This window comes from Capricornis sumatraensis, chromosome 13, assembly GCF_032405125.1.
Source record: "Capricornis sumatraensis isolate serow.1 chromosome 13, serow.2, whole genome shotgun sequence".
NCBI lineage: Eukaryota > Metazoa > Chordata > Mammalia > Artiodactyla > Bovidae > Capricornis > Capricornis sumatraensis.
This window is the reverse complement of record NC_091081.1, coordinates 79,074,630-79,218,808: the sequence shown is the minus strand read 5'-3', so window position 1 is coordinate 79,218,808 and position 144,179 is coordinate 79,074,630. Positions and strand designations below refer to the sequence as shown.

At 39.7% G+C, this 144,179-nt stretch overlaps 1 protein-coding gene and 1 non-coding gene across 2 annotated transcripts; one reads left to right on the top strand and one right to left on the bottom strand.

The window, feature by feature from the left end:
* Positions 1-65,951: 65,951 nt before the first annotated feature.
* On the bottom strand, positions 65,952-66,024 carry TRNAE-UUC (transfer RNA glutamic acid (anticodon UUC)). Its single transcript has one exon. It is a non-coding gene; the product is annotated as a tRNA-Glu (tRNA).
* A 10,272-nt stretch (positions 66,025-76,296) lies between these two features.
* Positions 76,297-142,171, top strand: NOX3 (NADPH oxidase 3). Its single transcript, XM_068985307.1, has 13 exons — positions 76,297-76,344; positions 76,972-77,067; positions 77,184-77,294; positions 78,307-78,391; positions 87,346-87,491; positions 89,971-90,152; positions 95,475-95,598; positions 101,037-101,129; positions 103,463-103,716; positions 110,300-110,462; positions 125,155-125,301; positions 130,359-130,483; positions 142,045-142,171. Exons 1-13 carry the CDS (start codon positions 76,297-76,299, stop codon positions 142,169-142,171), a joined length of 1,701 nt encoding a protein of 566 aa, XP_068841408.1.
* The last annotated feature ends 2,008 nt before the right edge of the window (positions 142,172-144,179 follow it).

Here is a 144,179-nt window from a genome sequence, read left to right as displayed (position 1 = left end):
TAAGTACCTAATTTCTTTTTATTCTGCAAATTAAGATGCCATCAATTCCACAAGAAAATCATGTTACAATAAAAAGAGTAAGTTCAGATATATCCTTAAATATCAGTCTTTTAAACCAGAGACCATACAATCGATGTTTTGTATCTGTGAAAAGAAACAACCAGCAAACGTTATTTATCCAAGAGTCATGGTAAACTGAGATAGGAAAACATTGTTAGTGCTTGTCTTAGATTTTCAAACTGTACTGTTGATTAAATACTTTGGTAGATGAGTTTTTCCTTGATACTTTACATTGTGGTTAAAAAAACACACATACATAACAGTAAATTTACCTCCTTAACCATTTAAGGGTACAGTTTAGTGGTATTAAATGATTCACACTTTCGTGAAACAGAACTCTAGAATTTTTTAAATTTTCAAAACTGAAACTCTCTACGGATTGAATACTAATCCCCCCTCCTTCCTGCCCCTGATCTTTGGTAACCACCTTTCAACTTTCTGTTTCTATGATTTTGACTAGTTTAGATTCTTCAGAAGAGTGGAATCACATAGCATTTTTCCTTTTGTGACTGGCTTGTTTCATTTAGCATAAATCCTCAAGATTCATTTATGTTGCAGAGAATGACAGGATTTTCTTCTTTTTTAAGACTGAATAATATTCCATTGTATGTATATGCTTCAGTTCAGTTCAGTCACTCCGTCGTGTCCAACTCTTTGTGACCCTATGGACTGCAGCATGCCAGGCCTCTCTGTCTATCACAGTTCCTGGGGCTTGCTCAAACTTATGTCCATCGAATTGGTGATGCCATCCAACTATTCATCCTCTGTCATCCCCTTCTCCTCCTGCCTTCAGTCTTGCCCAGCAACAGGGTCTTTTTCAATGAGTCAGTTCTTTACATCAGGTAGCCAAAGTATTGGAGCTTCAGCTTCAGCATCAGTTCTTCCAATGACTATTCAGGACTGATTTCCTTTAGGATGGACTGGTTGGATCTCCATGCAGTCCAAGGGACTCTCAAGAGTCTTCTCCAACACCACAGTTCAAAAGTATCAGTTCTTCAGTGCTCAGCTTTCTTTATAGTCCAACTCTCACATCCATACATGGCTACTGGAAAAAACCATAGCTTTGACTAGATGGACTTTTGTAGGCAAAGAAATGTCTCTGCTTTTTAATATACTGTCTAGGGTGGTCATAGCTCTTCTGCCAAGAAGCAAGCATCTTTTAATTTCCTGGCTGCAGTCACCATCTGCAGTGATTTTGGAGCCCAAGAAAGTAAAGTCAAGTCTGTCACTGTTTCCATTGTTTCCTCATCTATTTGCCATGAAGTGATGGGACTGGATGCCATGATCTTAGTTATTTGAATGTTGAGTTTTAAGCCAGCTTTTTCACTCTCCTCTTTCATTTTAAGTATATGTGTATACTATATTTCCTTAACCCATTTATCTATTAATGGACATTTGAGTTGCTTTTACCTCTTGGCTGTTGTGAATAATACCCCCAATGGACTTGAGAATGCAAATATCTCCCTAAAATCTTGCTTTGAATTGTTTTGAATATATACCCAGAAGTGGGATTGCTGGGTCATTTGGTATTTCTATTTTTAATTTTTCTGAGGAGCCTCCATACTATTTTCCGTAATGGATGCAACATTTACATTCCCACAAATGGTGCTCAAGGGTTTCAATATTCCTGTAGCCTTGTCAGTCCTAAAGGAAATCAGTCCTGAATATTCATTGGAAGAACTGATGCTGAAGCTGAAGCTCCAATCCTTTGGCCACCTGATGCAAATAGCCAACTCATTAGAAAAGACCCTGATGCTGGGAAAGATTGAAGGCAGGAGGAGAAGGGGACGACAGAGGATGAGGTGGTTGGATGGCATCACCAACTCAATGGACATGAGTTTGAGCAAGCTCCGAAAGATGGTGATGGACAGGGAAGCCTGGTGTGCTACAGTCCATGGGGTCACAAAGAGGCAGATACAACTGAGCAGCTGAACAACAACAATAGCTTTGTCAACACCTGGCCTTTTCTTTTGTTACTGGCCATCCGAATGGCCAACTGCTATGTTGCCCTATCAAATATTAACTGTGCCAGCCAGTCTCTTGATGGGAATATGGGATAGCAAGCAATTCAAGATGGAGGCTGTTTAGATGCCCTGAATCACAGAATTTTAAAGATTCCAACAGTCCTAAATCTATACACTTAATTAGTTTGAAATGATTTAATGATGGTGAGTAATCAAATAGCAGTATTCCCACTATACAGTAGTTGTCTTTGTTGACGTGGTAACCTTCAATGATGTAGTATAATTTGATCAGAAGACAGCTCGGGCGTCCCAATCCTGCTCCTGCCACTATCAAGGTGTGGGTAGTGGGAAAATTCTTAACCACTGTGAGCTCATTCGGAGAAGGCGATGGCACCCCACTCCAGTACTCTTGCCTAGAAAATCCCATTGACGGAGGAGCCTGGTAGGCTGCAGTCCATGGGGTCTCTAAGAGTCGGGCATGGCTGAGCGACTTCACTTTCACTTTTCACTTTCATGTATTGGAGAAGGAAATGGCAACCCACTCCAGTGTTCTTGTCTAGAGAATCCCAGGGACGGCAGAGACTGGTGAGCTGCCATCTATGGGGCTGCACACAGTCGGACATGACTGAAGTGACTTAGCAGCAGCAGCAGTGAGCTCATTGCCCACATTCTTGAATTGGGAATAATAATATCTACTGCACTGTACATTGTTGACATGAGGATTGAATGAAAGGATGTACGTAAAGTGTCTGGCACATAATATGCTATCAATAAATGCTAGCTTCTTTTTCTTTAATCCCCAAATCCATTTCTTATGCAAGTTAATGTATGAAGAGATCAAAACCAAAATTTTTAATAAAAGCCTGATAGCGTCAGGAGATCTTCAATAGTCACTATAATTGTAAGTTTTTATAGTATTGTATAGTAGTGTATCGCAGATATTCAACCTGAAGCTACCCTGCATGAAGAGGAGTTTTCCACCCAAAATAAGATTTAAATAATGTTTTCTGGAGAAGAATTTCCTTGTCTTTTATCTTTAACATATGTATTAAATCAAAAAGGTTTTCATGAGTAAGTTGTCCTAGTATCTTAAGCAAATAGGATCTGAGAATCTATATTCATAGACTTGATGTTCATGGAGAAAGTCTCACACTGCTGTCTGTGGTAGTTTATCAGTCCATTCTATTCAATAAACACATTATAAATCTATTTTCAACAGATCAGCCAGAGGGATGTTCTTAAGCTATAAGCTAAATCCTCACACCTCCAATGACTTCCTACTGGAAAGTTATTACACCATAGATGGCAGGTATCTTTGTTTTGATCACTGCTATAAACTTAGTATGTAGAATAATGCCAAAAAGATAAGAGGCCCTTAATAATTACTCATTGAATAAATACATAATGAGCAAAGGAATAAATGAAATAGTCATATTGAAAGAATTTCCATACAGTATCCCCAGGTTCTGATTAAATGTCCTGATTATTTTTTAGAAACCTTCCATGACTTCCAACCAAGGTCTTGAAGTGCAGTCAGGAAACCAGTCAATCCCTGTTGATGGAAGGGTTACTTCCTCTGTGATGTTTGAATCTGCAGTCAGTACAGATGTCTCTCCCTAAAGACTGCTGGGCCTGAACACAGTGAATTATTTTTAACTCATCCCCTGGAGGAGAAACCTTACTTCAGTTCAGCCTCCAGCTCAAGGTACAAGCTCAGGGCCTTAGGATGTGGACAGGAGCAAGGCTTGAGCACAGTTAGTGCTTCAAATTTCACCTAAGATGTTCTTCTCACAGATGTAGACAAAAAAGGATATGCTTAATAGTCAATTATCAATGACATTTTGCTCCTTCTATATAAACAACCTTGTTTTATTATTGTTGTTTATTCACTAAGTCATATCCAAGTCTTTTGAGATCCCATGGACTGTAGCCCACCATGCTTCTCTGTCCACGGGATTCTCCAGGCAAGAAGATTGGAGTGGGTAGTCCTTTCCTCCACCAGGAGATCTTCCTGACCCAGGGATCAAACCTGCCTCTCCTGCCTTGGCAAATAGATTCTTTACCACTGAGCCACTGAGGAAGGTGGAAACAAGGTTATCTCAAGACTTATCTTTGAGTTTCACTTCAGTAAGTTGAGTTGTAGTTGTGTATTTGATCAAACATATCTCTTGCTGGATAAGATATCACTGCAAGAACAATGGTGTATGGAGAAACAATTTTCCTAAACCAGGTAATCTAGAAATAGAATTTTATTAGAACCATTTCTAGTCTTGACATTCAGGCCCCTAAAATTACTGTGTCAAATAAGAGTGTCTCAGACATGTAATGTCTAACTAGCTCCCTACTTGGGACCAGAAAACTGGACTTCCATGTGACCATTGGAGGTATGTGTGTGTGTGTGATAGAGAGAGAGAAAATCAGAGAAAAAGAAAACATACTCAGAGCTGGCTTACCAAATTAGTCGATCAGGAATTAGAAACAGTTTCTCACTGGTTTGCATTCAGATCATTTAAACATGACCTGACTGTTATTAACTCTACTCAGTGTGACCAAGAAGTCCTGAACTCAACTAAACATATGTGATTGAGTAAGGTTCTCTTAAAAACACAGAAAGAAAGAAAAAAAGAAAATGCAAGTAAGGAAGGAAGGTTACTAGATTGAAGTATCAATAAGTGAAATTTAGAAAAAATGGACATAAGGCCTGAGAATGTTTTCAAAATTGAAAGTGCCCACATATCACTGGAAGGTTTTTTTAAAATGCAAGTTTTTTGTTCAGTGGACCAGGATTGGGACAAATTCTGCATTTTTAACAAGTCCCAGGTGGTGCTGATGCTGCAGGCCCACAGATTACACTTCAAGTAACAATGTTTTCAAACACGCTGACAAAAGGCCTATTTCCCCCAAATGGGAAAGAAGCCATCCACACAAATTAGGTCAAGGCAAAAAGTGACTTTAGTAGGCCCTTGAATCACTGTTCACTCATTGAAACACCATGATTGTTTTATGGAAAGAAATCATTATTTTCTTAGTGTATTATAGTTCAAGCTCCCTTTCTGCTGCAAGCATGAATCACTGATGCTTAGTCTGGGGTTGTTACTGTGAATCTTAAAGTATCACAGTAACAACCCCAGACTAAGCTATAAATATATATATATGATCAAATATATATACATATAGACATATATATACATAATCATGTATATATATACATAATTTTATTTATATTTGGCTATGCTGAATCTTTGTTGCTTTGCACAGGCTTTTCTCTACTTGAGGCAAGCTGGGGCTACTCTCTAGCTGTGATGCACACACTTCTAATTACAGTGGCTTCTTTTGTTGTGGAACCCGGGCTCTAGTACACATGGAATTTCAGTAGCTACAGCATGCAGGCTCGGTAGTTGTGGCACATGGGCTTATTTGCTCCACAGCATGTGGAATCTTTCTGGACCAGGGATCAAACCTATGTCTCCTGCATTGGCAGGCAGATTCTTAACCACTCGACCACAAGGAAAATCCTAATCCTTTGGTTTTATGGCATTCTCATGATAAATAATGCTATTGAGCATCTTGTCATGTGCTTCTGGGCCCTTTGAATTTTCTCTAATATGAGGGGCTTCCTGAAGTCATTGACTGAGTCAGGCAGGGTTCCAGAAGGAAGCAAAGTCAAAGAGTTATTTTCCTAATCAACTGATCAGAAATATAAGTTGGAGTAGATTTGAGTGTATCAGAAAACAGCAAATTCATCCATCTACAGTACAAAGAAGACTCATAGACCTTTGAATTTGGCACTTTCAAGGTCTGACTTCCTTGTTCAAATAACAAAGCATAATTTATGGGCCTTATATCATCATAGCTCTAGACAAAATGATTTTGGCTATGACACTTCAAATTGAATACTGAGGAGAAAAAAAATGACTTATTCTTTAAGAGATGTTAAGGTCAATGTGACTTGCCCGAATATTGAAGCACATGCTCTGTGGGTGAGTAGGACATTGTAATAGGTTGAACTCTATGTGTATTGGAGTGAAATAGGTGGGGCACATTGAGGGCCTAAGGAATGTGTTATGGAAGAAAGTATAAAGAAAGAAAGAGCTAAGGACTTAACTTCAGGAAAATTGTATACTTAGGAATGGGAAGAAAAAAGAGCCGTGAAAGGCTAATAAGAGGAGTGGTCACAGTCAAATGCATTAGTACAGAAGCCAAAGACACGAGAATGACTAGGGAAAGGGGTAGAGGTCCAAACGGCATTAAATAGTCAAGAATACACAAAAGTATGAGCACGGGCAAGAGGTCACTGGATTTCACAAGTGGTTGGTCATTATTTTATTTTGAGTATATAGCAAAAATCCATGGACGGAGGAGCCTGGTAGGCTGCAGTCCATGGGGTCGCTAAGAGTCGGACACAACTGAGTGACTTCACTTTCACTTTTCACTTTCCTGCATTGGAGAAGGAAATGGCAACCCGCTCCAGTGTTCTTGCCTGGAGAATCCCAGGGACGGGGAAGCCTGGTGGGCTGCCATCTATGGGGTCGCACAGAGTCGGACACGACTGAAGCGACTTAGCAGCAGCAGCTTAATCAGAGTTAATATAAATGACATTAGTTGGTGTTGTTTAGTCTCTAAGTCATGTCCAACTCTTTGTGATCCTATGGAACATAGCCTGCCAAGCTCCTCTGTCCTTGGGATTTCCCAGGCAATAATGCTGGAGTAGAGTGGCATTTCCTTCTCCAAGGGTTCTTCCCCATCCAGGGATCAAACCTGCGGCTGCTGCATTAACAGGCAAATTCTTTACCACTGAAAGGAGTAAGTGGAATGGGGCTATAGGAATATAATGAGCTTTCCTCTGAAATAATTGGGAAATTAATATGAGAAAGACACAAAGACTACTGAGCAAAAGCATAAATACATTTAAAGTTAGTATAGTTCAGCACTAAAATGACCTTAAAATTCACTTTATGAAAAACACTGCCCATTTCCTTGATTTCTTATTAGTTTTATCCCTTACTAATAATAATATCCTTTGATAATAATTTTATAGAAAAATCTTTCTAAACAAATTTATTATATCATTTTTTTGTGTGCATATCTCTGCTCAGCCAGTTAGCATAGTAAACATGGAAATAAACATGGCAGAAGGGTTTCCCAGGTGGCCCTAGTGGTAAAGAACTTACCTGCCAATGCAGGAGATGCAAGAGATGTGGTTCCATCCCTGGGTCAGAAGATCCCCTGGAGGACGAAAATGGCAACCCACTCCAGTATTCTTGCCTGGAGAATCCCATGGACCGAGGAGCCTGGTGGGCTGTGGTCCATGAGGTCACAAAGAATGGGACACGACTGAAGAGACTTAGCATAGCACAGCACACACAGCACAAACAGGGCAGAAAAGGCCTCGAGAATTCTGGTTCAGCCATGAGCCCATTTTTGGCCTCACTGAATATGCAGTACTGTAATTATCACTCACAGCTGTTACCTGCTAGGGTTTCAGAACGCAGCTGGGGAGACTTAGGCTAGATGGAAAGAAAATCTGGCTGACAATGAGAGTTATTAAACACTGCAAGGATTACGAGAGGAAACTATAGTTGTCTTTTCTTTTAAAGTACTTAAAATCAGGCTGGCTACCTAGTTATCTGATACGTGCTCTTGGGCAGAAGCAGAAAGATGGACTAATTGACCTTTCAGAGTCCCTCCAGACCTTTTATCATCATGCTGAACCTATTCGCACCATGGAAGAAAGACTCTAAGAGCCTGCCTTTTCTTCCTACACTTAACACACATTTATTACAGACCCTCTCTGTGCTCAGCACTCTGCTTGGTGCTAGAGACATAATTTCAGGCTTTAAGGAGATCACAAGCTTTGGTCAAAAGGTGAAGCAAAAATGTTCCATCTACATAAGTGTTAACCACATGGGGTGATTGGAGATGCTATTTAAAACAGTGAGTGACTTCAAAGGACAAAGCCTACTGTGATGGGGTCTATCCCTTGCCCTGAGTCTCTGCTCAAAAGAGTAGAAGGCTCGTTTGTTCAACTGAGCCCATTGATGGGTGTGAGATAGACAAAAGGACTTAAAGCAGAGGTACAGGAGAGAGTAGAGTTCTCTGCATAATTGGAAATCTGTAATTCACTGGAAAACCTGGATGAGAATGGAAGCAAGATAGGGATGGAGTAGGGAAATCAAGAGTCCAGGGCTATCTGGGGCAACCATGGCCAGTGAGAAAAGCCCTTGGTCTGTGGTGGCTTAAACATATCTATGAACCTGCCAATCCTACCTTTAAAAAGCTAACAAGAAGGACTTCTGTCCAAACAAGTTAACTGGTATATACTCATCTCTGACTTCTCCCTCTGGAGGATTACAATAAACACTGGAAATAGTGCGGGAGAAAATCAAGAACTCTCAAAGGAGGAAGTAGGAAGGTAAACTGATTTAAGGAGTCCACAACCAAAGAGAAAGGGGGTAACAGAGGATGAAATGTTTGGATGGCATCATTGACTCAGTGGACATGAGTTTGAGCAAACTCCAGGAGATGGTGAAGGACAGGGAAGCCTGGCGTGCTACAGTCCGTGGGGCTGCAAATAGTCAGACAGGACTGAGCATCCGAACAAGGACGGAAGAAACAGCACTATGTCTGGGCATCCTACAATCTCTCGCCCAACAGAAGGCCATCTGGTTGGCACTTCCAAACCGCCAAAACTAACAACAGAAGGTGTCCAGGTAATCCTCAAGTGATGGATCAAAGCCCCATTGAAAATAGGTTACCTGGGGAAACATTCTCCTTCCTTGATAGTCCTGGGACTCCCCTCTTCCACTCAGAGACACCGCTTGTGGGATGCTGGACACCCACAAAGTGGATTCCACCACAAGCACTTGCCCCCAGGCAGCCTTCGCTGTCTCCTTAAGCCAGAGACTTCACTGTCTCACCCAGAGACTCAAGACAGGTGACATGCCATGTGACATTCCTTCCACACCTTCAAGACCTGTTAGAGGCCCATGGCTGACCTTAAAGAATAGCAAAAGGAAGTTCTTAGAACAGAAATGAAGTGAAAAGGAAAGCTTTCATGCCATGAAGAGGGAAGGAAAATACAGAGAGAAAAAGCAATACAACACAGCTTATTGTAAGTGCCTTCTCCACATGAGTTTTCCAAAATATGTGCTGTGACTAAAATTAAATTATAACACCATCTAGTACTTAAGACGGTATTTAAAGTGGAGAAGATAAAGGGTTAATGGAAATAAAGTTTCCACACTTAGCTGGAAGCAGCAAAATGCTGATACAGTAGTCAGTGATAAAGTATGTATATTGTCATACCCAGAGCAGCCAAGAAAACTATGCAAAGCGAATTACTCAAAAATGCTAAAACTACATCAAGGTGGAATCTTTAAAACACTTTCAAGTAACCAACAGGAAGTCAAGAGGGAGGGGAAAAAAAAAAAAGAAGAATGAGAAACTGGAAATAAACAGAAAACAAATAATTGTTAGAGTTAAGGTTAACATATTGTAAACGGTTCAAATATGCCAACTGGAAAGCAGAAATTGGCAAACTGAATTGCTTTAAACGATTTAACTACATGCTGCTCACAGGAAATTTACTTCAAATTCAATGGCATAGGTAGGTTGAAAGAAAAAAGATGAAAAAAGAAGACATACTATTTTATTTATAAAAATGAATTGAGATACATACATAAGCTTGTATAGGTATAAAAAATGTCACAGAAGACTACACAAATCATTAACAGTGTTTCTGATGAGGGTAATTGGGGATCTGGTATGAGAATCTATTTCACTGTCTACCCTTCCATGTGCTTAAAAAAAATTAACACATGCACTAGTTAGTTATTTTTAAGTTTATGTAAAAATAAGCTGAAGAAAATAACTCCGGTTAATAAAAATGTTATGTTATTTATTATAGTAGTGAAATGACTGATTCCACCAAGGCAAACCAAAAACCACTAGTAAAAGTCCTAAATTATGTGCTTAATCTGTATTAACATTGCTCTAGAATTGATAGAGAATCATGGGAAAGAAGGCATGTTCCCTCTTTGCGTCAACAGCAGGACAGAGATGTGGGAATAGCCGTGAGCTAATGAGTGAATAATAGCTCAGCCAAGGCAAAAGAGAGTCAAACTTGCCCATAAAAATTTAAGTCCCCCTGCCCTCCCACCCTCACCCACTTTTACAGGCATGTGTGGCTGTTCAAGTTTATTTCATTTTCATCTCAAAGAAGGGAGATTTTATCTGATCATTAGGTGACAGAAGCATGACTCATACCTTGGTCTAGGACACTTGTGTCCACTTGTAGAAAGACAGTTAAAAGGCTGGACCAAAAATGATGGATCTAGGGTTCTGGAGTTCAGTGGTAATCCTCATTTATTATTTTAATTACTTAAGTATTACTTAAGTATTATTTCTAAACTATAACAAACAAATTATGTTCCTTAGATGCAAGCTATTTAATGTATGTATACCATGTTTGCAGTACACATACAACCATTTTCAAATTCAGGAAGAAAATGCCCCACAAGCTGAACCCTGATGACAAATTCTTTTCCCTCTCTTGTGACAGAGGTGGTGGGTGAGATAGATGACTCAGAGCTTTCATACGTTAAGATTTTCCCCATTAGCTATTTATAGGTAAATCTTTTAAAAATGTACATGCTTAAAAGTTTAAAGTGTGCTACTCAGTACGTTACATTGACAAATAGACATGCTGTAGGTTCTTTCACTCCAGACTTAATTTTATTGCCAAAGGAAACAGAATGTGTAGAATAGCTCATGTTCCTGATCAAAATTCTTAAACAAAAAGAATTTTTTCTAGATAAAATATAATAGTATCCAAATTCTTAAATTAAATTTAAATTCTTAAAATAAAAAAATACCTACAAGAAAATACTCTTGTCAAGCATTATTCAGACCTAGGAAAGAAATAGTATTTGAGGGTCCAGGAAGAATGTTTAGATTAAAAGGAAGAAATGACAAGAAAAACTTCCAAAGAGGAGTCAGCGGTGTGGACCCCATTGGCTATCCTTGTCACCTGTCTCTTCTGGCTGGTGGCCTTAGAAGTGGCACATTTCTATGTGAATAAATGAAGAAATTAATGTAACAGTCATCATATTAGAATTGTAAGTACCTTACCATTAAGTGAAGTTCATTTGATTCCTGTGGATAACTGAGGTGCATTATTCAGCACATTGAGATGAAAAGGGTATTTTTTAAAATAATCAAACGACCTATTTAGTTGAAAAATCATTATTTAATTGAAAACTCATGATATAATTGAAAAATCATCATTATTATCTTGGACAAACTACTTTTGGCCAATGCATACCTAACAGAAAAATAAGACCAGATCCTGCACTACCATTTACTAGTCAGTTTAAGCTTCTTGGGATCCACTCAGTTTCCTTGAAGGCAAGAAAGCAATCTTGTATTCAGCTCCCAATGAGGGACACCAAACCTCCTTGCCTACTGCTGCAATTTATTTTCAGTGACAGTACTCGTCTTATGCCATATTTAAATTTGAGCACCAAAACAGAGGAGGCTCTTGAGATTTCAACTCTTATGGATCAGATTGTTTAAACCTAGAAGAACAAAATGCCTTAAACTAGTGGATGCAAAGCATATATAAGTATTTTGAAGACCCAAATTTCTGTAAGTCAGTGTATTATTCCCTTTCTGCCAGTACTAGGTGGCATATGTGAAGGACATAGGCAAACCTGGGGAACCCAAGTCTGGAAAATTTGGGAAGAGCAGTGCATAATAAAATCACTTCTAATTCAACAGGGTTATTATGAAAATCTAAAGTTCTGTACCAACTTTTGAAAAAATACCTACAAAGCTTAATTCAGCTGACTCCTGAAATACTTTCCTTGTTTTAAGGAAACTGAACAGTGCAACCAGCATAACAAATTGCTCAGCGATGCAAAAGATTATAGAGAGAAGAAGAGAGAAATAGAAGAGAAGGAAAACAAGAGTCACCATTGGAGAAAGGAAGTCATGATTTACATGGAATATTTAGCATAGCATCTTTTACCTCTTAAGACTTGCTGTGCACTATAAAATCCTGTTTAGAAACTATGGCACTATTTAAGGAGATTTACTGTTTTGAAAACAAATAGGAGACTAAGAGTAATAAAATGAGGTTTCTGATGTCAGCTGAAACTAAATGTGTGACCTTGAGCAAGTCACTTAACTTTGTTAAGTCTTAATTTACTCATGCAAACAATAAAGGCCTTGTGTGTGGGTGTTAGTCACTCACTCCTGTCCAACTCTTTTGCAACCCCATGAATTGTAGCCTCCAGATTCCTCTGTCCATGGAATTCTCCCAGGAAGAATACTGGAGTGGGTTGCCATTTCCTTCTCCAAATAAAGGCCTTAAACTAGAATTGTTTCTAAACTCTACACAATAGGAAATATGCTTTTTAAGTGCTAGGAGTCAAAATCTTAAAACATCTATTTTGGAAGAAGTTTTGACTAAATACGGTTTCTTTTGGCAAAAAAAAAATATTTCTGTTAAAAAAAGACATCTATGATGTTTTTCTAAAGAATTTTGCATTATTAAAAATTGGAAAGGCAGGTGGGACTCAAAGTGTTTCTAAATAATAGCTGTCTGTTTCTAAAAATTTTTAAGTTACCCAGTCTACAAACAAGTTGATAATAGTTAATTTTTTAAATATCTTGAGATATGATATCAGAAGACATGATACCTGTGAAAATCTTTTATCAACTAAAAGGCAATACAAAATATACATATCATGGTTATTATTATCATTGGTGCTAGAAAATTCTACATGTGCTGCTGAGTTCTTAGATTTATGGCTTATTTCTTTTACACTTAAATCTAGATGTTAAATTCCAAGCAAATTTCTAAAACGAACAGTTCATATAAATACTTTCTTTTTAGCTTTTAGAATATTTGGTAAATTCAGATCCTAACTGTGATTCTTCAACAATTTTATTCAAATACAGTACTAGTACTTATTTTAACTTAAGAAGCTATCTATTGTCACTCATGTAGCTCTGGATGAATGAGCTTTAATTTGACCCTCAAGAGTCAGTCTAGCCAAATAATAACAATGAAAATGCATGAGAACAGCAATTTCAACCTGGCTATTTCACAGACAAGCTTATTTTATGCATCAATAGCAAATAAATCAAGAAATTGGATGGACTTGCTGAATGTCTTTCACTGCTCTAAGTAAATCCATCTAGCTAGCGTAACAAGCAGTTCTGAAGATTGGAATGTAAGCAGAGAAGAAATATTGATTGATTGCTTTATTTAGAGTAGAACTGTAACACCACCTATGCAAGGCATTTAGCATATCAAGCTAGGCAGTACCATCTTGTTGCTATAAACTTAACTGCAAGATAGATTAGACACTGGTTTGTGGAGTCTGGTCCCATCTCTAACAGCAAAGCAGCTCCTACTAAAGGCATTAACTTTGGGAAGATGCAAGTGACTGCTAGCTGGCACATTTGATTTCCATAATGCAACACTCCAGGTTAGCAGAGCATCTGTGGGAATGTCAAAATTCACATGTAGGGTGAATTGTTTCCAATCAACCTTGTAGGCACTTGAAAGAGGAGGAACGCCAAAATCATGCACCATTTTCGATGTTTGGACATTGTTACAGACGCGTATTGGGTCTTCCCTGGTGGCTCAGAAGGAGGAGAGTCTGCCTGCCAATGGGTCAGGAAGATGGACAGAGGAGCCTGGTGGGCTACAGTTCATGTGGTCGCAAAGAGTTGGACATGGCTGAATGACTAACACTTTCATTTCACTTTCACTTCAACATACCTTATAAAGTTTTCTATAGAATAGAGTTATATCTGAAAATCAAACATAAATGATATCTTCAATTGCTCCAAAGAATCACCTTGAATATTAAAACAGGCAGAGAAAAACAAAGCAATATTCAGATTTAGGAAAGTCATCTAGACTCACTTCCTAGCTAGAGCACCAACCATGCAGAGGTAAGAAGGCATGGAACCCCAGTGCATGGGATTCCAAGCGCTTTCTCAGAAAAATGAAAAATAGCTATAGGTCTCAAGCCTTGAGGGGGGGTCACTTATAAATGTGACTGCTCAAACTTAATTTATTACTGGGTAAAACCTTATAGACACTTTTATCAGAAGAAAAATGTTTGTTCTCACAAAAAATCTTGATATAATCAGTTGCAATGAAATTCAGAAATGAAATGATTGGTACGAATGTCAAGAAAAAGTATTTAAATATAAGTGTAGTACAATCAAATGAACAGTAGGAGTTTGTTAACTTTAAAAGAATATGATTATAATTCTTTTCAAAGTCTTGGTTTACAAAGATCTGGTCCAGTAGCCTTCAGAGACATTCCAGTGAAACTGATGTTGTCTAAAACCTTTTACTCTACTTACAGTTACAGTGGTAGCCTAGGTGACTCAGCGGTAAAGAATCTGCCTGCCAACACAGGAGATGCAGGTTCAATCCCTGGGCTGGGAAAAATCCCCCAGAGTAGGAAAGGCAACCCACTCCAGTGTTCTTGCCTGGGAAAACCCACGGACAGAGGAACCTGGCAGGCTACCGTATGTTAGGGTCACGAAAGAGTTGGACCTGACTTAGCAACTAACCAACCGTCTATGCAGTCGCACGGAGTCGGACACGACTGAAGCGATTTAGCAGCAGCAGCAGCAACAGTTACAGTACTACTCCAGCAAATCCATGACTGCAAGCCTTCTCTGAACATCCCACTTCCTGTGCTGGAGAATTGCAAAGAGAGATGATTCATTCTACTGAATTTTAGACCTTTACCTCCATTGTAGTTATGTCACACAATGTAAGCATTACTTGTGTGAAGATTCTGGAGTGACTTGAGCTGGGTGTCTCCTTGCTCCATGAGACCACGCCTCTCCTTGTTGCTCCTGCAGTTCCCTTGGCCTTGATCTTGGCACATAACCCACTGTACTGATATTAATCTGAATATCATGTGAATGGGCGCATAAGAATAGGACTTTTATATTATTCATCTTTGTGTCCCCAGCCTCAAGCAATAACAGCATGTCACCTAGAAGATCACATAGCTTGTGTTGACTGGCTAAACTGAAGTGACCAGGCATTTGACTATGTCAGTTTTCTGTGTCTAATGACTGACATTTTCATCTGAGGTCCCATGAGGTGTAACCAACCAACCCCTTGGCGGCAGTTCATAGGACCTTTGGGTCCTCCAGTGACAGATGAGAAAGCCAAAACAGAAGGTTTTAGCAAGGAAGCTGTGTAGCTGCTCTACACAATGCCAAAGGGCAGTCTAAGCACAACTCTATGAGATGCAAAAATATGGATAGTTTATCCCTTGTGGCTCAGCCAGTAAAGAATCCGCCTGCAATGCAGGAGACCTGGGTTCAATCCCTGGGTTGGGAAAATCCCCTGGAGAAGGGAAAGGCTACCCACTCCAGTATTCTGGCCTGGAGAATTCCATAGAGTGAAAAGTCCATGGGGTCGCAGAGTCGGACACGACTGGGTGCCTTTCACTTTTACAGAAAAATTAGCATATTTACTCTTTTTTCTTGAAGTATAATATGAAAATAATTGAATATCCTTGATGCCAAAATCATTAGGCTTCATTCTTGAAATGACTGTGAAAAGGGAGAGTTTCAAAAGAGCTTTTCCAGTGAGCCTGTTTTAATAGCTTTTTCCTCAAGCCAAACTACACATGTTGATTTACAAAGTGCAAGCAGTGTGGAAGCCCCTTTGAAAAGCCTGCTTGCACTCTTCTAGGCAGGACTCTGATGGTGCTGGTTGGTTATTTTTTCTGGAAAAAAATGCTGTCTTCCAACAGGTTGGGTTGCATTGTCACTGACAAAATCCACAATTCTCCCATCAGTGAGATCTCCTCTCTGAAAAGAAAAGAGAATTCAATTCTGAGCCTTCTGTCTGCCATACCTGAGAAGAAGCACCTAGAAGTTTGCACAAAGGACTGAGACGCAGCAGCATAAGATGACTGGAAACTCCCCACCCCTCCCTACAGGCCCGATGACGTCAACTTCCGACTCCTGCGGAGGATGACAAACGCTGTATCACAGAAGATACAGATCCTCTCTGTCCTAGATTTCTCCAGCTGTGATCTTCCTGTTGCTGTTCCTATTTGGATTGTTCCTTCTTTTTCTTCACAAAATGTGTCCCAGGTTCATTTTCAAGGCCAAGGAAGAGAGTGAGTTGTTTTTATCCATGGGTGATTTTGATAATTAGTCAATTTATCCCTTTTCATGTTTCCAATTTATTCCATGTATTCTCCAGCCCCAATAAAGGACCATGTGAGCATTTTTTAAAATTTGTAACCATACTTTGTGAATGCAGGAAAAAAAAGTTTTAAAGTCTCCTTCAAAATTGGTAAGAACATAGCATTGAAATTCCTTGAAGATACCAAAATCAACCTAGTGAAGAACAGATTAATAACATTTCAGGAAACTTTTTTCTATTTCCTAAACAACTCCAGCTAAAAAATGCAAATTTAACTCAATAGAAAATTCTTTCATGAGAAAGGATTATGGTTTGGAGAATGAAGTTTAGGAAGAGAAGATGGAAGTCATTCTTCCACGGTGGGGACTATTTCTAAGGTCAACTTCATTCACTCACATACAAAATAGCTGTGAAATTTTACGTAAACAACTTCTATATCTACTGAGTAAGGAAAGCAGGATGAAGATTTCACTCACGAAGGATTAACTGCTATGAAAATTGCTGCCTGTTATCCACAACTATCCACAACCAGAAAACCAGACAATGTATATGAAATGAATGTTTCCAAAGAGAGGACAACTGACATTATAGGTCAGTGGTTCCTAAGAGAAGGAGAAAATGAAGTAAATCTTAAAATTGTCTTTGTTTACTGCCTGGGGACAGATTCCAGGACCAAAAACAGCGAGGAAGAAAACAAAACGAGGCCGAAGTTCTCACTGAATTGAAGAGATCAGGTTTGGAGTTTGATTGTCTAAGCCAGATTGTCTAAAATCTACAGGACAGAGTATTGGAGAAGATGGAGCTACACAGAAACAATATTATGTTTCCAAAACAAGACAAAAAGCATTACAAGAAAAAGAAAACTACAGTTGAAGATCTTTCACAAACATAGATATAAAAATTTTTAACAAAATATTAGCAAAACAAAGCCAGCCATATATAAAAAGACAACATACTATGACCAAGTGGGATTTGTTTCAGGAATGCAACATTCAAAAGTCAATGTAAAAAACTAGGAATAAAACCACCATATGACCCAGCAATCCCACGCCTAGGCATATACCCTCAGGAAACCAAAGCTGAAAAAGGCACATGTATCTCATTGTTCACTGCAGCACTATTTACAATAGCTAGAACATGGAAGCAACTTAGATGTCTATAGACAGATGAGTGGATAAAATAGTTGTGGTACATATATACAATGGAATATTACTAAGCCATAAAAAGGAATGATTTGAGTCAGTTCTAATGAGGTGGATGAACCTAGAACCTATTATACAGAGTGAAGTAAGTCAGAAAGAGAAAGATAAATATCGTATTCTAACACATATATATGTAATCTTGAAAACGGGTACCGAAGAGTTTATTTCCAGGGCAGCAATGGAGAAACAGACATAGAGAATAGACTTATGGACATGGGGAGAGGGGAGAAGAGGGTGAGATGTATGGAGAGAGAAACATGGAAACTTACATTATGATATGTAAAATATATAGCCAACGGGAATTTGCATATAGCTCAGGAAATTGAAACAGGGGCTCTGTATCAACCTAGAGGGGTGGGATGGGAAGGGAGATGGGAGGGAAGTTCAAAAGGGAGGGGATGTATGTATACCCATGGCTGATTCATGTTGAGGTTTGACAGAAAACAACGAAAGTCTGTAAAGCAATTATCCTTCCATAAAAAAATAAATAAATTTAAATAAAAGTAGTCAGTGTAATGCACACACTACTGTATTTAAAGTAAATGAACAAGGACCTACTGTATAGCACAGGGAATCCTCCTCAATACTCTGTAATGACCTGTGTGGAGAAAGAATTTGAAAAAGAATACATTCATGTGTATGGATAACTGAATCACTCTGCTGTACACCTGAAACTAACACTACATTGTTAATCAACTATACTCCAGTATAAGATAAAAACTGAAAAAAATCAGTGTAATTTATCATATTAAGACATTAAAAAAGAAAAACTATCTGGTTATCTCAATAGACATGGAAAGAGAACTCATAACAAAAACAGTCAATGAACTATGAAAAGAAAAAAAGTTGCTCAATGTGATAAAAAAAAAAATCTACAAAAAATACTACAAAATACACTGTAAAGAAGGTAAACCACACTTGAAGGAAATATTTTCAAATCGTATATCTGGTAAAGGACTTGTACCCAGAATATCAAAATGACTCCTAATTTGAAAAGAAGATAGTCCATTAAAGACTGGGCAGAACACGTTCTGAAAGAAAATATACAAATGGCAAATAAGCACAGAAATAGATAATCAACCTCATCAGTCACTAAAGAAGAACAAATGCTACTAATGCCCATTATCTTGGCTAATACTAAAGTCTGACCCAACCAAATGTTGTAGAGGCTGTGAATTAACTGAACTTTCATACATTGCTTCAGTGTATGAATAAAATGATATAGCCTCTATGCAAAACAGCTTGGCAGCTTCTTACAAATGCTAAAAGTTCTTTTACCAAACTATCCAGAAATCCCACTCCTACATATTCATTTAAGATAAATGAAAATACATATCATGCAAAACTGTATCTGAAGGTTCATAGCAGTTTTATTTATAAGAGCTCCAAACTGTAAGCAAACCAAATGAGCCGCAAGTAAAGAATGAATGAACCAGTGGTATAACTGTACAGGGCACTATTAACTTAAGTTCAGTCACTCAGTCGTGTCCGACTCTTTGCGACCCCATGGACTGCAGCACACCAGGCCTCCCTGTCCATCACCAACTCCTGGAGTTTACTCAAACTCATGTCCATCGAGTCAGTGATGTCATCCAACCATCTCATCCTCTGTCATCCCCTTCTCCTCCTGCCTTCAATCTTTCCCGGCATCAGGGTCTTTTCAAATGAGTCAGTTCTTCACATCAGGTGGCCAAAGTATTGGAGTGTCAGCCTCAGTATCAGTCCTTTCAATGAATATTCAGGACTGATCTCCTTTAGGATGGACTGGTTGGATCTCCCTGCAGTCCAAGGGACTCTCACGAGTCTTCTCCAACTCCACAGTTCAAAAGCATCAATTCTTCAATACTCAGCTTTCTTTATAGTCAAACTCTCACATCCATACATGACTACTGGAAAAACCAAAGCTTTGACTAGACAGACCTTTGCTGGTAAAATAATGTCTCTGCAGGGCACTATTACTCAGTCATAAAAAGAAATACTGCTAGAATTGAATGATGATTCTTAAATGAATAATGCAACCGAAAGAAGTCAGACATAGAGAACTAAATGCTGTATGACAAAGACAAACATAATGTTACTGAAAAATCAGAAGTTTCCAGAATCTAGAGCCAAGGAGAGACAGAATGCAAAGGTCACAGGAGGACTTTAGGGATGATACAAATGCTTTATATTTTGATTGTGGTGATATTTACATAGCAGTAAACATTCATCAAAATTATACATCAAAATTGATTAAATTTACTGCTTAATTATTCATCAATAAAGCTTATTCTTTAAAAATGCAGAAGGAAATATAATAAAAAGAAGGCATCCTTATTCTATATGAAATGATATTGCTGTCTTTTTCCTATTATTGTATGTCCTGGTGTGTATTTTATCTTGTATTGAAAAGGGGAAAAACAAAGCTATTTAAAACTGAGATTAACTATGTCAAAAGAGTTTCAAGCGGTACAAATATATTTATATTAAAATTAGAGGACTTTATAATAACTAACTAATGGTTTTTAAGATATATTTTAGAAGTGCAAAGAACAAACATGAGTGCTTATCTCTTTTATAATTAATTTCTATCAGAATATAGTTGATTTATAATACTATGCTAGTTTTTGCTGCACAGCAAAGGGGATTAGCCATAATAGACATATTGGATATTTACCTTCATTGTGATTTATTAAGTGGTTTGATGGATCTACTTAAATCCCAATATTTACTACCTTTAGTACTTCATTTGAATTCACTTCATTTAGAGCGTTCTAATTTTTAAAATCAGTAAGTTTTACTTTTCACATATAATTATGATGAAAATAGCATTGGGATACCCTCATGTTTACCCTTTTGCAGTTTCACTCCTAGACTATTTTGTAAAAATTTGAAAAACAAATTCATTGATGGGAATAGCTTTCCTCTACTTGGCTTTCAAATTCATTGTAATCAATCCTGTAGCATTAAGCACTTTTCCTCATCAATATGAAAATTAGACTTCAGGGACTGACCTTATAAATAGATCAGAGAAAGCAGAAGGACACTGAAAATAAGTTAATGACATTTCCAGATAATCAAGCTCAATAAAAATATAGTGTTTGAATGTGCAATGTGCAGAATAAATCAAATTCAAAGGTATGCTTCCAGATTTTAAATAACCTATGCTGAATGAGAAAAGAGAACCTGGTAAATCTTAATCACTTTAAATTGGCAACACCTTGAGCATGCTCTGCAGAAGGTTTGTCTTGGACAAACACATACATACACACACACACACACCATGAGTTCATTATCAAACCAAGCTCAATAATATTGAATTAAGCAAAATAAAACAAATACTTTCTCATATCAAGGTATCTGAGAACCTTTAATATGCTAATCTGCATGGGGATTCTTACTGGAGAAAGTTACACGTATCTGACCATGAAATCTTTTATCCAGGATCAGCTTCTGGAGTTCATATCTGAAAAACAAACTTTGGGAATGATGACCTAAATGGTACTTACTTTCCCAGAGAAACTCTTACACATGTGAGAGCACAGTTCTCTAAGCTGCATCTCACTTAGTCTTTTAATAGGTATGTTGTCTTATTAGTTCTTCTTCATAACAGAAATAAATAATTACTTGTTTCTTGTTTTTTAACAGTCTCTTGGAAAGTATTTATTTGTACACATGTATATATTCATGCGATTTTCAATAAGTAAATAATTTATAAAATGTATGTATCAGTTCAGTTTAGTCGCTCAGTCATGTCTGACTCTTTGCAACCCCACGGAAAGAAGCATGCCAGTCTTCCCTGTCCATCACCGACTCTCAGAGTTTACTCACACTCATGTCCATCGAGTCGGTGATGTCATCCAACCATCTCATCTTCTGTCATCCCCTTCTCCTCTTGCCCTCAATCTTTCCCAGCATCAGGGTCTTTTCAAATGAGTCAGTTCTTCACATCAGGTGGCCAAAGTATTGGAGTTTTAGTCCTTTCAATGAGTATTCAGGACTCTTCCTTTAGGATGGACTGGTTGGATCGCCTTGCAGTCCAAGGGACTCTCCGAAGTCTTCTCCAACACCACAGTTCAAAAGCATCAATTCTTCAGTGCTCAGCTTTCTTTATAGTTCAACTCTCACATCCATACATGACTACTGGAAAAACCATAGCCTTGACTAGACGGATCTTTGTTGGCAAAGTAATGTCTCTGCTTTATAATATGCTGTCTAGGTTGGTCATAACTTTTCTTCCAAGGAGCTAGCATCTTTTAATTTCATGGCTGCAGTCACCATCTGCAGTGATTTTGGAGCCCAAAAAAATAAAGTCTTTCACTGTTTCCCCATCTATTTGCCATGAAGTGATGGGACTGGATGCCATGATCTTCATTTTCAGAATGTTGAGTTTTAAGCCAACTTTTTCACTCTCATCTTTCACTTTTATCAAGAGGCTCTTTAATTCTTCACTTTCTGCCATAAGGGTGATGTCATTACATATCTTAGGTTATTGATATTTCTCCCAGCAACTCCAGCTTGTGCTTCATCCAGCCCACCCAACATTTCATATGATGTACTCTGCATATGAGTTAAATAAGCAGGGTGATAATATGCAGCCTTGATGTACTCCTTTTCCAATTTGGAACCAGTCTATTGTTCCACATCTGGTTCTAACTATTGGTTCTTAATCTTCATACAGATTTCTCAGGAGGCAGGTCAGGTGGTCTGGTATTCCCATATCTTGAAGAATTTTCAACAGTTTGTTGTCATCCACACAGTCAAAGGTTTTGGCATAATCAATAAGGCAGAAGTAGATATTTTTCTGGAACTTTCTCACTTTTTCGATGATCCAGTGGATGTTGGCAATTTGATCTCTGGTTTCTCTGTCTTTTCTAAATCCAGCTAGAACATCTGGAGGTTCATGATTCGTGTAGTGTTGAAGCCTGGCTTGGAGAATTTTGAGCATTACTTTGTTAGCATGTGAGATGAGTGCAATTGTGCGGTAGTTTGAACATTCCTTGGCATTGCCTTTCTTAGGGATTGGAATGAAAACTACCCGTATCCAGTCCTGTGGCCACTGCTGAGTTTTCCAGATTTGCTGGGATATTGAGCACAGCACTTTCACAGCATCATCTTTTAGGATTTGAAATAGCTCAACTGGAATTCCATCACCTATACTAGCTTAGTTTGTTGTGGTGCTCCCTAAGGCCCACTTGACTTCACATTCTAGGATGTCTGTTTTTAGGTGAGTGATCACACCATCATGGTTATATGGGTCATAAAGATCTTTTTTGTATGGTTCTTCTGTGTATTCTTGCCCTCTTCTTAATACCTTCTGCTTCTGTTAGGCCCATACCATTTATTTCCTTTATTATGCCCATCTTTGCATGAAATGTTCCCTTGGATCTCCAATTTTCTTGAAGAGATCTCTAGTCTTACCATTCTGTTGTTTTCCTCTATTTCTTTGCATTGATCACTGAGGAACAGTTTCTTATCTCTGCTTGCTATTCTCTGGAACTCTGCATTCAGATGGCTATATCTTTCCTTTTCTCCTTTGCCTTTTAGCTTCTCTTCTTTTCTCAGCTATTTGTATGTATATGAAGTGAAGAAGTGAAGTCGCTCAGTTGTGTCCAACTCTTTGCGACCCCATGGACATTAGCCAACCAAGCTCCTCCGTCCATGGGATTTTTCCAGGCAAGAATACTGGAGTGGGTTGCCATTTCCTTCTCCAGGGGATCTTCCCGACCCAAGGATCAAACCCAGGTCTCCCACATTATAGGCAGACGCTTTACTGTCTGAGCCACCTTATTATGAATGGCTCTAACATTTTCTAAACTTTGGCAAAGCCAGTCTGCTTTATATTAGATAGGCACAGCCACTTATCTGCAAAGGGCCAGTTTTTAAACACGAATCAGTTGTTAGAAGACAATTCTCCATGGGTCTTTCCCATTTCTGCTGTCTTATGACCAGAGGCACTGACAGTTTTTTCAGAACTATCTTTTGAAGGACAACCATCTAGCAAACAGTCTTGGAAGATACAGGGTCTCCCTCTGGGGTACAGGACTCTGGACAAGTGTTGGGCAGGTTTATTAGCAGTTCCCCTCAAAAGAGTGATTCCTTTAAAAGTTTTGTCCCTGAGCTTCATTTAAACACTCCAAGCTTCTCAGCCATGAGATGAGCCCACTGCACTGGATTGTCCACCTGGGCTATTCCACATCATGAATGGGCTTCCTGGTGCAAAAAAAAAACTGTGAACATGAAGCTCATGCTTCCTGCGGTGCCATGAGTAATAATATCCTTTGCCTCTGACCCAGGTGTCTCGTACCTTCAGTAAGCATCCATGAAACTCTGACAGTAACTTATTAGCTTGCAAATAGGATAAAGGCTCAGACTTTTCATAGTTCTTGCAGCTTTAACATTTACACTGAGGTAACACTCTTAGGTGAATATCTTTCCATATAACAGCAATAAAAGTTTAAAGATGTCAGTGGAAGATTGAAGAACACAAGACGGAGTAGTAAGAAGGCTTATCAAGAACCAAATATATAGCATTGGTTCCCAGAGACGGTCAATGTAAGACACAATGACAGAGTCAGAATGAACATGATAGAGGCAGAATTTCAGGCCATAGTGATTTTGTTTTCATGGTCCAGCTGTACTTCTACACAGTTTATGGTTTACAAACAGAAAAGGAAGATAGGAAGCTAGAATCTAGAAGAATCAAGACAAGTTTATTTTATAGGTCTGAAAAAAAAAAAGCTAAAAAGCTAAAATAGTTCCATGTGTAAATTCTAGTACATCTTATTTTGGTTGCCCTGTCATGATCAGAATACATACTTCATGCTTGCAATTCTAGAATGAAAGAAAGGATTTGAAGGGTAGGTGCCTTGGGATAAGGACAAGCTTCAAAGCAGAACATTACAGGAAAATAGATGCTCTAGAATGAGAGAAATAAGACCCTCCTGTCTACATTCATGGTTAGCATCTAACAAGTTGTTCCTGTATCATTTTGTCCATTTTATTCTTTTAGAACCAAAACCTCCAAGGTTTTGGATGACGAAATTCTGGGTCTTATTATCCAATACTGTGATAGGCAGAATAATAATCCCATAAATATCTATGCCTTAATCCTCCAAACCTTTAAAAATAAGTTGCAATACCTGGCAAAAGAAACCTTTCAGATACAGTCAAGGTTACAAACTTGAAAAATGGGGAGATTATTCTGGATTGTTTGGGTGAACCAGTCCAATCACTAAAATCCCTGAAAGTGGACAGATTATTTTTCTAGCTAGAGACAGGAAAGATACAATAGTAGAAAAGTCAGGGAGGTTTGAAGCATGAGAGGGACTCGACTATTTGTTGTTGGAGGGGCATAACAGCAGGAATGTGGGCAGCCTCTAGGAGAAAAGACCAGCTGGGGGCAAAGACCTTTGCTGACCGTCAGCAAGAGAATGGAGACCTCAGTCCTGTAACCACATGGAACTGAATTCAGCCAACGACTGGCATGAGCTTAGAAGTGGATTCACCCCCAGAACCTTCAGAAAGGAGTATGACTTTGCCATCATGTTGATCTCTGCCTTAAGATCCTTTAAGCAGAAGATTCAGCTCAGCTAATCTATATTGAGAAATTTTGATCTCTAGAACTGTGTGATAATAAGTGGGTATTATTTTTAAGTGCTCAATTTGTGGTAATTTGTTATGACAGAAATAGAAAGTGATGTAACACTAAACTCCCTCTAAAACTCCGATGGACAATTTGAAGCTTTTATATTTGAGGATTCAAGCAGCGATGATCCGATAAGCAAACCTATGGAGATGTTGCCAGTTTTTAATTCCAGTGTCATTTATTTGCCTACGGACATTTATCTAGTAAATGAAATAACTCGATGAATAATTGAAACTTTGCTATTTGATACCTTTTCAATTATTCAGTAACAAAAGAGAATAACAATATCATTCTCAGAGAGTTTAAATAAATATTTCTCTCCTGGATTTGTTTAACTCTTACACTGTGACCACAGTGACAGTGAAGATTGGAAAGCTCCCTTTGAGTTACTCTTTTAGGCATCTGCACATGAGGTCGCTGTAGGTTAGTGAAGTACATAGGTAAGTATTTGCATCTTGCCCAGTAAATGACCTAATCCTTCTAAAACTGTCTTTGAACTAGGGAAGCTAGCTTTTCTCTGAGAATAAAATACTTTAACAATCTAAACAGTAGAATTGGAGTGTTGTAGCCTGTGCTTTGGGGAGATCGTAATATAACTGACCATTAGTTAACTCACAGAGAGTTATCTTTATTAACAACACAAGATTAGTACTAAAGAACTGAAAAGAGAGGTGGGATCTCTCTGGGATACAGTCAGTGGTTTGCAAAGATCACAATTATTTATTTGGTAACTCTGTGTCAGTGCTCCTGGGGAGGGAATGCTTTTTAGGATCATTAACAAGGTCTTAACACTTCACACGGCTTCTCTCTAACCTTTCATTTAATATTAAGGTACATTGGCTAATAATAACAATTTACCAGTTACCTCTTTTCAAAAAAAAACCTCAGAAACAGAAGAGTCTATTTTCTGTCTTCTGATATCAACAACAAAACTATAATAGAAAAGATGCTGGTACCGCTGTAGAAAATGTCCTGCACAGCAGAATGTGGTAGGAAGCACTGAACTCTTACCAGGAGAAATTTCATTCTGATAATAAGAATACATGGTATCTCACTTTACAGTGTATGGTCCCCGATAAAGAAGTATCAGAAATATTGAGGGGAAATATTTATTAACGAGTCAACATTTATTTTTAAATTTTACCCAGACATCTGTAAAACTCAAAGCAGAGCTTAAGGACTAAATATCATGTAATATATCCTCTTTTTTAAGAAGGACAATATCATCTCAAGTGGATTAAAACTTCCCTGATTTGAAAAAGTCTCCCAACAAGGGGAATTTCCCATGGTCCTATGACAACTCATTGACATAGCATTTTTTGGAACATTTATTATCACACATAACCCAGCTGTTGAAGTCTGCTTCTTCTTGAAAAATCTTTCAATCAATATTTATTAAATACCTACCACTGTCTGATTCTTCCTTTCTCATATTTTAACAAAATTATCAAGTTATAATTCAGATACTCCAAAGCACCCATTTAAAGAGTTTTTTAAATGGTTTTTTTGTATTCAGGGTTGTACAACTATCATTCATAATTTGCTTAGAACATTTCTATCAGTCCAGAAAGAAACCCATTAAAAGTCTTTTCAGCATTCTTCCTTTCCCCAGCCACTGGCAACCATTGATCTGCTTTCTGTATCAATAGATTTGCTTATCCGGGAGAGTTGTTGGGCCCTCCAGGTGGCTCAGCAATAAAGATCCCGCCTGCAGTGTAGGAGCCACAGGAGACATGGGTTTGATCCCTGGGTCAGTAAGATCCCCCTGGAGAAGGAAATGGCAACCCACTCCAGCATCCTCGCTTGTATAATCCCATGGACAGAGGAACTTGGTGAGCTACAGTCTATGAGTCACAAAGAGTCAAACCCAACTGAAGCAACTGAGTATACATCTTGGATATTTGATAAATATATGGAATCATATCTTTTATGATTTTTTTCACTTAGCATAATGTTTCAAGTTCATACATACTGAAGTATGTATCAATTTACCATTCCTTTTTATGGCTGAATAATATTCCACTCTATGAATATATCACATGTTATTTATCCATTTATCAGTTGATGGACATTTGGGTTATTTCCACTCTTTGGTCATTATGAATAATGCCTGTATAATCATTCATCTCACAAGTTTTTGTGTGGATGTATATTTTCATTTCTCTTAGATCAGTTCATTTCAGTCGCTCAGTCGTGTCTGACTCTTTGCAACCCCATGAATCACAGCACGCCAGGCCTCCATGTCCATCACCATCTCCTGGAGTTCACTCAGATTCACATCCATCGAGTCTGTGATGCCATCCAGCCATCTCATCCTCGGTCGTCCCCTTCTCCTCCTGCCCCCAATCCCTCCCAGCATCAGAGTCTTTTCCAATGAGTCAACTCTTTGCATGAGGTGGCCTAAGTACTGGAGTTTCAGCTTTAGCATCATTCCTTCCAAAGAAATCCCAGGGTTGATCCCCTTCAGAATGGACTGGTTGGATCTCCTTGCAGTCCAAGGGACTTTCAAGAGTCTTCTCCAACACCACAGTTCAAAAGCATTAATTCTTCAGCACTCAGCCTTCTTCACAGTCCAACTCTCACATCCATACATGACCACTGGAAAAACCATAGCCTTGACTAGACGGACCTTAGTCGGCAAAGTAATGTCTCTGCTTTTGAATATGCTATCTAGGTTGGTCATAACTTTTCTTCCAAGGAGTAAGCGTCTTTTAATTTCATGGCTGCAGTCAACATCTGCAGTGATTTTGGAGCCCCCCAAAATAAAGTCTGACACTGTTTCCACTGTTTCCCCATCTATTTCCCATGAAGTGATGGGACCGGATGCCATGATCTTCGTTTTCTGAATGTTGAGCTTAAAGCCAACTTTTTCACTCTCCTCTTTCACTTTCATCAAGAGGCTTTTTAGCTCCTCTTCACTTTCTGCCATAAGGGTGGTGTCATCTGCATATCTGAGGTTATTGATATTTCTCCCGGCAATGTTGATTCAGCTTGTGTTTCTTCCAGTCCAGCGTTTCTCATGATGTACTCTGCATAGAAGTTAAATAAGCAGGGTGACAATATACAGCCTTGACGTACTCCATTTCCTATTTGGAACCAGTCTGTTGTTCCATGTCCAGTTCTAACTGATGCTTCCTGACCTGCATAGATTTCTCAAGAGGCAGGCTAGGTGGCCTGGTATTCCCATCTCTTTCAGAATTTTCCACAGTTTATTGTGATCTCTTAGATATATACTGGGAATAATGGATCATATGGTATGATTAACATTTCAGGGCTCACCAAACTGTTTCCCAAAGTAACTGAAGAGTGTCACATTCCCACCAGCAATATCCTACACATCCTCCCATACTTGTGATTATCTTCTTTCTTATAGCCATACTAGTTGATACTTAATAATATTTCATTGTGATTTTAATTTGTATATTCACAATTAACTATTATGTTGATCCTCATTTCCTGTGATAATTAGCCATTTATTGTATCTTATTTTTTAACTGTCTATTCTAATACTGTATCCATATATCAATTGGGCTATCTTTTCTATTATTGAGTTGTAACCGTTCTTAATATATTCTAGATGCAAATATTTTATAAGATATGTGATTTTGAAATATTTTCTCCCATTCTGTGGGTTGTCTTTTCATTTTTTTGATGATATTGTTTGTTGAAAATACTATTTCTTTCCCTGTTGAATTGTCTTGAAGTTTGTCAAAAATCAATTCACCATACATGTATTGGTTTATTTCTTAACCCTGAATTAAATTTTATTGATCTATATGTTTATTTTTATTTCCAAGTGCCACAGTGCTGTGATTACTGTAGCTCTGTAGTAAGATTCAAAATTGGGAAATGTGAGCCCTATTACTTTTTCTTTTTCAAGATATATTTTGTTCTTCTGGCCCCTTTGAGATCCCATAGATTTTAGAATCACCTTATCAGTTTCTACAAACACACAAAAAAGCAGCTAGAATTTTGATAGAAATTGTGTTCAATCAGTAAATCCACTGGGGAAGTATTGCCATTTTAACAATGTTAAGCCTTCTGTTGTGCGGTTTGCAGTCACATGTTTTGCGTTCTTTTCTTTAATTTGTTTTTACAATCAGTCCCATAAGTTAACTATCACTGTGCCTACTGACCAAGCAGTTTGAATCATGTACAAAAGTTCTTCAAAGCTGTGAATTCTGTTTTCTATTGACTCTGAATCTCCCACAGTACCTGGTTAAAGTATAAGATACTCTCTAGGAAGTTAATTTGTAAGTGTTGAATCAATAACTTTTACTGAAAATTAATTTATTGCATATTGTTTGAGCTGAATGAGCAAATGATCATGAACATGGAAATGAAGAGAACATGTCAAAAGTTACTGGAGAAAGTCACCCAAGGAGTGGTTGCTAGAGGCAAAATATGCAGTGCCTGACTTACAAATGATCTTTGGCTGTTTAGCAAATTTGGTGGCTTATACACATTTTTCCTACCTCCAGAAACCCAGACATCCATAATGGCCCGGGACTTAGGCACAAGAAGCCTCTTCAGTCAACAGCAGTGGTCAACATTTTTTTTTTTCCTAAAAGATCAAGTATCAAATATGTCAGACTTTGCAGGCTATCTGTCCTCTGTTACAACTACTCCATCCCACGATTGTAGCAAAAGCAGTCACAGACAATACATAAACAAATTAGTGTGCCTGTGTTCCAACAAAACTTTGTTTATAAAAACAGGCAGCGGACCAGACTGGGGCAGAAAGCTGTACATAGTCAACTCCTGGTCTATCATGATGTACCTAGAGCACAGTGCTGTCCTTATAGACTTGTAGGACTAAACAACATGGGCAGAGGGTGCTAGTTCAAAGAGAAATCTTTTCCATTATTACAGCCTAAAGTACGAGAAGCACACTTCCTTCAGGCATTCAGCTGACCAAGAAGAAGACAGACTGCTGATTCCATACCTTCAGTGATGACTGACTCCTGAGAGTGGAACGGGGTTCGTGCAGCCAGGGAATGGGGAGCTACAACGTTCCAAGACTTCTGGATTACTTTGCTAGGGCTGTTGCCGCAGACTGGGAGACTTAAACAATAAAAATTTATTTTCTCACAACGCAGGAGATTAGACGTCCCACACCAAATGCGTCAACAGAGTTGATTTCTTCCAAGATCTCTCTCCTTGACTTGTAGATAACTGTCTTCTCCCCATGTCTTTACATGATTTTCTCTATGAGTCTGTCTCCAAGTTCCCTCTTATAAAAATACCAGTCATGTTAGACTGTGCTCAGTCCTTCAGCCACGTCTGACTCTGTGACCCCATGGACTATAGCCTGCCAGGCTCCTCTGTCCATGGAATTTTCCAGGGAGGAATACTGGAGTGGGTTGACATTTCCCTCTCCTGGGGATCTTCCTGACACAGAGAGTGAATCCACATCTCAGACATTGACAGGTGGATTCTTTACCACTGAGCCATATTAGGTTAGAGCCTACACTCATGACCTCAGTTCAATTTAAACATTTAAAGACTCTGTCTCCAAATTGTCACAGTCTGAGGTGCTAGGGGTTAAGGTGTCAACATATGAATTTGAATACAATTAACCCATGATAACTTCTCTCAGAGAAAACCCAGAGATGCTTACATGTAAAACTAGCCCCTATATTTTTCCTCTTCTTCTTGTTCACCTGTCTATGGACCTGTACTGTCCATTTCCCTTTCTGTGGCCAGCTATGTAGAATCTGGATTTCTTCTTCTAGTTTACTAAAGAACAAAACAAATCTCCCAGCTTCTTTCTTATTTCTCTAGCCATAAAGCATGTTCTTAGCCATCTGAAGACTTTTATAGGTTTAAAGCGTGTGTAATTAATATTCTTTCCCTCTTTCAGAACTTAAATCTTGTTAGAACACATAGCTATACTAGAAGAGGTCTTTGTATACCCAATGGATGGAAGAAAGATTTTTCTATTTTACTGTTTCTTTTTTTTTTTTAGTTGCTCAGTTGTGTCTTTGTGACTCCATGGTCTGTCCATGGAATTTTCCAGGCAAGAATAATGGAGTGGGTTGTCATTCCCTTTTCCAGGGGATCTTACTGACCCAGGGATCAAACCCAGGTCTCCTGCACTGCAGTCAGATTCTTTACCATTTTAGCTACTAGGGAAGCCCATTTTACTGTTAGTTAACAGGAACATTAACATAGAACATTGTCACCAAGATATACATATACATATCTTATCACTTTTGATCCCCATAGTAGTCTCTGAGGAAAATAGATCATCCTCAGTGTGCAAATGAAGAAACTGAGATTTAAAGTGTTTCAGTGATTTTGTTAAATATTTTACTACTAGGTTATATAGCCAGAAAAACCCTACAGCTCTAACAAAGACTTGGGGTTATTTGTTCCTGATATTACTCAGATATTCCAAGTTAGTACCTAGTTATTTTATTTATTTATTTATTCTTAGGAATTTAAAATATTTTAATAGATCTATAAGAATTACTTATATCTAGAGTATAGCTTGTTATGGGTTCCTCTTCTTCTGTTGCTCAGTCTTGTCATATCCGATTCTTTGCAACCCTGTGGATTGCAACCCACCAGGCTCCTCTGTCCATGAGATTCTCCAGGCAAGAATACTGGAGGGGGTTGCCATTTTCTTCTCCAGCGGATCTTCCCGACTTAGGGATTGAGCCTGCATCTCCTGTGTCTCCTGCATTGCAGGCGGATTCATTACCCACTGAACCACCAGGGAAACCCTAAGATTTCCCTATCATCCCTGACATAAGTGAAAATACTCTTCTCTACTGTTTAAACATCTTAAGGATATTCATCCTTATTATTATTATTTTAAATTTTTAATTGGAGAATAATTGCTTTACAATATTCTGGGTTTCTGCTATACAACATCAGTTTCAACCATATATATATATATATATATCCCCTCCCTCTTGAACTTCCCTTCCAGCACCCCCCACACACACACACACCCCATCCCAACCCTCTAGATTGTCACAGAGCACCAGGCTGAGCTCCCTGTGTTATACATCAAATTTGCACTAGCTATCTGTTTTACACATAGTACTGACCATTCAGGTATGACCTAAATCAAATCCTTTACGACTATACAGTGGAAGTGACAATAGATTCAAGGGATTAGATCTGATAGACAGAGTGCCTGAAGAACTATAGGCGGAGGTTCAGGGCATTGCACAGGAGGCAAGACCATCCTCAAGAAAAAGAAATGCAAAAAGTCAAAATGGCTGTCTGAGGAGGCCTTACAAATAGCTGAGAAAAGAAGAGAAATGAAAGGCAAAGGAGAAAAGGAAAGAAATATCCATTTGAATGCAGAGTTCCAAAGAATAGCAAGAAGAGATAAGAAAGCCTTCCTCAGTGATCAATGCAAAGAAATAGAGGAAAACAATAGAATGGGAAAGACTAGAGATCTCTTCAAGAAAATTAGAGATACCAAGGGAACATTTCATGCAAAGATGGGCTCAATAAAGGACAGAAATGGTATGGACCTAACAGAAGCAGAAGATATTAAGAAGAGGTGGCAAGAATACACAGAAGAACTGTACAAAAAAGATCTTTATGACCCAGAAAACCATGATGGTGTGATCACTCACCTAAAAACAGACATTCTGGAATGCAAAGTCAAGTGGGCCTTAGGGAGCATCACTATGAACATAGCTAGCATTAGTGATGGAATTCCAGTTGAGCTATTTCAAATCCTAAAAGATGATGCTGTAAGAGTGCTGCACTCAATATGCCAGCAAATTTGGATAATTCAGCAGTGGCCACAGGACTGGAAAAGAGCAGTTTTTGTTCCAATCCCAAAGAAAGGCAATGTCAGAGAATGCTCAGACTACCACACAATTGCACTCATCTCACATGCTAACAAAGTAATGCCCAAAATTCTCCAAGCCAGGCTTCAACAGTACATGAACTGTGAACTTCCAGATGTTCAAGCTGGTTTTAGAAAAGGCAAAGGAATCAGAGATCAAATTGTCAACATCCGTCGGATCATTGAAAAAGCAGGAGAGTTCCAGAAAAACATCTACTTCTGCTTTATTGACTATCCCAAAACCTTTGATTACAACAAACTGTGGAAAATTCTTAAAGAGATGGTAATACCAGACCACCTGACTGCCTTCTGAGAAATCTGTATGCAGGTCAAGAAGCAACAGTTAGAACTGGACGTGGAATAACAGACTGGTCCCAAATTGGGAAAGGAGCACACCAAAGCTATATACTGTCACACTGCTTATTTAACTTGTATGCGGAATATATCATGAGAAATGCTGGGCTGGATGACGCACAAGCTGGAATCAAAATTGCCGGGAGAAATATCAATCACCTCAGATATGCAGATGACACCACCCTTATTGCAAAAAGTGAAGAGGAACTAAGAAGCCTCTTGATGAAAGTGAAAGAGGAGAGTGAAAAAGTTGGCTTAAAGCTCAACATTCAGAAAACGAAGATCATGGCATCCGGTCCCATTACTTCATGGCAAATAGATGGGAAAACAGTGAAAACAGTGAGAGACTTTATTTTGGGGATCCAAAATCACTGCAGATGGTGACTGCAGCCATGAAATTAAAAGACGCTTACTCCTTGGAAGAAAAGTTGTGACCAACCTAGACAGCATATTAAAAAACAGAGACATTACTTTGCCGACTAAGGTACGTCTAGTCAAGGCTGTGGTTTTTCCTGTGGTCATGTATGGATGTGAGAGTTGGACTGTGAAGAAGGCTGAGCACCGAAGAATTGATGCTTTTGAACTGTGGTGTTGAAGAAGACTCTTGAGAGTCCCTTGGACAGCAAGAAGATCCAATCAGTCCATCCAAAGGGAAATCAGTCCTGAATATTCATTGGAAGGACTGATCCTGAAGCTGAAGATGTGAAGAACGGACTCATTTGAAAAGACCCTGATACTGGGAAAGATTGAAGGTGGGAGGAGAAGGGGACAACAGAGGATGAGATGGTTGAATGGCATCACCGACTCAATGGCCATGAGTTTGAGCAAGCTCCGGGAGTTGGTGATGGACAGAGAAGCCTGGCATGCTGCAGTCCATGGGGTCGCAAAGAGTCACACGTGACTGATTGACTGAACTGAACTGAACTGGCTTATTTCAATGAAAAGAAAGTGTGGCATTTCCGATTGAGAAAACAAAGGTAAGGATGGAGGGTAGATTTGCCCAAGGACTTACAAGAAAATTCAATCCTAGGAGAGAGGGAAGAAAATCAGCAAGGTAAATAGACTACAATATTCAGGAATGTTTAGGCAGTACAAACCCCAACCAGGATGGGAAATGGTGTGTTTCCCATCCCCCCACCTCTGCTAGGCTGATGGTCCCCAGGCAAAATGTCTGAACTGCTAGCTCAGGAGAAAGGTGAGGGACTTTAGTTAGACAGAGCCGCCTGGGCTTCCCAAACCATTTCCCAAAAGGATGGATGGCAGAAAGCTATCCCAAGAGGTAGCTGCTCCCATGACCACAGGCGAGCAGGTTTGCAGACCGTCTCAGGTGTTCCGTACCACTGTTCCTTAATATGCAGCCCACATATGTCAGACACAAGGAAACCTGGGTCTGCCTGCAGCCTGTTGACAGAAGAAATGGTCTGTGGGGGATAAACCTAAGGAGAAATCATCACATCACAGAATACTTTGTGTTGAAAAGAAATTGTACAGTCCTTCCCCCTCCCTGTCCTCCAGAAAAGGCTTTTTATTTTCTAAAGGGCATGATGCTTAAATCGTTCCAACCAGGGCTGTGCACAGCTCTTCAAAGGGGCTTCTGTGGCTGCCCTTGGGAGATGGTGCCAAAACACATTAGATTTTGAAGCTCTAATTTGAAAAAATGTTTCTAATTCAGATCCTCCAGTTTCCTTTAGTAAATTTCACAGTATTATTTCTTGTTACACTTCCTCTTGGCACTATATATAATCCTACCCTTCTTCTTACCCTTCAGATGGCAGTCAAGAGTTATTGCATCTCTCCAATTTATCACTTAGCTAAGACATATAAAGCATAGTGAGTTATTTTAGCCACCTTTTTCAGGATTAAATGCTTAATATGATCTCTTTATCGTCCCCAGCACTTTTCTGGCAGAAGATTGCAAAGTTGGAACGAATTTTAAAGATCATCCTTAGTCTGGCCACCTAATTAATATCTAAATCCCATTCTCCCAGAAGACCAATAAGAATACCCCCCATGGCTACTCAGCCCTCATGTAATTTAGTACCTTGTGAAGTAACTTTTTCTTTGCCCAGAGGAGATGTATTTTTTGTTCTTTGGTTGTTATTGTTCTGGTGGGGAGAAAAAAAATTATAGCTTCCAACTATTGTCTATGCTCTTGGCAATAAACAGAAATCTACTCTTCACGCACACATGCAGACAGTCGAGTACTGAAAACAAATTTCAAGCTCATTGAATATCCCTAAGTCTCTAGCTAAGGTCAGGTAAGAGGACATACATTAAATTTAACTATGAAGTAAGGGTGAAGGAACATCACTCAGTCGTGTCCAACTCTTTGCAACCCTGTGGACTATAGCCCACCAGGCTCCTCTGTCCATGGGATTTTCCAGGCAATAGTGCTGGAGTGGATTGCCATTTCCTTCTCCAGCGGATCTTCCAGACCCAGGGATCAAACCCAGGTCTCCCGCATTGTAGACAGACGCTTTACCCTCTGAGCCATCAGGGAAGTCCTAACTATGAAGTAAGCAACTCGCTTATCTATTTACTTATCACGGGGAAAAAAACACAAAGAAAGCATCCAAGTGCCTCTTCCTGAATTTCCATCTTCCCTGTGCCTTGCTTTGGTCCGTGTGTCCTGCATGTTCTCCCTGGAGAGCCCTTTCTTTACATTTTCCCCATCATTTACCTATATTCTCCTCAAGTCTTTACTAGATGGTTAAAAATCTAACATGTGAATATGAACTAACAAGTCAATACGACAGAATGAATTAGCCTCTTCTGATAACATCATTTTATAAGAGACCACCAAGTCAGGCATCCTCAGTCATTCAGTAGTGTCCAATTCTTAGAGACCCCGTGGACTATAGCCCACCAGGTTCCTCTGTCCATGGGATTTCCTAGGCAAGAATACTGAAGTGAGTTGCCACGTCCTTCTCCAGGGAGATTTGATCTTCCTGAACCAGGGACTGAACCCATGTCTCCTGTGTCTCTTGCATTGGCAGGCAGATTCTTTACCTCCTGAGCCACCTGGAGGCCTGAGAACACCAATATTTATGACAAACAAGTACAGGATGTTGGAAATATCAGATGACCTGGTAGTTTGAAAGGGGTGAGATCCTGAGCTTTGGGAAGGAATTTTGATCCTTTTAGATGTAAACCATTTGTCTAGCCTAGGGCTCAGTGCTGGAGAGTAATAGTAATGTGCTTCAGATTCTGGAATAAACCTCCATTTCAACTTTGAAAGAATTGCTTGTTATTTGTTTGGGGAGATGACTCAACACTTCTGGCATAAGCTGTAAATCAGCTCAGCTGAATTGCATTTACATCTGGAGAGTAAGAAGCTTACCATAAGCATTCTCCTCTGATTACTCATATATTCAAGGGAAGAAAGTCTTGACTGTATCTCTACCCTCATTCCTAGAAATCCCTTCATCCTGTGGACCTAGATACCCATTAGTTCAGCAGGACTGTGACTGATGAAAAGTTAAAGGTCTCCCAGGAAGGAAGCATCCTGCGGTTACCTTTGCCAGCATGGCACTTAAATACACCAGTACGTCTCCCTGTCCTTCCCAATCCAAAACCCTCTCCTCACCGTTTTTTGTGCCTCCCATGAAGGCATTTGCATTCTCCTGACCCTTCTATATTAATCTTCGCCAGGTCAGCTCTCACCTCAAAGAAACCCAGAGGTTCCATTTGCTTCCAGAATAAAAGTCAAACTCTAACCAGGTCTTATGGATTCTTCATGAGTCAGGCTTCTCCTGCTTTTCTGGGCTGATGTCCCACATTCCGTTCACAAATCCTCTGACTTAGGCAGAATTCATCATTGGACCTACCTTTCATGGTGGCTCAGGAGGTAAAGAATATGCCTACAATGCAGGAGACATGGGTTCAATCCCTGGGTTGGGAAGATTCCCCTGGAGAAGGGAATAGCAACCCATTCCAGTAATCTTGCCTGGAGAATTCCATGGACAGAGGAGGCTGATGGGCTACAAACTCCATGGGATCACAAAGAGTCAGAGATGACTGAGTGACTAACATTTTAACTTTCAGATACACAGACACTTTCACACCAGCCCTTGATGTCCTTTCTGCCTGAAATGCCCTTTGCTACTGTGGCTCAGAGGTTAAAGCATCTGCCTGGAATGCTGGAGACCCGGGTTCGATCCCTGGGTCGGGAAGATCCTCTGGAGAAGGAAATGGCAACCCACTCCAGTACTCTTGCCTGGAGAATCCCATGGAAGGAGGAGCCTGGTGGGCTACAGTCCATGGGGTCGCAAAGAGTCTGACACGACTGAGCGACTTCACACACTTGTTTCCAAAGGAATATATTCTCCTGCCCTTCAGAGTCAAACACTAATGCTTCTGTCAAGGGTTCTTTTATACTGCTCCTAACACTTCCTTCTAAATTCTCAGGGAATTGGCTTTATTACTTTTTTGTAATAAAAACCCAACTTGCATGATTTTATCATCTTCCTACCTGCTTATAATAACGTCTTACACCAGCACCTAGTTCTGTGTTTGAGTCCAGTGGCATTTGGCGCTTATTAGATGGCATCAAGCTTAAGCTAGTAACTCAAGCTTATTCGTAAACTCAGATACCAATGAAAAAGAAATACAAAATAGACATACAAATGGTACATACACGTGTTCATTTTTAGAGGATTTATGACCAGCAGGATTTTATGACTGATTTAAGACCAGTGTTTTAGAATCTTGACCTCAGGCGCTAGATCCAAGGCATTTTTGGGGGTTGACTCACTAAATCCCCTGTTATACATATATATATAACTATTAGAAGAAAATGAACAAGCTCATCACTTGCTCACATAGTTTTAGTACTGTTAAACCATCCTGTAAACTCTTTTACGTTTCATTCTTTGCTTGGCTCTGTCTCAACATTGTATTCCATCAATGCCCTTCATTCCCTTTAACACTTCTGTGCTCTAGTCTTAAAGTTCTTAGAGTCGCTGAAGAATACCACGGTTTCTTGTAATCAGTGAGAAAAATGGAATAGCTCAATTTCCCACCAACATAACTCTAGGTAATCTTCCTTTGCTGCTAATTCTGGAAAGGACAGGAAAAACACAAAGAAAACATCGAAGGGCTATTTCCTGAAATAATTCCATTCTCCCAGATCCCTTCGCAAAAGCGACAGCAGAAACAGAAGAGACAAGATATAGCTTCCAAAAGCTAATGACGGTGCCGCCATCCAGGGCTGCAATAATTGAGTTTTAATGTCCTGAGCTGTTGCTGGTCATAAATCCTCTATATGCAAAACGCCAGCCCCTGCTAGGCAAGATGAATGGTTAGCAGTGTATATAATATTTATTAAACCCCCTTTTATGTTGCTTGGCAATCTGTGCTACCATCAAACAAGTTGAAATAATTGACATTTAACACATCAACCTGCTTTTGACTGGGAAGCATGACATTCATGCAGATAGTAAACATTTGGCAATTGCTGTAAATGTCTCCAAATTTAACGTCATGACCTTTTCTCAGGTAAATGTTTTTGGATAAAATGTAAATAATGATTCACTGTATGTCAAATACCACAGTATGTCAAATACCGTGCAATGTCAAGTTTACTGTCTTGTTACCCTCCAGAGGTTCATAGATTGGTTGACCTGTTGCATCTTTCCGTGAGTTTTATATTAAAACTCACCATTATTTATTATAATTTATTGGCTTTCCAAACTTTGCCCCCCACAATATTTCTGATTAAGAAGTATGGTTTAGTTCCATTGTTTAATTAAATGAAACTTGGCATTTTAAAAATCCATACCACAGTATGAAAAAATTAATTCTATTTCTGAGACTTCTAAGTACAAAGAAGCACACATGCCTCAGAATCTTTGGAAGGAGTGACTGCAAATCATCAAAGAAAGTAAGGCTCATGGTTTCAAGGGGCCCATTTCTTACCCTCCAACATCTTTGGGCTCTTCTCCAATCAATGACAAATCCTAATGTTATGAAAGTATAACACAACTGCACCCAATCGTGTGGCTTTATAAAAACTCATCCTCATTCATCACGTGAAAAGGATCACTCTGATTAACAGTCTGTGGGTCCTTTGTTACTACATTTAAATCTCTTTCCTAAGAGGAGTCCTGGTTTTCAGATGCGCTCTCTGTACACCCTAAGTACGCATGGCATTTTTTTCATGAGATGTTCCATTCCTTTAGTTTAACAAAGTATTCTAGACAGAGCATTTCACAACTGTCAGTGGTTCACTTAGGCTATTTTAATGTGGTAATAGAAACAGATATGCATTGATGTGCCAAGAATAAAATGAAATAGATTTAATTTTTTTTCTGCTGTTGAAAGATAAGATAGGCATTTCAGTCAAATTTCTAGAGAGACTCCTACAGAGGAACTCGGATAATCAGTTAAAAAAAATAAGTAGGTATGAATTCTTTTTTAAAATTGAAGTGTAGTTGATTTATAATGTTTCAGATGTGCAGCAAAGTGATCCCGTTGTCATATGCAGTGAGCACTGCTTGCTCAGTCTCTCCAGTCATGTCTGACTCTGAGACCTGCGCACTGGAGTCTGCCAGGCACCTCGTCCTTGCAATTCTCCAAGCAAGAATACTGGAGTGGGCTGCCATGCCTGCCTCCAGGGGACTCAACCCGACCCAGGGGTCAAACCCTCATCTCTCATGTCTCCTGCATTGGCAGGCAGATTCTTTACCACCAACACCACCTGAGAAGTTCCCCAAAAAAAATTTTTAAGAAAGAAGAAATGGATATGAAGACTCATTTTGTATCTGATATTCATTTTGCATTTTGGTTATCCTTTATTAAACAGTTTTTTCAACAGAATTTTTTGAACATCTACTCTGAGCAAAGTTCGAAGTATTGTGACTTTCACTCTGGATAAAGCACTGAGCTACCTTCCTTCAGAGCTTACAGTCTGGGGAAAACTTTACGCTTCTCTTTGTTTCCATGACACCAAGTCACAGTTAAAGCTGTTGAAACCTTGGAGATCACTTCTTCCAACACCTTCATTTTCTCCGTGAAGAACTTCAATCCCAAGATTTCTCTCTGACTTGTCCAAAGTCGCACACTTGCAGCAGCAGATTGAAATGAGAATCAAGGTCTCCTGCCTCCTAGGGGACTTGTAATCCTCCCATTGTCCACTTAATTCATCTCTTAGTCCATTTAAAATTAACTTTGAAATGGAACCTCATAGAAAAGTTTGGGAAAAGTTATCTGATACTTACACAATTGCCATTATGGGAAAACACAACAAACTCTCTTTAGACATTTAAATATGTCTTAAGAATACTGTCAGATTGTGGTTAAAAATAATAGTGATGATAATATTAAACTCCTTTATCATGCCTCTTAGCTTCCAGATATACTTCTAAGGCTTTTATGCATATTAACACATTTAATCCTCACAACATTGTAGGGCAGGTGCTATTTACTCTCACTTTACCGATTATAAAAAAGAAGTTGAGGCACAAAGAAGTAAAGAAACTAGCACTTAAAATGTGCCTCAGGTTAATGAGTCAGAGCAACCATCAAAAAGAATAAACTGACAATGTGTATTGATACTGTATGACTTCCACAGTATATTGTTAGGTGAAAGATACCTATTCAAGTGTATGCATAAGTTTATATACATATGTACTTATCTGTGTGTGTGGTTCTATTGTTTGTTTTTTAATCACCAAGGAATGTGGTCAAAAATATACTTTCCATACTACTTAGTCATTAAAAAGAAATGAAATAATGCCATGAATGAAGAATGAAATGCAATTAAATGCATTTAAATGCAATTAAAAGAGAATGACATGGCAGCAATATGGATGAACCTAGACATTATGATACTAAGTCAAGATGATGGTTTTTCCAGTGGTCATGTATGGATGTGAGAGTTGGACTGTGAAGAAAGCTGAGTGCCAAAGAATTGATGCTTTTGAACTGTGGTGTTGGAGAAGACTCTCGAGAGTCCCTTGGACTGCCAGGAGATCCAACCAGTCCATTCTGAAGGAGATCAGCCCTGGGTGTTCTTTGGAAGGAATGATGCTAAAGCTGAAACTCCAGTACTTTGGCCACCTCCTGTGAAGAGTTGACTCATTGGGAAAGACTCTGATGCTGGGAGGGACTGGGAGAAGGAGGAATAGGGGATGACAGAGGATGAGATGGCTGGATGGCATCACCGACTCAATGGACGTAAGTTTGAGTGAACTCCAGGAGTTGGTGATGGACATGGAGGCCTGGCGTGCTGCGATTCATGGGGTCGCAAAGAGTCGGACACGACTGAGTGACTGAACTGAACTGAACTGAACTGAAGTAAATCAGAAAGAGAAAGACAAATACCATATGATATCACTTATACGTGGAATCTAAATTACAACACAAATGAACTAACCAGAAAGAACCTCACAGACACAGAGAACAGACTTGTGGTTGCTGGGTAGAGGGAGATAATTTGGGAGTCTGGGATTCACAGATACTAACTATTATATATAGGATGAAGAAACGACAAGATCCTACTGTGTAGCACAGGGAGCTAGATCCAATATCCTGTGATAAACCAGAATAGAAAAAATATGAGAAAGAATGCGGATATACATATATATATTAATGTAGCTGAATTACTTTGCTGTACAACAAAAATTAATAAAAACATTGCAGTTCAACTATACTTCAATAAAATAAATTAAAAATAAAATATATAGATACTTTCCAGTGTCCTAAGTCTAAATTAGAATTTCTCTGGATGGGGTCTGCACCCATGGATTCATAAATAGATGCTTCATCTGCATACTCTTGGTTAAGATTGCCTACCCTAGTGCAACCAAACTCAGCAGGGAAACCATATTCTAATTAGCTGATTAGAATATGTTACCCTAAGTTATGAAATCCAATAACCTTAAAATTCTCCAGACTTATTTACATGTATATAAATATATCCTACATCATGTACAAGGAAAAAACACATGACCAGGAGCAAGAGTTTTCAGCCCATTGCTAACACTGGGCATCCATGAAGTCACTCCTGTCACCAATATACCAGAAAAGCAGGGTTCAGAATTTTAATTGTCAATCTCCGATTTAGACCATTGAACTGCAATGTGCTTTAAGGTTAAACTAAATTTTAAATTCAGTTCACTTGAAGGAGTTCATTGGTGACCTTTGAGAAATCAATTGTGTAGTATCCCAGGCAAAAAGATGATCTAACTTCCCTATAAGTTGATGACCTTAAATGACGTGTGCCATCTCTACCAAATATATTGGGAGAGCATTTGCTTGGTTCAAGTTCAATGACAGCCTCTTAAGTCCTGATGGGGAACTCTTTGAGTCTCCACCGAAAGAGGGATGAATACTGAGAGTCAGCTCTGAGTCTGGTTCTCCAGAGAAACACAGCAATTTTTATGAACACAATTTTGGCCTCACTCACTCATTGTTTTGATGACTTAAATAGAAATTCAATTCACTATTTGATTAAAATCTTTATTTTGAAAGGAATACAACTTCTCTTTGGGGAAAAAAAATGGTGAAAATGGTTTTCTCTAGACAAACTTGAGAGGTCGTCATGGAGACAGTCTTCAGAATGTAGACACAGACAACGGAGGCTGTCACCATGAACTGTCCCAATGATTGAATGAATTCACCTCCCACAAGCGGCCATGGCTTTCTGTCTGTCAGGGGCCCAGGATCTCTGAACATCCAGATTCAAGAGTTCCCTTCCTATGGCTGAAATTTGTTTCTATTAAACTTCATATTGAGGCCAGTGGACCTCCCTACATAACTGTACAAGCTATTGCTAAGAGATTCCCTCTCTAGAGACCCCTGACTGGAGAGATCCAAGCCATCCTAGTCCCACGGAAACACAAACCAGGCCACAAACCACATTAGCTGAAATAGTGGTCCTCCCTTGAAATAACTCCGTGATTGGCTGCAGCCTAATTTAAGTGGCATTTATTAGTGTAATAAATCCACTAATGAGATAAGCAACTGAGAGCAACATTTAGACAAAGTAAGAGGACCCTTGTTTTGTGAGATCAGTAGAAGCTTAAAAGAAAACTGAGAACTGGTCCAGAAGATAAGGACAGAAGTGTTAAGACAGCTCGCATTTCATCTGTTTTCAAGGAGAGCTTGTCAGCTCCCCTCTGACTCTCAGTAAACAGCTGCTCAAGTCCCAACTCTTATCTGCCCAGCCAGCAGAGTTAAACACTGCTTCTCAGGACAGCCTTGTATAAATAAGTAATGGACAATATATTGCCGGCTTCTACCACCTAATAACATTATGTATTTTTTATGTATTCTTGGGATTCATAAGTGGGAGGTATATCCATTGAGATGGATAATGGCTGTGCTCTTTAGTTTATGCACTTAGCCTTCTTATTGAGAACTGCATTAATCTTGTGTTTTATAATGGTGAATGCCAGAGAGGTGTCTCCCTCTTTGACAAGAAAAAAAATCCTGTTTTGACGTCTAGTGTACTTGCTACTTCAGTTTGTCCCCTGCTTAGACATTTTTTATTAGTATAATTGTTTTTAGAAGCACACAGCAAAAGCTAGAATCTAAGGAGATCAAATTCCTATGGAGTAGATTTATGATCCAATATGAAAAATTATTGTACTTTGAGATGTCATCCCCAAAGTCAAGAAGGATTTGATGTCAGAATGTTTTTAGATTATTTCCTGGAGAAGATCTAATACAAGTGCCTGGAGATGCTAGGGCTCCAACAAATGGAGTTAAATTTCAAATTAATCTGCATTGATATCAAGGAGTATTAGGTGATTCAACCATCATTAGTTTCAAATTATTATATAGATTATGTAGCTATTTTGTCCTAAATATAAACGCAATGGCAAAACACAGAACTGTTATTTAATTGTTTTAAGTAGGCTCTAATTTTGACTATTTCTGGTATGAAGGATTTTCTTAACTCCCCTGAAATAAGTAATGCTGCGAATGTGTGGACAAAAACCAGTTAGTGCAAACATACCATTACACCACCGTAGAAAAGAAAACTTCCACAAATATGGGCTTTCTGCAACTGCAAATCTACCTGGGTTTTCTAACACATTTCTTAGTTCACAAGACATCAGAGACTAAAGGAACCATGAAAGATAAACTAGTCTAGCACTCTTCTTTTATACTGGACATAGCTGAGTGGGTAAGTGGATTATCAGAAAGCTGTTTGAAGGAAGAGACTACATAAAGATGCAGAACTGTCTTCTACAACAATATCCTTTCCACCAGACCATCTCATGTCTACATGATCACAGAAAATCAAAGCTGTTGTGTGTGTATGAAATTACTTGCCATCCCTTGAGACATTTTTATAAAACTAATCAGAGCTTTCACCTCTATACGATCAAATTACTCTATCAGACAAATAAATTTTCATTTTAAACTTAAGGATGTGGTTAAGACTACCAGAATGAGCATCAAGAGGTCAAATCTAATCATTGTATTTATATCACTGTTAAAGATTATAATGTTGAACTGTTAGTGGAAATGTAAACTGGTGCATCACTATGAAAAATAGAATGGAGATTCCTCCAAAAACTGAAAATAGAACTACCATGTGGTCCAACAATTCAACTTCTGGGTATTTATCGAAAGGAAAAAAGATCATTGTCTCAAAGAGGTATCTGCACTTCCATGTTAATTGCAACCTAATTTATAATAGCCAAGACATGGAAACAACCTCAGTGTCCTCTGACAGATAAATGGACAAAGAGAATGTCGTATGTATACGTATATATTCAGCCATAAAAAGAAAACTCTGCCATTTGTGACAGCATGAGGAGTGGCTCTTGAAACATTATGCTGTACGAAATAGGTCAGGCAGACAAAGACAAATCCTTGCATAATCTCACTTACATGTGGAACCTTACAAAAATTGAATTCCTAGACACAGAGAACAGATTAGAGACTGCCAGAGGAAGGGTCAGGATTGGGCAAAATGGGTGAAGGTGGTCAAAGGTACAAACTCCCAGCTATATGACGTCCTGAGGGTGCCGGGTACAGCATGGTGATGATAGCTACCAATATTGCATTGTATATTTGAAACTTGCTAAGGGAGTGAGTCCGGAAAGTTCTTATCGTGAGAAAAAAATTCTAACTCTTGTCTGATTATGAATGTTTACTAAAATTATTGTGGAAAACATTCCACAATAAATACATACAATAAACCATTAGGTTGTATACCTAAAACTAATCTAATGTTATGTATCAGTTATATCTCAGTTTTTAAAATTAAAATATATGTATATTTAAAATAAATTGAGCACCTATCATGTGCCAGGCCCTTGTAAAGGGCCACTTTTTTCCCCCCATTTAATTTTCAGCACAAAGCTACAAGGTGGATAGTATTTATTATTCCAGTATGCAGCTGAAGAAAGAGAAGGTCAAAGAGAACTTGATCAAGATCATATTGCTGGGGAATCCAGGGAGTTTGAGCAAGAGCCCCCTGTTATCCTTGCTTGGCACTGCAATAAACACTTCTCTGTTCAAATATATATTTACATATATATATTTTTTTTTTTTTTAATCTTATTGCTATCCAAAGATAGGTCAAGGTTCAGATCCTGGCAATCTTGTTCCAGAGCCTTTGCACAGAAGGAGTCCAAGGGAAACTCATTAAGAACCTGATTTGGGCAAGATTTAGGACCAGTCTATCTTCACAAGAGAAACAACTTCACAAGATTTTAAAGCTCTTCTTCCATTAGACTCATCACTTGCTCTCAATTTCTTATGCAAATGAATTTAGAAATATATAAATGCCAACTCACAGCAGAAATGCAAACCTGATAAATCTGTAATGAGTGCAACTCTTATTAATAGCCTATGGTTCCAATGAGAAATCTTCTTGTGATTTACTACAGAGGCATAATTATTTTATTTCCCATAAATGGCTACTGTAGTGATACCAAGTTTGTAGCTTGTCACATGGATGACAACACAAGACATATGTAGCTGTTCATTTGTAACAAGTCAGATACATTGTGAGTATTCCCCAGCAATAACATTATGAAACATATTTATGAATTTATGGGGACATTTGCTTAATGTCACAAATTAAAATATCAAATACGAAGTAAATACGGTAGACCATGAACTGTAACATACAAACAAAATGTTATACATTTTGTCACTTTTGTCTTGCTACCCCTATATTTATCCATTTGTGCTACGCTTTAAGTTAATGTCGGAGTGACTAATGTCACCACCCACAGTCACCCCTCTTGTGAAGAGAACTATTTATATCAATGCAGTTATGAAGTAAAGAATGACATCTGGAAATACTTTGGAGTCCTACCTATGAAACATTGGTATTAAAAACCAAAGGATGGCTTAATTAACTGATGGCACTATTTTACATCAAAAATCTAAAATACTGGTAATGAGGTGATTCATGTGACGACAGTAAACTTTCACCTTTGTTATTTATTGAAAGCTCACTCGATTCTACGGACTTTTGTGGACATGTGTTTCAAGTAATTGTGTCCTACGAATCAATGAAATCAAATACATAATATCCGAAAAGATGCTCTAGCCTAATTTTGCACTCTATCTTCTAGACCGAGGGTCACAATGAGGTGTTTTCACATTCACGTAATATGCTCAGTTGTGTCTTGGATACATCTAAGACGACAGAAAATGGTGTAATGAACCTTAAGTTTGCGACCCTCAGGCTTGCCGCATAACCCTGTTTTCTTCTTATTGGTCTGCACTGTCTATTTACTGTCAATTTCCCCCTCTGCCTAATTATAAGCTCCTTGAGATGATAACTGAGTCTTCTTCCTCTCTGAATCTTCATATTCCTCTTTGGATTTTCAGTGCTGGCACATACCTTGAAAACAGTAGGCATGTGATATCCATTTGAGGAATGAAGAAAGGAAGAAGAGAGGGAGAGAGGGAAAGAGTTATGGAAGGGAGGGAGAGCAGGAGGGAGGGAAGAAAGAAGGAAGGGAGAGAGGAGACAGGAGTGGATTCTGCTGTATCCTCTTCATAAACTAACAGGCTCCACCCTTGTAGTCCCAGCAATGATACATATATGAAGAAAATGTGAATTTCTCGATGAAGATATTCACACAGATACAAGTGATACCAAGAAAAGACATCAGCATAATGTTCTGCTACTATGAAACTTAGGGAAAATTCCTCTGGTTACAGTGTGTGTGGATTTCTATTTAATTAAGATCATACTATTCATTGTTTTTGAATAGTAATTTTAAAATACTCAAATAGTGTTTATTAAGTATTTAGTATGGTCTGATATTATGGTAAACACTGAAAGAAAAGCAAAAGAAGTTGTGCAATCATACATTCATTCAGCATTTGTTGAGTATTTAGTAATTTGCCAGATGTGTTGAACACTTTCCTGCCCTTGAGATAATTACATTGTTCCTGGGAAGCCAGAGCATGCAAGTGTAAAACAGAACACTGGGAGAACATAGAGATAAATATAAGCATTTAATGATAAAGGCAATATTAGCCAGTATTTATTAAGTGCTTACTATGTGTTGGTCAAGGGGCCAAGAACTATACATGCATTACTTTATTTAATGTTCACTGTAATTTATACACACACAGTACTTTATATTCATGCCATTGAAATACTCGTTTTATAGCTAAGAAAGCTCAGCCCAAAACAATTAAATAATTTGCCAAAGTCATCAGCAGTTAATTTGAATCAATGGTCTTTCTCACTCCTAAATTCATACACTTAAACATTTGGTTCTACCACCCATGATCACTGCCTAAATTTTTGGAGGCAGGTAATATACTCTAAAGCTGAGCGCCGAATAATTAATGCTTTTGAACTGTGGTGTTGGAGAAAACTCTCGAGAGTCCCTTAGACTGCAAGGAGATTCAACCAGTCCGTTCTAAAGGAGATCAGTCCTGGGTGTTCTTTGGAAGGAATGATGCTAAAGCTGAAACTCCAGTACTTTGGCCACCTCATGCGAAGAGTTGACTCATTGGAAAAGACTCTGATGCTGGGAGGGATTCGGGGAAGGAGGAAAAGGGGACAACAGAGGATGAGATGGCTGGATGGCATCACAGATTCGATGGACGTGAGTCTAAGTGAACTCCGGCAGTTGGTGATGGACAGGGAGCCCTGGCGTGCTGCGATTCATGGGGTCGCAAAGAGTCGGACACAACTGAGTGACTGAACTGAACTGAATATACTCTAAGGAATAGAGATTTTGTTTGGGCTAAAATTAATTTTTAAGTGACATGGAAGAGGCAAAACTTGAGATACCAATCTTGAAGTGCAGGCATGATATTTATTACTTGAATAAATAGAGGAAAGAATTGATCACATCAAAGTGAAAGCAGGGGATAGTAAATCCAAAAATGTCAAATGCAAATTTATATGAAATGATGAGATCTGTGTAGGAGCAGATAATTTAATGGGATGGAAGCTTTGGGTCCATCAGTCTACCGAGACCAATGGATATGCTCAAGATGGCAACATAGAGATGAACAACCATCCTCCTCTCCCATATCAGCCCTTATTTAATGGCACCAGATTCTGTTCCCATTTGAATATGTGTTCTCCCTTTCACTTCCATCTCCAAAAGCTTAGTTCCCAGCTATGCAATATTTTTCTTGGATTCATGCTCCAATGTAACTTACTTAATGCTGCCATGCAAAGTATTAAATCCCTCTCTAATCCCCAGTTTTCCTATTAGAGAAGTAAACGGGACAATAAAACCTGTTTCAAGGCTAGTATACGCATCAAATAAGATAATACATGTAAAGTATATAGCTCAGCACTGTTTACCTGGCAACTGTATCAACTCAATGAATATCAGTTTTGCCATCATCTTATCTCATCTTTTTTATGATCTGTCTCCTCTGTTTTCCACCTCTTGAAATATGGCTAGAGTGAATCTTTCCCCAAAAAACCATATATCATCATTTCAGTTTGCTGCTTTAAAAATTTCCAGTGATTTCTCATTGCATCCAGGATGAAATCCCAATCACTTAGTCTGGTATTAACCTTATAGGCCATTCATTGGTAGATTAATTCAATTTTAAAAATAAGTAAGTCCATCCTATGTGCTAGGAACTATTCTTCACATGTCACAAAAACAACAAACTTGGTAATTCAACATCTCGAGCTCAGAACAAAGTTCTGGATCAGAAATGGGTTGGAGTTCATCACCATTATGGTGAAACCATGGGCATGGTTGAGATTGCTGATGAAGAACATGAAGCTTGAGGAGGGAAAAGGAGTCAAGAATAAAACCTTTGGGATTCTCAGCACCTGGTATTGATAGGGACAGACAAAGGAAGGAGAGTCCATGAAGGAAATTAGAAATACAAATCAGGAGAAATTGAATGGGAACAGACAAGACTGATATTAAAGACAAGGAGGAAGACACAAGGAAGGAAGAAGTTGTCAACCACATAAGTAAGCAGACCCTGCAAGGAGAAAGCCAACAGTAATGTGTGCCCTGGCGAGGGTGGAAACCTAACCACAGCAGCTACAAAAGAAAATGGCAAGTGAGAAAATGGAAGCAGGGTCATGGGCTATATTTCTAGGTGCTTCTTGGTAAAAATGAAAGCGATAAATCCCTCTATTCCCTCTCCTGCATCTCCACTCAGCCAGAAGTTGAATTTTCTTTTCAGAAAGACTTCATTGGTCAGTGGCTTTCAACCCTGGCTCCTATTTAGAATCACTTCAGGAGAATTTAAGAAAAAATGACACCCAGGCCAAGCGCCAAAATTCTTATCCAAAGGATTTTGAAATAGATATGACACTGATATTGTTTTAAAGCTTCAAAAGTGATTCAAATTTGCAGCCAGGTTTAAGTGGGCAACAAGCAAAAAACCAGTTACAAGCCACCTGGCTATCTCATGAAAGACGTGGGCAGAAAATCCTGTTACATGGCAGGGACTTTGAGTAACACTAACTATTATGTTTTATGCATTTACACTGTACCATGCCCAGGAATTGACATATACTATCTTAATGTATCATTGGAATCACCTTATGAGTGTGATGATCATCCCATTGTGTGGGTGTGGAAACTGAGGCTCAGGAAGGTTGGAATTTTAGCCAATGTTAGCCAGCTGGTGAGAGCAGAGCCAGGCTTCACAGGAACTCAGCCTGTTGAATCCAGTACCCTGTATGCCTAACCTGCTCAACCAAGTAACCAAGTGAAGTCGCTCAGTCGTGTCCGACTCTTTGCGACCCCATGGACTGTAGCCTGCCAGGCTTCTCTGTCCATGGGATTTTCCAGGCAAGGATACTGGAGTGGGTTGCCATTTCCTTCTCCAGGGGATCTTCTCAACCTAGGGATTGAACCTGGGTCTCCCACATTGCAGGCAGACGCTTTACCCTCTGAGCCACCCGGGAAGTCTGCACAAAAGCACTGTGGCTGACATCACAGAATAATCAAATAATTCATTTCTGTAACTATATAGACAAAAGCTAAAAACCAGAAGTGAAAACTTAAGACTAACAACACTAACTCTACTGAGGGTTCTACTAGAATATTCAGGAATACCATATTGTCAGTTTCCAAAATTATCCCTCCATCATTTACTTGGCTAACTCTATACTGCTGAAATTTAATTAACAGGTCCAACACAATCCAGATAAACCACTAGACAGATAATTAATTTTGCTTAAACTAAACCTGAACCTGAATGGCACTTCTATTCTACCTTCCTAAGTGACCCAAAACTGAATGGATGCAATGACATAAACCTAAATAATGATTTAGTAGAGCAATTACCAAAAGTTTAAAATTTTCTCCTAAATGATCTGCATGATAGAGAGTCCTAAATTTGCACATAAGTGAAAGTTTGTAAATTATTCAAGAGAGGTGAGCAGAAGAGTATCAACAGCCACCTTAAACTGTAACTTACTGTAATTGTAACTAATATTCATGTCATGGCACACACACACAAATCACACCTGTCCTCAAAATGTAGACATAAATATGTTAGCACGTGTGTTCATGCGTGCAGTACTCACATGTTCCCCAACATGGAACTGCTTGAGTCAACCCCAGCATCTACAATTGTGCGAACAGCCACAGCATTTTAGGGACTGAGTAAACAACGGATACTTTTTTAATTTGTAAGTGACAGGATGAAGAATATTGTGGATTTTCCCCACCAGACTGTAACAATATTAGGTAAATCAAATTTTGCACCTCATTTATTTAACAATGTCGTTTTTCAGTTGCTATCAGGTTTTTTAGTCTCTCAGAACACTAGGCTGCACAAATTTCCCAGCACTTATTTTCACAAAGAAAAAAAAATGTTAGCTCTTGAACACTTAATTATAATTGGCTATGCTTCTTTTCTTTTATTAAGTGATAATTTATGAAAGACTACTTCAAGATCGTCTAAAACACTGCCTTTGGAAAGGCTGAAGCAAGGGAATATGTAATTGCTGTGTAATGTAATCAGAATATGTAATTAACATATAATCATAAAAGAAGAAGATAGTCTCATACCATCCATGCCCCAAAGTCAACAACAAGACTGTATTAAAAAGGTTGTTTATGCTTATAAAAATATTTTTAATGAAGATAACATTTTTAATAAAATATTTGCTCAATCATTTTTTTTAAATTTCAGCCAGAAAATTTGACCTAGAACTTAGTACTGGAAGGATACAGCCTCTGGTTTTCAAACTGATTCACAGCCCCCTTCATATTCTCCAGATCCCATGAACTCCCAGTCACTCACCATCCCAAAGCCTTCTTCAGTCCCATCCTCTTCCATTCACCTCATAAATTTCTTCTTTCTCCTGAGTCTTCATTTGTTATTGAGGGCCATCCTTCAAAACCAAGCTTTGTTATTTTAAATATCTGGTCCATTTTTTTTCCTAGTCAAGGATCCATAAAAACATATAGAAATGCAATCACAGAAAATCATTGAGGATGGGGAGGTCACAAAATTTTGTACCCCAAATCAATGACAAAACACAGGGCAAGAGATGAATTTGATTAAGAATCATAAAGATAATACCCAGAATTATAATGGGAAACATAGTTCAGAATTAAATGCCTTTTATATGTTCTCTTGGAGGAGGAATTGGCAACCCACTCCAGTGTTCTTGCCTGGAGAATCCTGTCAACAGAGGAGCCTGGTGGGCTGCTGTCCATAGGGTCGCATAGAGTCAGACACGACTGAAGCGTCTTAGCATGCATGGATGCATTGGAGAAGGAAACAGAAAACCCACTCCAGTATTCTTGCCTGGAGAATCCCCGGGACAGAGGAGCCTGGTGGGCTGCCATCTATGGGGTCGCACAGAGTCGGACACGACTGAAGCGACTTAGCAGCAGCAGCATACATTCTCCTAGTTGTAGACATGAGATAGTTTATATTTTAATCCTTTAAAAAAAAAAAGTTGCAACAAACTTCTTGTACATATATTCTCAGATACGTGTCTGAGAGTTTCTTTAAGGCAGGTACCTAGCAGAGTTGCTAGGTATAGTGTAAACAGACTCTAGATGACCACGTACTACTCAATGGCTTTCCAGGGTGGTTTTCACAATTATCAGTTTGGAGGAGTTCCTTTTCCTTAATGCCAACTCAATAGACTCTGGCATTTTAATTTTTGCCAATCAAATGAGCCAGCAAGGGTACTTTGTTTCTTCAGTTTGTATTTCTCCAATTATTAATAAAGCTAGATTTCCTTTTATTGGTGTTTTAACCAATTTAATTTCCTCTTCTCATAGCTGTCCAATTTCATGTGTTTAGTTTTCTAGAGAGTTTTCTGTCTCTTTCTTATGGATTTCTAGAATTTCCTATCTTCTTTATATTACAGATATTAATTATATATCATTAAAGAAAGTGAAGTTGCTCAGTCATGTCCAACTCTTTGAGACCCCATGGACTGTAACCTACAGGTTCACCTGTCCATGGGATTTTCTAGGCAAGAGTACTGGAGTGGGTTGCCATTTCCTTCTCCAGGGTACCTTCCCAACTCAGGGATTGAACCCGGGTCTCCTGCATTGCAGGCAGACGCTTTACAATCTGAGCCACCAGGGAAGCCACTATTATATATAATACATATATTCAGTTCAGTTCAGTTCAAATCAGTCACTCAATTGTGTCCAACTCTGTGACCTCATGAATCACAGCATGCCAGGCCTCCATGTCCATTACCATCTCCTGGAGTTCACTCAAACTCACATCCATTGAGTCGGTGATGCCATCCAGCCATCTCATCCTGTCGTCCCCTTTTCCTCCTGCCCCCAATCCCTCCCAGCATCAGAGTCTTTTACAATGAGACAACTCTTTGCATGAGGTGGCCAAAGTACTGGAGTTTCAGCTTTAGCATCATTCCTTCTAAAGAACACCCAGGGCTGATCTCCTTTAGAACGGACTAGTTGGATCTCCTTGCAGTCCAAGGGACTCGCAAGAGTCTTCTCCAACACCACAGTTCAAAAGCATCAATTCTTCAGTGCTCAGCTTTCTTCACAGTCCAACTCTCGCATTCATACATGACCACTGGAAAAACCATAGCCTTGACTAGACGGACCTTTTTTTGGCAAGGTAATGTCTCTGCTTTTCAATATGCTATCTAGGTTGGTCATAACTTTTCTTCCAAGAAGTAAGCGTCTTTTAATTTCATGGCTGCAGTCAACATCTGCAGTGATTTTGGGGCCCCAAAATATAAAGTCTGACACTGTTTCCACTGTTTCCCCATCTATTTCCCATGAAGTGATGGGACCAGACGCCATGATCTTAGTTTTCTGAATGTTGAGCTTTAAGCCAACTTTTTCACTCTCCTCTTTCACTTTCATCAAGAGGCTTTTTAGTTCCTCTTCACTTTCTGCCATAAGGGTGGTATCACCTGTATATCTGAGGTTATTGGTATTTCTCCCAGCAATCTTGATTCAGCTTGTGTTTCTTCCAGTCCAGCATTTCTCATGATGTACTCTGCATAGAAGTTAAATAAGCAGGGTGACAATACACAGCCTTGACGTACTCCTTTTCCTATTTGGAACCAGTCTGTTGTTCCATGTCCAGTTCTAACTGTTGCTTCCTGACCACTAGCATATAAGTTTCTCAAGAGGCAGGTCAGGTGGTCTGGTATTCCCATCTCTAGAAGAATTTTCCACAGTTTGTTGTGACCCACACAGTCAAAGGTTTTGGCATAGTCAAGAAAGCAGAAATAGATGTTTTTCTGGAACTCTTTGCTTTTTCCACCATCCAGCGGATGTTGGCAATTTGATCTCTGGTTCCTCTGCCTTTTCTAAAACCAGCTTGAACATCTGGGACTTCACGGTTCACACATTGCTGAAGCCTGGCTTGGAGAATTTTGAGCATTACTTTACTAGCATGTGAGATGAGTGCAACTGCGCGGTAGTTTGAGCATTCTTTGGCATTGCCTTTCTTTGGGATTGGAATGAAAACTGACCTTTTCCAGTCCTGTGGCCACTGCTGAGTTTTCCAAATTTGCTGGCATATTGAGTGCAGCACTTTCACAGCATCATCTTTCAGGGTTTGAAATAGCTCAACTGGAATTCCATCACCTCCACTAGCTTTGTTCATAGCGATGCTTTCTAAGGCCCACTTGACTTCACATTCCAGGATGTCTGGCTCTAGATGAGTGATCACACCATCCTGATTATCTTGGTCATGAAGATCTTTTTTGTACAATTCTCCTGTGTATTCTTGCCACCTCTTCTTAATATCTTCTGCTTCTGTTAGGTCCATACCATTTCTGTCCTTTATCAAGCCCATCTTTGCATGAAATGTTCCCTTGGTATGTTTAATTTTCTTGAAGAGCTCTCTAGTCTTTCCCATTCTGTTGTTTTCCTCTATTTCTTTGCATTGATCACTGAGGAAGGTTGTCTTATATCTCTTCTTGCTATTCTTTGGAACTCTGCATTCAGATGCTTTTATCTTTCCTTTTCTCCTTTGCTTTTCGCTTCTCTTCTTTTCAAAGCTGTTTGTAAGGCTTCCTCAGACAGCCATTTTGCTTTTTTGCATTTCTTTTCCATGGGGATGGTCTTGATCCCTGTCTCCTGTACAATGTCGCAAACCTCATTCTGTAGTTCATCAGGCACTCTATCCGATCTAGTCCCTTAAATCTATTTCTCACTTCCACTGTAAAATCATAAGGGATTTGATTTAGGTCATACCTGAATGGTCTAGTGGTTTTCCCTACTTTCTTCAATTTAAGTCTGAATTTGGCAATAAGGAGCTCATGATCTTAGCCACAGTCAGCTCCTGGTCTTGTTTTTGATGACTGTACAGAGTTTCTCCATCTTTGGCTGCAAAGAATATAATCAATCTGATTTCGGTGTTGACCGTCTGGTGATGTCCACATGTAGAGTCTTCTCTTGTGTTGTTGGGAGAGGGTGTTTGCTATGACCAGTGTGTCACAGCAAAATTCTACTAGCCTTTGCCCTGCTTCATTCCGTATTCTAAGGCCAAATTTGCCCGTTACTCCGGGTGTTTCTTGACTTCCTACTTTTGCATTCCAGTCCCCTATAATGAAAAGGACATCTTTTTTGGGTGTTAGTTCTACAAAGTCTTGGAGGTCTTCATAGAACCATTCAACTTCAGCTTCTTCAGCATTACTGGTTGGGGCATAGGCTTGGATTACTGTGATATTGAATGGTTTGCCTTGGAAACGAACAGAGATCATTCTGTCATTTTTAGATTGCATCCAAGTACTGCATTTCAGACCCTTTTGTTGACCGTGATGGCTACTCCATTTCTTCTAAGGGATTCCTACCCACAGTAGTAGATATAATATATATTATATATCATTAATATATGATGTATAATGATAAATATAAACAATAAAATAATATATATAATATATCATTAATATATGTTAATTTTTTCAGTTTTCACATACCTTTAACTACAGGTTTGTGTTTATTACTGCATAAATTAGAGCTTTAATTGTGATGTGGCCAAATGTATAAATCTCCTTGGTTAAGACATCCTTTTTTTTATTCTCAGTTGATAAAACTACCACCTGTATTTTCTTCTAATAGTTTCACATTTTTGGTTTTCACTTTTAGGCATTTAATCCATGCAGAATTCATTTGCATGTAATATGGTGAGAAAGGGAGTCTATTTTTTCCATACTGAGAGCCATTTATCGCCTTATCACATATTAACAGTCTATTTTCTGCCCACTGAGTTGTAATATCACCTTTCACATAAGTTCCCACATAAGACAAATCTGCCACTCGACTTTATATTCTGTACTATTCAGCAATTTTTTTCTTATTCAAAAAGCATATCATTTTATATTGCTTTATATTGCACCATATTTTAACTTAAGCTTTATATTATCTTGGTACCTTATAGAATAGTTATCTTTTCTTTGTTTGTGCCTATTACCATTGTTTAATTTTGTTTTTAGAATTATCTTAGATAGTTTTTGAATTCCATGGACTCTATAGTTGCAAAGAATCAGACACGACTGAGTGACTTTCACTTCACTTCACTTAGTTTTCAATTTTTTTTTTTCTTCCATTTTAATCTTTGAATCTTCTTCACAAACTCTACAAACTTAGTGATGGGATTTTAATTCTAACTGCACTGAAGTTCAAATTTTATTTGGTAGGGAAATGGTATCTTCATTATTGTGAGTCTTCTCATTCATGAAAATGATATATTTATTACTGTAATCCTATTTCAATGTTCTGCAACAGAGTAAAATTTCTCCATAACAGTCTAACATATCTTTTGCTAAATTTGTTCCTGGCTACCTCACAAATTTTATTGCCACTGTGAATAGGATTTTAAAATCGATTATATTTTAGAAATAGAAAATCTATGAATTCTCTGTGTTAATTTTTATATAGTAACGTTCCTAAAATCTTTTAGTATTAATAGCTATAATATTCTGTCAGCTGGTTCTCTTGGATCACACATGTAGATCATCATCAGCAGCCTGCCTTCTTCTTTACAATTCTGTAAATTGCAGTTTATTTCTTTATTACCTTTTTAAATAAGAATTTGTTTATCTATTTATTTATTATTATTATTATTTTGGTTGGCAGTGCTGAATGGCATGTTCCCTGACCAGATATCAAACCCATGCCCCTGCTGTGGAAGCCTGGAGTTTTAACCACTGGACCTCCAGGGATGTCCCTATTTCTCTTATTATCTTGTTGGTTAGTTCCATGAGAACAAGGTTGGATGACTATAATGACCATCCTTGTTTTATAAAGCACATTAATGAAAATTCTTTTAAGTTATGTAAGTGTGAGGATCATTATAACTTTTTCTTAGATGCCCTCCTTTAGCTTAAGAACTCTATTTCATGTTTGTAGCTTAATAAGAGCTTTCATCATAAAGGAATATTGACTTTTATAGAATAATTTTTCTCTAATCATTGAACAGTTATATTGGCTTTAATCTGAATTTATTAATACAGTGAATAATATTTAGAGATGTCTAATCTTTTTTAAAACAATTCTTGAATTCCTTAAATAAACCATAGTTGGTCCTAACAATTTTTTCTATAACCCATATTGTCAATTTTCTAATATTTTACTTAGTATGTTTATATCATTTCAAAGCAAGATTGAGTTGATTTTGTTGTTTGATTATCAAGATTATACTAGCATAAAATTGCTTCTATAAAAGAGAGAGCATCTGTAAAGTCTCCATAACACTTTCTTCTAAAACTTCTCAGGCATTTGTCTTATCACTGCCCTGGGAAAGGATAGGGTAGGATTTTGACTTTTAATCCATTTCTTTAATAATTATTTTTCTACTCAGTCTTCTGTCTCTCCTTGAGTACATTGCACCAATGTATATTTTTCTTGAAAGTCATATGTTTATCTATTTTAGTCAGTCATACTATTCTGTGATACTTTAAATTTTAGTTATTCATACTATTCCTGTTTCTTTTTTTAAACTGATGTTGGGTTCACTGCTTCAGTTTTATCTTTATTATGTTGTTTTACTTACCTTATCTTTTATTAATTCATGCAATTATTTACTATTTTAAGTACTCTCCTATATACCCACTGTTTCCTGAAAATTGGTAGTTAGACCTAGAAATCTGATCATATTCATTACTTTGTTTGGCAAAAATACTTCATAATGTTATATACCATGAAGAGATTCATAATGCCTGGTTGAATTTCTTTTTTTGATGTTACCAGTTAGTGATAAAAATTGCCTGTGCTATGTGTTAAGTCATTGCAGTTTTGTCCAACTCTTTGTGACACTCTAGCCCACTAGGCTCCTCTGTCCATGGAATTCTCCAGGCAGGGATGCTGGAGTGGGTTGCTATATCCTTCTCCAGGGGATCTTCCTGAACCCGTGTCTGTTATGTCTCCTGCATTTGCAGGCGGGTCTTTACCACTAGTACCACCTGGGAAGTCCTAAAATTGCCTAAATTCACTCAAGTTGAATTTTGAAATGACTGTTTTAATATTATTATTCCTTTTGTATTCATAAGCTTGAAACCAATCCTCCTAGAGAGAGAAATTTTCTTCATCAATTATTTGGTTACCCCAGGTACAGTTCAAACAGAAAGGATAAGAATGTAAAAATATTTGACTTTTTTCTTTTATTTAAGAGTTTTCAAATGAGTTGGTGCCCCAACCGCTTCAAAAGATGACAAAGGAAGTGCTTCCTTTTAATACCTTCACGAACTCACGCATTTAGATACATTTGATATGCTCTGTCTTTCTTGGTCTTCAAAGGGTCCCATCTCTGACCTGTGGGAACTTTCTCAGTTCGGCTTTTAAGTCACTTTGACATGTAACTTAGAGTCTTTGATAATTCCCTTGATTTCAGGTATGACAAGGTAGTCCAGGCTCTTATAAACTTCCTGTTCCAGAACTTAAGTACTTATCCATGGATTTGTGGCTTCTTTGTTTGGTGAATTGTATTTAGAAACCACAACCTGAACCAAGAGATGTTCATTGCCCATTGCTATTTAGACCCTTCCCACCCTCACAACTGTTTTTGTTTTTTGGTGTGTGTGTGTTCTTGTTTTTTTTACTAGCGTAGTGAAGAACTGACTCATTGGAAAAGATACTGATGCTGGGAAAGACTGAGAGCAAGAGAACGGGGAAGCAGAGGATGAGATGGTTGGGTGGCATCACTGACTCAATGGACCTGAGTTTGAGCAAATTCTAGGAGACAGTGAAGGACAGAAAAGCCTGGTGTGCTGCAGCTCATGGGGTCCCAAAGAGTTGGACATGACTTGGTGACTGGAAAAGAAGTAGATAAATCTATCAAGACTTTATACCGAACTTTATATATTTGAACTATTTCTAGTTTAAATCCATAATTATAGAGTTTCTACTTGGCCTCATTGAGCTCATATCTGTATCATTTTTTCCCACATTGAAATCCTTGGTCCTCAATGACTCAAGTATAAATATTCACTTTCTTTATCCTTCAATGGACACAACAGTCTTGCAGTAATATTACCACTAAAAGTATATTTTAGTTCTTTTAGTCTTTACAGATAATACCTCAGATGTAGTTCAACTACTTTTAAAAATAAGCTGGAATAATTTCTCTTTATGTAGCTATTGCTCCTTTATTCCTAATAATTGAGATGGTAACTATCTAATTTAATGTCTATGGATTTTCTTCCTTTGTACAAAACCTTGACTGTATGAGAAATTTCCCTATGAAAGGTTATCTCTCAGTCTTAAGGGAAACCCAAAATTTAAGTTCTACTTTCCATGGAACATTTTTTAGTGTCTCTGCCAAGATCCTAAAAGTGTCACTGTTTATGAACCGTTTTTACATTAATTCGTGGCTCCATGTTTTATTGCCTTTCAGCACAAATTCAGGGTTCCACTCTCAAGGCAATTGTTTCCTCCCACAGTAAGGTATGAATTGGTCTTCCAGGATTACAAGCAAAGATCTTTCAGTTCTTATTGACAGAATAGTGATGTCACAGCTTCTTCCTTCGGGAAGGGAGCTTGGATCATCTCTTGGGTGTGCGTGGAGCATCTTTCCTGACCTGTAGGTCCTGAGGTGAGTTTCCATACTGGAACCTGTGTCCCACCCATACTTCTTTGCTTACTGTGCCACTTCATTTTGCTACCTGAAGTTTTCTATTTTTATCGTAAATTTCTTTGTTAATATTTAGTAGTAGTTTTGGTGACAATTTCTGTGCATTATAAGCAGTCCTGGAGTTCTCTGCATCTGTGGATGCCACAGCCTTAATCAGAAGTCCCAGAAATTAAACTTGTACAGATACATTCACACAGTCCAGAAAATCCAGGTCAAATCTGGAAGCTTTCTTCATCCAGATATTTTGATATTTATAAACAACTGAATAATTGAATTTTTCACCTGGTTGGTTAAGTTCATGTAGGTACACATCCATTTTAATTTGTGGTACTCATTTTAAATGGTTTTTAACCTTTTAATCTATGCTCTGCAATAGTTTGACCTTGATTCACCTTGAGTGACTCAGTGGGGATGCATCTCTCTGAGTGTTCAAGATCATGTAATTTAACTCATGCACTGATGTACTACAGCCTAATAAATCCTATAGATTTGAAAGCTTTCTCTTTGGGTGTACACCCAGCACTGTTTAGGGACACTATATTTTCTAGTTCATCATTTACTCAATTGTTCTGAAGGAGAATTCATTTGCATTTAAGTCATTAGCTTCCTCAAAATCAGCCCCCATCTCTTCTTAAAAGTTTAATTTTTCAAAAGAGAAAGAATCACATGTTTTTAGCACTTTCTTTTCCTATGACTTAAACATATCTTAACATGATTTTTAAAAGATATTTTAAAATTAAATTTATCCCTTGACAATTTGATTTGTAGGCTAAGGAGAGCAAAGTTTTACAAATGGAATACTTTTAAATAAATCATAATTAATTAACTATGCAAATATATCAAATAAATGTGGATACACAGTTAGATGACTAATTACCATTCAGAAAGGTTAGAAATTGTAATCCTATTTTTTTAGCTTGGTTAATATAATATTATAATTGGGGTTGCTTTGATCATGGAGAATGTCAGAGACAATAATTTTTCAAGCTTGGCTGATTTTGAAATCATATGGTTATGAGTATTAGCAGCTTAATATAAAATGTGGTGCTGTCCACAAAGTTAAAAGAAAATTATTTTTGTCATAATAAGCTATATTAATTTAATTAGTTGTGTATGCAGTTATATTTTTCATTTGAGAATGAAAGCAGAATGGTTGTCGATAGATCTATTTCTTAAAAAAGAGAAAAAAGAGTTCTTTGATATTTTAACTCTATAGGAAAACATTTTTGTCTCCTTGGGTTTTACTATTTCATACATCCTAGTTATTTTAAGTGCCAGCTGATTCCTGGATCATTCAGTAAGCGTTCATAGGGCCCCAGTGGTGCATTTAGACTGCCAATCCTTGAGTTAACTGAATGTAGGCTCTCCTGCTGCTGGTGCTGCTGCTAAGTTGTTCCAGTGGTCCAACTCTGTGTGACCCCATAGACAGCAGCCCACCAGGCTCCCCCGTCCCTGGGATTCTCCAGGCAAGGATACTGGAGTGGGTTGCCATTTCCTTCTCCAATGCGTGAAAGTGAAGTCGGTCAGTTGTGTCCAACTCCTAGCGACCCCATGGACTGCAGCCTACCAGGCTCCTCCATCCATGGAATTTTCCAGGCAAGAGTCCTGGAGTGGGGTGCCATTGCCTTTTCTGGTAGCCTCTCCTGGCCTACCGCAGTGACCTTCTACTGTACCTTCTGGCTTTGAGGCTCAGTCCCTCTGATCCATCCTCCACTCTGACACCAAGATTGTCTTCTCGTGAAGCAACCTGGGGCCTGCACCCTGAACCCTGCGTTTCCCACTTTTACAGGGCTAATCATCTATTACAGCGACCCTTCTAAACCCAGCATCCATGGGCCATCCCCAGGTAACAGACTCATTTCTTGGGCTCATACTGTGATGTTAGTCTTGGTTTTGTTTTCACTTCAACTTGTTTCCAAATTTTGAAATGAGATTTTAGGTAAAATTCTAGAAGTCTGAGTTTTCTTCAAAACTTGAAGCGATGAGACAGTGTTGGCCCACGTTCCTTCAGGAGCTGAGCAGCGGCTGCTCCTCTCGGATGAGGTTGGTCACAGCAGGCACCCTGGGCCCCCGCTCACCGAGGTTAGCCACCTGGAACCTGAATCTGTGCTCCTTGAATGCAGGCTCAGATCCACATCTATCACTTTTCCCACAAGGCTGTAGTGGATTAAATTGTGTCTCCCCAAAGGACAGGTCCACCAGGAACGTCAGAATGTGACTTCATTTGGAATAAGGGTCTTTGCTGGTATAATAAACGGAAGTATCTGAGATGAGGTTGGGGCTTCCCAGGTGACTCATCAGTAAAGAATCTGCCTGCCTATGCAGGAGAGGTGGGTTCGATCCCTGGGTTGGGAAGATACCCTGGAGGAGGAAACAGCAACCTGCTCCAGTTTTCTTGTCAGGAAAACGCCGTGGACAGAGGAACCTGAGAGCTACAGTACATGCAGTCACAAAAGAGTACACAAGGCTGAGCGACTGAGCATGCACACACATCTGAGATGAGATTATCCTGGATAGGATGGGCCTTTTAAATATGAGGATGGGCTTTCCTCACAGGAGACAGAAAAGGAGGAGACAAAGACACAGAGAGGAGAAGGCCGAGTGAAGGTGGAGGCTGAGGCTGAAATCACGCAGCTCCAAGCTAAGGAGCGAGAAATGTGTCAGCCACCAGCAGCGTAGGACAACTTTTTGTGGTTTAAACTTCCAACTTGTGGTAGTTGGTTACAGCAGGCCCAGGAAATTAGCAAAGCCCCTCTGTGATCTGGGTCTGGCCTAGCTCTCTAGTCTCCACCCCGATACTTGCTTGCTGTTCCCTCACAGCTGTGTGATTTTGTGATTCTGTCTTTGAACTGGCTGCTCCCCTTGCCTAGAAAACTCTTATCTCTCTTTCTTCCTGTTGAATTTCAGTTCACTGTTTAAGGCTCAGGTCAGAAGGTAAAGTGGTTCCTTGGAGAACCACTCCTCCTTAGCTGGGAAAATGAACAGATTGCTGCCCCCTAGTGCCAATATTGATCCTTGATCTACAACTCCTTTTAGCACCAGGCTGGACTTCCCTGGTGGCTCAGAGGGTAAAGCCTCCATCTACAATGCGGAAGACCGGGGTTCGAGCCCTGGGTTGGGAAAATCCCCTGGAGAAGGAAATGGCAATCCACTCCAGTACTATTGCCTAGAAAATCCCATGGACAGAGGAGCCTGGCAGGCTGCAGTCTATGGGGTCGCAAAGAGTCGGACACAACTGAGTGACTTCACTTCACACCTGGCTAAACTATGCCAGGGTAAGAAAGCTTCCATCAGAGGTCTTATTTCAAAGAGGTGAAGGTTTGAGGCATGTGATGGTTAATTTTATGTATCAACTTCACTAAGCTGTGACAAAGCTGGTCAAACTCCAGTCTGCATGGTGCTATGAAGGTATTTTTTAAGATGTACTTAACATTTAAATCACGGAGAAGGCAATGGCAACCCACTCCAGTACTCTTGCCCTGAAGATCCCATGGACGGAGGAGCCTGGTAGGCTGCAGTCCATGGGCTCGCGAAGAGTTGGACACAACTGAGCGACTTCACTTTCCCTTTTCACTTTCACGCCTTGGAGAAGGAAATGGCAACCCACTTCAGTATTCTTGCCTGGAGAATCCCAGGGACGGGGGGCCTAGTGGGCTGCCGTCTATGGGGTCGCACAGAGTCCGACACAACTGAAGCAACTTAGCAGCAGCAGCGACATTTAAATCAGTAGACTTCGAGTAAAGCAGATTACCCTCCACAATGTGGGTGGGCTTCGTCCAATCAGCTGAAAGTATTGAGAGCAAAGGCTGAGGTTTCCCAAAATAGAATAAATTCTCCTCAAGACTGCTGTGTAAAAAATAAGAAACCCTGCCTGGGTGTTCAGTCTGCTCCCCTGACTCCTGACTACAACCCTCTCCTGACTTTTCAGCCTACAGCACAATTGAAAACTTGCCAGCTCCCGTAATTGTGTGAGACAGTTCCTTAAAATAAATAAATAGCTGGTGTGTGTGTGAGTATTCTGTTGGTTCTGTTTCTCTGAAGACTTCTGATTAACACCAGACAGAAAAGAGAAAGAAGAACATTCCAGAAAGCACAAACAAAATCATACAGATATGCTGGTGGAGTCAGGTGTGGCTGGATCATGGGGGTATACTGAAACATGGGAAGAGGCAAAGCTGGAAGGGGAGCTGGGGACCAGCCTCTTAGTGGGGGTCATTTCAGACATATAAGCAGAGTTAGGACTTGTTCTGTCTGCTTTAGAAAAGTAGCTACTTTGGTTGCAGCACTGCGGTGGAAGCAAAATGTTGCAAAAATGCAAGTAAAATATAGTAAAGGCATGTAGTGAGGGACCTGGAATGAAGAGGGGGCAGATTAAGAATCAGAGCCAGAATCAAATGACATGAACTGACAGCTGGTTTGCTGCACTGTAGTTTCTTGAAATCAGCTCACTTATTCCTCTTGGCACCGAGGACCCAGCACTCCTGGGACACAGCACACGGTAACTTATCAAATAAGGGATAAATGAAAGAAGATACAGGAGGAGAATGATGAAATATTTAAAGACAGCCCTGGCGCCTCTACATCACAATATCTATTCTTTTTCCTTTCAGCACCTTTTAAAAGCTCTATTTCTCTACTTCTTGCCCATCCTCAAAAATCTGTATGGTCTAAAAATAATCAGGAACAGTGTGGCTTTAGTTTTACACAAAATACTTCTTACCCCTTGAGCCTACTTCTAATCTCCTCCGTTTTTCCTTCCTCCAGCTTTCCTTTGTACTCTTTGGAGCCTGGAATGTATGAGATGATTGCTGAGTGTGACCAGTGAGGAGATTGAATTTAATGGAGGTAGAATCAAGGTTGGTTGGAAAAACTACTGTGTTAGTAAACTTTAGGGGAAATGGATAGGTGGTCAGGGCCTACCTAAGCAATGTGAAGAGGCAGAAAATTCAGAAGCTGTCAAGCCACCATCGGGTATTTTGCAGTCATCTGACAAAACCTTCTAAACAGTCAGAGTGTAACAAAGCAGTTTTGAGAAAATCCATATTGTACTTTGCACCTTCTCGGTCACCTTGACAACAAATCCTCTATCTTAAGACAATAATATCATACCAAGAAAAGCATTTTCAAATTATGTAAATATTAATTACAGATGAAATATCTATGGCTGAGGTAGCTCCACCTGGGGAAATAGCAGGAAGGTATCTGAAAGTTTGTACTGCTAACATAGGATGGGGTAAGGAGGGAAAATTGGAGTTGGGTTATAAAAAGGATAAAGTACAAAGGAAAGATGGATTTATTCACAACTAGCATCAATCAATCAAATGATGTGCAGTCAGGATACTGTTCTTGCCTGGAGAATCCCAGGGATGGGAGAGCCTGGTGGGCTGCCCTCTAGGAGGTCACACAGAGTTGGACACGACTGAAGTGACTTAGCAGCTGCAGCAGGATACTGGATCCATTGGTCTTACCTCCTGGAAGGGACTTTAAACTGAAAGATGGAATAGTTATAGTAGAGGCTGTAGCCTTGTGGCACCTGCAACTTCAGTTGACAGTGAAATCAGCTGGGATGACTGAGGCCGTGGAGAAAGGAGGAGAGCCAGACATCAAAAGTGGCAAGGGACCCGTATACTGCCTTGCAACATACTCTGAAGGGTTCATTGTTCTTACCGAAGATCCATCTTTCAAAAAGCACTCTGACATGGATTCTGAGCAATTATTTTTATTTGGCCACCCCACACAGCCTGTGGAACCTTAGTTCCCTGACCAGGGATCAAACCTGTGCCCCCTGCAGTGAAAGCACAGAGTCTTAACCACTGGACCATCAGGGAAGTCCCTGAGCAACTACCTTGTTTTTTGTACATGACCAACAGTATTGCTAAAAATATCACAATGGAAAAAGAATTTTTTTTACTTTTAAGTTATCTACAAGTAACAAAGCACTTTAGGATATTGTCCTGTTTGGTTGTACTCTTCCCGGGAAAATTTAGGCTTTAAGTATAAACTCTTAAACTTTGACATGAAATTCACACTCTCTCAAGAGCTATGTTATCAGTGAGGTGGGTCAGAGGAGCACTGGATGACTGACCCCATCCTTCCATGTGTCCAAAACACAGCTTAATGGCTGTGGTTATTCTGAATAATTTTTTTTTTCTTTATTGGTTCAATTAGGCAGACCATTGTAAAATGCATCTAGCTCTGGACACCAATCAGACAGAAGCATCTGTGCACATAGGGGAAGTTTTCATCAGTGGTTTAGGAAATGCATCTGTGCATTTGTCTCCAAGGTAACATAGTCTAACAGGCAGATCACAGGACTGGGGTTGGGCATGTGCAGCTCAGCCATGTTTACCAACTAGGAGATCTTAGGATGTTTTCTGAGTCTCGTTGCCTCCTCCTTTTCCAGAAAGAATGCCTTTACCACCTTCATATGTCTGCAGGATTAAGTATCATAGTGTATGAAATGCCTGGCACCTGGGAAGGTCTCTGGAAATATCCATTCTCGGGGCTTTTGGAGAGTAAATACACCTTCCCTACTAGCACTTCCAGGCTTCCCAGATATCTGGGTTGGGAAGACCCCCTGGAGTGGGAAGTGACACCCCACTCCAATATTACTCCTTGGGAAATCCCTCGGACACGGGAGCCTGGCAGGCCACAGCCCATTGGATCACTGTCCATTGTGCCACAGAGAGCTGGACACAACCGAGCCATTAAGCCGGGGAAGGCGATGGCACCCCACTGCAGTACTCTTGCCTGGAAAATTCCATGGACGGAGGAGCCTGGTGGGCTACCGTCTATGGGGTCGCACAGAGTCGGACACGACTGAAGCGACTTAGCAGCAGCAGCATTAGCATTTCCAGGCTGCATTGTCTAGGATCCAGGCTCTTGCAATGAACTCTGAAGTTTTTTGCTAATTCTTTCACCTTTCTATACTGCAGACTGGAAAGATGCAAAAACCTAAGTGTAATAAGTGATGTAATGGAATAACCAGTGGGCTTGAACACCTGGGCTCTAGTTCTGTTTTTCTACTAACCTGCAATATTACTTTAAATTAGTCGCTTGAGCTCCTTGTTTCTGTTTTCTCCTTCATAAAATGAGAATATTGCTCTATTTGATCCCTATGAGTCCCCTCAGTTCTTGAGTATTAGGATGTTAAGCAATATTTTGAGTACATGAATTTTGGTTGTGAAATATGATAAAATATCTGTATGCACTACAAAATGATCGCCACCACAGTTTAGTTACCTCACAGCTGACTCCCTCCACCCATTAGCTTGCCCCCAACACCCTTCGCCTCTGATAACCACGAATCTGTTCTCTGTATCTGTTTTTGTTTTATTTTGTTTGCTCATTTATTTTTAGATTCCATGTATGAATGAAATCACAGTATTTGTCTCTCTCTGTCTTACTTACTTGACTTAGCCAAATATCTTTAACTTTTATCCATGTTGTCACTAATGTCAGGATTTCATAGTGTATAATTTCCTTACTGTATTGTTGGATCTGATTTGCTAATATTTTGTTGAAGATTTTTGCATGTATATCAAGAAACAGTTCAGTTCAGTCACTCGGTCATGTCCGACTCTTTGCAACTCCATGGACTGCAACACGCCAGGCTTCCCTGTCTGTCACCAACTCTTGAAGCTTGCTCAAACTCATGCCCAACAAGTCAGTGATGCCATCCAACCATCTCATCCTCTGTCGTCCCCTTCTTCTCCTGCCTTCAATCTGTCCCAGCATCAGGGTCTTTTCTAATGAGTCAGCTCTGCATCAGGTGGCCAAAGTATTGGAACTTCAGCTTCAGCATCAGTCCTTCCAACGAATATTTAGACTGATTTTCTTTAGGATTGACTGGTTTGATCTCCTTGCAATCCAAGAGACTTTCAAGAGTCTTCTCTAATACCACAGGTCAAAAAAGCATCAATTCTTCAGCATTCAGCTTTATAGTCCAACTCTCACATCCATACATGACTACTGGAAAAACCACAGTTTTGACTAGACGGACCTCTGTTGGCAAAGTAATGTCTCTGCTTTTAAATATGCTGTCTAGGCTGGTCATAGCTTTTTTTTCAAGGAGCAAGCACCTTTTAATTTCACAGCTGCAGTCATCATCTGCAGTGGTATTGGCCTGTAATTTCTTCTTTCATAATATCCTCATCTGGTTTTGGTATCAGGGTAATGTTGATTTTGTAAAATGTGTCTGAAAGTTTTCTCCCCTCTTCAACATTTTGGAAGAGTTTGATAAGGATAGGTATTAAACTTCAAATATTTTGTAGAATTTGCCAATGAAGTTATTTGGCCCTGGGCTTTTCTTCCTTGGGACATCTTTGATTGCTGTTTCAATCTCCTTACTAGTAACTGTCTATTCACATTTTCTGTTTCTTCTTGATACAGTCTGGGGAGAGTGTATATCTCCAAGAACTAAGCCATTTCTTTTATTTGCTATACAATTTGTTGGTGTATAATTGTTCGTATAGTCTCTTATGATCCTTTCTACTTCTGTGGGTTCTGCCATAATATCTATTCTTTCATTTCTGATTTTATTTATTTCAGTCTTCTCTCTTTTTTTTCTTAGTCTAGCTAAAGGTTTTTCAATTTCATTTATCTTTTCAAAGAACAAGCTGTTAGTTTCATTGATCTTTCCTATTGCTTTTTCAGTCTCTATTTAATTCTGATCGTATTTCCTTCCTTATACTAATTTGGGGTTTCATTTGTTCTTTGTTTTCTACTTCCTCTTGGTATAAAGTGGAATTTCTTATTTAGGATTTTTCTTGTTTCTTGAGGTAGGCTGATACTGCTATTAGCTACCTTCTTAAAAGCATTTTTGCTGCATCTCATAGTTTTTGGTATTTTGTGTTTCTGTTTTCATTTGTCTCAAAGTATTTGTAAAATCCTTCTTTGATGACCCAGTGGTTTTTCAGTAGCACATTATCTAGTTTCTGTATTTTTGTGGCTTTTCCTATATTTTTCTTGTGATCCATTTCTGGTTTCATGCCATTGTAACGAGAAAAGATGTTTGATATGATTTCAGTCTTCTTGAATTTTCTGAGACTTGTTTTGTGAACGAATGTGTTATCTATCCTGTAGAACATTCCATATGAATTCAAGAATGTATATTCTTCTGCTTTTGGATGGAATGTTCTACATAAATCTATTATAAATTCATCTGCTCTAATGTGGCATTTAAGTCCAATGTTTTCTTATTGATTTTCTGTCTGGATGACCTATCCATTGTTGTAAGTGGGATATTACAGTACTCTACCGTTGTTGTATTGCTTTCAATTTTTTCCCTTTAAGTCCATTAATATTTGTTTTATATTTCCTGGTACTCATCTGTTGGATGCAAATACACTTCAACTGTTATGTCTTCTTGCTAGATTGACCCCTTTGTCATTATGTAACTCTCTTCTTTGTCTTCTATTACAGCCTTTGTCTCGAAGTCTGCTTTGTGTAATATAACTACTCCAGCTCTCTTTTCATTACCTTTTGCATGAAATACCTCTTTCTATCCCCTCACTTCCTGTCTGTCTGTTCTTTCTAAAGTGAGTCTCTTGTAGGCAGCATATAGACTGATCTTTTTGGAAAACTCCATTCAGCCATTCTGTTTTTGATTGCCAAATTTAGTTATGTACTTCTTACATAATTGTTGATATGTAGGTATTTACTGCCATTTTTACAAACTTCAAAAAAAATTAAATTCCATAGCTTTATCTTTTTACTTCCCCTCCATCACATTTTATATTTTTGATGATGCCTAGGCAAGGCTGGCACCTGGACCTGCTACAGGGCTTAGCCATGGCTCCTATGGCATGCTGGTGGGCGTGGCTGGCCCCCAGAAAGGCCACAGGACCTGACCGCAGCTGCTGCGGGGTACTGGTAGTGGGGCTAGCCTCCAAATGAATCTTGGCAATTTCGATTCTTAGTATGAAGCTCTACAAATCATCAACTAAACAAGTATCCCTAAGTCTTCTTGTGTGTGTACGGCCTGTGTTGCTGGATGATGGTTATGGTGATAACTGTGGACAGGTTTGCCCCCTTTTGCCAGTTTCTTATTTAGTGGTTATTGAATATTCACAGAAATTTTGTTAAAGTAGCAAGCGAATCTACTCTTTTCTGTGCTTACAATTCTTTCTTCTATTTTCCATTTTTCAAAAGCTTGTATTATTTTGGTCCCAATTCCTAACTGAACCCTTTGCCAACAAAATGATTCTTCAGAGTTGTAATAATGCAAACACTGATAGTTGAGTAGGATAATAGCAAATTGCAAATGAGATGACAAATGAGCAGCACATCATTTCATCCTAGAAGAGAGAGATCATTGAACCTGTTGAGGGACATTGGCATCCTTCAGTACAAATGTATAATGCTTTCTCCAGCTGATACTTTCTTATCTGATGGCTTTACTTAAAAAAAAAAACTAAACCTTCATTTGATTTTCCTCTTCTTTCTTGAACTGTGATCAGACAGTCCCACAGTTTGGCAAACTGCCTTATAAGGTAGTAGAGGGCTTAAAAGTAAACTTTCCAGTTCATCTAAATGGATCGTGAAAACAGAATATTTCAATATGTGTTCATTTGCTTTCTTATTTGCTACCAGAAAATTCATGACTGCTACAAAAAATAAAGTATTTATTTTTAGGAAGCTTGTTTTATGTTATTGCACCCCTCCACTGTCTATTAAATCAAATGGATGTAATTCACTGCTTCATTCCTCAGAGCCTTTCCCTGCAGCACACAGGGGATTAGAGCACGCAGTGTGAAAGAGCAGCGGGAGAGACGGTTTGGAAATGCTCTCCTCATCACAAATATGTGTCTTCAATATTTAGTTGTTGTGGCAGGAAAACAGCAACAAATACATGAACTGTAAACCATCTGCTTTGAAATATGTTCAAATATGAATGTTCATCTTGAAAAATGAAATCTATGGAATTCTGGCATCCACTTTGACTTTTGAGAGATGAACAGCTTGGATATGCAAAGAAGGGATTTCCAGACTAGCCTTCTTAAACTTTAAATTTTCCTAAACCCAGAAGTTAAATAATTCACGACCTAGACAGGAAAACTCTCCTCTCAGTTTTAAACTTTAAGGGAAAACACTGCTCGAAAATCCTGCAAATGTATCTGTACGGATTTGTATAGAACTGTCTTATGTTTTAAGAAGCAGAGAAATGAATGTAGTTCTGTGTCTGTTATTTAATATTTATTATGTTTCAGTGTATGCTGGGCATGATAGAAAATATAAAAAGTATGATAATTCTGACTTTCACCAGACTCCTAAACCAAAAAGTTAAAATTGGCAAAACAGGAGACTTTGAAATGTGCCACTTAGTTTGGGGATAAGAAATGATGAGTTAGTCTCTCTGCTCACTTTTGAACTGTGGTCCTGAGGCTATCAGCATCGGTGCCCTATAAGAAGTAGCTTTCTAAATGACTCTCAAAAAGATTTTAGGTGACTCAATAAATGTAAAGATGAAATGTGCTGCAAACTTACGTGAGCAATGAGAAAGATGAAGGCAGGAAAATGGACGCCAAACAAAGCAAAGGCCCTCTGGGCTTAGCAGACCGAATCAGAGGTGACCGCAGGAAGGAGATTGGAAGCAGGAGTCATTTTCCTTGCTGTTTGATGTTTTGGGAGCTCATTCAATTGACCCTTTGAGAGACACAGAAATTCAAACTTATTTTCCTCCTTTTCTTCTTCATGCCATGTAATTTTTGACAAAAGTCAGCTTGATCCCCATGTAGAGAGCATCCTCCCTACAGTAAATCCTTTAGCAAGATCTCTTTGTGCTTTAGTGGCCCCCAGGTGGACAATCTCTGCCATTCCAGGATGTACTCACTTTTAAATGATTGTTTTATTGCTACACGTGTCCGGCCACTTCCCTGCTACACTGTAAGCTTCTAAATAGTGGAATCCAAACTCTAACACCCTCTGAGCCAAGTATCATGTGATCAGTGCTGTGGTCTCAGTTAGTGTTCATTTCAAATTGGGAAACTTGGATAAATAAATTATGCCTAAGTGGGGAAAAAAGGTTTGAACTGACTAATGCCAATCTACGTTTGTGAAATGAGCAATTGTTATACAATATTAAGAGAGCACAACCTTTCCTAAAACAAAAATACAATATACTTAATTCAGCAAACGGTAAGATGTTGGTGATATATTTAATTTTATTTTATTTTAAAAATCAGATACATTTCAATGCATGGCCTTTCTGAACTGTTTTCTTTTGTTCTACTTTTTCCTTAAAAAATGAATTCATTCAACATATGATTTATCTAACAGAGTTTCATAATTTTTACAACAAATGCTCCTCAAAATAACTATATAAAGATATGATACTATATGTGTCTGTACTTTTTAATTTACTTTTTTCATCTCTTTTCACTTTTGCTTTTAGGAAAAGGGGTAAAAACATGTCTAATGCTTAGAAGATTTGGCAATGCTATTTTTATGCACTGTGAACTCTGCTATGTCTACAGGGAACTTAGATTTTAGTATGCAGCAGCAAAAAAGCTACTGGATGATCAATCTTGCCCTTGAGGATCAAAGTGTTTTTTGTTGGGTCAACTGTTCAACTAAGAAACTAAAAAGAACAAAAAATATAATGGAGTAAATCCAGTCCAGAAATGTAGTGTGGGTAGTATGGAGTTTCTGTTTTATATACACACAATTAACCTGCCTTTGTAAACATATCTGTTTGGTTTCCTTCCTACTTTCTCCACTACAGAAAGTCTGTTACTGGTCATCTTTACAAGGGGAAAAAATCCATATCTTTTGTGGTGAGCTGGAAGAACCAATGGGTGTATCCATTTAATTAGAAGGACTATATCTGCCTTAGAAACACACAGAACAAACTTCGCTTCATTTTTTCTGAGAAAATCCTGAAAAATGAAATGAGCACAACTTATTACCAACAAAGAGCAATTAGATGAAGCTAGATTGAGTGCTGAGCATTCATATCATTTTAGTAAATTTTGTACAATTTCCTCTCCTTAGATGCAACTCCATTCAGTTGACCTGAATTCTTAGGAAATTATTCAGATTGCTTTGATTTAAATCCTGATCTGTACAAATTTCTTCACTGCAATAAAAACAAAGGCAGCCACTGGGGGCTGAATAGGCATCCTCGAATTTCCCCAGATAAATTAAAAATAAAGAGAGAAATCACAATATGATATTTATCAAAACTGAGGACTTCTGGGGAGTGCAGAGGCTGGACTGAGTTGAACTTGTATGTGTGTGATATAAGATACGATACTTTGTGTTTTATAAAATCTGATTCCAATATTGTAAACCAACCAGTGGTGTCAAAAGATTATTCTTATATATGAATATAGAGAATTTGAGAAGAAAAAGCATGTCCATCAATTGTACAATAGTGCTGAGCTCTGAATAAACTGAATGTAATTTGAAAGTCACATATTTTATAATATGAGTAAACTAAACGTGGTAAGTTTTACAAAAATAAAATCTGTAGAGAAAAATGCAGAAGCTGTCATGATTTATACTTTTATAATACAACTATGAACCATCTTTTACGCTATGAAAGAATAATAGATTTAACACATAGTGTCTTTGCATGCTCAAGATGAGGAACAAACATTTTAGAAATAAGAATGGAACATGCAAAGATGCTGTGTTGTTTTTAAACCTAAATCTTTAAATTTTATTTTTATTGTAGCACTAGAAGTAGTCTAGGCAATTAACAACAACAAAAATGTGACCACACATTATTATTCAGCAATATATGCCCCTCATTTGCAACACCGTGTGGAGAATACAGAAGGCTAGAAAACTCCAGCTCTGTCTCACACTCACTGAATCTAAAATAGAGAAGATAGTATAAAATTCTGGAGGTAGTCTTTCTGAATTAATTTTTATAACCCAACTGAATAATGCCTCTAAGATATGTAAATCCTAAACACTTCAGAAATAACAAATCATTTCATCATGGAAGATTATTGGCTTAAAGAAATGAATATGAAGACTTTACATCTTTATATGTCTCACTGTTAAAAAAGCTACTGAGGATATTTCACTAACTGCTCTCTTACCTCGGGTTAATGCTGCCACAATACCTGCATTTTATATATTAGAATGCTCAAACTACCGCACAATTGCACTCATTTCACACACTAGTAAAGTAATGCTCAAAATTCTCCAAGCCAGGCTTCAGCAGTACGTGAACAGTGAACTTCCAGATGTTCAAGCTGGTTTTAGAAAAGGCAGAGGAACCAAATTGCCAACATTCGCTGGATCATAGAAAAAGCAAAAGAGTTCCAGAAAAACATCTATTTCTGCTTTATTGACTATGCCAAAGCCTTTGATTATGTGGATCACAATAAACTGTGGAAAATTCTGAAAGAGATGGGAAAACCAGACCACCTGACCTGCCTCTTGAGAAACCTATACGCAGGTCAGGAAGCAACAGTTAGAACTGAACATGGAACAACAGACTGGTTCCAAATAGGAAAAGGAGTACATCAAAGCTGTATACTGTCACCCTGCTTATTTAACTTATATGCAGAGTACATCATGAGAAACGCTGGACTGGAAGAAGCACAAGCTGGAATCAAGATTGCCGGGAGAAATATCAATAACCTCAGATATGCAGGTGACACCACCCTTATGGCAGAAAGTGAAGAGGAACTAAAAAGCCTCTTGATGAAAGTGAAAGAGGAGAGTGAAAAAGTTGGCTTAAAGCTCAACATTCAGAAAACAAAGATCATGGCATCTGGTCCCATCACTTCATGGAAAATAGATGGGGAAACAGTGGAAACAGTGTCAGACTTTATTTTGGGGGGCTCCAAAATCACTGCAGATGGTGATTGCAGCCATGAAATTAAAAGACGCTTACTCCTTGGAAGAAAAGTTATGACCAACCTAGACAGCATATTCAAAAGCAGAGCAGTCATAGTCACTGTATTTAATAACTATGTGTCTTTGCTCAGTCGCTGAGTTGTGTCTGATTCTTTGCAACCCCAAACACTATAGCCCTTCAGGACCCTCTGTCCATGGAATTTTCCAGGCAACAATACTGGAATGGATTGCCATTTCCTACTCCAGAGGATCTTCCCAACCCAGGGATCGAACCCCTGTCTCTTGCATCTCCTGCATTGGCAGGCAGATTCTTTACTGCCGCACCTCCTGGGAAGCCCCATTTAATAACTGTAACTTACACAATATCAGAGAATGGACCAGGCCCAGACAGAGCCACTCCTTGGATCACTAAAGTATGAGAGAATATTCTCACTGACCTCATGGGTACACCAAGTGGGATTAGGGGGAAAAAAATACAATTTATTCTGCAATCCCACAAAACTGTCTCCTTCATTCTTTATAGTTACAGATTTTTAAAATATTTACTTATTTGGCTGCATCATGTTTTAGTTGTGGCATGCAGCATCTAGTTCCCTGAACCAGGAATCAAAACTGGGTCCCCTGCATCGGGAGCATGGAGTCTTAACCTCTGGACCACCAGGGAAGTCCCATCCACATTTTAAGTTTATGAAAGTTCTTCCATCTGTGTGTGTGTGTGTTTTTTTTTAAAGATTCTTCTCTGGTTTTCTTCATCATCTTCTGAAAGATTAACTTATATTTATTTACCCATCATTCTATGTTTTCTATAAAAAGCTTTTTCCAAAGAGGAAGAAAGGAAGTGAGGAAACTAAAATGAACAAAGTGGCAAAAACTCTATTAAAATGTTTTGCTGTTTCCAGCCTTCAGCGGTTGGGTTATTTTTCAAATTTACATAAGGACTTATTATCATCCTGACTGCAATCATGTAGAAAATGAATGGGGTATAAAGTACATCAGGCTAATTTAATAAAACGAGCTTTCTTTTCTTGTGAAATCTTTGAAGAAAGGAATCATTAGACAGAGACTTGCCTTGTTTTCACCCAGGTCATGAGGCATGTCAACTTGGAGATGTGCCTTTGGCAAGAAGTCCTTAATTAGAAATTCCTCGAGAGCTGCTCCCAGTAGGTGCTTCCTAAGACAAAAAGATAAAATAACATAGCAAAAAAGCCCTTGCTAAGGACACAACATCCAGGCTGAGCTGAATGAAAGAAATAATTTGCTAATCACAAACGAGCAAGGCTGTCATGATGGGATGCTGGGTTTTGAATGAGAGTCTCTCCATCGTATTAGTAGTAAGTATCATTTTTGATATTCAGCTCTAAACATATACATTGCATACCTTGATTCTTCAGATAACTTGTATAGGAATACTAAGTAAAGTGAAATATTGCCCTGCTTAAAAGACTAAAACTTGTTAGAAAACATTCAGTAGATACACCTTGGTAAATCTTAATTTACTCTTGCAGAATCATGCAAATCATTATTTTTAAAGTCAAGTGGTTTTCATTTGCATCAGATATGAATGTTTCTGTAAATTGAAGGAAGTGTTTGAATTAGACTATGACATTGGAATTTTTCTAAAGTATTTTCTGAGTTGATTTTTAAAGATTTCCTCTTTCTTGACATCATTGACTTAAAACATTATAGCAATGTTGATTAGGAGGGTTCTGTACTTTTCATTAAATTCCTTAAAGTATACCCCTATGTATTTCAAACCTTTTTTAATAAAGTTAACAAATCATGATGATAACTGTTACAAAACTAACCTATAAGAAATAAGTAAATGGAATGATTCTGATTGATATTGAAAAGCTTTTCATTTCCCTTTAAAAAAAAGACCCCAAGAACCCCAAATGATTTTGAGAAGAAGGAAAGGTTGAAGACAGTATTGATTGGCCCTTTTTCCCATTCTGCTCTAGCTCTCATGGCTGGGAGTGAATTTATATCTGTTTATTGATACATTCTATTGGTACGAAGAGGAAGAGTCTTTCCTTTATACACGAGTTATTCTGGGTGTAAGTAGATTTGGGTACTATGCATTAATTATCATTTCAGAAAACAAAATGCATTCTATTTCCCCCAGCTTCCCTGTTTCACTGTATCTCTTTCTTATGTCTTTATATATGGACAGTCGACACTGGCTTGGGCTCGCGCATCTGCTGCGGGCCTGAATTTTAACTGCATGCTAATTCTATTACCCGTCAGTCGAAACCTTATTTCATTCATGAGAGGGACAAGTACTGTAAGTACTAAGTTATTTGAAATAATTTCCGTTGTTATGATCTATTAATAGAAGTGCTATTAAAAACAAAGATGTACTTCACTACGAAATTCCCAATAATCCTGTTTAGATTGACATGTGCTTCTTTGTAGAGAGGACACAATGGCTAAAACTGAAAATCGGAAATTGGTACATTTGATTTGTGTTTTCCTTTTGCCATTGACACCTTACATGACATTGGACTCATTGCTCAACCTTCCCCTGATGCATCTGCTTCATCAGAAAAGAAAGGCTAATAAGATTGACCTGACTCATGAAGATGGAAGCATTATAACAGCTTGAACTATTACCATTTCTGATTAAAAGGAAATAGATACGTAGATGAGTCAAATGCCACTAAAGAAGCGACTCTCTGAGTTTTCAGCCCAGGAAAACACAATTAGTGTACATAGATTTTAGTATGTAAATTTTAACCCCTAGCAGACACAATGGGGCATTTCCTAATTATGTAGATTTCACTGCGTTGAGTACTTACCTGTGTTTCCTGCCAAACAGAATAATGCACTGTACAGAAAAATGAGACCTCAATAACCCTTCTAGACTAAATAATTTATTATATAATCATCTTCATAATTTTATGAATATTTAGATATAGATGAATATAGAGCCTTTCTTTGTGTAATAAGGAATAATTTATAGACCACTTAAACCACATCACTGAGGATGATGGCTATCATCTTCATTTTCTAAATTAGCCAATTCATGATTCTTAGCAGGTTTATTCTAAAGTTTTGACTTTTAGCCAAGGAACTACTAACTCAATCACTTTTATTGAGTTGGAATTTCAGCAAAGCTAGTAATAGCCATTTGATTTTGCTTGTTTGACTAATTAATGGCCACTCATTTTTTGACTCAGGTAGGCCCACCGTTAGTAATTTAGAGGCAGAGCCTGAGTCTTGCCCTCTTGACTCTCATGCCGCTGTTATTGCTTTGATTTTCCCTGAATAAGACTTTCTAATTTTTGCTACTCTAGTGCTTCAGAGGACCATGGAGGAGGCAGTTAGACAAAAATCTCAAATTCCACAAACTGGTTGCCTATGGAATAGTCATTAATGCAAGTAAGTGCTTATTATTAATTGTCTGATTAATTTTATAATACTGCACGTTCAGTTAATAGTTTTGTTTATTCCCTCCCTGCCAAAGAGTCACCCTTAGGTGAAAGGAATCTTTGCCTTCCATCTGACCATGCAAACCTTAGACAAATGGATTTTTAAGTTTCTAATTTACATTCATGCCTTCTCTTCTTTACCAAGCCTTCAATTTGTCAAGGAAAAGTTTATGAAACTTCATTTTCATTTCTGAATAATTAAGCTTGTTGATAATACCGTGGTAAAGACCCACTTGAAAAATAAACACTTTGTTATTCAATATAATTCACATCAGAAATAAAATTAACCCATACTCAAAATCCCATTCAGTCATGGGAAAATGACTATCAAGTGGTATCATGGGCAATAAAAAGAAGAAAAGCAAGATCATGTGAACAAGGTTTTGAACAGTATTGAGCTAGTGGATATAAAAAGATCTTGAAAAGATCTGAAGCTTTATAGCCATATAAATTGTTATCACCATTTCTTGAATTAGAAAACAAGAGAGTTCAAGATAAAAGCACTAGAAATTAGCATCCAAGGTCAAGGTTAAACTCTGGTCAGGAAGAAATGAAGAGGGGCAACAACCAACTGGCTTGTGGTTTTGTTGGACAACAAAGATATTGAAATAAAAGGCTATCTGAACAATAAAGAGTTATGATTCAGGACTGTTTTCCTCAAACTAATTTAACTATAAAATGTTTTTCTCTTTTGTTTTTATCCTCTCATGCATAAAAAAATAGCAGAATAAAAAGAACATTCAAAACAAATGTAGATTTAATTAAGCAACAAGACATGACAGACGGTGCCCCAGTGCCAATTAGCACAATTTTGGGTGTGTGCTGAGACAAGTAGGGAGAGCTCCCTACTGGCTGTCTTCAACGTCAGATTAAGCCAACCCAGGAAATGTTTGGAAAAGTTCTTCTGCGTTTGTTAAGAATTAAGGGTAAATCTACAGCATGTTCTAGAGAAAACAGAGAAAGTTTGGAGGACAAAGAGCAGGGCTCATTCCTCTTTGTGTTCCGAGGCCTGCAGTGGTGCAGAGTCTATGTAGATGCCAATAACCTTTGATGAATGAGTAAATGCAGGAAGGAATGAAGACTCAGGGAAGCAGATTTAAGCTCAGAAATGGAAGCCTTTGCCAGACCTTGAAAATTATCTAAAATTAGAATGAGGGTCCCCTGAGAGGGCAGAGTTCCCTGTTGGGGGAGCTGTTCTAGGGGAATCCAGATCGAATCTTGGAAAGTGCTTCAGAGAAGGAATTCAAGGAAACTCTAGGCTTCCTTTAAAGCCTAAGAACCTTTAATTCTATTTTTAAAAAGATGAAACACACTACAATGGCAGGAAGAACGCTCACTCTGCAATAGCTTTAAGGCAGAATTGGACTCTAAGAGAAAGTTATAAAGATATAATAGAGAGAAGGAACAAAAAAACCCAGAGCCTCAAAACATGTCAGAAAAGGAATCAAAGAATAAATGAAAATATGTGTTATGCAATGATTTTTTTCTCCTTAAACCTTTGAGTATGTATATTTCTTCATGCAGAATCATATATCAAGAGTATATATATATATATCAGTGATGCATGTTGAATATCTGCCTCCTGTACCCGAGATACCATAATAGGAACTATGTATAACCTCCTGAAACTGGTATAGTCAGTAATGGTTTCAGGATGGAGCATAATTCACAAGGACAGCAGTTGACTAGAAGCAGATGACCAAGTTATTTTATACCCCTGCTACTGATGGGTTGTGTGATCTCAGATAAGTTCCTTATGTCCTAATCCATGGAATTAAAAAAATAAATAAATAAATAAAGCAGTCTATCCATTCTTACGAGAAGTGCAGACTAGCTGTCAGAAGTGGACCTCTTGGAAATCTACAGACTTCAAGTCATTTACTGCTGCTGCTGCAAAGAGAATCAGACCAAGTGTAGCCTGGTGGGCAGGCTCCCATCACCAAGTCCTGCCCACTGTGCACCAGCTCATCTCTCACCACACCCGCTTGCTTTTTCCTAGCTACTGGTGGTCCCTGAGCAGGCTGTGCATTTGCCCTTGCTATTCCCTCTCTCTGAAATGCTTGCCCTCTTCTTCTTCACTGGATAAATTGTCACCATATCCAGGGCTCCGTGCTTAGCCAGCTTCCCCCTGAGCTGCCAGATCTGGGCTGTTGGGCTTCCTTATCTCTGGGCCCCAGGCACCTCTCTTACCACACAATACAATTTCTCAGATTCTGATCACCTTAAAATGTGAGACTGTGCCTTATGCCTCTTCCCTCTCCTGGTCGCAGCACACGACCTCAACAAATCTGGTCAAACCTGAGGATGAGTAGGACAGTTGGCCAGCAGGAAAAAAAGAGATAAATCACGGGATTTCTTGGGACAAGGTGCTAGATGTAAGCGTTCAGGAGTTGCCAGGGAACCAGGAGCATTTTGGGGTGGATGAAAAATAGTGTGTGGGCAGCAAAGAAACTCAAAATGATGCCAGTCATCCACGATAATCAATTCACATTCTGCTATGACAAGACAAAGCAGGACGCCTGTTCTCCTGCTTTCCCTCACAAATCCCGGAGAGAATCAAGTCTTCTTCCTGGCCCTCTTCTCCTTGAATCCCCACTGTTTGCCAGGCTCCCAAATGTCTCCCAGGGCTGTGCCAGCAGGGTCTGACTGCTTTTGAGAGCGGAGGCTCCTCATCTCCCACCGCCATGGCAACCAGCAGCCCCGCAGTTGTTTCCATTCCAGGCAGAGGCAGGAGGGTGGAGAGAGAGCGCTCTGCTTCTCCCAAACCCTGACAAAGCAATTATTACATTTCACATTGACGAAGAAACGCGGCTGGCAACTGTGCTTTTAGGGGGAGAAAAATGCTAAGCCCTGGTTTCATAGATATACCTTTGCTTTTCACATTTTGTCCTTCTGGTGTATTCACTTGGGAAATGCTGAAAATGTCCCCGTGCTTGCTTTATTAGCATCGCCCATTATGCTGCTTTTCAAATAGCCGACCAGCTTAATAGAGGTGTGTAACCTTGGAAGAAGTGCATCCACGTCGAAGTTTGCGTGCCAGCCTCTAATTTCTCATCCATTCCCCTATAAGTTGAACTGCAGGCTTTAATTGGTCAAATCATTAAAGGAGGTAATTAGAGCCTGGTGAAAGCAGGCTGGGGAGGAGGAGGGAAGAGGCAAACAATGGTATCTATAATCAAGGGCATCACTGAAAATGCAGTGACAGGAACTCTTCTTTTGGCTTCCTGCCTTCCTGCTTGCTTGCCTATGATAAGAGCTGCCGGAGCCTTCTTCAACCACTAATAAATCATTTTCAGAGCCCCATAACCTCCCTGGTGTAAAAATCATAGTTTTGCAGCCTCTCTGTTCTTGTTAATGCAGATCTTTCTGGACTCTGGCCCACAGTAGACCTTGAAGACCCTTCCAATTGAATAGTAGTACTTTAAGCCCGAGCTTCCTTCCAAGGGGCTGTGAATTGTGACCCTGGCAGCTCTGTCTGTCCCCGCAGTTGGCATCTGCTAGGTTCCAGGTGTGGATAATGACTCACAGGCAGCTCCTGATGCGTTGATTAGTTTGTAAACCCCAAGAAACACAATAGAGACAGGTTGAGAGAAGTGACCTCAGAATCGGGATGCTGAGAAAAAATGATTTGGAGGCCCCACCACAGAGAACAATCCTGAAGGCCCAAATGCTTTCAGACCTGATCCCAAAGGGATGGCTACTGATCTAATTCTGCTTGAGGCATGGAGAGTTCCAAGTAGGCGTCTCCCCTGTCTTGCCTCACACAATTTAATGTGATTTTCAAATGATTGGCATGCACAGAGTGCCAGAGAATATGTATATTCTTGCAGAAATAAGACCACAAATTTGAAAGTTTGGGGCCAAATTCTGGCTGCAAGAAACACAGCCAGAATTTGTCCCTGGGTCCTTCTTTCTAAAGGCTGCTTAATTAGGAGGTGACTAACTCCAAAATGACTGTTATCACTGACAAGCAGGCAGAGAGATAGCATAGAACTGACCACACTTCCAAGATTCTCCCTCAATTACGCTCCCTTTGATCTCCTGAAAAAGAAAAAGAAGGAAAGAAGGGAGAAAAAGGAACTTTCTCAGGGCAACTGGCTCTAATTGTAGCCTTTATGAATTTTTTTTTTTGTTCACTCTTCAATAAAAGCTCCTTATTTGAACTCCAAAGTTCACACAGCAATTAAATGTGCATTTGTAGTGTGTCCAAGATTGCAGCTTTTTTAACTGTAAAAAATATTTTGGTAAGAAAAAATAGTGGAAAGACTGAGCCATAGCATTTTTTAGCATGGAACTCGAGTGGGTTCTGCAAATGTGTACCTTGAGATCTGCCAAGTGATCAGTAGCAGGTCCTCTGAGACACCATGAGGAGAGAACCCGTGTACCTGGTGACACTGGATTTGCCATAAGACTGAAGAAGGTCCTTTAAGACAGTGTTGATTTTTAAAATGTTTTAAAATGATAAGTTTCATGTTTGCTCTCATATTGGACTGCAGCTCCCTTTCAGATGACAAATGTTCCCAACTAACTTCAAATGGAGACATAGGAGCCAGACAGCTGGAAAGGAGCCTGGATATCATGGTTTAGTTCAACCCACCCCTTTTACAGATGAGAAAACAGGGACTAAAAGAAGTTAAGTGACTGAGAAATATCCTCTTCAGTATTTTCTCTCCCACATTCTCATCCCAAATCTAGTAACATGATTTTGATGACTAAGAAAGAAAAAATAAAAGCGTGTCACTATTTTATCATATACTTGAAGCAACTGTCACTGTAAACATAGATAGCACAGCTATTCATATTAAAATAACTAAAACATATAAATGGAAGAATAGAAAATATAATGTCTGAAAAAGAACAAAATCCATCTCTCCCCTGATATCTATCAAGTCCCAGCAACCCTGGATTTGGTAGCTGGAATACCTTTGGTTCCAAGGCAAGATCACAATAAAATCAGGGTACAATCTAAGAGAAAATGGATCCCCAGGTGGCTCAGTGGTAAAGGATCCACCTGCCAATGCAGAAGACGCAGGAGATGCAGGTTCAACCCCTGGGTCAGGAAGATCCCCTGGAGAAATTGCAACTGGCTCCAGAATTCTAGCCTGGAAAACCCCATGGACAGAGGAGCCTGGCAGGCTACAGTCCTTGGGGTCGCAAAGAGTCAGTCATGACTGAGGAACTGAGCGTGTGCACAGGCACCACCGCTGCTGTGCTGTGCTCAATGGTGTCTGACACTTTATGACCACGTGTGCTGTAGACCCCCAGGCTACTCTGTCCATGGCATATTCCAGGCAAGAATACTGGAGTGGGTTGCCATTTCCTTCTGCAGGGTTCAAACCTGTGTCTCTTGCATTTCCTGCATTGGCGAGTGGATTCTTTACCACTGTACCACCTGAAAATAAAACAACATGGAGATAGCTGGAGAAATGAAACATTTAAGATGCCAATTTTAAAGTACTTAGAAAAAAATGGAAAGAATAGCTTTTAGTACATTCCCTAAAGAGCTACATTGTGAAAAGCATCTTGGGTTTTCATACTCTACCTCATTAATTTCTTCAGACTTGTTATGGGAAACCTGGCAATAGGAATAGATAAAGAGCTCAATATCTTTGCTCCTTCAATAAATGTGCTTAAATTTAGTTTATCAGTGCCAAATGTTCATGTGGAAATCAACCTGATAGAAAGTAGATTGTGACCAACAGCTCATTACATGGGAGAAAGAAGCTATAGAAGGTAGACTATAAAAGACCTAGATTTTGCCCTGTGTTCCTTTTCTGACCATCACATGTAGGTTATTTAATGGTAAATACATCACTTAATTTGCGGCCTGAAGCTCAGTGTCTGTTTCTGTAAAATGGGAATAACTCCTCTCTCTCGGGTGTGCTTTAGTCCACGGAGGGAGAATGGAAGAGAGGCATGGACAGAGGCGTGAGGGTGAGGGATAAAATGCTGACAGAGGATTCACACCCACCTACAAAGAAGACTCCAAAGATAATGATCAGTCATCAGTCTTAGGAGCTCTTTGACTCTAGATTAGAGACACCAAGTGAGCTATTCAAAGAGTCTAGCTAAGCCCTTAGGAGAAATTCATCTTCAGTAAAGTATAGCAATTATTGATTAGAGAAAAGAAGCAATATAACTTAAAGGTCAACAGATCAGGCTCTGGCATAGGCAGAGTTTTATCCTATTGTTTCCATCAATGGACTACAGGTCTCTTAATTTATTAAACACTTATCTGTAAAATGGAAATAAGACTAATATTTGAGGATTACATGAGATCATATGCCTAAAGAATTTATAACAGCATTTGGAGTATAATAAGTATTCAATATATGTTAGCTAGGGAAAAGATTACTTGTTCTTCAAAACTTTAAGATAATTGTCAAAAAACAGCTATTAAAAAATACTAGACAACGTTTATGTTGAACTAAGAAAATAGTTTCCTTTTTATATACAACATATTGCAAGAGACTGCTGCCAGGTAAGCTTTTCTAGCTCCATGGATGCTGGGACCAAACAAGGCAGCCCCTTCAGAGACATGGCTGCATATGTTGACAAGAAAAACATTTAAGGAAAGACACTACCTCTTGGGTGCTTACCTCACTAAATCCATAAGGAGTTAGCCAACATCATAGACTCAGAAACTGTCACGTGCTTTGCATTTTTAAGTAAAAGCTTCAACCAAAAGTATATTTGGATTTATTTCCAACTTAAAGGCTGTAGAAAAAATGCAAAAATACATATTAGCAGAGAAAATGCTACTCTAACAATGCTGCACGTAGATTGTCTGGACCTTTCTCCCTTTCTGTAATCTCACTCTGCAAATCATCACTAGGGACACGCATGCTCAGTTGCTTCAGTCGTGTCTGACTCTTTGTTACTCCATGGACTGTAGCCCACCAGGCTCCTCTGTCCATGGGATTCTGCAGGTAAGAATACTGGAGTGGGTTGCCATGCCCTTCTCCAGGGGCTCTTCCTCACCCAGGGACTGAACCCGAGTCTCCTCTGTCTCCCGTATTGGCAGGCATGTTCTTTACCACTGAACCATCAGGGAAGCCCTTACTAAAGACAGGCTGGTGCTAAGCCAGTGACAGGTGTTGAGATTTCAAGATGATCAAGTCTTGAGGGGCCAAAATCCATCCAACAATGCAGGTAAAAGATCATCAGAACCGTAATATCTGGGAAATGTCATCAAGGCATCATCCATGCCTGTGGAACTGAAGAATGCTTGAGAAAACAACTTTTGAATAGTTTAAAACAATTCAAACACAGGTCTTAAAACAGGAAGACCGCTTTGCAGGGCAAAAAAGGGAATGGCTCAGACCTCAGAGCCAGAGAGAAGAGGACAAATAGGAGACGACATTTCTAAATACATCTGCTACTAGAGCCAAATGCCTCCGACTTCACAGAGCCTCCTGCTGTTTCCTTTTCCCTCACTCCCCTCACCCACTCCAGTATTCTTGCCTGGGAAATTCCATGGAGAGAGGAGCCTGGTGGGCTACAGTCCATGGGGTCACAAAGAGTCGGACACGACCGAGCTACTAAACAACAACCACACCTTAACTCACAGTGTACAACCACGGTGACCCCAGAATTCACCCACAACTGTAGAGACTTAGAATAGCAGAAACCTCTGCGACTTTTCACTGTGGAGGCAGGGGGAAAAAAAAAAAAAAAAAGATGTCAACTGGGAAATTACCTATCCTCTGGGTAATGAGTTCTCATCTCACATTTGAATCTGATCTCAATGGTGAGTATCATCTGGCCACCCAGCAGGGCTCCCATTGGCAGGAAGAGCCTCAGGATATTCTTGTCTGAATGTTGGGGCTGCTGGCATCCCCACAGATTTCAGAAGATAAGAAAGTAGCACTGGGCATATACTCCTTAGGCCAGATGATGCTGTGATCTGAGCCTGTTCTCTTCACTTGGAATTTAGACATCACCAATTCCCAGAATTATAAAACTAAATTTTCTTCTTAAGAATATACTAAGAGGTTTAGTTTCATAAATATTTATTTTTGGTCCACTGGGAATAATACATGTAAGTATATGTGTGTATGTGTATGTGTGTATATATATGTTCACTAAAATGTATAAAGTAAAAATAAAAAATATAATGTCTGAAAGAGAACAAAAACACTACTGTCTCTTCTGGTATCTATATCATATGTTATATGCATATATATATGTGTGTTTGATATACAGTATTCTAGAAAAATACTTTCTGATTTCTTGGGAAAGAAGAGATGTGTGTCTGTGTATCTTCTTATATATATGTATAAGGTGGAATATATACATAATTAGCTTGTATATCATATCTATACTATGTCCAGAATGATTATACATTTATAATTAAATTATGGTGAATTGAAATTTACTTTATGTCTTAATATAGTTAAAACGAATATGGTGATGGGTTGCACAGCCAAATTAAAAAAAAAAAAGAATGTGCTGAATCATACAGTATCTTCAAAAGTATTCAGTTCATTTCACTCAAGACACTAGGAAAGACGCACAAATTACTCTTCCTTGGAGGTTACAAAAACCAGAACAGAGAAACTTGACCAGATAGAATTGAGTTTTTGAGTAACCTCAAAGGAAGAAATTAACATAGTGCCTGTTCCATGTCATCCCCTACCCATGAGTGAGTGAAGCCACTCAGTCGTGTCCGACTCTTTGCAACCCCATGGACTGTAGCCTACCAGGCTCCTCCATCCGTGGAATTTTCCAGGCAAGAGTACTAGAGTGGGTTACCATTTCCTTCTCCAGGGGACCTTCCCAACCCAGGGATTGAATCCAGGTCTCCCGCATTGCAGCCAGACACCTTGCCGTCTGAGCACCAGGGAAGTAACCGCAAAGGAAGAAATTAACATGGTGCCTGTTCTGTGTCGTCCCCGCCCGCAGCCATCCACATCGTGGCGCATTTGTTTAACCTGGAACACTACCACTGGAGTCAGTCGCCAGAGGCAGAGGGACTTGTGGCTGCACTTTCCAAACTTGGTGACACCCCAAATGAGACCTACCTCAACCCCATCCGGACCTTCCACACAGTGAGTTCTTCTTGCATGTCACATCGTTTCTCATCCCCTAAATCCTTCCTTTTCTGATCCCTTTATAAGGAATCCTGTATTTCAAAAACTTTTGATAATAATTTTTAAAAAGCTAGAGACCCAGTTTCTGCCAAATGCTAACATCAGTCTCACCTTTTAAAAGAAGTTCTTTTCTGCCATTATCATTGCTGAGAGGTTATGAGCAAGAAAAATTGATGCCACTTAATTAGTTTATAGCAAAAATAAAGAAATAAATACACCTAAACAAGGAATGAAATAATCTATTAAACCTTACTTTAAGTTTTCAAAGTAGCTCATGATTAGATATTTTTTGCCAATATTAGAATCATAAAGAATGTGAAGTGCCATCTAAATTCAGGGATGATGAATTGGATGTCTTTATTCTCAGTTTACAAATTGTTTTCTGGATTGCTTTTCCTGTGTCATTTTTGGCACACAAATGACTGGCTAGTTTGCCAAATCTGATGCTGGACAGAGCAGCAAATTCCATAATGAGACCTGCATGGCCAGTGACATCATTAATACTAATTAGTTGTGTGTACATGTAAGAAACAAAAAAGAAAACCCAATGTGTAGCCACAGAAATCCTCCTGAAAAGACATTTCTCTCCTTTAATTCACCCCCCACCTCTGTTTTCCTGGTTGATCTAAACTTTTGCCATGTACTGCCTATCATATTGGAAAATGTATCCTGCATGTTGACCAAGATCAAAAATCTGTATTGTCCAAGAAGAACCTAAGACAATACTCTCCAAAATGGAAATTCCTCCAATACTGTCTGGGCCATCTCTTTAAGTGACCCTTTTGCCCATTTAGCCTTACTTGAAGAAGCAATATTCAAAGTCTCTTTCTGGGGAAATTCTTCCATGTCATGTCTTCTAATTATCCTACAGTGATATTGGAAATCAGGCCACTGACCTAGTAGAGCTACATTTTCATAGCTGACAATAATTAGAAGCTGCAGAGGCCCTAAGCCTATGGGAATGGAATGCCTTTGGTGTACTTATTGGAACTGCAGGATTTATCTGGGTACCTACTGCGGTTAACTCTGTCCCCCATTAAGGCTCTGGGAAATCCGTTGTGATACATAACCAAGAATAAATCTCAAGATTTTGAAGAGACTATACAATAAATTGTATTTATTACAAATACTTTTAAAGTAATTTGAAGCAAGTTAAACATGATTAAGCTACTCCCCATATGGCTATTTCAAAATTTTAAAGGCAATATACTATGTAAATACTAATTAAGGTCAAGAAACCTTCTAATCTAGGATATTTAGAGAAAGATGGATACCCATAACACAACATGTACATTATAGAGCATTTCTAATGAGACACAGAGGAATTGTTTTAGATGATCCCTTGCAACTCAAAGCAGTCTATAAATATGTCACAAGAAGAGGGAAGTGGGGATTTGCTTTAATAAGCAAAGAAGAATGATTTGAAATTAGCACACCATGTGATATCAACGGATTTCTAAAACGCCTGAGTACACTGGGAAAAAAAAAAGTCTTTTAAATGTTTTAGACATAACCCTTTCAATTTTATTTCCACTGTTTGCTCTACAAAGGAAAAAGTAAACAACAGAGAAGTCCCTGTTTAAATTACCTCAAGATCTCAAAGTGGCCCAAATCAATGAGATTTTACTGACAAAAAATACAGTGTGCATTTATGGAGCTCATGGTTGTCTCAAAGATAACAACACAGTGTGTGAATACTAATGACTTGACCAGAATATGGGAAACTCCCAATAAAACAAAATGTTTTAAGATTCATATTCTGAAAAGCTGTTTAACCTTCCTCTACACTAATAGGTCAGAATTCTGGCCTTGTGGCAGGGTCTATCTGATAAGAATAGCTGTATCTTTATTGATCACCTAGGATTTAGAAAGCCGTATTCCAAGCCTCTTGAGGTGGCATGAAAGAAATGCAAGTCATGGTCCTTCCAATTAAAAATCGAGAGCAAGGAATAACTGCCGGGGGAACAGAGTGTGCAGCTGCTTTATTAGGGACGCCCCTGAGGGACCTCTCCAGAAAAGTGTTTATTAATGTTAAGATGCAATTAAGCATGGTGAGTCTCATTTTTATTTTAAAAATTAAAAACTTGAAACTCGGTGTGGTTTTTTTTGCAGTATTGTATCCTAAAATGCATTTTCATATATTGTCCTAATTATAATTCAACATCATCAACTTTGGCATGCTGGCTGATTTATACAGATGGGGGGAAAAGTAGTTAACAAAATGACATTGGACAAAATTTGAGCATAGTGAATTCCACCCTCAGGGGGCAGAGGAAAGGATAAGGAAGTCCCTTGTTAGAAGTGTATGGGGACCCTTCCCAAGGTTAGCGTGCTTCTAGTACATTTTGAATTGCTCCCTGTTTGGATTCTCAAATGTTGATCCTAAAATGGACAAATAGAACTGAAACATTAATGTGATGGTGTTTGTTTCTTTTAGAACACAATCACTGAGTTGCTAACTACAATCGCAGGCATTACTGGCCTATTGATCTCTATGGCTTTGATCTTGATCATGACCTCTTCCACCGAATTCATCCGGCAGGTGTCCTATGAATTGTTCTGGTACACGCACCATGTTTTCATCATCTTCTTTATTGGTCTGGCTATCCACGGAGCAGGGTGAGTCCTTATGACACTCAGCGAGTAAGATTTTATCTCTGTGAATCTCAGAATAGTCTTAGAAATTCTCTTGGATGGAGGAGCATGACATGCAGGACAGATGGACACAGAGAACGTATGAAAAAGCAAATTCACTGTGCCAAACATAGTGTATTTTTTAGTTATACTAAAAAAAAAAAAAGCAATATAGATGGTTAGGGGCTTCATTTTTTCTAACCAATTCTGTTGGGGAATCTTGACTGGTATATGAGAATTTTAATGAATGCTGGATAACAATAGATTTATATTTTATTTAGAATCTATTTCCACAATCCAATTTATATGGGAATCCTTGGGATATATATTTTTGATACTCAGATTTTACTTTTGCTGGACTAAAATAATCCATTAGGAAACCCCGTGTGGTGGAGGGAGAGTGTGAGATGACCAACCTGATCTAGGCTGTGCCACTAGTCACCAGAGTGACCACTTGCAAGCCATTTCAATTTTTTGAACCTCAGTTTCCCCTTCTGGCATCTAGGATTCCTTTTTGCTCAAATATCCCATAAAATGCTGTTCTGGCATTCAACATCCACCTGATACTCTTAATTCCTTCATCAGAAAGCTAGAGTAGCATCATCTGAAATATAGGACCTTCAAAGATAATGTTTTTAAGTCTTTACATGTTACCAAAATTGTGCAGGAGGCAGTGATCAAAACCATCCCCAAGAAAAATAAATGCAAAAAGGCAAAATGTTTGTCTGAGTAGCTGTACAAAAAGCTGAGAAAAGAAGAGAAGCAAAAGGCAAAGGAGAAAAGGAAAGCTATGATATAATCTGAATGCAGAGTTCCAAAGAATAGCAAGGAGAGATAAGAAAGCCCTCCTCAGTGATCAGTGCAAAGAAATAGAGGAAAATAATAGAATGAGAAATACTGGAGATCTCTTCAAGAAAATTAAAGATACCAAGGGAACATTTCAAGCAAAGATGGCCCAATAACGGTTAGAAATGGTATGGACTTAACAGAAGCAGCAGAAATTAAGACGAGGTGGCAAGAATACATAGAACTATAAAAAATATATCTTAATGACCTGGGTAATCATGATGGTTGATCACTCACCTAGAGCCAGATATCCTGGAGTGCAAAGTCAAGAGGACCTTAGGAAGCATCACCAAGAACAAAGCTAGTGGAAGTGATGGAATTCCAGTTGAGCTGTTTCAAATCCTGAAAGATGATGCTGTGAAAGTGCTGCACTCAATATGCCAGCACGTTTGGAAAACTCAGCAGTGGCCACAGGACTGGAAAAGGTCAGTTTTCACTCCAATTCCAAAGAAGGGCAATGCCAAAAAATATTCAAACGACTGCACAATTGCACTCATTTCACACGCTAGTAAAGTAATGCTCAAAATCCTCCAGACTAGGCTTCAACAGTATGTGAACCAAGAGCTTTCAAATGTGCAAGCTGGATTTAGAAAAGGCACAGGAATCAAAGATCAAATTAGCAACATCCGCTGGATCACAGAAAAATCAAGAGAATTTCAGAAAAACATCAACTTCTACTTCATTGAGAATGCTAAAGCCTTTGACTGTGTGGATCACAATAAACTGTGGAAAATTCTGAAAGAGATGGGAATACCAGACCGCCTTACCTGCTTCCTGAGAAATCTGTATGCAGGTCAAGAAGCAACAGTTAGAACCGGACATGGAACAACAGACCAGTTCCAGATTGGGAAAGGAGTACATCAAGGCTATATATTGTCACCCTGCTTATTTAACTTATATGCAGAGTACATCATGCGAAATGCCAGACTAGATGAAGCACAAGCTGGAATCAAGATTGTCGGGAGAAATATCAATAACCTCAGATATGCAGATGACACCATCCTTATGGCAGAAAGTGAAGAAGAACTAAAGAGCCTCTTGATGAAAGTGAAAGAGGAGAGTAAAAAGGCTGGCTTAAAACTTAACACTCAAAAAACTAAGATCATGTTATCCGGTCCCATCACTTCATGGCAAATAGATGGGGGAACAGTGGAAACAGTGTCAGACTTTATTTTCTTGGGCTCCAAAATCACTGCAGATGGTGACTGCAACCATGAAATTAAAAGACACTTGCTCCTTGGAAGAAAAGCTATGACAAACCTAGATAGCATATTCAAAAGCAGAGACATTACTTTGCCAACAAAGGTCCATATAATCAAGGCTATTGTTTTTACAGTAGTCATGTGTGGATGTGATAGTTGGACCATAAAGAAGGCTAAGAATTGATGCTTTTGAACTGTGGTGTTGGAGAAGACTCTTGAGAGTCCCTTGGACTGTAAGGAGATCAAATCAGTCAATCCTAAAAGAAATCAGTCCTGAATATTCATTGGAAGGACTGCTGCTGAAACTGAAGCTTCAATACTTTGGCCACCTTGTATGAAAAAAAAACGATGCATTGATGAAGACCCTGATGCTGGGAAAGATGGAAGGCAGGAGGAGAAGGGGGCGACAGAGGATGAGATTTTGGATGGTGTCACTGACTCAGTGGACATGCATTAGAGCAACTCTGGGAGATGGTGATGGGTAGGAAAGCGTGGAGTGCTGTAGTCCATAGGGTCTCAGGGAGTCAAACATGACTGAACAACAACAACAGATTAGTTTGTCCCATATTAACTATTTCCTAAATTGATGTTTTTTCCCATGTTAAAATTTTAAAGCACATTCATATATGCATATAATCAATGTGACCCCAACAACAGTCCTGTCCAATGAAGATGGTGCTGGTCTTCCCATTTCATAAGGAGGAAATAGATGCTCAGAGTTAAGTGAGTCACTCAAAATCCAAGGACAAGTAAATGACAGAGTCAGATGCAAGACAGTGGCTTTCAGACAACCCACCCTTTAGTGGTAACAAGCCCTGGAGATCAGTCTCTACTTACATGAATAAAACATTCCTCGACACTTGCGAGAATGTGACTGGTGATATTGCAAAGCCCTGCATAGTTTGCCAGAAGCTCCTCTTCTGTTACCCACACTCGCTGGATACTCTGTCCTGCACCCATTCTCCCACCCTAGCAGCTGCTGAGTGCAGGGGGCTGGTCTCAGAGGTGGGCTCTGTTTCTGCCGAGGTCTGGAAGGGCAAGCACACGGCGACAGAGACTGGATGGCAGGCTGAAAAGGTCACACACCTCGTGGTGACTGTGGGCGCCGTGTGGGACCCTCTGGCAGTTCTTCTCAGTTTGCACCTCCCAGCAAGTCTGCTGCCTCCTCCAACCTCCCACCCCATCCTAGATGCACCCCCAATCTTAGCCTCCCCTTCTTGCAAGGGGTGTCTGTGTGCCTTCCACTGGCTCTGCCCGGTTAAGAGCTTCCCCATCATCCATTAGCTTGTCCAACACACAAACACAGAAGGAAAAATTGCCCCTGGCAGCATATTTAACCCTAAACCAACTGGCCATCCCTCGGCTAGTCTTTAGAAACCTAGTCAGTCAATGTGCACGTTGATGCTGCTGCTTGGCTAAGGGCTTTCCAGCCTCTTTTAACTTTAAAACAGCTGCACTTGACTCTCCTGAATGTGTCATCCTTCACCCTGACTGTTTGTATTTGGGGGATGGGGTGGGTGGTATGTAGTCCCCAAGCCTTCCACCCCAAAGGCTGTCAGGCCTTCCTTTCTCTCTGAGTTCTTCTGCTGATGCCAGAGTGTTAACCCCTGGAGTTCACTTGAGAGCTCTTCACAATTCACGTGCGTCTAGAAGACCTCTTCACAAAAATTATGCATGCATTGCCCTGATCCTTCCTCCTCGGCATTCACTCCGTGGTGCATTGTAGGAGCACAAGAGGATTTCAATGGGCAGTGTTTCACTGGAGATATTTTTTAATACCCAAATAACGTTTCACAAGATGAAATTTTTTTTTTTTTTTTTTAGTCATTTTAACTTAGTTGAAAGGCTTATTTTGGGATAAGGGCCTCATTTAATCTTCTCAGCTTGAAGTATTCTACAGCTACTGTTTACAGCAAAAAGTAATTTGCAAATTCTATACAAAAATGCCAAGTAAAGTAGGATTATTGCAATGTGTTAAAGCCCACTAATCTTCTTATTATGGGATGGCATAGATGAAGACATAAAAAGTTTAAAATTTTTTAAAAAGATGCTTACTGCATTTGAGAAATGTTCCGAGGTCCCTTGGAATACAAGATGAATTGTCTGAGGCCTGAGAAGGAAGGTGTTAAAATTTACAGATTCTTTTCTTCTGGCTTCTGTATTTTATTCACTCTTCCAACGTCTGGGCATCGTTTGCTCATGGGAGATTCACAGATAGTTTTGCTCATCTAACTCAAAGGGATGTTATCAAGTTTGGATGACTTCCATAAAACAGACTAGGACAAAGGCCAGGATGGCAGTTCTCCAGGCCACTTCCAAGAGCATTGCTGCACCCTCCTCCCAGGCAAAAGGGGATATGTTACTCCACAGGCTACCCAGGACCTGAAGAGCCTAGTGTGATGCTAAGCACACACTTTTAAAGCTTAGTGTGATGCTAAGCTTTCTCTGCAAGGACCATGTTCCTCAAAAAATAAACCCATGTATTTCACTCATAAACACCTAGGAAGTGAGTAATGCCTAGGTTGTATGACCTCAGCACCCCATGCGTCACAGCCTGTGCACCAGTAGATAAAGGAAGGAATTGGCCCCGAAGCAAATTGTCCTGGGTCAGTTGATACCGCATCTGTAGGAAATCTAATATAGCAGGATCACAGGACTCTTGATTCAGTGATTCATGAAGGCCAGCTTCTTTTTTCACTCTCCAATTCAACAATATCATCTTAAAAGGCACATTTTACATCGACCTATTTGGACCCCATCAAATACTAAGCCTGCTCTGGGTCCCTGGGGGGACACATACCATTATTCAAGTGACTTCTTCATTTGACAACTTGAAGGTGCTCAAAAACAAACCAGGAAGGGAAGAAGTTCGATAAATTTGCAAAAGACCCAAATAGTACAGTTAGCCAATTAGCCCAAATCAGCAATCAGGACAAGATGTAACCTAATTAGATTCAACAGTCTACAAAAGGATGTGTTCAAACAATTTCCTTCATTATGAATTCTCTAATGTAGACACTTTCAATTTAACACAGGATACCACCGAGGGGCACTTCTTTTCTGGGCTCTTCAAAGTTACTTGAAGCTTCTTAAATTCCTATTTTTAAAGAAGCTCAAGGAAATGCACCCCAGTCCAGATTGTAAGACAGTGAAAGTGTTATTGTAGAGTCCATCATAGTCTATGTATCCGTGGCAATCACAAGGCACAAAATCACTTTCAAATCTGAGAGCTTTATTATTATTATTTTTTTAATAAAAGGCGGATTGTTCGAGGCCAAACCCCTGAGAGTCTCCTGCTGCACAACATCACCTTCTGCAGAGACCACCTGGAGGAGTGGCAGACCCAGTGCCCCGTGCCTCAATTTTCTGGCAAGGAACCTTCGGTAAGAATGAGCCCAGGAGCTTTTAAAAATAGCTGTCACCACAGTTAAAATAGCTAGAGCTCTTACATGCTTGAAAAAAAGAACAGCCCATGTCACCACAAGACAAAGCCAACTCTTTATTAAGAGTGCTAATGGAGGACTCGAGTTATGGATAATTTCAAGAGAAATCCCCTGCCAAAAGCACTCTTTCGTTTTGAAACATGTTTTTCCACTTACGTTTAAATATGGATGTATGAGAGCATGGGATTCAGAGCCCTGCACACACAGCCCTGTCTCTGGAGGAGTCAGAAAACGGTGGGCTTGCCACCCTCTGCTCTCTGCACACTCGGCTCCCTGATGCCCTGGGCGACTGCCCACTCCATCCTGAGAACTAAGAGCATCCTTTCTCAACGAATGTCAGGCAGCATCCAAGTGAAAATCAGGCCACCTTTGCAAGCTTGCCTTCCTTCTTTGCACAACTTACAAGACAGAAAGAAATTGAAAGTACATACATTTACTTCCTCTTCTAATTAAGCTTCTATTCCTGAAATAATGACAATATTAGACCAAAATAGACTTAATTAGAGTAGATAATAGTGTCCACAAAATCTTAAAAGTAAGATTTCCTGGGTATGCTGTCAGGATGACAGTTGATGACATGCTGCTGCTGCTGCTGCTGCTGCTAAGTTGCTTCAGTCGTGTCCAACTCTGTGTGACCCCATAGACGGCAGCCCACCAGGCTCCTCTGTCCCTGGGATTCTCCAAGCAAGAACACTGGAGTGGGTCGCCATTTCCTTCTCCAATGCATGCATGCATGCTAAGTCGCTTCAGTTGTGTCCCACTGTTCGACCCCGTGGACAGCAGCCCACCAGGCTCCTCTGTCCACGGGATTCTCTAGGGAGGAATACTGGAGTGGGGTGCCATTTCCTTCTCCCAGTTGATGGCATAGATAAATAGAAATAACAATTTTCTTCCGTCTCCTCATGTGTCTCAGAACAGTGCAAACCTTGGGACAGCTGGCTAATGCATAAAAGAAAGTGAGTGAAGCCAGCAGATTAAAACGAGGAGGACACAAGGGAGAAAAAAGCGCACGGTTGTGCTAGGTCGTGTCTGACTCTTTTGTGACTCCATGGGCTATAGCCACCAGGGTCCTCTGTCTATGGGATTTCCCAGGCAAGAATACTGGAGTGGGTTGTTATTCCCTTCTCCAGGGGCTCTTCCCCACCTAGGGATTGAACCCGCATCCCTTGAATCTCCTGAATTAGCGGGCAGATTCTTCACCCCTGAGCCACCTGGGAAGCCAAAAGATATTTTAAAATGGAATAATAGTACATAAACGATGAGGATTCAGGAAATTAAGTCATCAGCATATGAAGAATATAATGATTGACTTTTTCAAAAATCCTCAACTCTGTTAAATTAAGCACTGTATTTTAAGGATGGAAGCTGCTAGGAGGAATGTTTAAAACCAAAAGAAGTGGAATAGATGTGCCCATTAGACTGTGGTTCTTTTAATGGCCAGTATAGATTGTCTCTGTCTTAAACTCAACTATCGGGAGCCACTACCCAGCCTGCATATTAATGAGGAACATGAATGCCTCTCTCAAATGTTCAGCTACAGTGTCTCCATAAAAAAATCAATACTCTCCCACACCTCATGAATACAGACTAGAGCCTGCTCCCAGCAGCATTTGCTGACATTAATTATCATGAGAAGGGGGGAACGTACCCACCTCTCTGTTCACTCTCCCCTGCTATACCTCCTTGCACACCCAAACTCGTGTTGTCACTCTTTCCCATTATTTTTAATGGATCCTGATTCGAAGCGTGTGTGGGCTGTGCAATTACTGCTTGGCTGAGCTGTACAATATTCTTTCTGTTGTCTGAGGGACACCGAATCCAAAAGGCATCCCAAGGACAAGGAAGTGTTCCTGCGCCTCACTGCGCCACACCTTCCCTGCCTTCACAGGCCTCTGTGGCTTCCTCTCTACCTCTCTTGACTCAGTGCATTTTCATGGTGCTTTTCTCAATAGAATATTTCTCAGTTCACCTTTAGGGGTGCACCTACGCTCCCACTCCTCCCAAAGCTGATACTGCTGCATGCATCACCTCTACAAACTGAACTGCTCAAAGGAATCAATTATATTATTATTTTGCAGTCCCCTTTTCCCCTACTTGTCTCCCTTTCTTCCCAAACTCACAGACACATGCTGCAAGACTCCAGAATTCCTCATGCCATCCATCTCAAAAGATACCTGGTCTTCCTTGGCCTATTTCATTTAACTGCAGCTTTAACAAATAATAATAATAATGTCTGGCACTTTTTAATTACTAAGGAATGATGTCGACAGTATAGGGAGAAGCTTTAGCTGAGGTAGACTTAATTCAGCAAACTCTTGCCAAGTAGCTGTTATATACTTGGCATTGCGTTAGATGCAAGATTCAGGGATGTGGTTCCCACCCCCTGGAAATCCTATTGTCTCGAAAAAGAGGCCATTCATAAACACACACATAAAATAAAATCAAAGCCAGCATGTTCTTATTTTCTGATAGGAATGAAAAACCAGGAGTGAAAGTGGAAGAAACAAGTTTCATTACTGCAGCTTTTAAATCAACATGGTTTTATTTCTACCATAAAATACTCACTGTACCGTGACTTTTTCAGTATTTTTTAGAGAAGAAAATATAACGCTAAAAATCCACAGAGTCTCTTAACATTAAAGAAACTTAGATATTAAATAGTCCTGGCCCTTTATTTATTAGATGGAAAAATTGAGATCCAAGCAGTTTTCATTTCTTACCTATGGTCACAGAGGGCATTCCAAGCAAAATCACATCAAGGAGCCAGAGCTTCTCACGCTCTGGCCATGAACTTTCACCTCTATGCTCTTTCAGTATTCATTTGGAACCTCTGGCCTTTTCCCACTCCCCATTTTGCCAGCTCTCTGCTCTTGTCCACAAGTATATGCCCCCAACATTGTATTCACCTCTCTGAGCAAAGTTGAAACATTTAAGAGCTTGGAAGGAACACAAATAATAACTTGTTCATCTCTCCCATTTTATAAGGCAGAAAAGTTGAGCGTAAAAGGACCCGAGATATTCCTAAAGACATAGAATAAAGGAGGGTAATCCCAAGACCAGAACCCAGGTCTTCTGAGACCCATTCCAAGACTCACCTCGTCACATGTCCCTCCTGCTCTGGGCTGTCCCTTCTTGTTTTCATTCGCTCTTGCTTATCCTGGTCATCCCTGTTGGGAAATATACCTTTGAATATTCATCTCTGACCATCTTCTCCTCCATCTCTAATTTCCAGGGGCTCCAAGAATATCACAGTATGACTAAACTAGGCTTTCTCCTCCTGGAGCAATTTATATACTAGACAGAGATAGAGGTGAGGATTAATAGCTTACATTCACCTTCCTGACTGACCGTACAAAGAAAAATAATCCATTCCATTTTATCAACATGGAAAAAGCAGAGACCATGATTGACTTGACACCAACAAAATGAAGTGTGTGATGTCTCAAACTTTCTAAAATGGGTGTGGAAGATTATTTGTAAAAAATACATAGAGACTATGGGAGTGCTTTTTGCAAATCTCTCTCTACGTTCATACAGAAAGAATTGCATCCTTGCTATCCTTTCTGTAAATACCCAAGCCTATTCTCAAAATACTTTCTGGTTCATTCAAGCATAAGAGACCTAAGGACTCACTGCTTTGGTCCAACCCCATCCTTCATGTCTATCCCTTCCTGCCTTTTCCCCTTACTCTGATCATCATGCCCACCTCACCCCCAGCATAGGTGGACGAAAGGTTTTATTCTCTCGGCTATTCTGAACACATTGCTGAATCCCACTGAGGCAGAAAAGAATAAGTGGGTCAAATTGCTTTGTGTTGCCTCCATAAATGGAGCCTTTATCAGGCAAACAAGAGGCTCCCAGGGAAAAGGCACAGAAGGTTGATGTCGGTGAGAAAAGGCCCCATGCAAACAGACCTAGAAATAAACAAAAGAGCTTCGAAGAAACAAGGAAGATAACAAGAGCAAAAATAATGCTGAAGGGCTTGTGACCCGCCAACAGACAGACAAAGACAGAGAAGGATAATAAGCAGGGGAGTAATGAACAAGGAAGATGATGAGTCGGTCAGTGAAGGTTTAGTGAGTATCTGTGTTCAGGAGAAAGGGACGCCTTTCTTGCTACTAAGATAGGATTCTAAGAGTAAGGTCCAGTGGATTTAGAATTCCAAGGAGGAAACTGAGGGAAATTAGGAGAAGGCTTGGGTTCTACTCCTGGCTCTCTTCGACCTCACTCCGAGTCCCTGACAATTTATACCCATTCTTGGAATGTTGCTTTTTCTTCTTTAAAAGAAGAACTAGGCTAGATTTCCAAGAACCTTGATCATCCTAAAATTCAATGAATTAATGAGTCTCTAATGTGAAGCAAGTGTCTGTTCTTCACTGAACAGAAAGAAGCATGATTACATGGGAAGAGCATAGGCTGGGTAGTCAAGGCCATCTGAGTTCGTATCTTCACTGTGAACCTTGTTTATCACCTTTGTGACCCTGGACAATTTGTGTCATCTTGTTGAGCTGCAGTCCCCTCTTCTGCAAAATAAAGAGAATATCATATGCCTCAGAAGGTTGTTTGATTAAATTTGAAGATTAAATCTTCAAAAAATTTAAGTTCCCATTCCTTCCCTTTTAAGGAAGCAGACACCTTATGTTGTAACCCAACCCCTGGGACAAGGGTAGCCAGTAAACTGAAGCTCAGTAAGGCAGATTATACTCAGAAAAGGCTAACACAGAATGGAAATGTTCCCTGTCACAATTCTCCAGACAAGTATTGAGGCTTTTGTTCTGATTCTGTTAATCTAGATTTACAACACGGAGAAACTAACTTTGTTTTATTTCAGATAACACTGACTATGCCCATGTGTGTGACAGTGTGTATGTGGGTGTGTGAGTACATGGGTGCCTGCGTGTGTGAGAGTGTGAGTTGTTTTAGGCAGACTTGCAAAGTTATGATGCATTCTTGGCCCCCAAAATTACTATTTGAAATGTTTTTTATTGAATTTGTCATGTCCTGTGTTGACTCAGTAATGTAGTTTGTAAGCCTTTGACTTTGGTTGAGTTTGGGAGCATTTATGACCCTATCATATATAACATAAACATCAATCTACTTTCTATTTCTTTGCAAATTCAATTATTTCTAATTACATAAAGGCATCATTGATCAAGTAAGCATAAAAACCAATACAATCTTAAATAAGCTTGTAGACTTCAAGGCATAATTGAATGTTATAGTATTTAATACAAGGAGACATCTTTGTTGTTGATAACCGGCCCAAAGTTAAAGGAAAATGTCTAAACCCCATCGCGTTATATATTGATTGGTTCAAATTGAAAATATTTGGATTCTATTTTCATTTCCTTTTCCTCTCTCTTTGCCGCTCTCTGCAGGCTTGGAAATGGGTTTTAGGCCCCATGGTCTTGTATGCGTGTGAAAGAATAATTAGGTTCTGGCGATTTCAACAAGAAGTTATCATTACCAAGGTATGCATGTAGGTTTATGTCTGAATAAAAACCTGAGTGTAGATGAAAATTTTTTATTGGCCCAAGTTTTTAATTTGCCATTTTTATTGCAGAACCGTCTGTAATTTAGAGGCTCATCTTCTGTTCTAATAATTGCTTGTATCCTGTGCATCTTTTAGTGAGACTAATTTTACTGAAGACAGGGATCAGGCCTCCCGACTGGCACACAGAATTCTGATAAAGGTTATGCTACAGCCCTGGAATCATCTGTATTTCCCTTTATTTTGGTGTCCTCTAAGGGAAAAGGCAGGAGGGCTGAGTATGCTTTACATGGATCACAGTGCCTTAGAGTATAATCTCTTCCTCCACCGCGTAAAAACTTGGATGTTGCAAACACAGAAATAACGTATATATATTTTCAAGTACACACGCTCACATTTGGAACTGCTGAACGGAAGATGGGGGAACAGTCGCCCTCAGGTTTAGATGGAGAAAGGGCACTGGGGGGAAGTTCAAAATGAAGAGGAAGGGGCCCTGCCCTAGTGAATGAAGGCAAGAAGGTAGTCTTTTCCAATCTTGACATATCTCGTCACTGCTCCCCAATTTTTGCCTTGAGCTGGAGGAAGGTCTCAGCAGATAGATCAAAAATACATGCCCAAGCAGTAAAAGTGGAAGTGTGAAAGCGTTAGTTGCTCAGTCATGTCTGACTCTGAGACACCATGGACCATAGCCCGCTAGACTCCTCTGTCCACAGAATTCTCCAGGTAAGAATACCGGAGTGGATTGCCATTTCCTCCTCCATTTCCTTCCCGACCCAGGGATGGAACCTGTGTCTCTTACACTGCAGGCAGGTTCTTTACCATCTGAGCCACCAGGAAAGCCCAGGCAATAATAGTAGTATAATAATAACTCTGCTTTTGATTAATAAGAGTAGAATTCCTGTGTCATTCTGCAACATATTGTCTTGTTTTACTTTCTTCATAGCATGTGTCATCTCCAAATACATTTCTTATATATGTTATTATTTTCAATAAAATAAAATCTTTCCTACCCCAGCTAAGATATATACTACTTGAGAGTGAGGACTTTTTTGGGCCTCATATTCTATGCTATATCCCCATCCTAGAGTAAGTTTGGAATAGAATATACATTCAAAAAACAATTGTTGACTAAATGAATGAATAAAGAAAAAATGAACACATGCCTGGGAGACTGAAAATTTACCCCAAACTCTCCTCTCAGAGGTTTTAATGTCTTAGAAGAAATTCTCTGCTAACCAAACCCATGCAGCTTTGCTGATACAATATTAACAGAATACTCTATCTCTTTAACTGTCTTCATGAAAGCAGATGCACAGAAATTGCTTCGTATTTCTGTTTTAAGCTGCTTCTGTGTTGCTGTTTTTAAGTTAAGCACCAAAGAATATCAAGCTGTATCAAAAGCCAGACCATAAAACTTCTGGAAATCTACTCAAGCTGTTACTAGGGAGACCATTTAACAGCTGAATCAGAACGAGATCAGTAGGGAGAGGAGAAACTAATGATTAAAAGGCTGTGAAATTCTCTTCTGAATGGAAAAATACTGTCAGAGGATCCAGACACTAGATTTTGCTCCCATATGAATTCTGTCAAAAAAGAAGACATGGGAGCCTGGAAAAAAGAGGTATGTCTAAGGAGGAAAATTAATTCTTTGTCTCTGATAAGTAGCAAGTTATAGAGCACTTTAAAAAGCAATAGCTTGCATCATGCTTTCTTATATCTAAAACTCAAAGCCTAAGTAGGAGATCGGACAAGGTTTGAACAGCAAACCAAACCAACAAAACATTTCAGAGTTTGAAGATTGTTTTATACTTAGAATGAAGAAATACCAGGGTTAGTTCACAAAGGATAAAGAAAAGATACACGTCATTGAAAATGGTAACAAACTAGACCTACATTTTAAAACAACATGAAGTTAATTCTGTGGCTATTTCAATAACTTTAAGGCTAATTAAGTGCTATGGATGAAATGCTAGCTTATATTCTCTTGAAATTAACCGGCCTGAAATTAACTGTGCTACCGAAAACATGGTCACTGAGACAAAAAGTCATGTGCTAGACACCACTTTGGCCCCATGCAGCCGCACAAATTTCTGGCCTAGCCCCTGAAGAAGATTAATGTCATTCTGGCTGAAGTTGCCAACTCAGACATAAAAGTTGTGGCAATGATCCTTGGAAACTCATAATTAATGGTCTATGTCAATTATACCTCAAAAGAGTTGATATAAAAATTGAGAAAGCTTTGATGGGATGAAGGCCATTGTCTTATTATTTAACCTAAGTGAAAGAACCAATGACTCTCTTGCTGTGATTTAGGTGGTAAGCCATCCATCTGGAGTGCTAGAACTTTGCATGAAAAAGCGTGACTTTAAAATGGCACCAGGGCAGTATGTGTTGATCCAGTGCCCATCCATATCCACACTGGAGTGGCACCCCTTCACCCTCACCTCCGCTCCCCAGGAGGACTTCTTCAGTGTCCACATCCGGGCAGTGGGAGACTGGACAGAAGCTCTGTGTAAGGCCTTTGGAGTAGAAGGACAGCCCCTGAAAGAGCCCTGGAGCCTACCAAGGTGGGAGCCCATTTCTCTTTTATGTATAAGTTATCATATTATAAAAAGCAAGGTCTTTTAGGGTATCAACATGCTGAGAGCTTCTGCAGTATCTTAATTCTAGATGGTAAATTTGAAATCATGTTTTAAATTTGAGTATGAACAAGCACATTTCTTTAAAAATCAAATGATCAATAAAGGCAGGTCATGATCCAGAACAGGAAACATTTTGCTTTCCCGGGTCTAAAACATCACTTTGGCGAATCACAAGCCACTTGTGATGCCAAATGCAGCGCTGTGCACTTTTTGCTGTCATAGTCTGTTGTTGGACAAGTCAATCCAAAACAACACCCTATTTAGAAAAGCCTCAGCATGCAACAGAAGTTTAGTATAGTCACTACGCCTTGGTTCCTTTTAGTAATCAATGGCTTAAAATTGATTCCCACTCTTGCTACAGGATTACCCAATAAGAACTCAAAGTCTATGTTTAGGGCTCCAGAAAAACAGGGACACAGACAAAAATTGTTGGGATAAATATTGTAAAGAAATTTGAGAAAACCATACTTTTTCACTGCTTTGGGCACAGAAAGGATTTAATACAGCCCCAGGAATCTCTGAGACAAGCAGTGACTAAGGAGTCCAAGAGGAGAAGCAAAGCCTCGTGAAGAGGAAGAAACCTTTTCCTCTAAACTCAGGAAAAAGAGAACAAGAGCTCTTTTTAAAAATTTTCACATCAACAGATACACTCTACTGTATATAAAAAAGATAACAAGGGTCTGCTGTGTAGCACAGGGAACTATAGTCAGTACCTTGCAATAACCTATAATGGAAAAGAATCTGAAAAACAATAGATACATGGCTCAGATGGTGCAGAATCTGCCTACAATGAGGGAGACCAGAGTTCAGTCCTTGGGTGGGCAAGATCCCCTGGAGGAGGAAATGGCAACCCACTCCAGTATTCTTGCCTGGAGAATCCCATGGACAGAGGAGCCTGGTGGGCTGCGGTCGACGAGGTTGCAGAGTTGACGTGACTAAGTCACTAACACTCACACATGTATGGATCACAGAATCACTTTGCTGTTCACCTGAAACAATATAAATCACCTATACTTCCATAAAAATAAATAAATGAAAAAAAAGACTTTGGCTTCTGAGGTAAAAAGGGAGGAATTTCTCAACATTGGTACTAGAATTCTCAGCAATTTGTATCTACAACCCAAAGCCAAGGGCCTCAGCATTTGACAACCTGGCTTCAAAGCCTAATTTTGCATGTGATCTTGGAGGATATATGTAACACCTGCCTCAGTTTCCTCCTCTGTAAGATGAAAATGATAATTATAGAACATAGGTTCTGTTTAGGATTAAATATGATAGTCAGTATGATGCTCTTTGCATAATGCATAGTAGAAAAAAAAAAGTTAGCTACTCTTGCTATTAGCAAAATAAGAAAGGTCACCTACCACAGAGATGACAATGAACGTGCTGATGAGAAAGAGAGGGCAATGAGACAAGACCGAAGATTGACGGGCAATGCTGACGAGAAGCAATAGGGACAGTGTGATGTGACTGCTGGAGAGGGAACTTGTTTCTAAGATATGTTATCAGTTAAACTGGATCTACATCAGACAGGAAGTACCTTAGTGAACTTGATAAACAAGAATTTGTGCAAAGGCAGCCAGTTCAGCGTTGAGAGAAATGGAGGTGTTTTGGTTCACAAAAAGAACCATCAGAGTGTTGTGATGGCTAGATTCAGCTAGTTAAAGGCTAGAGAGGCAGGGGAGGGAAAAGACCTGGTTTGTGTTTCTCAGAAAGGTAAAAGCCCATGAGTTGTCAGAAGGCAGATCCCAGTGAGACAGGAGGAAAAACTAGATCAGCCCCTTGATGGAACACGGGGCTCTGCAATTTCACGTGGGAAAGTGATCAGCAAACAGGGGTGTGAAGGCAGGATCACTGTATCAGCAGGGAGATGGGATCTAATATTCCCTCCTGCTGCTCCAGATTAGATGCTCAGTTTTATGTAGAAATGTGTGTATTGTGCATTTCTATGAATTATGACACAATTCTTCTTTGGGTTTAATTGTTATCTTTTATCATCAGTGTCAAATAAATCCCAAATACCATGAAGTATAAAAATAACCATAAGACATTTTAGTTGTGGGCAGTTTGTTTTTCTCTCTCTCTCAATTCCCTTTATCTAATTATTTATAAAAGAATCTACCATGGGCTAAGATACAAACCCTTTCTGATTAAGGCCCTTTTATTTTTATTCTTCTATTTCCATACATCAATATGTAATAAAAGCCTTATTAATTAATATTAATTTGAGGAAAGTTAATTTGAATTATTAGGAGGTTTGGTATATGGAATATTTTTAAAATAAACCCAATTGAACTTTCATGAACAGATAGTAAGCCCAAATGGGCCAACCCCGCATGCCTTCAATAGACACTCCTTAGGGAATGGTTATGAATAACTTAGAAGCTTTTTAATTAGCATATCTTTGTTCATATGTAAATGTGTGCTTTTGGAATAGTTGAGGTTATTCTGTTGATTGAAATATTTTAAACATTCACAATCTATTCAACAAATTGTTATTGAACAATCCACCCTTTGTAAGGTGCTGGCTTGCAGTGGTGGGCAAAGACAGATACGGCCCCTCCCTCCTCAGAACTTACAGTCTAGTGACCAAACAGCTGCCAATCAAGTCATGCACACACACCAAACCCGCCTGCCAATGTAGGAGACACAGGAGACGCGGGTTCAATCCCTGAGTCAGGAAGATCCCCTGGAGGAGGAAATGGCAACCCACTTCACTATTTTTGCCTAGGAAATCCTATGGACAGAGGAGCCTGGAAGGCTACAGTCCATGGGGTCACAGAGTCAGACATGAGTGAGCACACACACGTAGGGAACAAAGACCCCACATGCTGCGTGGTGCCGCAAACACAAACACACACACACACACACACACCACCCAGAACAGCTATAAAATTACAGGAACAATGAGGACTGCAGAGGAGAGATCAGTTCACTTCAGTCACTCAGTTATGTCCGACTATTCATGATGCCACGGACTGCAGCACACCAGGTTACCCTGTCTATTAACAACCCCCGGAATTTGCCTAAATTCATGTCCATCGAGTCAGTGATGCATCCAACCGTCTCACACTCTGTCATGCACTTCTCCTCCTGCTTTCAATCTTTCCCAGCATCAGCGTGTTTTCTAGTCCATCAGTCATTCGCATCAGGTGGGCAAAGTACTGGAGCTTCAGCTTTAGCATCAGTCCTTCCAATGAATATTCAGGACTGATTTCCTTCAGGATGGACCGATTTGATCTCCTTGCAGTCCAAGGGATTCTCAAGAATCTTCTCCAACACCACAGTTCAAATGCACCAATTCCTCAGCTTTCTTTATGGTCCAACTGTCAAACATGACTACTGGAAAAACCATAGTGTTGATTAGATGGACCTTTGTTGGCAAAGTAATGCCTCTGCTTTTAATATGCTGTCTAGGTTAGTCATAGCTTTTCTTGTAAGAAGCAAGCGTCTTTTAATTTCATGGCTGCAGTCACCATCTGCAGTGATTTTGGAGCCCAAGAAAATAAAATCTGTCACTGTTTCCATTGTTTCCCCATCTATTTGCTGTGAAGTGATGGGACCAGATGCCATGATCTTCATTTTTGAATGCTGAGTTTTAAGCCAGCTTTTTCACTATCCTCTTTCACTTTCATCAAAAGGCTCTTTAGTTCCTCTTTGCTTTCTGCCATAAGGGTCTTGTCATCTCATATCTGAGTTAATGATATTTCTCCTGGCAATCTTGATTCCAACTTGTGCTTCATCCGGCCCAACATTTCGCATGATGTGCTCTGCATATGTTAAATCAGCAAAGTGACAATATATAGCCTTGACATTCTCCTTTCCTGATTTGAAACCAGTCTGTTGTTCCATGTCCAGTTCTAACTGTTGCTTCTTGACCTGAATACAGATTTCTCAGGTCTGGTATTCCCATCTCTTAAAGAATTTTCCACAGTTTATTGTGATCCACACAGTCAAAGGCTTTAGCATAGTCAATAAAGCAGAAGTAGATGATTTTCTGGAACTCTCTTGCTTTTTCAATGATCCAACAGATGCTGGCAATTTGACCTCTGATTCCTCTGCCTTTTCTAAATCCAGCTTGAACATCTGGAAATTCATGGTTCACATACTGTTGAAGCCTAACCTGGAGAATTTTGAGCATTACTTTGCTAGCGTGTGAGATGAGTGCAACTCTGCGGTAGTTTGAACATTTTTTGGCATTGCCTCTCTTTGGAATTGGAATGAAAACTGACCTTTTCCCAGTCCTGTGACCACTGCTGAGTTTTCCAAATTTGCTGGCATATTGAGTGCAGCACTTTCACAGCATCATCTTTTAGAATTTGAAATAGCTCAGTTGGAATTCCATAACCTCCACTAGCTTTGCTCATAATGATGCTTCCTAAGGCCCACTTGACTTCACATTCCAAGATGTCTGACTCACTACGTGAGTAATCACACCACTGTGGTTATCTGGGTCATTAAGACCTTTTTTGTATAGTTCTTCTGTGTATTTTTGTCACCTCTCCTTAATCTCTGCTGCTTCTGTTAGGTCCAGACCATTTCTGTCTTTTATTGTGCTCATCTTTGCATGAACTGTTCCCTTGGTATCTTAATTTTCTTGAAGAGATCTCTAGTCTTTCCTGTTCTATTGTTTTCCTCTATTTCTTTGCATTGATCACTGAGGAAGTCTGTTTTTATCTCTCCTTGCTGTTCTTCGCAGCTGTGAATTCAGATGCTTATATCTTTCCTTTACTCCTTTGCCTTTAGTGTCTCTTCTTTTCTCAGCTATTTGTAAGGCCTCCTCAGACAACCATTTTGCCTTTTTGCATTTCTTTGTCTTGGGGATGGTCTTGATCCCTGTCTCCTGTACCATGTCATGAACCTCTATCCATAGTTCTTCAGGCACTCTGTCTATAAGATCTAATCCCTTGAATCTATCTGTCATTTCCACTGTAAAATTGTAAGGGATTTGATTTAGGTTATACCTGAATAGTCTAGCGGCTTTCCCTATTTTCTTCCATTTAAGTCTGAATTTGGCAATAAGGAGTTCATGATCTGAGCCACAGTCAGCTCCGGATCTTGTTTTTGATGACTGTATAGAGCTTCTCCGTCTTTGGCTGCAAAAGGATATAATCAATCTGATTTTGGTGTTGGCCATCTGGTGATGTCCATGTGTAGAGTCATCTCTTGTATTGTTGGAAGAAGGTGTTTGCTGTGACCAATGCATTCTCTTGGCAAAACTCTGATAACCTTTGCCCTGCTTCATTCTGTACTCCAAGGCCAAACTTTCCTGTTACTCCAGGTGTTTCTTGACTTCCTACTTTTGCACTCCATTCCCCTATGATGAAAAGGACATCTTTTTTTGGTGTTAGTTCTAGAAGGTCTTGTAGGTCACCATAGAACCAGGGGATAGATACATGGTGTTATAAATCATCTAACACGGAATTTAACCTAGTCTCAGAAATCCATGGAGACTTCCTCAGGGAAATGATTACTGAGATATTAGGGAAGGATAACCGTGAACTATATAAGAAAATAGAGGAGAACTTGGGGCAGAGTTTTCCAAGTGATTAGTTGGATTATCACGGGCAGAGGCCCCATGGCCAAAGAGGGTCCTGTGTTCCCTAAGAAACAAAAGAAAAACCAGTGTGGAGAACTGGTCATGAGAGATGAAGCAGAATCCAGGGGGTGTCAGTCCATTTAGGACCCTATTAAAGATAATTACTGGCTCCCTGATTGCTCAGATGGTAAAGAATCTGTCTGCAGTGCAAGAAATGTGGATTTGATCCCTGGATCAGGAAGATCCCCAGGAGAAGGGAATGGCCACCCAGTCCAGTATTCTTGCCTGGAGAATCCCATGGACAGAAGAGCCTGGTGGGCTACAGTCCATGGGGTCACAAAGAGTTGGACAAAACTGAGCAACCAAGGACACACAAAGACAATTATATTTATTCAATGAGTATGCATTATTCTTACAAAGGAAAAAATTGCCTACTCAAAGACCGCCTGCCCCTGGCCTGATTATCACAGATTTTTAAGTTCACATAATCTAAAATAATGAGTTTTAGAAATTCAACATAACTGACAAATTATTCCAAAATTATATTTATTCCAAATGAATAGCTTCCATTAGACTAAAATTATATAAACATACTAAGAAGTGGGATGGAATAAATAAAAACAGGGGGGAATTACATTAGCAAAAGGAGAGATAAGCCTTCTAAACCACCTTGATACTTCTGCCTTTTCCCCTGATGGCAGCTGGGGAGAGAAAAGGAAAAAGAAAAGGCATCTTTTATCAGTCTTCATGATGCAAAACAAGCTTCTAAGAACTGTAAAAAGAGCTGTGCTGTGAGGCTGGACACCATATCTCTACACTCTGTGTGTTCAAACAGGGCATTCTCTAGCACAGAGCTAACCTCCCTGCACACTTATGCCAACACATCCTATTCAAAGCACTGGTTTAGGATGGTTTTGTTTTTAAGGGTAGAGTGTTCTGAAAGTCAAACCGTGCACTTTGTGATTGCAGGCTGGCAGTGGACGGGCCGTTCGGAGCGGCACTGACTGATGTATTTCACTATCCAGTAAGCATGTGCATTGCTGCGGGAATAGGGGTCACTCCCTTTGCAGCTCTTCTGAAATCTATCTGGTACCAATGCTGTGAGCCACAAACCCAGTGCAAGCTGAACAAGGTATGGAAAAAAATCATCAGCTCACCCTTCCATGAATTCAAAAGTTCAGTTCAACATCCTTCTATCTATCATCTACTGATTCCTGGGGAGGGTTTTAATTAACTATGAGGGATAAACTCAAGGATCCTTAACTATACTTATGTTCTTAAAAATCTCCGTTCAGTATTACATTTATGAGAAGGGTTATGTCTAATCTTGTTAAAGATGTCAAGACATAAATTTTATTGCTTCATTGCCGTTACAGGACATGTAATTGCTCATGTCAGTAAAATATGGACAGGCTGCAAATGGCTATGTGACTGGGCTGCAGTGAGTAATATTAACAGGCAGGCTTTGACTCTTGAGCTTGTTACTATGGTTTAAGAGTATGATTCAATATCTTCATCTCGTAGACTCAGAGTCTTAATTGAGAAGCAAAAATGCCACAGTTGGGATTCATTTGTCTGCTTGCTTGTTGTTGTCATCCAACTCCAAGTCTCTCTTTTGTCATTTCTTGAATGTTCTCAGGCTAGCTTCCTCCATAGTTCCCGTCCTCCCTTTTTCCATTCCTTATCTGAATCCTCTTAGGGTTAGCAACAGACACTAGAGCAGCAAGAGAAAGAGATCTCAAGTTGAATGGTATCAACACCAGAGGACCCAGGACGCCTGATGAACCTGGTTCTGGTCCTTATCCTGCCACTTCTCTGGTTGACACTTTGACTGTAGTTTCCTCTTCCATCCAAGGAAGATGCTTGATTAGGTCAGCATGTCTCCGTGTCTTCATATAATGGGGTCCACTGAAGAGAATTCTGTAGTCAAATGATTCCAGAAATGCTATGATAAATCCCCCTTTACACGAGTCACATCTTCTATTCGCCTATTAAATAAGTTCCGTAGATAAGAACATCATTCAGTTTTGTTTCACCCACCCTTCTCAAGCATATTTAGCCATGGAAATTTTCTTCACTTCCCGTCTTTAAGAAATGGCACTCTCACTATGGAGAACAGTGTGGAGATTCCTTTAAAAACTGGAAATAGAACTGCCATACGACCCAGCAATCCCACTACTGGGCATACACACCAAGGAAACCAGAACTGAAAGAGACATGTGTACCCCAATGTTCATCACAGCACTGTTTATAATAGCCAGGACATGAAAGCAACCTAGATGTCCATCAGCAGACGAATGGATAAGAAAGCTGTGGTACATATACACAATGGAATATTACTCAGCTATTAAAAAGAATGCAATTGAATCAGTTCTAATGAGGTGGATGAAAATGGAGCCTATTATACAGAGTGAAGTAAGTCAGAAAGAAAATCACCAATACAGTATATTAACGCATATATGTGGAACTTAGAAAGATGGTAATGATGACCCTATATGCGAGACAGCAAAAGAGACACAGATGTAAAGAACAAACTTTAGGACTCTGTGGGAGAAGGCGAGTGCAGGATGATTTGCGAGAATAGCATTGAAAGATGTATATTATCATATGTGAAATAGATCACCAGTCCAGGTTTGATACATGAGACAGGGTGTTCAGGGCTGGTGCACTGGGATGACCCTGAGAGATGGGATGGGGAGGGAGGTGGGAACAAGGGTCAGGATGGGGAACATACATACACCCATGGCTGATTCATGTGAATGTATGGCAAAACCACCACAATATTATAAAGTAATTAGCCCCCAATTAAAATTTTTTAAAAAAGAAAGAAATGGCACTCTGAAGCACTGGGGCAGAGCCAGACTGGAAGATATCTAGAGGTGGCAAATTCTCAGCTAAGAAGTTAGGGTAAAATAAGCTCCCATTTCATGAGTTTCCAAGTGACAGGCGCTTGACAAATGCTTTCTCGTTCTATTTTTATAATCGTCCCAGCAACCTTAGAAAGTAGGTAGCATAATCTCTGTTTTCCAAAGGACTCGGAAGCTTTGAAGAGACTTTCAGTCGCTTTCCTGAAAACACACTGCTAATGAAAGATAATACCAGCATTCAAACTCAGGTCCATCTGGCTCTCTGGTTTGACATAGGCAGTACATGGTAAACATGACTGCCAGCTGCTGTATTGTAGGAAGACTGTGGAATTCCTGGCCAGAGAATCTACCTCAGCTTGATTCCACCCTCACCGGAAGCATCAGTGGATCAGTTCACCTCTCTGAGCTGTTTCTTGATCCACACAACAGAGAAATAAGATTATATATTCAACCAGATAGTTTTAATAACAAATAAGACAAATAAATGATGTAGAAATATTTCATTGTAAATGTGTATAAAAAAGAAAGTGAAAGCCCCTCAGTCACGTCCAGCTATTCGCGACCCCATGGACTGTAGCCCAGCAGGCTCCTCTGTCCATGGAATTCTACAGGCAAGAATACTGGCGTGTAGAGCAGTTCCCTTCCCCAGGGGATCTTCCCAACCCAGGGATTGAATCCAGGTCTCCTGCATGGTAGGTGGATTCTTTACTGTTTGAGACACCAGGGAAGCCCAAGAATACTGGAGTGGGGTAGCCTACCCCTTCTCCAGTGGATCTCCCTGACCTAAGAATCAAACTGGGATCTCCTGCATTGTAGGCCGATTCTTTACCAGCTGAGCTACCAGGGAAGCCTGTAAATAGCTATAAGATTATCGTAAATGTGTACTATATCTGCCAGACATATAAAAATATTACTAGTTCATTTCAGTCACTCAGTTGTGTCCGACTTATTGTGACCCCGTGGACTGCAGCATGCCAGGCTTCCCTGTCCTTCACTATCTCCCAGAGTTTGCTCAAACTCATGTCCATTGAATCAGTGATGCCACACAACCATCTTATCCTTTGTCATCCCTTTCTCCTCCTGCCCTCAATCTTTCCCAGCATTAAGGTCTTTTCCAGTGAGTCAAGTCTTCTCATCAGGTGGCCAAAGTATTAGAACTTCAGCTTCAGCATCAGTCCTGCCAATGAATATTTAGAGTTGATTTCCCTCAGGATTGACTGGTTTGATCTCCTTGCAGTCCAAGGGACTCTCAAGAGTCTTCTCCAAAACCACAGTTCAAAAGCATCAATTCTTTAGTACTCAGCCTTCTTTATGGTCCAAATTTCACAGCCATATGTGAAAGTGAAAGTCACTCAGTCATGTCTGACTTTTTGCGATCCCTATAGCCCATGGAATTCTCCAGGCCAGAATACTGCAGTGGGAAGCCTTTACCTTCTCCAGGGATCTTCCCAACCCAGGGATCAAACCCAGGTCTCCCACATTGCAGCCAGATTCTTTACCAGCTGAGCCACAAGGGAAGCCCCATACATAACTACTGGAAAAAAACATAGCTTTGACTATACAGAACTTTGTTGACAATGTAACGTCTCTGCTTTTTAATATGCTGTCTAGATTTGTCGTTACTAGATTACTAGTATGACTACTAATACTAATAGCCTAGATTCAACAATCTCTTACTGCTAGAAGGCAAGGAGTAACACATTTCCACATACTATCTCACATCATCTTTTTAAGGGACTTACACTGTCATTCCATTTTACAGATGAGAAAATTATAATACCTCTTTCAGATGAGTAGTGTCCTCAGATTACCAATGAGACAGCAGAAGCACAGAAAGCTAATCAATAACAGAATGAGAGCTTGAATCCCGGTTCTTCTTAAGCTATTAACAAATCCCATCTTCTTTTCTTTATACCACAGTTAAGTGTAACTAAGTGTCTTGCTCTGTTTGAGCTGCTATAACAAAATGCCATGGGTGGGGTGGCTTTAAGCAACAGAAATGTATTTCTCACAGTTCTGGAGGCTGGGAAGTCCAAAGTTAACACATTGCCTGATGAAAGCCCAGTTCCTGGTTTATGAAAGGTTATCTTCTAGCTCTAACTTCCCACTGCAGAAGTGGGCAAGGGAGTTTCTTGGACACTAATGGGCACTAATGTCATTCAAGAGGGCTCCGCCCTCCTGACCTAATCACCTCCCAAAGTCCTCACTTCCAAACGGGGAGTGGGGGTCGGTTTCCACATTTGAATTTGGGGGAGGGGACACAAGCACTCAGTCTAGAGCATAAAGCAAGCAAAACAGATACTGTTTACACATGTGAAGCCCACTGCAGAGCTCTGTTGTTGTTTATATTGATTTCTGTCTCTGTAAACCCTTTGCTCTTACTGTCTACCAAGTCAAACCGATTTACCCAGAAGGCTCATTGCTTCATTGTTCTCATCACACTAACAGTCATACTGTGCTTCACATGCAGAATGTGGTGGGATTGTATTTCTCACTCTCATTCACTTATTCATTCAATGAGTATTTATTCAACATCTACTATGTGCCATAGGCAAAGCTATGGTTTTTCCAATAGTTACGTATAATGTGAGAGTTGGACCATAAAGAAGGCTGGGTGCCAAAGAATTGATGCTTTTGAACTGTGGTGTTGGATAAGACTTTTGAGAGTTCCTTGGACTGCAAAGATATCAATCCTAAAGGGAATCAACTCTGAATATTGATTGGAAGGACTGATGCTGAAGCTGAAATTCCAATACTTTGGCCACCTGATGCAGAGCTGACTCATTAGAAAAGACCCTGATCGTGGGAAAGACTGAAGGCAAGAGGAGAAGGGGACTGCAGAAGATAAGATGATTGGATGGCATCACCAAATCAATGAACATGAGTTTGAGCAAGCTCTGGGAGATGGTGAAAGACAGTGAGGCCTGTTGTGCTGCAGTCCATGGAGTCACAAAGAGTCAGACATGACTGAGCAACTGAACAACAGCAACTACGTGCCAAGCCCACTCATACTGACATGAAAAGTATGTCAAGGCTGTATATTGTCACCCTGCTTATTTAACTTCTATGCAGAGTACATCATGAGAAATGCTGGGCTGGAAGAAACACAAGCTGGAATCAAGATTGCTGGGAGAAATATCAATAACCTCAGATATGTAGATGACAACACCCTTATGGCAGAAAGTGAAGAGGAACTAAAAAGCCTCTTGATAAAAGTGAAAGAGGAGAGTGAAAACAGTTGGCTTAAAGCTCAACATTCAGAAAACCAAGATCATGGCATCCAGTCCCATCACTTCATGGGAAATAGATGGGGAAACAGTGTCAGACTTTATTTTGGGGGGCTCCAAAATCACTGCAGATGGTGACTGCAGCCATGAAATTAAAAGACGCTTACTCCTTGGAAGGAAAGTTATGACCAACCTAGATAGCATATTGAAAAGCGGAGACATTACTTTGCTGACTAAGGTCCATCTAGTCAAGGCTATGGTTTTTCCAGTGGTCATGTATGGATGTGAGAGATGGACTGTGAAGAAGGCTGAGTGCCGAAGAATTGATGCTTTTGAACTGTGGTGTTGGAGAAGACTCTTGAGAGTCCTTGGACTGCAAGGAGATCCAATCAATCCACTCTGAAGGAGATCAGCCCTGGGATTTCTTTGGAAGGAATGATGCTAATGCTGAAACTTCAGTACTTTGGCCACCTCCTGCGAAGAGTTGACTCATTGTAAAAGACCCTGATGCTGGGAGGGATTGGGGGCAGGAGAAGGGGCGACAGAGGATGAGATGGCTGGATGGCATCACTGACTCAACGGACGTGAGTCTGAGTGAACTCCGGGAGTTGGTGATGGACAGGGAGGCCTGGCGTGCTGTGATTCATGGGGTCGCAAAGAGTCGGACACAACTGAGTGACTGAACTGAACTGAACTGAACTGAACCTCTCTCCACATATCAAACTCATAATGCCAGACCCTTTTCTCAACATCCATTACCCCTGTGCTCCCCTTTCATATCATTTATCTTTCTTTTTTGTATTAAGGTTCACAAATTACCTTATTTCCCTTAACAGATTCTGAAGTCCTTGAGTGTGTTAACTCTGGATATCTTTACAATTAAATATGTGTGTATATATCTATATATAAATATATACACATATATATATATTTATACATGCGCACACACTATAAATTTTAAATAAACCAGTAAGTAAATAAGTGTCTACATGCCCCCAAAAATTAAAAAATAGCTTCTTCACAATTCTCTGTAAAATTTTAGGTTACTGAGAATCATTTTTTTTATTTAAACAAAATGTTTAGTAACTTTATAATTAAAATAATGCATTCCAATTATTTTATCATAAATAGAAAAAATTCTTCTAAGATTCCACAGAATCTTAAAGTCCTTATAGGATCCCACAAAATCTTAATACTGTCTCCTCTCCCACCATTCCATTATTATTCATGGGCCCTGTTTATGGGTTTTGTTTATGGGTTTTCTTAAGGCTGTTTCAGTGGGAAGGCAAAGGAATGATCACGAAACCATAAAACAAGAACTTTGATCTCTAGTCCAAAAAACAGAAACCATGGAATTGGAAATAAAACACAATTGTTTCATGACTTATAAAAGCTGAGGGTAATATTGGACAAGCCTCAGCTGAAAATCATCCTAGAGGTTGTAGTGTATGAGAGAAAAGAAGCCAAATGCAACTGAAGGGTTCAACCTCTCAGCTTGGTATTTGACAATACTCAGAGTGGCAAGTGACTGGTCCAAATTCCCCACCTGGCTAGCTACTGGATCAGGATAGGAGATTGTGCTTCTGATTTCAAAGCTCTTTTAGGAAAGAAGTGAGGTTTCATGCTATTGAAAGTTTAAACTGAAAATAACACTTGAGATCTACTTCCTCAAAATCTGCACGCTTGAGAAAAGTTTAGGAAATTTCTCTGTTTTAAAGCAATGCTGTGTTTGTTTGAATACAGCTATCATTAGGCTTATATAACTAATATTCATCAGGGCCACCCACATGCCTTTGAGATATAAATACTACTCCTTCCACTAAACTGTCAGCATCTCTATAATTTTTTGAGTGCAGCGGAGCAAAGCAGTGCGTTCTTATCTAGCTACGTCTTCACAATTATAGATCTGGGCCATAGTTTTCAGCGTTCTGTTTTGCAACAAGGAAAGGGGAAAAAACAGCATAGAGATGTAAAGCTGAAATTTTAAGCTTAAATAGTTAAACGTGATTGGTGGGGATTTTCTTCTTTTTGTGTAAAACACCAGTTGGCATAAAAGCAGACTTTTTTTACATACAAGCCTTATTGTTGCAAGTCTATAGTCAAAAATTTGCACCAACGCTATTTTAGTTGTGACCATTGCAAGCTGCATCTCTTTATCCTTCTCCTCTGACACGCTATTCCAGAACATTTCTAAGTAAAATGTGAGAGAATAGCCAATGGAACTCCTGCTTCTTCTTTGGTCATAAGCAGCACTTTTTGTTTGAAGCTGGCATTTTTCAAATTTCTTTCGAGCTGTGTTTTTTATTAAAAAATAGTCTGGAGAACGGGCAGAGGAAGAGAGAGAAGTGGTTAGGAGGAGACTTCCCAAGGAAGCAAAATAGCAATAAATATAATAATGCTCTGCTGTGAAGAAGATGGGTAAAAGTTGTAATATATTAAAGGAATATTTTCAACCCGACAGTAAGAGCCAACTTCACTTAGTTGAGGGCAGATGAGAACGTAGTGCTCCTTTAGGATGAGGGAATGAGGGAAGGGGGTCTAAGCGGCTAGGAAGTCTCTGTGATACAATATGGAGGAAGCTGAGGGTAAAAATGCCCCTTGGCAGTAGACGCACCCCAACTCATGCCCAACTGGGATGATTAATTCTACATCACACTCAATTTGTGAAAAGAGCTCTTGAAAAAAATTAGGACAGTTTGCTTGTACAAACTGTCAAAATGATGAATGGAATAGGTGTGTACAAACAGGAGGGAGGGGGCAAGTGCTGACATACACGCACTGGCCTCCACATTTGGTTCTGGTATCACAGCCGTGCAGTCAGAACGAGAGGATGGCCAACGGAAGGATGTGGTTCATTTTCTTAAGTGCATATGTAATCTTCACATGATAATAAAATAGATTCTAGAAAAACTGAGATAATCTAATCTCTTCATAAATTGTCTTCCTTCATCAGCTCGATAATACATAACCGTGATAATGGGTATTTATAGTGTGTCCCATGCAAAATGGCCTTTGGGTTCTTAACCTAATATAATAAACAGATAATTCAAATAAAAAGACAGCATGGGCCACTGGGAACAAGGGAAAGAGGCCAAGAAAGGCAAAAATCCATACTCTCCTTAAATATATTAATAAAACAAAGGAGGGCCTGCTCCCTTTTCTAATGAATGAAAAATGCATTTAATTTAATCTGTTTAGCTTGAGAAATTATTTACTTTCACTTTCCCTCACCCTGGTACTCTGGCTACTCCTGGAATTGATCATCTCTGAGAACCGCTGAGTGTTCTGATAAATTGAACCAGGGAGCACGAAGCCAGCTTGCATCTCCAGGAGACACACGTGCTTTTCATCTTTCACTAGGCGCCCTCAAAAGAGTGCAGTTCCCCAGAAGGCCTCTCCATTGCCCTGTGGTGGAAGTGACCAGTATTAATATTTTTAATATCTTGGTTTATTAATCACACACGCTATACATGACTTCAGGGTTCCTGTAAAAGATTCAAATAAAATACTCACTCAAAAATCTCCCTTAAAAAAAAAAAAAAAAAAACTCCCCCTTCAGAACAGATCAGTGGTTGCCAAGGAAGCTGGGGGAGAGCTGGACTGGACTGGGATTTGAGAGGTTAGTAGATGTAAACCATCACATATAGAATGGATAAAAACAAGGTCCCACTGTATAGCATGGAGAACTATATTCAATCATTATCCTTAGATAAACCATAATGGAAAAGAATCAAAAAGAGAATATAGACGTATATGTGTGTGTGTGTGTATACATGTATGTGTGTGTGTACGTGTGTGTGTGTGTTAGTTGCTCAGTTATGTCCAGTTCTTTGCTGACCCCATGAACTGTAGCCTGTTAGGCTCCTCTGTCCATGGGATTCTCCAGGCAAGAATACTGGAATACTGGAGTGGGTTGCTATTTCCTTCTCCAGGGATATATATATATATATATATATATATATATCTGAATCACTTTGCACTATACAGCAGAAATTAACACAACATTGTAAATCAATGACACTTGAATTTAAAAAAAAATGAATGTAAGTATGGCTTTAAAGAGAGGAAAGTACACTGTTCTGGGAACCTGAGATGAAACACATCATCTTCATTTAGCTGGTTTTTAAGAAACTCATTTCTGCTTAAAAATAAATTGGTTTAGCAATTTGAAAAAACCAAAAATCTCCCTTCAGTCACCTTCCTTCCCAAACTAACCACTACCACCACTTGACTCTCCAGGGTTCTCATCTGAAACAGTCAAGCACCGTTTATTTCATTCCTTTCCTGCAAATTTGTGTACACACACACACCTACACACCTATGTTTATTTTGTATAGTATTACAATAGGGATGTGGGGCTGGGGAAGGAAGGAGAGAGAGAAAGATGTGCATTTATGTTTTTGTTTTTCATTCTAACATGGCCTGGAGCTCCTTCAAGTGTCAATGCCTATTTATTGATTTTATTTTATTTAGTGCCTTCAGTGAATTCTGTAGTATGACTACCTCACAATTGATTTAATCATTCTAGTATTAATGAACATTCTGGTTGTCTAACAAGTATTATTAACTATAATGAGAACAAACTGAGGCACAATGAAGTTCAGTCCCCATTCACAAGGCAAAGCAGCAGCATAGACATGAAACAGTTAACAATAACAGTAATGGCTTTCAGAAAACCTCTTATGGGCTTCCCTGTTGGCTGAGATGGTAAAGAATCTGCCTGCAGTGCGGGAGACCTGGGTCTGATCCCTGGGTCAGGAAGAGCCCCTGGAGAAGGGAATGATTACCCACTCTAGTATTCTTTCCTGGAAAATCCCATAGACAGAGCAGCCTGGTGGGCTACAGTTCTTGAGGTCACAGAGTTGGACACAACTGAGCAACTAACACTTTCACTTTCAAGAGCTAACATGATTAACAAAGGCTGGTCTTAGTCTTATAATGGATAATGGGAAAAATAGTCTTATAATTTTACTTCTTTAAAACTTCATGTGGAAGCCATGTTAGGGAAGCTTCTCGATAAGAACGAGTTGCTTCAAAATCTGTTTGCTATTGTCTTCATCCAGGATGACCTTGGCAAAAGAAACCACAAAATAAAAAAACCAGGACAATAATAGTTACCATTTATTGAGGAGGCATTATGTTTTCTAAATATCAGTCTCAGTCTTTATCTTTTCAGAGACAATGGTTCTCTTTTTGGAAAATAGTCATGAGTCCCTCCATGGAAAGTCTCCATCACCCTCCTCGGTTGGAGCTTCTACCAGTTCTGTTAATGTTTCATGAAGTGTGGAATGTTAGCTCAGATTATTATAACAAAATACCAAGGCTAAGTGGCTTTGAACGACAAACATTTCTCGTAGGTCTAGAGGCTGGGAGCCTGAAATCAAAGTCCAGGATGATCGGGATTTTGCTGAAAGTCTGAAATCGGAGCCCAGGATGCTGGGGTTCTGGGAGGACTCTTCCTGGCTTGCAGATGACCACCTTCTTACTATGTCCTCACATGACAGAGAGAGGGAGCTGAGGTCTCTTCCTCCTCGTATAAGGGCACTAATCCCATCATGGGGGCCCACCCTCCTGACCTCATCTAAATCTAGCCATCTCTTAAGGGCCACACAATTATCACATTGGGTGTTAAGCTTTCAACACATGAATTTGGGAGAGAGACATTCAGTCCGCAACAGTGGGGAACATAGGGTGCTGCCCAGGAGGAGGCAAGTTCACGGTGCAATTCCCCTGGCCTCCTGGGGGAGGAGGTCAACCCAGCACCCTATCAATCACCTTTCTGTGTGTTGAGCACATGGAGCTTGAGGTACCTTTCACTAGTGAATGGGTTCCTCTTTCAGAACTGCATGATTATGGGCACTGCTGAGGTTTGGAGGCTGGTGCTGGAGATAAAATTGGGTTTCACCTCCTGTGGATGACCACCATCTTTAGAATTCAGGAGTGACGGTGGGGACACAGACCCCTAAGTAAGGCAGATGACCCCTTTGCTCTCTAATACCATCATGTGGTATTCATTCTGTAAGCTCTGCCAAACACCACTGAGATGGCGGCAGTATCTCAGCTCACATCTCACATGGCAGAGCACTTACTGTATCCATTATCCTTAGAGCTGAATGCTTCTGTGAAACCTACCCTTTCATCTTCAAAATAATCTTGTGAGTTATTGTTCATTGTTTTTGTTTTTGTTTTTCGTATGCGATCATCTAGGCTCAAATTACATAAGCTGCTTGAAGGTAGTGAAGTCAGGAAACGAGGACAGGTTGAGGACTCCCTGGTTCCCAATGTTTAGTTACCGTGTTGGACTACTTCTTCAACCTGCACCCTCATGTGCAGTTTCCCTTCTTGGAAAGGAAAAAGCCCCTTGGAGGGACCCTGGGTCATAGATAGATAATTTTTAGCCCCATTCCACCCTCAGGAAATCGATTTGGGTCTAAAGGTTGTATTTGAGGGTGTGTCCTCTGCCGTGTTCTGTGTCTGTGAGTAACTAACGAGGCCATGGCATGAGAACCTCTGATGGAAGAGTCTGGAGCTCTGGTAGTAAAGTAGACAAGTAGCTTTCCTTAATACATTTTCTAGAATTGTGTATCCAAAAATAGCACAGGGCCATTTCCCACTGGGTCCAGATGACCTGGTTCAAACACTCCTAAAGAGAAGCCCAGGCTGCAGGGAAGCTAGGGGTGGGCTGGAGCTGGGACCCAGGCACCCCAAGATTGGCTGCGACGGAGTTTGTCTGGTGGCTCATGCCGGGAACAAAGTGAAAGCAAAGGCCTGTGGCAGGCCACATGCGCACAGAGTTCCCCAACTCCGTGACACCATCCTGGAGCTGTCCCCTATCACATCTGGGGATCTGCAGATCCGTTAGGTCTGCAGCAATGTGTGGGCTGAGTCCTATAAAAGAAAGAACTTCATTACTACAAAAGTTCAGAACTTTCATCATTTTACTGAGGACGACTTTCTGTGCAACAAAACCTTTTAAAGTTACCTGAGGTATTTTAGGCCTCTGTTATTCACTACAGAATCCTGGAAGCCATGCTTTATTCAGGTAACCGATTTTAGGGTGGTTTTATTTTTGGAGACTGGGGCGGGGTGAGGGTTGGGAAGCACAGATCACAGACGTGCAGCCTATTGTTTGGGACATTTGTTCTAGCGTTGACCAGACCCTTCCTACGGGAGGAAATGCAGAGGTGGGACCGTTTGTCCCTTCACAGCGAGCGTCCCTCAACATTAGAAAGATGAAAGGGAGGCAAAGTAAATACGCTTTGCCTCCGTTCAAAGTCCGTTTTCTCCCTTTTTCTGCCTGAAGCACTTCTCCTGGGCCCATTCAGTGCCCTTCCATTGCCTCCTGCACCAAAGCCGCCCAGTGTCACCGATGAGTCAATTACAGAGGGGAAAACACACAAAGCCATTACAAGGAAGCAGAAAAGTATAAAAGGCTTGGCAAACCCTCAGAACACTGACACACAGCTAAGCCACAAGAAAGCAAGGACAGGAATGATTTCTCTTTGAAAGAATAAGGGTCAGTAAGTGGAGGAAGCTGAGATGTGACTGTTTTTCAAGTAAGGGTGATTGGAACTGGATTTGAAATGAGAAGTTCTTTTTTTTTAATACTTTTGTTTATTTCCTAGATGAGTATATTTTTAGCATGTTTCTTAAAAAGTGAAAATAGTAGAAAATAAGTCAATGATGTTTGTTTTATACCAAATGCCACCATTAATGTTCTCAGATAAAACAACCTACCAGGGGCAGGGAGGAGAAGGATCATAGATGAGAATGGCATTAAATTCAGTCAGGGTTTTCATTTCCACGGGGAGCCCAGTGAGTCAAAGGCTGGGGGCTGAGATTTGGAAATAATAATTTAAATGAGACACCTCACAAAGTGGAAAGAGGATAGCAGTATCACCCTCATAGGACATAAAGTCAGCTTCCCGGCCTCCATTCTTCCTTCCTTCCGCTCCCTCTCCCCCATACACCCCCCAGTCCATCCTCAGGATGCCGCCAGAGTGGTCCTTCCCCAGGGTCCTTACTCAGATGATGTCGTTCCCCCTGCTGAGCGGCCTGCGGTGTCTGCCCATCACTCAGAGTACAAGTCAAGATGGCCCTACAGCCCCCCGTCCGCACTTCCTGCCTTCCCCTCAGACCTCACCTCTTGCTGCCTCCAGCAACCTCACTTTACCCTCACCCCCGCCCACCCGAGAGCTCCTGCCCTGGACCTCTGTACTCCGTTCCTCTCCCAACCCTTCAACTTCCTCCGTGGCCGGGCTCAAATGTCCCCTTTCCTTGACTTAATCCTGCAGGACATTCCAGCCTGTCTTCATTTCTCCATAGGACCAATCACCCTCTGATGTGGCCTATATTTCCCATCATTTTTTCTCCCTCTAAAATGCAGGCTCCATGAGGACAGGGAATTATTGGCTCTTTTGTCTGCTCTTCCTTCCAGTGCCAAGAACACTCTTGACATAGGGTAGGCATTGGTAGATGAACACGATCACTAGAGGGGCCCATGGACTGAGACAAAACTGAGGAGAAGCTCGTCTTGGGCTGGGAGTGGGGAACACACCTAGGAGCTATTGTTTGTCCTGAGGTTAAGATTCCAAGTGCCCTTCCAAGCAGCAACTGTCCAACAAATAGGCAGGCTCTAAGCTTTTGTTCTTGACTATTAATTTAATAAATTCCTGCACAAACCTGGAGAGAATAGGCAAGATGCTTAGCCTTGAAACACATTCTGTGATTTTTCTTTTCCTCATGAATATGATCTGCTAATTAAATCTCGTCTGGAAGATTCACAGTGTGATGATGGTGAGATGCAGGCTGGGGGTGGGGGGGCGGCCGGGCGCAGGGCGAGAACACTGGCTATTGGAGGCGATATTTCCTGGTGGAGATCAGGCTGGCCCTCTCCTCTGTCTTGTTGAGCAGCATCTCTTTGGGGAGGGCGTGCAACAAAGAGCAGAGTAGGCAGTAGTGAGTAGGAATGTGAGAAAAATAGGAGAATTAATAGACCTATCTCCTATGGTTTCTTCTAGATATCATTATCTGAAACCCAAAGTACAAAGCTGAGCCTTGGTTTTAGCAAACCCAGACTGCTACCTGTCACATGCCCTTTGCTAAACACAGAGTTAAAGAAAGAAAGAAATGTTCTTCAACATCATTTCATTATAGCAGATGACACAAGACCACTGCCGCCATGCACCAGCCTCCTTGGACATTAATATGTCTGGTTGAGAGCAAACTTCTGGTCTGCAAGGTTGATTCTGCAGTTACCATACTCTTCACCCTCTAGAGGTCATGACTGGTGAAGTCAGTTAGTGAACAAGTCTTTGGGTCTCTGGAGAAGAAGGTCCAAATCCAGAACTTAGACCATAAGTAAAGATGAATAGGATTGGTCTAATGGTTTATCCCCCTTTAGGAAGCAGTGAAAGGCACAGCTAGTTATGATTATTAACCTCGTTCAGACACAGCACACCCAGGAATGGGGTAAATTGATCCTCATCCAGAGAAACTGGCAACAACCCACAGGCTCCTGACTCTGAATTCATTCTGGGCCTTTTCAAACACAAGGTGAGTGTTCTCTAAAGAAATCACAGTGTGACTGTTCACTGGCAGAGAGAAGCATGTTATTTTGTAGAAGTACCCATTTGGGCTCAAATAATCTAATGGAGGCTAAGTAGTCTGCGATTATTGGCATATCATGAAAAGATAGACCAATCTGCTTTCTCGCCCTCTCTCTTGACAGGTGTACTTCTATTGGATTTGCAGAGACCCAGGAGCCTTTGAGTGGTTTGCTGACCTCTTACTCTCACTGGAAACAAAGATGAGTGAGCAAGGGCAAGCTCACTTTCTGAGTTATCATATATTCCTTACTGGCTGGGATGAAAACCAGGTATTGACAAGATTCAGAATGGGCAATATTCTCTAATTTGTGTCATGGGATAGAGCAAAGAGGAATAATTTCAGTAGTGAACTCTACGATTATCAGGTATCCTAAAAGTATTGTTTTTATGTTCTTTAAAAGAAAAGAGGAGAATAAAATAAAGCCAGTGTAGAGCTATTCACATTATAGCAATAAAAGGAACAGAAAAGGAGATTGGAAAAGAACTTGATCAAGGTGAGAAGATTCCAAGTTTGGAAACTCAAGAAAAATTACGTCATTGGAAATTGCCTTTGAAATTTAGTATTGTCAAGCAGACGTTGTGGATTAGCTCTGTTGTCCTGAGCTCTCAATTTGTTCTAATTCTATGCTTTGAGCTGTTCAAACAAAAAATTCGCAGATGTTGACATTCAGCATTTTGTATTGTAAAACTTGTGAGTTTCCTACAAAAAATAATTGTTCCTACAGAAAATAAATATGAATATATGATTTATCTAGAGATTTATTTTTCTTAAGGCATTCTTGGAAATTGCTCGCATGCATGTTTATACACCTAAGATCAAAATGATCTTCCATTAGAACAGGTGGTCTGTCTTGTCCATTAATATGTATTGCTGCTCCTGCTGCTGCCGCTGCCGCTGCTAAGTCGCTTCAGTCGTGTCCAACTCTGTGCGACCCCAGAGACGGCAGCCCACCAGGCTCCTCTGTCCCTGGGATTCTCCAGGCAAGAACACTGGAGTGGGTACGCCACATTATAATTAGGTTTACCAAAATTAATGTACTATATATCAAAATATTGCGCTATGGTAGTGTGTCAGTGCTAATAGTATTGACTGACAACTGCTACATTTTAAATGTTTTCTAACTTCTCTAATGTGGAAGCTAACAATGAAGTGATGAAGTGATTACTGTAGTGGTGATTTAGTCTCTAAGTTGTGTCCAACTCTTGCAATCCCATGGACTATAGCCTGCCAGGCTCCTCTGTCCGGGGGATTCTCCAGGTGAGAATACTAGAGTGGGTTGCCATTTCCTTTTCCAGAGAATCTTCCCAACCCAAGTCTTCTGCATTGCAGGCAGATTCTTTACCAACTGAGCTATGAGGGAAGTTAGAAAACATTTAAAATGTAGCAGTTGTCATTCAATACTATTAACACTGAAACTTCTCTAATGCGGAAGCTAACAATGAAGTGATGAAGTGATTACGAGGCTATGACATTTATGTCCTAATCAGCACTTCTGTGACAGTTACTGTAGATATTTAAGGAAAGCACGTTTGAGCCAGAGATTTGCATCAGTCACTAAATTTACAAATGAGTGCACTCCTGAGTCTTTCTCTCTCTCTCTCTCTCTTTCACACGTATATACACACACACACGCACGCACTTTGGCCCTATAGAATATCACTGTAATTTGACTCTGTGTTTCCGAAAGTGAATAAGATTTTGCATGAGATTCAGTTGCTAAATGTTTTTTTTAGGGTCTTATTTGCAGTCAGCCTTAAATATTTATTCCTCTGGGGTTCTTTGAAATAGAGATTTCTTGGGAACTAGAGTCAAAACACCTTCATGAATTAAATAGTGTAAATTATATTTTCCAGAAAAACACTTTTCTTTCAAGTGGGATTTTGACTAGTGATCCATTTGGTGAAGTGCAAACACAGCCTTTGACTTCTGCTTTCTGGTCCGGTGCTTGCTCTTCTGCTTTTACGGTGGATTGATTTTGAGTGTCCACCTAGGCAATCCCAGTCATTTGAAGGTGCAAGATGCAGGCTCTGTTTGATTCTGTGACAACACAGCTCTGCCCCATCCCATCCCTGCCACTTCCAAAAGTACACTGTAAAAGATACTTTTCTTCTGAAAATAGTAAATTAAAATCGACACGTTCTTAAATTTTTGCCATGACATGTTGGAAATTCTCGAGATGCTTAAATTTCAGGACAAAATAATTGGTACATGCTGTCAGTCAGGAATCAAGAGGCTGTTTTAGAAACAGCCAATTGTTAAACTGAATTCAACAACCTCAAAGTGGCAGAATGACAAGAACAGAAGGGACAGATGGAAAAGGTATTATGAAGGGCAAATCAACAGTGTTTGGAGATTAATTGAACATGGGAAGAGAAATATGGAGCAAATATAATTCCAAATGTTGAACACCAGTGATTGGTAGCTGGAGAGTATTGTGGCCGGAAATGAAAAAAAACTCTTTTTTCTATTGAACAATACCCAAACTTAGCAAATACCTCCGGGCACCCCCTGACCCTGACCTGACAGCAACCTCCTTGTTCTATACAATTCCTGTCATTTGCCACTGGTCCCAGAGCCACCAAACAGTGTGTGTTCTCCAATCACACCGAGGACTTTCTTGCTTCCATCTCCCCTCACACTTTTTCCTTTCCCTTCAATGCAATGTTAAAGCGCCTCAGTCATGTCTGACTCTTTGAGACCCCAGGGACTATAGCCTGCCAGGCTCCCCTGTCCATGGGACTCTCCAGGCAAGAATACTGGAGTGGGTTGCCATTCCCTCCTCCAGGGGATCTTCCCCCGTCAGGGATCGAACCCAGGTCTGTTGATTCTCCTGCATTGGCAGGTGGAGTCTTCATCACTAGCGCCCCCTGTCGGTCTCTCCTGCTGCCTGCTGCATGGAATCATCCTTTAAAGCCCAGTTCCCACAGAGGCCTTCCCCGGTTCTCTTAGTTAAAATTGCTTGAGGGTAACTTAGGTCTCCAGTTCACTACGGATGGTTCAGATCAGAGTATTCGTGCACATGGGCTTCCCTGGGGGCTCAGGTGGTAAAGAATCTGCCCGCAACACGGGAGACCTGGGTTCCATCCCTGAGTTGGGAAGATCGCCTGGAGAAGGGCATGGCAACCCACTCCCATATTCTTACCTGGAGAATCCCCCTGGACAGAGGAGCCTGCAGCTACACCCCATGGGGTCACAGAGAGTCGGACACTACTGAAATGACTAAGCACAATTGTGCACATGGTCTGTCCCTTCCTCCAATGACCAGTTCCTCACAGAGCGGAGACCTTCTCTCTTTCTTCTTTGTACTCAGATTCATAACATTCTGCCTGCCTAGGGCAATCACTTAATGATTGTAGGTGGAAGTGACTTGATGTCACAAATTATTTGAAAGTGTAATAATTCATTTTTAGCTGGGATGGCCAATTTGAAGGTACAGGAAGAATTCTACCCAGAAATATGTTTGGGGAGTTTAAGATGCAGTCCTCTGCTCAGGTAGGAAGATGATAGTTTGGGAGAGAAAGTTTGATTCACTTATGTAGCTGATGCTAATTGGGTTGTGAAAATGGAAGTTCTTTGGGGAGGAGTGGTCTGCAAGAGATTCAGAGAGCTGAGCTAGAGACTGGGAAGGCAGTCTTCCCATATGGAGGCAGGGGAATAGGGTAACAAAATAACAATCACTGTTTCTTGAATCAGAACAAGAACCAGAGAGAAGTAGAAGGACTAGGATTTTGTAATGAAAATAGAATCAGGAAGCAGTGCTTGGCCACATGGTAGAGAAGCCAAGAAGAATAAGGCCCGAGTTGTTCATTAGATTTGGCACTTAGTCAAAATGGGAATCGACTGTCCCTGGCTTCTTCTTCCACCCACTGCTGGAACCAGTTTCCTCAGCAAAAGGGCTGTGGGGACACAAAAATTCCATTCTAATCTGGAGGCCGATACAACTCTGACCTTGAGTTCCAGTTCTAATAACGGGGCTTCTGCTTGTTTCCAAGTCTCAGTCCTCAACTATCACTTCTGTTCTTAGCCTTGAACTCTTGTCTTGTATTTTATGCTTTACTCTCCGTCTTGATAAACCTGCCTAAGAAGCGGGCACTGCCTGATGTTTGCCAGTTTTCCCTCTCTTGCCTGAAGTCCTCTTCCCAAGCTCAGTTCTTATAGTATCCCTGCTACCTGAGCTCAGACTTGCCTAATGGCACCTCCCTGCAGCCTGGATTTCTGTGACTCCACCAAAGTCTCCATCAGTGCTGCTACTCGAACTGGTCAGAGGAATTGAACCAATGAGGTACCCAAGGGTAAAACTCGTGCGCTCAAGAGTTTCGGAGGGGCCTGAGCAGAGCAAACACAGATCTCAGGAGTTAAGAAGCAAGAATCCTTCTTACCTATCAGAGTTCAGCATGGGCTGAAACAGATGATAGCAACTTATAAACTCATCACTAGGCATGGCTATGCCCCAGGCTCTTACTTATCAACTACCTGATGCCTGGGTGCTTTTGTGCAATTTAAAGGCAAACCGTTGGCCACAGAGCTCTAATCTTGCTCTTTACTAGGTCTGGCAACCTGTTCTGCCTGCCAGACTCAACATCCTCCTAGCATTTGAACTTGAACACAGATCGTTTCACTCCAAAAGGCAGATCTAACTGCAAAATCCAGCTTCACTCTAGGCATTTTCTATCCCTTTAATCTGTCAGGGCCCTTCTCAGATCCCTAAGGTTTACTGTGAAGTAAACAGGAGCAGGGAGAAGGCAATGGCACCCCACTCCAGTACTCTTGCCTGGAAAATCCCATGGACGAGGGAGCCTGGTGGGCTACGGTCTATGGGGTCACAAAGAGTCAGACACGACTGAGCGACTTCACTTTCACTTTTCACTTTCATGCACTGGAGAAGGCAATGGCAACCCACTCCAGTGTTCTTGCCTGGAGAATCTCAGGGACAGGGGAGCCTGTTGGGCTGCCGTCTATGGGGTCACACAGAGTCGGACACGACTGAAGTAACTTAGCAGTAGCAGCAGCAAACAGGTGCAGAGCTAGAAATTAGTTTTTGAGAAATTTGGCAGGAAAAAAGTAGCTTAGTGTCTGCTTTCCCTTACCTCTTTTCACTATATTACCTGCATCCTCTCAAGAAAAATCTTTCTAGGCTCACGTTTCTGCATGTCAACCACATAGAAGTTACTTTGTTTCAATAGTGCTCAGGTGGAATACAAAGAATTTCCCATTTAAAAAAATTGTGTGTTAAATCTGCAAATGAGCATAATTACTTCATCCTTATTTATTAGAGATTTTTTTTTCCCTCTGAACACCCATCTGATACCACAATTTTCACTTTAGGCTTTTCACATAGCTTTACATTGGGATGAAAATGCTGATGTGATTACAGGATTAAGGCAGAAAACCTTCTATGGAAGACCCAACTGGAATCAGGAGTTCCAGCAGGTCGCCTTCAGTCACCCCAGGTGAGCAGCTCTCTCTCCTCTGCCTCTTGGGAGTCTCCAGGAGAGACACAGTCTCCATCACTGCGGGAATGGAAAGCAGCTCTCGAGCACAAACCAGTTAATCCACAGCAGTGGGCCTCTTGTTTAGAGGTAAAACATTGACCTTAGAAAAAGTAATCGTGGGATATTTCAGGAACCACAAACCTATGCATGACCATCTTACAACATCTGACAAGTGTCAACTGCATTGAAAGTTTTCATTGTTGTTGTTTAGTCGCTAAGTCAGGTCTGAAACTTTTGCAACCCCGTAGACTGTAGCCCTCTGTCCATGGGATTTCCCAGGCAAGAATACTGGAGTGGGTTGCCGTCTCCTTCTCCAGGGGATCTTCCTGACCCAGGGATCGAACCCATGCATCCTGCATTAGCAGGTGGATTCTTTACCTCTGAGCTACCAGGGAAGCCCTAAAATTTTTAATACTTAAACTCAATTGAAGATGGCATTCCTTTTTAATTTTTATTTATTTACTTATCAAAGCAGCCTCTAATATTTCTTTGCATTAAATTTTTAGGATGGATTATTTGTGGGCCAAAAGAAATGGAGCTGAAAAAGAATTTAGGGATTATATTTATCTTTATTTTCTAAATTAATTTTTATTGGAGTATAGTTGATGCACAATGTTGTGTTAGTTTCTGCTTATAGCAAAGTGTCTCAGTTATATATATATATATTCTGTTCCATAATCTTTTCCACCATGGATTATCACAGGCTACTAAATATAGTTCCCTGTACCATACAGTAGGACCTTGTGGTTTATTCATACTACACATATACTAGTTTGCATCTGCTAATCCCAAACTAGCAAACCTCCCATTCCCCATCTTCCTACTCTTTGGCAACCAGAAATCTGCTCTCTGCATCTGTGAGTTGTTCCTGTTTCATAGCTATGTTCATTTGTGTCGTATTTTAGGTTCTACATACACGTGCTAGCATATGGTATTTGTCTTTCTCTTCCTGACTTACTTCACCTAGTATGATAATCTCTAGGTCCAGAAGATGGTATTTCTTAAACTGCCTATGCCTTCAAGAAATCTTGGGTAAACACAATTGATCTGTAATTACTCAACTGGAGAATTCACTTATGCCAAACTGTAAACTGTACCTAAAGCATATCTTGCAAAGCAGAAAAAAATATTCTAAAACCAAGCACGAATTTAGGAGTCTGAGTACCTGGTTGTAAATTCTGGCTCCATCATTAATACCAATTTACCTTGAACAGATTATTTAACTTGGCTCTGACCATCCCCTTCTCTGTAAACTGCAAATAATAAAACTGTTTACCTCCTAGGCTTCTGTGAGGATTAACTGTGTGAATTTTAAAGGGCCTAAAACACTGCTTTGAGTTCAGTGTTAGCTGCAATCATTGTTAATTATTAGTTCAGCTCAGTTCAGTTCAATCTCTCAGTTGTGTCCAACTCCCTGCAACTCCATGGACTGCAGCACACCAGGCATCCCTGTCCATCACCAACTCTCAGAGCTTGCTCAAACTCATGTCCATCGAGTCAGTGATGCCATTCAACCATCTCATCCTCTGTTGTCCTCTTCTCCTTCTGCCTTCAACCTTTCCCAGCATCTTTTGCCAGGTCCTTTTCCAGTGAGTCAGTTCTTTGTATCAGGTGGCCAAAGTATTGGAGTTTCAGCTTCAGCATCAGTCCTTCCAATGAATATTTAGAGTTGATTTCCCTTAGGATTGACTGGTTTGATCTCCTTGCAGTCCAAGGGACTCTCAAGAGTCTCCTCCAACACTACAGTTTAAAAGCATCCATTCTTTGTTGCTCAGCTTTCTTTATAGTCCAACTCTCACATTCATACATGACTACTGGAAAAACCATAGCTTTGACTAGATGGATTTTTGTTAGCAAGGTAATGTCTCAGCTTTTTTATTATCCTCTTTCACTTTCATCAAGAGACTCTTGAATTCTTCTTCGCTTTCTGCCATAAAGGTGGTGTCATCTGTGTATCTGAGATTACTGATATTTTTCCTAGCAATCTTGATTCCAGCTTGTGCTTTGTCCAGCCCGACACTTCGCATGATGTACTTTGCATATAAGTTAAACAAGCAGGGTGACAATATACAGCCTTGAAGTACTCCTTTCCTGATTTGGAACCAGTCTCTTGTTCCATGTCAAGTTCTAACTGTTGATTCTTGACCTGAATATAGATTTCTCAGGAGGCAGGTAAGGCGGTCTGGTATTCCCATCTCTTTAAGAATTTTACAGTTTGCTGTGATCCACACATTGAAAGGTTTTGGCATAGTCAATGAGGCACAAGTAAATCTTTTTCTAGAACTCTCTTGCTTTTTCAATGATCCAATGGATGTTGGCAATTTGATCTCTGGTTCCTCTGCTTTTTCTAAATCCAGCTTAAACATCTGGAAGTTCATGGTTCACATACTGTTGAAGTCTAGCTTGGAGAATTTTGAGTATTATTTTGCTAGTGTGTGAGATGAGTTTTAATAAAAAACTTAAGTATGACTACTATATGATAAGCTTCAGAATAGAAGAGGAAGAGCATTTGCTCTGGGACCATAAGACAAGAGTGAAGGCTGTGTTTTCTGATTCTGGAAGATACTGACTATGTGACAAACCAGGGAGCCTGTTTGAGCTTTTGGGGCCCAGTGTAAAACATGCATGATTCTATACATTCACATTTTTATCTTCATAATTTAAAAATGAATAGTATGTTGAAACACTTGGTGAAGTACAAAGCACTGATACAAAGATTTTGTTGTTATTTATATATACTGTCTAAATCGGTCATTGTTCTGAACCCACATCATCTACAGGTCTTGGAAGCAGCATGTCCTAATATTGTCTTTGTTTAAAGAATAGTTTTCACTTTTGAGGAAAGACCTGAAGGAGGTAAGGAGCTGGCAAGTGTGCCATGTGGCCAACTGGGAAAAAGCAAAAGGGCAGCATGTGCCAAGGCCCTGAGACTGCAGATACTGTTCCTGGAATGATCCAGGAGGCCATGAATCAGGTTGCTATGTTCTTCTTTTGGAAAAAAAAAATATTCATCTGATAAATGTTTTACACTCAATTTTTAATTATCGTGGGACTAATGTTCCCAGATTGCAGGCTTTTGACAGGGGCATGTCAAAAGCATATCTTTGTCTTTAAGCTTTTATAGATAAGACTGCTCTTTTCTGTGCTGTTTTTGTTGTTGTTCAATCATTAAGCCATGTTTGACTCTCTGTGACTCCTTGGACTATAGCATACTAGGTTCTTCTGTCCTCCCCATCTCCCAGAGTTTGCTCAAATTCATGTCCATTGAGTGGGTGATGCTCTCTAACCATCTCATCCTCTGCTGCCCACTTCTCTTGCTGCCCACTTCTCTTTCAATCTTTCCCAGCATCAGGGTCTTTTCCAATAAATTGGTTCTTTGCATCAGGTGGCAAAGTACTGGAGCTTCAGCTTCAGCATCAGTCCTTCCAATGAATATTCAGAGTTGATTTCCTTTAGGATTGACTGGTTTGATCTCCTTGCTGTCCAAGGGACTCTCAAGAGTCTTCTCCAACACCGAAGTTCAAAAGCATCAGTTCTTCAGTACTCCAACTTTATGGTCCAACTCTCACATCCATACATGACAACTGGAAAAACCATAGCTTCGACTGTCCCTTATTGATGCTTCACGTTGTATTTGTTTATTTGTGTTACATATGAAGTTTACAGCCCAGTAAGAAGACCTTTCAGAACAAACCATTTAATTATCTCCCTTCCCTCAGAAAGGTGTAAACCAGAAACACAGCACCAAGAGATGGAGGGTAGAACTGTATTTGCACAAACTCTTCCTCCAAAATCACATTGCATTGTGCTGAGAATTGAGTCTGTCCGATTCTGCAGGGAGTGAGGAGTAGAGAACAGTTTGAAACTGGGAAAATCATACAGCTGTCACTTTTCTCATTGCCTTGTGAAGCATGTGTTCATTCCTTTTCAAAAGCCATAATTGAAGTATAGTATATACATGTACTTAGAGCCCAGTTGAATTTTTCAGCACAAGAGTTATGGGAACTCTCTCTTCCCAATGGAAGACTTCACCTCTTCCAGAGTTTAAAAAAAAAAAAAAAACAACAAGGTTTGGATGTCACTGAATCAAGCCTCTATATCATACTTTCTAGTTCCCAGTTCTAAAAATAGTGTATCTGTAACAACCTTAGACTCTCTAACACTGCAACGTATTATACAACTTCAACTATCAATGTAATTAACATTAGACATGTGTTACTGTTGTTGTTGCTGTTGTTCAGTCACTAAGTCATGTCCAACTCTTTGCCACCGCAAGGACTGTAGCCCACCAGGCTTCTCTGTCCTTCACTGTCTCCTAGAGTTTGTTCAGCTTCATATCCATTGAGTTGGTGATGCCATCCATCTCATCCTGTCATCCCCTTCTCCTCCTGCCCTCAGTCTTTCCCAGCATCATGGTCTTTTTCAATGAGTTGGCTCTTCACATCAAGCAGCCAAAGTATTGAAGCTTCAGATTCAGCATCAGTCCCTCCAGTGAAAATTTAGGGTTGATTTCCTTTCGGAGTCACTGGTTAGGAAAGTTCAATTATCCTTTTATAGATGGAATGCCAGATACCTGGGAAAAGACAAGTCACCAGTAGAAGGCTTAGCACTACTCTTCCAAAAGACTTTTTAAATGACCTCCTTAAAGTAATTTTGTTTTCTGCTGTGTAAAAGAAGATTTATGTTTAATGAAGCTTTTAATGAAGACATCACAGAAAGAGAATGCCAATAGAATCTAATTTTTAAACAAGAAAATCTAATATTGAGAAGTATTTCAATATCCTGGCCTTTGCCAAGTTATAAATAAAACACACAATTCAATTATTGTTCTGCACAAAGAACAAAGTCACATTAATTTTCCTCAAGATGGTTATTAAAGAGATAAACAGTATGTTTCCCCCCTGATTATGTCAAGGAGATGTTTGTTCCCAAGCTTCATTGGTTACTCATAGAAGACAGGTCTGTCCTGTCATCAGCTCATATCTTTTGGCAAAGATGGGCCAGAAAGAATTGGTGGATTTGTTCATGGCCTCAGAAAAGCTTCTTTGTTCTTGAGGGTCTTTGAAGTAGGCTCTCAACCATTTCTATTCATCAGTGCAAAGCAGAGTATTCTTAGGGCTTACTCTTTTAAAAACGTTTACCTGTTCATTTAAAGCAGGAGTCTGTTCTTGTGCTAAGAAGAAGGAGTTAAATCAAAAGAATAAAAGAAAGAGGGGCAAAAATATGTTTTTTACAGAACATGAAAAACAGCACCAAAAATAAAGCTTGAAGGGAAGCAGATCAAAGAGAACAGTGCAAGCTATAAAGGAAGCAGAAAATTGCAAAAATAACAGTAATAGAGAAACAAATTGATGGGCATCAGAATGAATACAAATAAGGAAAGGGAAAGAAAAAATTTTAAAGAGATCAAAGACAGAAAGTAGAAAATAGGGAAGTATCCTCTGTTGTTTTTATGTGCAATTAATTTTCATAATTGTATCAGCTGTATAACAAAAGCACAAGTATAATTTTAAAAGAAGATCAACAAACAGTAAGTGGACACGTAAAAAGTAAGTCTTTTATTGTCATGGCCAAACTGACATGCATGGAACTATTGTTGTACGTTGCTTAAGTTAGACAAGCACAGAAAATTACTCTGAACTCACAAACAATGGAAATTATCCTCTTAATTAAAATAGAAATGTTAATTATATACACACATTGATATCTGTGTCTTATTCATCTTTAGAAATGCATGTCTTATACAAAAATGGGAGCTACATATCATTATTTGTAGATGGTACTGTGATTCCAAGCTTTAGGCAAATATTCAGAAAATCAGGAAATTGTTTCCAGGAAGGTAGCCAGAATGAAAATAAATATATCTTTATCACATCTAGCTACTTTTTGATAAACACATATTATGTGTGTGCTCAACCTTCTGTATTGGTAGGTCTGTTGTTTTTAATTAATTGAACAAAATGATATTCCATAAGACTTCAATCTTTGATCTTACTTTTCACATAATATTTATAGTTTGCCACTTTTGACTTATCTACTAATAACTTCACCATGCCTTGTAGGCGTAAAACTTTATGCAATTAATTATGATAAAAACTTAGAAGATCTGATTATTTTTTCATAGCTTCAGTAGAAGTGTTTCTTTTCTCTGGAAGAAAAAATAAAGAATAGAAGAATACTACCATTTGTTAGAACAGTACAACCCCAAAGTGAAGAAAGATGCCGACACTGGGAGCTTCTGATCCATGCTACATGAATGCATTTTAGACCACCCATTGTTTTCAGAAATGTAAAAATACCTTTCTACTAAATTGAGTAAATGTGTCCACCTGGAGCCACATTTGCTTGTGTGCACACCCTCCAATTCTCATTTATGTGTACATATGCACAAAATGTTTTTAAATGATATTTTTAAGAAATTAACATTCTGATTATAGCACGCAAGTCTGTCTGTCTAAAAGGATATCCTAAACATTCCTTACATGACTAAATTGCTCAGAATATTCAAAGAAATAGACTTTGGTAGAAATTCCACACAAAACAAATTATAGCTTCAAGAGAAAAAGAAAGCCACCATAAACTTATGACTGGGCATTGTTAGCATACACAAATAGTATCTTTCCATCAGAGGACATCCAGTCCTCCTGTTAAGATCAAGTGAAGATTCACTGAAAATTGGTGGTATTATTCCATTTGTGGTAGGTGGGATTAGGGAGGTGGGTGAACGCAAGGTAAATGTATCATTATTCTTCAGTTCTTTTGGGGAATTATCTATTGAAGCATTCAGTTCAGTTCAATTGCTGGGGAGTGTCCGACTCTTTGTGACCCCATGAACTGCAGCATGCCAGGCCTCCCTGTCCATCACCAACTCCTGGAGTTCACCCAAACCTATGTCCATTGAGTCGGTGATGCCATCAAACCATCTCATCCTCTGTCGTCCCCTTCTCCTTCTGCCCTCAATCTTTCCCAGCATCACGGTCTTTTCAAATGAGTCAGCTCTTTGCATCAGGTGATACAGCAAAAACATTAGGATATTTCTGTGTGATGTATTTCTGTGGGAGGTGTATGTTTTCAAAGTTTTGTCAGAGGAAGGAGGGAACCCAATTGGCAGAAACATAGCTCTGCCATGGGGATCCAGTACTACAAGTCAGCTGCTTTCATTTCTCTCCCCTATTTTAATCATGAGGGGCTTCCCAGGTGGCGCAGTGGTAAAGAATCTGCTTGCCAATGCAGGAGACTCAAAAAATGCAGGTTTGATCCCTGGGTCAGGAAGATCTCCTGGAGAAAGAAATGGCAACCCACTCCAGTATTCTTACCTGGAAAATTCCATGAACAGAGAAGCCTGGTGGGCTACAGTCCATGGGGTTGCAAAGAGTTGAACATGACTGAGCAAACACAACAGCACACATTTGTAACCATGATGCTCTCAAAGGCAGCAATTTTGTGCTCCTCAGAGCCAAGTCCAGTCACCAGCTTTAGCTAGTGAACGGACCATGAGAAGGATGAGGAATCTGGGACAAGAGTGCTGACTCACCGAAGAAGATGGAGTTGGTGGGAAGAGCTAGGGAAGTGTGTCAGCCACGTGCAAACACCGTTAGGGATGCCTGTAGCCCCTAATCAACCCCCCGAGTAATTAGGTCTCAACAAAAAGTAGCAGAGGAGGCTGCTACAAATAATCGGGAGGTGGGTGTTTTTAAAAAAAATGCCCAACGCAGTTATCATCTCAGGTTACAAAAGGGAAGGTGTGCAAAATGTAATTATGAGATGAATTATTTGTAGGCTTCTCTAATGAAAAGCATTCTCTAGAAAAGATTAAATAGAAGTCTGATAGTGAGTTCATTGTCTGATAGTGAGCTTGTAGTTCTCATTGTCTTCTTTCTAAGCTTCCATAAATCCACAGGAAGCTTCTGTTTATCGATTTTATTTGCAGAGTGCACTCAGGGCATAAAGTAGTTTGATTTTTTTTAAATGGGGTTTAGGGTCTGCCCCTATAGGGTTATAACTTACCAATCATAAGAGCCAACACATAAAAACAAACATGCAATTTAAAGAGAGCAGGGCTCAAGATGGGAGAACCTGGGAAGCCAGCAAGGTGGTGGGATTACACTCATATATCCGCTGGCCAGAAACCTCCCGGGAAGTGACATTTTGGCTGCCTTTCATGCATGGCATCACCGAACTGTTCTGAAAACTGCATCAAGCCCACAAAAAAATGAGCACAATACTCATTTAGCAAATAAGAGGGGAAGAAGAGAATTTTCTGTATTGTTTATCAGAGCTAAAAATGCTGTTAATGTTAACCATCTCTGCAGCTTGTGTAAAATTTGTCCTTTCCCCATCAAAGTCAGATGCCCAGACTGATCAATGCTGCTAATGTTGTCCCCAATCCAATGCCTCCCGTGTGTGCAAACCCTGCAACTTGCAGGCTGTAAACTGAAGAATAATGCCTTGTGTTTTTATACTTCTTTTACAGAGAATCTTTTTTTTTCATTCTGAGCATTCGTGGGTAATTAAACTTTATAGAAGAATGTTTTTTTCTTTAGCAACCCCATTAGGGTTCTGTTGCACTTGTCCGTTGCCTCATAAAAGAAGAAAAAAAATGCTGCCACATCAGTGCCTTTTCTACTTTGTGAGGCCTCTTGGCTCCTTGCTTCACAGTGAGGCTTCATGATGAGAAAGGTCCATACTTGAAATCACAAACGCCGAGGCAAGGAAGCAAGGGACACAAAAGAATGCCATGTATGGGGACCATAATGCACAGAGAGCTGAGGGAGGACTGGCCTTTCTGCCTTAGTGGAAGGTAGACGATGAAGGGCCTTTGTGAGACTTTTTGGAGATTACATAACCATGACAGTTACATAAATACAGACACATGTGTACTCAGCTGTGCAGTGTTATAGCCGCAGCTTCAAAAAAGGAAGGGTAGCTGTGAACTGCTGGGGACACCAGGGGTACACCTGGCAGCCAGCAATCAGAATCCTTTGAAATGGAGTCTTAAAGGCAGAGCATCAAAGAGCATCTTCATGGTCTGCGAACAGTCACACGTGGCTGCAAACGAAAGGGCAATCTTAGCCTGTTGGGAATGGACCAGTGGGCAATCTCTTCAGTGACACCTAAAACTAATGGAAAAATATCACCACCCGTAACAGTGTCTTTGAACATAGATGCAAGGTTGCCTCTGGGCATCAGACTCCTCAAAGGGAAGGCTTTTGCCTGACCCATCTATCATTCAAACTGCGGCAGTGCAGAACTCCAAAAACCTAGTACGAGCCTGGGCGGGAGGGGAGGATAGGGGAGAATGGACACATGTATATGTATGGCTGAGCCCCTTCACTGTTCACCTGAACTATCACAACATTATAGCCAGCTATACCCCAATACAAAGTAAAAAAAAAAAAAAAAAAAAAAAACTAAGAAAAAAAATAGATGAACACTTCAGATTAAAAAAAAAAAAATCCTAGTGCAAGAGTGCTGATCCAGGAAGTCTGTAATCACTGCTCGGTTAACAGCGCACGTCACATCCTGTGGTCAGCTTCGTGGAGCAGGCAGACATAATGTAGGTTGTAATGTCAGCTAACCATTCTTGACAGCTCACTATGTGCTAAGTCTGATCTAACCCTCACAGAGGCACTTAGGAGTTTGGTAAAGAACTGTCACCATGGACAAAGTCCCCAAAGGGGGACTTTGGGAAGCTAATTAACATGCCCAGCAATGAAGAGATGAATCAACAGCTCTCAACCATTGGCTGATATTTCCATGTGTGTTAGTTGCTCAGTCATGTCTGACTCTTTGAGACCCCATGAACTTTAGCTGAGCCACCAGGGAAGTCTCACTTTCTCCAAGGGATCATCCCAATCCGGGGATCGAATTCAGGTCTCCTGCATTGAAAGTAGAGTCTTTACTGTCTGAGCCACTAGAGAAGCCCATAAACACCTTTAAATTACTTCATTAAGTCATAAACTCATATTTTTCCCAGTGGGAAATGTTTCCTGAAAAAGTGTTTTCCATAGGAATAATCTCTTTAAAAATAATACTTAAACATTTTAAACATATTGTCATCTACAAACAAATCCACTTGATAAGTTCCTTTGAAGCTAGAGTTTGAAATGTAATTGAACCATCAATTTCTACCATGGCTATTATTGTTCAGGAACACATAATTAAATGTGGAATCAATACATGGCAGAGAATCATGTTAACACACAAGCTAAGAAGAATGAGGTTATAGAGGTGCTTCTCAACAAACACGATATTAGGAGGTAAAGGTGGTGTGGAGGGCTGGTCCTGAAGTTCAAGGAATTTTCTAAGATAGTATTTCTCAGAGGATAGCTCAAAGGGCCATGTGCTTTAATAGCACCTGGGAGGCTTGCTAAAAATGCATTCCTTGGATTTGAGCCTGAGTCTCTGTTTTAATAACCTGTCTAGATAATCTTATGCCTAGCAAAGTATGAGAACGTTTGACCCAGACTCGAACCCACTAATTAAGCTGGTGCCAGAGATTAGAAAAAAGTTACAAGGAATAGTGCAATACAAGATAAGGGAAATCACGTCTTCTATAAGTCCCTGCAGAGACTGGCCACTCCCACTTTTCAGAGACAACCTGAATCCTGGTGCTAACTCATTATTTATATATAAGAAGAGCCAGCAGTTGTGTTTTTAAGGGATTGGAGCAGCCCTGGGACATTCATTATATGCAAAAACATTCCTTCAACACTGTTTTCTGAAATGCCATAATTAGGGAGGACAACTTTGAGGTGACCTCATTTTCAGTCATGTGATTTTCCTTTCCAACTCTTCTTTTTGGCCTTCTTTGAAAATTAAAGTAATTCCAACAGGAGAAGTAAGCAAAAGTTGCTAGAACCTTTGTATAAATGATCTTAACTACGAAAAGGCAGAGTTGAAAAATAGTAATAACTAACACTTTTTAAACCTTTTGGAATGCATTATCTCATTTTGCTTTGGATAAAACATACCACGTAGTCACTATAATCTTGGTACAACTCATGTTGAGATTGAGATTCATAGTCTTGCTCTCAAGACCATGCAGATAATAGGGAACAGAGCCATTTATTCATTTCTTCAGCAAACAAATACTGGTTGTCTACCCAGGATTACAGAGATGAGTAAGACAGACCAGGTTCTTGCTTTCAGGGAGGTGACATTCTAATCACCCACCCAAGAGAATGCTCATCAAGGTCACGACCAAAATTCCACCCAATATCACCTCTATAACGAAACGCCTTCATCTGTCATCATGGCGCCTGCTAACCTCAACCTTCTTCACATCACCTATCAGTATCCCACAGCATCTTGTGATACAGAGCTTAACAGGATTCTGGGAACCTGTGAGAACATGGTGCTAAAAGTAGGAGAAAAGATTTTAAGGAAAAAAGAAAGTGGAGGAGAAAAGTACGTGAAGTTACAACCGAGGCTACTCACTAACTGTACCCTTCTGTCTTGGCTGCTGGCTGGCCTTGCCCTGGGTAACACGTTCTCTTCTTGTCTCACCTCCACCGCAGCAGCAACATTGGCGTGTTCTTCTGTGGACCCAAATCTCTCTCGAAGATACTTCAAAGAATGTGCCGCGTATATTCATCCGCTGACCCCAGGGGCGTTCACTTTTATTACAACAGAGAAAGCTTCTAGACTTTGGAGGAAAAAAAAATCCACGTGTTGTGTAAGTGGCTACAATCATATAGGTCAAGCGTCAGGAAACTTTTCCCAAAAAGTGCCAGATAATAATTATTTTAGATTTTGTGGACCGTATGGTCTCAGTTGCAACTACTCAACTCTGCCGTTGCAAGTACCAAAGTAGCCCCTGTATCTTAACAAATGGAGGTGGCTGTGTTCCAGCAAAACTTTATTTATGGACACTGAAACCAAATTTCATATAATTTTCTTGTCATAAAATATTCTTCTTTTGATTTGTTCCCAACAATTTTAAATGTAAGACATTCTTAGCTCATGAGTTGTCCGAAAATGGGTGGTGGGCCAGATTTGACTTGTAGGCAGTAGTTTGCTGAGCCCTGATACAGGTCATCTTTCCCAAGCTTGTTTTCATGCTTAACAATACGTCCAAATGGAAACCGGCATGGCTGCTTGGCTCATAGCCTCCTTTAGAAGTCATTTGAAATTTCATCTCCCTGATGGCAGAGACATCTGCCTTGTATCCAAACCTGATCTTTTCTTGCTTTAAACTTAAGCTCCTTTGTGCTTTTTTCATCCTCTACAGATCTGAGAAATCACCAGTGGGGGTTATCTTTCACAAAAATCCTTTCTCTACTTGAAAATCATAATAAAATCATCCTTTACCTATCCCTTTTCTAGTCCAAACAATACTGAACTCTTAACTTTTCATCCAAGGATATATACCCTAGCCCTTCAGTCATTCTTGTTGCCCTTCTTCAAATCCATTTTCATTCTTCACATCCTTTTAAAATGTGTTGACTAAAATGAGATGTAACATTCTAATCTAAGCATGACTAGTAGTGTATAAAAGAGTGATTTTTTTTTTAGAGCTTGGATGCCATATGCTTTTCAATACAACTAAATTCTGTTTGCATCTCTTTCTTTCCTTCCTTCCACATTTCTTTCTTCCTCTCTTTTAATAAGTACTTTTTGTTACTATCACATTTTGATCTGTGATCATCTTGATACTTACACCTCAGCTCAACTTCTACCCCACAAACATACTGGAATTTTTTTCCTTTTTATACCTTTATTGAGCCAGTATTTCCATGCCATGCAACTGTTTTATCCCCAAAATGTTCAGAAAATACTCTTTAGATTGTATAGTTTTCTCTACTGGTATCAATTCTTTTTTTAGAATTTTTCTTTCTAATATGTCAGTATTGTTTTTAATTCTATCACCAGATACTAATACTAGTATTTAGCTCAGTTTATCTCAAATCTTTGTTCAGTGTTCAAGTTTAGACTCCTTTCTTTAAATTCAAGTTATTAAATCCAAAGGACTCCATGATGAATTTTTGTTACTGCCTGTTAATATGAGCACCCAGTTGGGAACCTATTAAAGATAACTAACCATTGAGAATGGTGCATCGCGCTATACTGGCTTAGCTTAAAAATAAGATATCATATACAATGAAACAAAAACATTTATTGAAATTAAAACAGATTATGTTTTACAAATCCTTCTTATCTTTGTAGGTGGCCATTCTGCCATAGAACAGAATTTAATTGGTCTGACCTGATTTGTTTTTACAAAGTTAGGCAGCCACTTAAGTTCTTCCAAGTATTTCTAAATTATAAATTGATCATTTGTTTTGCTTTACATTCAAATATTAATGCTGATTCTGTAATTTCTAGGGTATATACTTAACTATATTCTAGGGGGAAAGTTAGGTATATCCTGATGTCTCAAAAATTATTTCTGCTAACTCTGCATTGTAATTTATTAGTATCATTAATTATTCCTTGGAGAATATCATCCAAATTCTACTAATTTTAGTACACCAAATCTTTGTCTATTTATTTCCCCATTTAAATTTGATTAGCCTTTACAAATAGGCATTTCTGTAGTCAAATATGTTTATCTAACCTTTAGCAGGAAAATAAATACATTAAAATATTTTCTCTTGATTATATTCAATTCTTACTTTTGTTTTCCTGTTTATTTGTAAATAAAATGTACTCT

What these genes read in the sequence shown, in the direction of transcription:
- NOX3 (XM_068985307.1), top strand. Translation starts at nt 76,297, where the DNA reads ATGATGGGATGCTGGGTTTTGAATGAGAGTCTCTCCATCGTATTAGTA. An exon ending in TCATGAGAGGGACAAGTACT is followed by an intron (nt 77,295 to 78,306) that starts GTAAGTACTAAG and finishes TTGCTACTCTAG; the next exon opens with TGCTTCAGAGGACCATGGAG. An exon ending in AAGAAGTTATCATTACCAAG is followed by an intron (nt 101,130 to 103,462) that starts GTATGCATGTAG and finishes GCTGTGATTTAG; the next exon opens with GTGGTAAGCCATCCATCTGG.